This window comes from Carassius auratus, chromosome 30 (genome assembly GCF_003368295.1).
Source record: "Carassius auratus strain Wakin chromosome 30, ASM336829v1, whole genome shotgun sequence".
NCBI lineage: Eukaryota > Metazoa > Chordata > Actinopteri > Cypriniformes > Cyprinidae > Carassius > Carassius auratus.
Window position 1 is genome coordinate 23,337,976 of NC_039272.1, and position 143,552 is coordinate 23,481,527.

Sequence of the window (143,552 nt, forward strand, 5' to 3'; positions counted from 1 at the left end):
GAGATGCAGATCTAGGATTTCCGTCCACTTTTATTTAATTGGCCAACATCAAAACCAACAAAGCCAATCGTGAATTTTCCGAAAGTTTAAGAGCGGTTTTATGGGATAGGAGCTATTATCACGATAATGACCATCAATATTTTATACTCTAAAAGCTGGCGAAACATCTTTCCAGGTGCTTTATTTTTTCCTTACAGTGAACTTGCGCTGCATGATATTTGTGCATTTTGCAACAGATGGAGGAAGAGAATAGAGCGATGAAGAAAGGCGTTCCAGAAAGAGTGAGTGGGGGAGGGGTTTGGGCACACCGAGGTCTCCTGTGCCCCAGCCCCAAAAAGGAAACATGGGGGAAACATATGTAATTTTCACCACAGGGTCCTGGGTAATTGAGTCATTTAAAATACAGATACATAGATGAATAAAAGCTAAGGGGGAAGGTAATAAGACAGAAGAGTACCCTCCGGAGATCCAATTGACGATTTCTTACAAGAACGGAAACTGTTTTCTTTCTTTTCTTCCACAGAGCTTTTATGTGTTGTCATTTCAGCCAGATACCTACCTCAAGTAATTTTGTTTTCATTTGGCTCCTTTTGTAGTGCTTTCCTTTAGTAAGAATGAAGGCAATTTGTCTCCGATGGCCTCTTGCCTTTTGAAGACAGATTTCACTTAGTGAATGCAAGTGAGATGTAGGTTTTTGTTCTGAAAGGAAATATCGCTTTTGGGACGTATCTTTCCTCGGGAAGATTTGATAATTTACCAAATGACTCTGTAGCGCAGCGTCGCCATTGTTGAGTTCATCTTTGAATGGTACTTCTGTTTGGCTCTCCTCTGAATTTGAGGTTTACAAAACTAACTTCTAATTCTAGTGTAAAGCAATACAAGTTATCTGAGAGTCCTTTTGTTAAAAGGGTTCATTCTCACTTCGGAGAGGTCACTGTCACATGGTTGCCTCTTTAGGCTGACATCACAATGCTGAAGTTGCTTGCCTGTTTTGTTTAATTAGTCTTGCACGGTATTTTGTATTTGTCTGGTATTCCTTTCCGTCTGAGTGTTGCGGAGCATTTTAGGCACACCAACTTGAAATCTAGCATCGACCTGATTTTTTTGTATTATTGCAGAAAATAAACAAAAAGTTGTGATTCTTTTTTTTTTTTGTATCTAATTCTAATCTTTCAAATACCTACTCATTTCCAGGTTTTGGCCTACAAAAATGCATCATACCTTCAGCACTTTATTATATAAAAAATAAGAGCATTTTACACAAATTGTAGTAATATTAAAAATAAATTTTAATAACATTGTGATATAGCATCAACAAAATAATATTCAGGCCCATTATAATGTAATCATCGGGGCTGGGGGAGATGAGGCCCGCCCATAAAGATTTTATCTTGGGGTTTGTGAATTTTAAATGTGAGTCTGATAATGATACAATTTACCTAAAGTACTTGTCTGACATTGTAATTAGAAGAACAGCCCAACCATGAAAACATTTAGACCGTCGTTTTCGCCTGTAGGTGAAGGTGCTCCTGGGCAGCTGAGACATCGGAGGCTGGAGGCAGGGAATGCTTCATTTTTTTTCTCTTGTGCTCTATCTTACTTGATGATATTTGTGATGACAGCTGTTTGTTTTCTGTGTTATGTTGAGGTTTTAATGTTCCAAACCTGTTTGAGTTTCTTTCTTCTGTGAACACACACAAAAAAAAAAAACATATATTTCGAAGAAAGACACTGGGAAAAAATACTCTGTAAGTCACTGGCTACTAGCAACTGTTTGCCAGTAAATACATTTTGGGGTGAATTATTATTTTATTTTATTTTCCTTAATTGGCCCACTAGATGTGTGCTAGGGGAATATATGCATATATATGTACATTTATGCATGTGGCAAACTTACATTGCATTCATAGTATAACTTTTATAGCTGGAGCCTGCAAAAAGTGTATCTAGAAAGTGAAATAAAATTGTTAGTAATTTTAGCAATTAGGACTGGCTGACAAAAACTAGCATACTATTAAATTATGCTTAATTTTATACGATATTCATACAATTTTATGGAAACCTATATTTATTTAAAGAATAAGTAACAAACTGCGCAACCAGTGTAGTGCAATTCTCTGAAATGAATGAAATAAAATACAAATATAATTTTAGTGACTCAAACAAATACAATATACAGTTTATTTAACAGTATAGTATAATAAATTATTTGGCAGTAACATACATTTTTTATTATTATTAAGGAACCAGATTTTTTCCTCTATCTCTGTCTTTGAGCACTGGTGCACTCAATAGTCAGATATTCTGTTAACTACTACATCTCACTCTCACTATGTCATCATCATGCAAGAACAGGTAATGCGATATTCCCCTCACCCTCACATTCACACACACACACACACACACACATGCCACTACAGTAAGAATGCATCTCTTATCTGTCTTATCGCTCCAATCAGTGCCATCTGGACCTACAGGCCAGGTGTGTGACCAGGGCAGGTCTTGGGTCACCTCTGTCACTCTGAGGGGTCAGAGGAGGAGATGCATTGAGCTCATTCACTTCGCTTCTGGGGTTGGATTTCGGGCCGTTAAGGTGCAAGTCAGGCTTCCTCCATGAGGATCACCTGTCAGACACGCTGAGAAGGCCATTGTGTAGGTGAAAGTGAGTTCCCTCCTCCAGAAATAGAAATTATAGCATAATAAGTTACTTGTTCCTCTGCTTTCCTAATTTTTGTATTGCATTTCAGGATTCATACTGTTAACACGGAATTGTCTTCGGATTTTCATGAATTTGCCATGGATTTTTCTGAAATAAACCTGCTACCCAAGTATCCTCATTGTGAAATAAATGCTTTCTCTAGTTCATGTTGGCCACAATTATTGGCACCCAATTATTGCAACATACTTTTCCCCAGATAACAGCTCTGAGTTTTCTCTTATAATGCTTGAAGTGTCTAGAGAGCATCTGACAAGAGATCAGAGACCATTCCTTCATTCAGAATCTCTCCAGATCCACAGCTCCATGTTCTTCTCTTCAGTTTACCCCACTCATTTTCCTCATTGTTCAGGTCAGATGACTGGGACAGCCATGGAAATAGCTTCATTTGGTGCTTAGTGGCTAATTTTGTGTTGATTTTAATGTTTGTTTTGGGTCATTGTCCTGATGGAAGATCTTATAAGATTTCTAACAGAGGCAGTCAGGTTTAGATTTTTATCTGTTGGTATTTAATAGAATCCATGATGCCATGTATCTGAGCAAGATGTCCAGGACCTCCAGCAGAAAAGCAGTTCTACTACATTAAAGATCCAGCAGTATATTTAATCATGGACATGGGGTACTTTTGCTGCCAGAAAGCTCTTTTTTTAGTTTCGTCTGACCATAGAAGCCAGTGCCAGTGCCATATGGAGATTGTTTTTGAATGAGCGAGGGGAATTATTCTTGAAACGCTCCCATACAACATGTGGTGATGTACAGTAGGTGCTGTTTGCTACATTCTTTTGGTTTTCTAACTAATCTCTGCAGTTCTCTAGCTGTGATCCTTGGAGAGTCTTTGGCTGCTCAAACTGTCCTCCTGACCATGCGTCAGGAAATATAGAGACACGTCCTCTTCCAGGCAGATTTTTAACATCTTTAGTTAATTGGAAACTCTTAATTATATAAATATATAAGGATTTTCTCTTTTCTTACAGCCACTTTGTATTTTGTGAAGCTCAACAACCTTGTTCTGCATGTCAGAACTATATTCTTTGTTTTTACTCCTTGTGATTAACGATTAAGGCCTTTGTGTTCCTCATATTTATAATTCTTTAGAACAGGAAGTCATGGCTGGACATTTTCATGCTAGTCACCCTGGAATGCTAAAAAATGGGAATATGAATGGGAACATACTTCAGAGATATTCTACTCATAAGAATTTCTAGGGGTGCCAATAATTGTGGCCAACATGCATTGGAGAAAAACATTTATTTAATTATTAGATTTTCTCTCCTCTTTCCATTTTTTTTTACTTCAATGAAAGGTTAGAATTTTTGTGCATTTTTTGAATGAAAGATCAAAAAGATCAATGAAGCAGATTTATTTTCACAGCTGCCTTTGCTCATATTTACCAAGAGTGCCAATATTAGTGGATGGCACTGTTTATATATATATACACACAGACACACACACACACACACACACACACACACACACACACGTCATTTTAACAGTAAAATACTGTAAAATACAACAGTAAAAACCTGCTAATTGGTTAACAGTAAGTTTCCGTAATATATTACTGTAATTACATTTAATCTACAGTAAAATACTGTTATGTATAAATTATGTTCTTTGGTAGTGAAAAAGAACAAGTCATTGTATAATTAACAGTGAGAAAAAAAACATAAATTGAAATAAAAAAAATTCCCTTCACTTCACTTTTAATGGTTTTTCTTTGAAATGACTATATATTTTTTCTTTTTTTTTTTTTTATCAATTGTGTACATTAGGGTTTTATCTTGCAGCTAATTTTGTTAAATGAATGTTTGTTGCATTATTTCAGTATCACGTGTGTTACCATGATGGTGATTAGTGTTTCTGTGAATGACACCTTGCACCTTCTTAATATTTACCTTCTCCGCTTGTGGAAAAGCTGCTTGTGATGAGCTTTGATTTAATGTGACTTTTTTCATTACCACCTGATTTTGGTGGTTATCAGTTTATTATAATGATACAAAACAGATATTTGATGTAAGACAACAGCTATTTAAAGCATAAAATGTTGCTACCATATTTTTTACAGTAGAAGATATTTTCTTGTGTAAGATTTGAGAAAATTCATATGACTTCTATTGTGAAAATGCATATGAGTCTCCTATCGATTTTAGTTGATATTCTTAGCTAGTGATAGTGATATGTTTAAAATGGAGGCTTTAACATTTAGCTGAGCCTATAGAGGCATCTTTTCCAGTTATATCTGTTGAGAGAAATGTCACAAGCCTTAACTGTAAAAGCAGGGCATTGAAAAGGAAAGGATTGTCATGTTATGTGGAGTAATGACTCACCTGGAGGGTTTGAATGCTGGCATTCTCTGGCTAATTAAGCCTGTAAGACATTGATATGGACAGGTGGAAAGCAGTGTTTTCAGCTGCTCAGGGATGTCAGAGAATTATGCCTTCTTTGAATATGACTCATTAAGCATGACAATATACAGCATCTCGACAATGGATGCCGGTATTCGCAAGTTTTGACAAGTTCGAATGATTTAAAATTATTCACTTATTTATTAAAGTCATTCATTTCATTTATTACATTTTTGCAAATTCTTACATCTTGTGCCTTGCCTCAATTGATCTACAGACAAAAATATATTGAGTAAAACAGGAGATGGAAGTATGCAGGCATAATAAGCCCTCCACTGGAGTACTTCCCAGTGTTTTAAATGTATTTAAATCCTCTTAAAAAATTAATTTTATGCAATGTGTGTTCGGCACTCAAAGACAAACAGTAAAAAATTAAAAGTGACAGTTGGTATGCAGAGAGTTTTATTTGTCGGCCCATCCATTAAGTCCCAGCCACACAGGGGTCCTTTCAGCAGAAATGCAAAAAGGACCTTGAAATGGCAAACAGTTGGAGAATGGAGTGTCTGGCTGAAACAGGAGTTTGCCAACTCTCGCACCGCCTGTCCTGTTGAGAGAAACAGAGAAAGAGATCTTAACCACCCAAAGAGAAATGGAAAGAGGCTTTAAGTTAGCCATGAGTGACATACGCTATTGTGTGATATGATGGCACTGTCCACTGGCACTGATCTTTTCATCTATGATCCCCAAGCTCTGAATTATTTCCTATTGTAGGTAAATAGTCTCCATGGGATGGGGGAATGGGGGTGGGGGGGGGGGTTCGAGGAACCATGCCATAATGTCTGTGAAGGTTCAGTGAAGTATCCACTGGATGAACTTAAGATTGAGCTCAGTTTGAGGACAAGAATGTTCAAGACTTGACGAGGGAAACACGGCAGGCTTCAAAGGCGAGATTATACACACAGCCAAAATCCTTTTGGAGAGTCTACTGTAGGCATTCCTGAACAGCAAGCGGCTTCGCTCAAAGCTCTCCTAAAGTCCTATTTACATATTTTTTTTGCAAGCTTTGTTCAGATTTATTCTCTCACATAGTCAAAACTGTAAAATGAGCAGTTTAAATAGATGTTCCAGGTTAAATAGGCCACTACTCTATTATCTGGCGATTAACTAATTGTAATTGGTTTACAATCAGGCCAGTGTTCTCAATATGGTTTCACAGACTTCTATTGAAGTTTTTTTGTCAATTTTTTTGTTACTTGTTTTCCAAATTGTGATTCATTTCAGAGATAATCAGCCACACATTCTTTCTGACACATTCTTTTAACGTACTGTTTTATAATTCAATTAACTGCATCTCCATGTTGAGTTTCAATAACAAGTCAGGATTTTTTACGCTACTCAAATATGCTGTGCCAATTCCTTCATGGGATGACTATGATTGTTTTGCTGACACCTGGAAGCGTTTGAATTCATTTTTAGGCTGAAGAATTTAGTTAACGTTTTGGCACATTGCATCTTTGGCACGCTCATTTGTTTATTGTTCTGTTGTTAATTTGAAAGTGAAAGACGAGGAGGGCTAATATATTATCAGTTAGCTCTTCAGTCTATGAGTATTAAGGTGTTGGAGAGTCAGTCTTGTATTCTGAACCCACTGTTGCACTGAGCGCCCAACTGAGAATCTGTTATAGAAAATATTGACATAGCCATTCAATTCCATTTTCATCAGATCTGTCCTGGATCATTACACTCTCAATTTGGTGTTTTGGCCCAACAGCTACAGAATTTGTTTTTGTATTAAGTTTTTAAGAGAGATGAAAAGTTAGATTAACTTCCAATACTGTCCAATCATTTTTTTAAATTGGTCTCTCTCATCATCTTTTTCTCTCATTCTGCTCTCACAGTGGGTAACCAGCTTGACTAGACAGTACAAGCAAAAGCTACTTAATTTGCCCAATGTATTGACAAGCTGATCGATAGAGATGTCTTATGAATTCCTATCACTCGTCAAAACACAAACTGGAGAATTATGTTCAATGTTCAACCTTCTAAACAGTTCTGACTAGACGTTTCACCATTGCTTCTCTGTAAATGGCTAATATGTTTTGTACAACATATTTTTGCTTTTTAATATGAGGTCAGGATCTTCTTTTTCTAAGTAACATTTTATTAAATTGACTTTTCTAGCATAGCTTGAGATGACTGAAAAGGTTTTATTATGTTAATTCTTCCTGTACAGCTTCAATATTTTCCCAGTTCATCTCTTGGAAAGGAATTCATTTTAAGTTTCATAATGAGGACTATACACATGGGTGGCCAGTATATGTGTGTGTGTGTGTGTGTGTGTGCGTGTATCTTTGTCTCTTTCGCTCTCTCCCACTCTCTCTCTCTCTCTCTCTCTCTCTCTCTCTCTCTCTCTCTCTCTCTCTCTCTCTCTCTCTCTCAGACTTTCATTCTCTTTCTCTCCGCTCATGTATATATGCCTTTTAAAAGTACCATTTGCTCCCTACGTAAAGTGCCTAATGAAGGGGATAATGCATGTAAAGTAATGTGACATTAATTGTTTGAGGTTGATAATAACAGCCCTCAATCATCTGGAAGATTGCTTCAGGCTTTAAATGAAAGCCGTTTTCAAGACGATGGACTCGAATGAGTGAATGACAGAGTCAAATTAGCTGATTTGCCATTCACGTACACTCTATTGCCTGCTATTTAAAAGTCATTGACCATTTAGGGACGGGCCGTTGGTCGCAGTGAGTGTGCGATGAGCGGTGGTGGCCGTGTTTGTGTTGGAGGGCAGGGATGGATGGATGGGCAGCAGCTCCAACTATGATAGTTAAGAAAAAAAAGGCGAGCAATAGAAATGTCAAGTGCCTTCTGTGAGGAAGTGAATGGGACAAATAGACCTGGTTTTAGAGGGCCCCATCCTTGCATTAACATAAGAAACAGGCCAATATGGCTGGAAGTCAGCCGGTCTGGGTGCTGTCAGTGGATCTTTTGGCGGTGGTGATTAATGTCTTTACGATACCGCACACAGCCAGCGCTGTACCGGACCCACCCTCGTCAGACTGCCATGCTGTTTAAACATTCTAGTTTTGTGCAGAAGTCTTCAAATTGGAGTCAGGTATATATATTTGCAGCGCACATCGAAAGCATTTGGGTTCCTGTAAATCATGTTCATTGTCATTATGATACTGCATACCTACTAGTTTTCTTTTGCTCCAGTAGCTCAATTGGTAGCACGTTGCGCTAACAACGCCATGGTCGTGGGTTCAATTCCCATGAAAGTCATAAACTGCTTAAATACAATTTTGCATTAAAATGCACCCCTACCAAATCTTTGAAACACGTCGCTTTTGCACATAGCTGAATCCTCGTGAACGGGCTGATTTTTCGACTTAGCCATTTGACATTCCTTCACGCAGCTGTCCGCCCAGCCTCCCTTCTCTTGTGGCACCCCTAACCTGCTTCATTGAGAGTCTCTTATTATGTCCTCTTGCCAAGGCCCACTCTATGAATTGAATAGTCGGTGTCTTTATTTCTCTCATTCTCTGACTGTAGACCTCATAATGGCTTCATTAATGCAGAAGTTGCATTTGGTTGACAATGGGTTAATGGCCCGAGGGTAGTCTATTGGCACTGAGAGAAGGCCAACAGGAGGAGGAGGCTTTTTTTACAGCCCTTTCAGTGTAAGTTCACCCTGGGTCAACTGTGTGTCACCCAAAAGTGAACAAACATGTAATTGATGTCCGGACATCTCTGGCCGACTCTTTTCGAGCCTGGCCCGTTGAAGAGGTTGCTGTCTGGTCTTTGAGGGACTTTTCACAGAAAGGGGAAACCGAATCATGAATACGCACAATCTGCCACGCTGAAAAAGGGGTGTGTGTGGGGGGCACTCCTGGATTTTTCCCTTTATAACCCCTGCTGAATCGGTTCTGTTTTGCTTGTTGTTGAAATGCAACCCCCGCACATAGGTCGTGATGGGGGTGGTATACGCTGCTGGTGTTCCTGAAATGCTCTTTCTCCTCCAGGCTGGGACCACTGTCTGTTTTTGTCTCTGATTTTCATGGATGTTAGTGGAAAATGTCGAGAGGAGTCACAGGCCTTTTATCAGGCCGTGTTGGAACAGGAACACTCAACGCTCTTTTTATATTCACCTTTGCATAACAACCGGCAGCAATTTGTAGAATGAAGCAATACATGCCAATGAATGCCAAAAGGATGCGCTAGTGACTCTTTTTAAAAATGAACATAGGTAAATAAGTTATTTTTCAATTTCATTTAGATTTGAAAATTAGCATTTTTTTTTTTTTTTTACATTTGGACATGTCTTTTTTCAATCGAAACTGGAAAAAAGTAATTATCATTTCAGACAGTGTTCTCAAACACTCCCACGTGCGCTTCCAGTACAATGACGTACAGTAAGCTTGTCTATATCTCCAAACAACAACTATGTCAGTAATAATGCAAAAGTGACTGACTCTGTTAAGGATTAAGTATATAGAATGCACTGTATGGTACATTTACCATAATTGTTTTAAGACAAATTGGTTACACTTTATTTTACCATATAAGTACTTACAGTGCACCTACAGTGTACTTACCCAAGAAAGTAATGTAGTATGAGGTAACTGCATAGGTTAAGGGTTTAGGAGTAGGTTAAAGGTTAGCTATGACCCAGTTATTGTAATGGCTATAATAAGTATGTAGTATATACATGCTGAACAGGACTATAAAATAAAGTGCTACTGACAAATTTATAGTATATAATTGGCTTTTTAAAATTACTATAGACCATTAGTTGTATAATGTTGTGTCATGATTTCTTAATACATAAATTCCAAACCATATAAACATTTTAAGTCAAGGTTTACTTTTGGAGCAGTATATGTTTTGTGTGTGCTTTATTATGCTCTGCATTCTTTATTTATTTGTAAATCTGTTTTTCTGGGATCAGTGATGGAATTTAATTTCATATTATATTATATGGTCACACTTTATTTTAAGGTCCAATTCTCTCTATTAACGAACCATTAAAGGGTTAGTTCACCCAAATATTTCAATTAGGCCATACTCACCCTCAAAGCAAAGGTATATATGACTCTCTTCTTTCAGACGAATCCAATCAGAGTTATTTTTATTTATTTTTTTATTCTTTGCTCTTCCAAGCTTTAGAATGGGAGTAGGCCAGTATCCAAAAGTACTCAAATAAAGTGTGCACATCAATAATAAAACTTGCCTCGTGGCTCCAGGGGGTGAATAAAGGCCTCAGCGTATTGATGCACTTTTGTAAGGTAAATATCCATATTTAATAATATTATTAAGTATTATTATAATATTATAGAGTATTATAAATACTTATGATAAATACTTTTTTCTCACTTCTGCTGACTGTCATATGTGTGAGCCATTCCGGTGGATGATGTAGGACGTACGTGTTGCATTAGTGAAGAATGCAGAAGCATGGGAGAGAGCAAAACAAAAAACACCAAGTCATGAATTAGAAGCACAAAACGAGGATTTGTAAAGAAAAATGTAGGAGGATTTCAATACAAGCCAAGAGGAGACTGGTTTTCCTTTGGTAAAGTAAGTAAACTTTGCTTCCTTTGCTCTTGTAAATACACTCACGAGACTAGCATATCTCACAGACGTGTCTGTGACACATACATACGTCATCCGCCCAGAACGGCTTGCACGTGTGACACTTAGCGGAAGTGAGAAAAAAGTACAACATTTTAAATAGTTTTTTTTTTCTTTTTTACAACAACGATTCGCTACAGCAGGCCTTTATTCACCCCCAGGAGCCGTGTGAGGCATGCTTTATTATAGATGCACGTGCTTTATTTGACTACTTTTGGACTGTTGAACAAAAAAAGGTCAGGATGCCTAATTAACCGAGCAGGTATTTGACAGCACCATGTAGTGTTCACGCTTTTATGGAAATTAATATTTGATGTTAATTCTAAGATCAAATTAAAGATCTTAATGAATCATGATCTAAAATGTGTTGATATTTGAATATAAAGTAAAATCAAAACCAAAAAGTATATGGTTTAAAGAAATAACTGACTACTCATAAAAGACCGTTTTGAAATCACTGTGATACCTGCCTTTTTCTGAGAGTGCTTATACTGTATAAGAAAGCATGTACATATCTCAGTGCCTAGCCCATTGTGTGCGATGCATCTCCTTCTCCCACATCTGTGGTCAGACGGATGATGATGTCAGCCATCAAGTCTTTACCAGTAATTACACATCAGATGACAACAACTTAAAATTGATGTCCTATGCATGAGCGCTAAGTGGTCATTTTAAAAGTTTGAGACAGGAAGCTGAGAGAAAGGCCGTGTTATGAGGGTGTCAGCATGGGAATTGCCGGGGCAGCTGTACTGTACACACTCTGCAATAATAGACACACAGAGCCCATTGCCAAAAGCACATTTGGCATCAGTAGCAAATGAGTAATTATTGGGTAATGACCCAGAAGGTGTCCCTTAATTGAATAGTGAAAGTAGGGAGAGTGGTGCCACACTGTAATAAAAGCAGATGGATTATTTCAGGAAATATCTTCTTAAGTGGAAGGGTAAATACTGATGAGCCTGCATTTATTTCTCTGACCTTTAGATAGATAACCACTGATTAAAAATTTAGGCTCTAGTGGGAAAAGAGGTTTTTGCTTTTACTTTTTTGCTTTTTTCTGACCATAATAGACCTCTATCTACCACATTCAGTTTTAAATCTTAAATGCATTAGTCACAAAATGGACGTGTGCGGGAGAAAGGAAAAAAAAAACTTTAGGAAAAGCCATAAGTGGACTATTGTGTGGACTAAGAGGTCTTTTGTTTTGAGATCATTTGATGCAGTGACATTTTTCCCAGCGAAATGTCAAGATCACTCTAATGACTACAATGCCCGAGTGGGGTATGCCTTTTTCTCCCTTTTTTGCAAAATGATAGGTAAATTATGTAAATGCAGGCATCGGTTATTTACTTTTTACAAGCATTTACCTTTTCTTTTAATGCACTTATCTGTCAAAGGAAATTGCCTGCTGTTGCCATCACTTATCTGCAAGAATGATGTGGGTCGTGTTTTGATCACATCTTCACTTTTCGGATATGTTCGATCTTTACTGCTGCTTATCCTTGTACTCTCACCTTGAGTTTTGTAAGTGTAACAGGTTGCTGTACAATGTATCAAATGGGTCTCTATGAATTGAGAACAATAAGCGGGTGCTTTATATCTATTAATAACGTCTAGGGCCCCTTTCTAACCCAATATATAATTATGTATGTGGATATTTCTTAAAGGGATAGTTCACCCAAAAATTAAGTCATCATTTTGTCATAAATGAATGATTTATTTATATTTTTTCAAGGCTTTTTTTTTTCAGACAATAAAAAGGTTCCAACATTCTTCAAAATATATTCTTTGTGTTCCACAGAAGAAAGAAAGGGATACAGGTTAGGAGTAAGTAAATAATAACAGAATGTTTATTATTTGAGTAAAATGAACCTTAATTCTGTTCAAATGAACATATAAAGGTTTGGCTGGGTTAACAACAATTAATTAATTCATTAGAACTGAATTAAAAATTGGCAATGAAAACAGGAAGGAAACAATCGTAATTTTTAGTGGCACATCTGATCACAAATACACTGTTGTGCTGCTTGTTAGACTGTTACAAATCAAAGTTATTTAAAGGAAAACAAGTGTAAGAGTGTTGTTCTTGAGGCTCATAATTCCATTTGAAATACCTTATTATTAAGACCTTAAAAAACAGCAGAACTACAGCTGTAATTAATTACATGAGATAATCAAATGAATCATGATAAAATCATACTTAATGGTATAAATTAAAATGAAACAGTAAGCTTATTGTCAACAAATCTTGGTATTTTCAACAGGTTAGTTGCTCTACAACCAAAAAAAAAAAAAAAAGGCTTTGCTGGTTGCTACTGGGATCCTTCTCACTAAACTGTGTCACACTGATTTGCCAAATCCGCTGCTGGTGCATATTGTGGTCTCCACCCACCGGGAGACCTGTCTCTATCTCCCACTGACTCTATCAGCAGCTGTTTTCAAATTCTGCTCCTTTTCAGATCATTCCGTTCTTTATTCCCATTACCGATAAGCTTTTAAAATCTACTCGGAAGAATTCACACTTCATTGATTGTTTATATTTTGTAATCTACTTTAGAGAAAAGATAATGCTCCCATACAACACTTCATTCTGCAGTTCACAGACACTTTATAGAATAATCAATCTGTATTGAACTCATGGAGATGAGTCAACAAATAATACAATTACTAAAGCTGAAAGAAACTGCAATCATTAACGGCAAATGACTGTCTGTGAGCATTCAGAGCATGCTGATTGGCTGATCAATGAAGCTATACAGGTACACTGTATATCATGAATAAAAAAAATGTTCAAAAAGAGATTTTTGGAAGATGCCTATAGGATTTTAGTATTAATTAGTGAAAATCCATTACATCAGCCTTATTAGTTTTCAATTGGCATGTGTCTCTGTGAAAAAATAAAAAAGAATTTATTTCACCTGAAATTTGTCTTAAATGTAGGCTATTTTCTTTAAAAAAAATCTAATTAGTCATATGCCTACAGCACGTGCTTGCAACTATAGTGTAATCTTTAGATCAAGAATCCTTAAGACACAAATAAAAGCTTCAGGTTTCTTCTGCTCACCTGAAAATGCACTATAATAATCGATAAGAGTAATTTGTAATATCACAAATAAATAATAATAATAGTAGCATTTCTGCCATCTGTCTGTCACCTGTGGAACTCTTTTGATCAGCATGATTGCATTTCCTCTCTTCCAGTTTATATGCTTATGTGGATTTTTTTTAACTATTTAAAAAACTGTATAAATGTTTAATTTCTAATGTTTATTCATTTGAAACGTATTTCATCCATATTTAAATGAGTTAGTTTAATGTTGTCATTAACGTCACTTGTGTCTAGTTCATTCCAAATGATATAAACTGGGTGATGACAAAACCTGACGCAAGTTTCACGCTGGTCCATAACATAATGTCAACTCGAACTGAAAGGAAAAAAATAATATTGTCAGCGCGCACTCTCAATTCCTGATGCAATTTGAGGAGATGCGATAAAACACTTCTTCGTTTCATAGTGCTTGTGCAATCACACAGACATTCGTCGATACTTTATTTATGGTTCAATGAAACAGGTTGTGCTTGTATTTTCTTTGTACATTAATTAGTTTTCGTAACAAATGAAATCATTTTATCATTGCTATTTGAAATATTAAGCCATTTCGATGACCCAAAAGCCAGCAGCATAATTAGTACGCCACAGATCCTGACACAAAACAGGCGTTTAATAATGTCTTTGATAAAACGCAAACATTTTCCTCTTCATCCAAGTGTCAATCCAAATTAGCGGCAGCGAGCCAGATGCTTTGCTCCCTTAAATCTCTCCATGGAAATTGCGCACGTGCTCCTGCAATATCCATCGCTCAATAAGAGCTTTGATTTGCACTGTACGAACACAGACGATGAATATACATAATACTCGCGTGATATCTGCTCTTGGCCACGGTTTTCTTCCACCATTTGGGCACATTCCCATAAGCACTTGTGTGATGTGACTCGGCTTGTTCGCGTTTTCTGTTTGCTTTCTAGCCCCCCTCTGGTCTCTGTTCTCTATTCACTCCCTAGTCTCAGCTGGTCTAAGTGGGCCAAACCTGAAGAAACCTCTATTTTTGTTTTGTCTTCTCTCTCTTTCAAATAATCAGCCGTGTGCCAAAAGTGTCCCTCTTGTTTTTACGCGTGCCAGTCACCTGCCGTCTGCCTCGCTCCTTTCCTTTCTCAAAGCTTGCTTTTCTCTTTCCAATTCTTTTGACTTTCTGCGGTCTGGATCCCCAATGAGATTCAGATTGGGTACATATTGAGTCCTCTATTGTCCTTCAAGGGCTGTACTACGCTAATTAAATTTTATCCAGCCATATAAAAACCATTTCTCTCCTCCACGCTCCCAATTCAGCTTTCCAGCCCAAGTCCTCTCTTATTCCTTGCCCTAAAAATCCAGTGTTCATTGAGTCAAATCAATAGAAAAACATTTGCAAATCTCCATTATTGTGGGATTTTTGTCTCCTTTCTGTTGTGATAAAAGCACCGCGGAACAGCTTGCAGCTTTGTGCAACCGAGACGCGCGGGACAGACGAAGGCCATGAATGCAAAAGGCATTACGCGCAGCAGCAAGTTTCTTTATCACCCTGTTATTGAACTCGCAATTATTTCCACGCCGTCCTTTGCATCTGATTATTTCATAGAATATTGATTCGCCGTCTGTTAATTATCATCGCATGCTATATATGCTCAGTCGCCAGTTGATACGCAGCTTTTCCATTAGTCAGTTACATAAGATTTGTCTAACGACGTTTTTTTTCTTTACTTTATAAGTTTAAAATCTCTTGGAGGAAACTGATCTTATCGACTGTCCTTTAGGAATGCATGTTGATATCTACAGTCATATCCTCCAAATCAATAGTAGCACATGCATAAGAAAGTTCGAGTCGCATGCCATTGTCACTGCAAGTTATACCAAACGATGATAATATTAATTAAATTCTTGAGATAGCCTATGATCTGTAAGTTCCATCACGATATTAATTGCAAAAACGCAGTCTTTCTATAATGAGAAAAACCTGACTGCATCCCTTACCCCATGCTGACTAAGTTTGCCCTTGTTTATGAAACCAATAATAGTGCAATAAAAACAAATCAATCTGTACTTGTGCAAATCCAATTCAGCAGGGAGGGTGAAACCCCTGCAGAAAAAGAAAAGCCGGGAGGGGGGTTAGCCCCCAAAAGCAGCTGTTGAGTCTTAATCTTTTTTCTTGCCCTATCACTCACCTATATTCTCCTCAGCGCTCTCCTCGCATCTCCCTTTGGAAGTTCCCCACTCGCCAGACCCCATCCTTGTCCAGATTTTTTTTTTTCGGGCCATCCCCTTGTACTTATCTCAAAGAAAAGAAGAGTGCATGGATGTCAAATTGCCCTCAAAAACACCATGAAAGATTGATTTGCAGCACTTTTCATTCAGCCGGCATTATTTTGAAGAGAGCTGAATAGGAAACCCGCAAGCCGGGAAAGGAATAAAGATGTCCTCCCTGTTGGAAAGGGGGGAAACTGCCCATTTTGTCTCAGTCCATCAACCCTGGAGAAAGAGGGGGAAAGGCAAGGGGCTATTCAGAAAAAAAAGCCCATATACACCTCACACAATACTAAAAGACTTTAAATTAACATCCATGAATATTAAATTACTTCGGCCTGAAAAAGATTGAATAAAAGATATACTTGACCCAGACGGCTTTGCATATTTTCGTACTCCAAAGCACATCATTAAAACCTATTCAGATTGTTTATGCCATTTTAATTCCGATATGATTACTGTATATTGAACATTAATAAAAAAAAAAAAAAGAACAGAAAATTTGTGTTTGTACTTGTACTAGTTCATCCACATGTTGCATTAGAAATTACGCAATAATTTCATATAATCAATTGTCCACTATTTTTAATAAACGAATAATGAATGAATATAATTACTGATCTAATGGTGAATGCTGTGACTCAAAAGTAAGAAAACACTTGGACATTTTTTAACTCCGTTCCTCTCATGAAGAAAATCTATCGCTCAAAATGTAAGACAAAATTTCTATATTACGATAGCTATTCGAATGCCTCATTTTTGTCTTCTTAGTGGCAATTACAAAGAGATTGATATAACTGGATATTGTCAGTTTCTCGTATAGACAAACGAGATAAGCTACCAGCTAACAAATTTGAACCTGGGTTTAGTAAAGAGTCTTCACGCTGATAGTCAAGTTTGCTTCTAGGTTTTCCGTGCCAGAAGTGCTCCTGTTCGTCTCTCAGGAGCAAACAGCTGGAGCGGAGCTCACGGTGCTGAGATGGGGCTTGTTATTTTAGCCAAAACGCGGTTGTTGGATCCTGAACATCAACACACACATCGCTCCCCCTTCTTCTCCCACCCCCTCAGGAGTAGCCACTCAATAAAGAGTGTGGCGTTTTTTTTTCTCCTCTGGTTGAACAAGTCTAAAGAACACAAGGGGAGGGTCATTAATAACTAATTACCGTGGGTCAGACCTGACGCATATAAAGCCCACCGGGACCTTGGTAAGGCGAACCATTCTCTCGACACTTAGCAAGAAGAGAGCACATTGGCATTGCATTGGCCTCAGACTGATCAATCGATTACATTCGCCTTTTACCACATAGATTTACGCTTTAAATTTAACAGCAAGGGGGCTACTGTCAGGTTTTATCGCAGGGATATTAGTTAAGGGTTTCATCATGGGTTCAGTGTTGCCTGCAGATGCTCTGGTTCTGAAGGCTGGATTTAAGCAGCAGACTCTGGCCCTGTCCGACATCATCACATCAGACATCCTGCACAGTTTCCTGTACGGCCGCTGGAGGAACGTCCTGGGCGAACACCTGTTCGAGGAGAAGACCAGCACTGTCAGCCCCAAAACTGCCTTCACCGCCGAGGTCCTGGCGCAGTCGTTCTCCGGAGGTGAGTCCGCAAGATTTCACCTCATTCGTTGATTATGGGAACGTCTTGAATAAATGTGTTTGCTATAGTATTTATTTATTCTTATTGCAAATTAGATCCGATGTGAAACTGTTTAATGTGGAGGCAAGGCCAGTTTTGTGTGGATTGCATATTTAAAATACAATTAATGACAATTAAAAGTGGTTGAAATTAAAGAGAAAAAAGTCAAATATATTTAAAAGTCTTTTAAAATAATTTAGTGGCTTATATGACGATTGAAAAGGGGGTGAATTGATTAAAATGATGCAGTACAATAAGCTTATTCAAAGATTTTACAGGTAAAAATACATGCATGATTAAAGTCGGCTCGTGCGAATTGGGGGTCTTAAAATGTGTTCTTTATACAGTATGCATCTCAACGGCATTTTTAAACATTTTAATAACCACAAAAGTTAGATTAAAGTGATAAAAGTCAGATTGCGTAAATAGCCGCTTTCGCCTTCACCTGAGGAAATGGCAACAGTTGCTCAAGTTCCGGGGGTCGTATATTGACAACATATAAGTTGCCTATTGTCATTTGTAAGCTATTACTACTTTTCCAATATATGATATAGTTATTGCAAGTTAATAATAATTTTACTATTGACAGCTAATGCATAATGTGTTAGAGGGGCCGAAAAACATTTGGGTTGCACAAGACGGACTTCAGCGGAAATATTATAAATTACTTTTTCTTAAGTAAATCCCTTAAAAGTAATTAAATAATTAGCACACGGTTTCGAAGATGAATATATGTGAATAAAACATAATTATTCTAAATGCATTAGGCTATAGGCTATCATAAAATCAGGATTTAAGCATGGCACAGCCTACAGTCAAGGGAAACCTATTTAAATAAGACTATTAAAATCATGAGGTAACGTCGTGCTTGACCTGAGAAAGTGAAGCAGGACGTTAGACAGAGAAAAGCCCGTCATTCATCAGCTCGGGACAGTCTCCACACCCCCGCTTTGACACTTTTCTCTCCTCTCAGGCGCATTTAAAGTTTTCCGTCCCGCTGGTAATATGCCGTGAAAGCTGATTCTATCGCTATTCATACCATGTCAAGCAGCTAATCTCCTTTTCTGCGTTTTGTCAGAAATTCCAGGGCCGTTTAAAGAAAGTTCTCGTTTCTTTCAGCGCACATTTAGTGCTACAAAGTTTCTGAAAGGATAATGAATACGGAATAAGCTATTTCTTGCCTATGAATATATAGCCTCGTCACATTTAAAGCGTAGAAAATTGCTGAATTCTTAAACGTAAAGACGCGTTTGACATTTATTTGTGTCTCGCCTGAAAGCCGTATTTAAGTCTTACTGATGGACACATTGCGCGTTGCTTTATATTGGCCTAGAATAAAATAGAATAGTTTTACAATATAAAAGGTTTTATGCACTTTGTTCTAAATTTACATTGTAACTATTTTTTTTTTCTTTTGCTTTAAATGCGCTTTCAAACAGGTTGCGTCATTGATTTTTTTTTTTTTTTTTTGGTCAAGTTTTTTTGTTTAAATTATTATATTTTTTTCCCTTGTTTTTATTAGATATTTAAACTAAATGTTCCAAATTAACGTTACACTTTATTTGGCGTTTTCTATCTCCAGAGGTCCAGAAACTCTCCAGTTTAGTGCTGCCAAGTGAAGTCATCATTGCGCAGAGCTCAATCCCTGGAGAAGGACTTGGCATCTTCTCCAAGACCTGGATAAAAGCTGGCACCGAGATGGGTCCCTTCACAGGCAGGGTCATTTCACCCGAGCATGTGGATCTCTTCAAGAACAACAATCTCATGTGGGAGGTAAGCAACATTCAACAGGTGTCGCATATACGGCCTCATTTTTTGGGGAGTTGATCCTCCCAAATTTTCATGCCAACCCAGAGATTCATGGCAAGCGTTTTTGTTGTTCTCAGGTTTTCAATGAAGATGGCACGGTGCGCTATTTCATCGATGCCAGCCAAGAGGATCATCGCAGCTGGATGACTTACATCAAATGCGCGCGCAACGAGCAAGAACAGAACCTGGAGGTCGTGCAGATCGGAAGCAGTATATTTTACAAAGCAGTAGAGGTTCGTTTCATATAGCCTACCTTTTTCCTAATTTGATATTTATGTAATTTGTATGTTTAGAATCGTCATACTTCGAAGTACTTTCACGTTTAAATGTTATTCCATCATTGTTATTAACATCTATTCATTCAACTAAAATTGCATTTTTATTATTTCTATTTGAGTTTTATTTTTCTATTTTGAGTTTTTAGAGATTAAGCTAAATTTGGTTCAAATTGTAAGGCAGCATAAAAGTTTAAAAATAGATAGATACTTGAGTAATTTAATCTTTGGTTTTAGTATAAAATGAAAACACTTTGAAATATTAAAGCATTTACATTTTTTTTTTTTCATTAACAGACAATACCTCCAGATCAAGAGCTGCTTGTGTGGTATGGAAATTCCCAAAACACTTTCCTGGGTATCCCTGGAGTCCCTGGCATAGAGGAGGAACAACAGAAGATTAAAAAAAGTGGTAAGTAATTCAGTCACTTCAGGGCTTCGGGTGGGCTTCAGGCTGATCTTTATCATAATGCTACAATAGCCTGAGTTAAAACTCCATTAGCATGTGTTTGAAGTCCGCTGACAGAGCTCTCTCCTCTCCCCACAGATGATTTCCACCTGTGCGACACCTCCTCCACTGCGTCGCTTTCCACTGCCAGCCGCATGCGCTGCGTCATCTGCCACCGCGGCTTCAACTCCCGCAGTAACCTGCGCTCTCACATGCGCATACACACTCTGGACAAGCCCTTCGTCTGCCGTTTCTGCAACCGCCGCTTTAGCCAGTCCTCCACCCTCCGTAACCACGTGCGCCTCCACACGGGCGAGCGCCCCTACAAGTGCCATGTCTGCCAGAGCGCATACTCCCAGTTGGCAGGACTGCGGGCGCACCAGAAAAGTGCCAGGCACCGGCCGGCCAACACAGGCTCTGTAGTGGGGCTGCAGGCCCACTCGCCCCCTCCTCCACCTCCTCAACTGGCACAGGTTCCACACCACCCGGCCTCCCTGGTGCATCACATACCCACCATGGTGCTATGAGAAGGCATGAAGCATCTTAGATGTTTGCAATCTCACAGGCTGTTCTTCAGTGCTGCCAGCTCATGTGTCGAAGTTTGTCTATGACAAGCTGACCCTGAGTACTATCACCTTTAGGGGATTCTTCGCAGTTCCTTAAAGGTGAAGAAGTGGTCAGATATGATGAACGATGCCTGCAGAACTCAGTTATGACAGCACTGAAGTGAAAAGGATGGCCATGGAATGTTCATGTTGAATTTATTGCCAGAGCTACTGTTCACACACTGATGGCTCTTTGTTCCGGCGGATATCTGTCACATTATATCTGATCAAACACGATCATTTTATTTAAACAGTTGTCAGTGTATCTTTTAGTCATATTTGCATGCAAAAGTATTGTTTTGTCCCTCTCCACTAAGGATAAACCCACATCAGCTCATTTGTTTTAGCCTCTATGAAGGATCCACTCGGATCAAGCACCACTTAGTGACTGATTTGTGTCACTGCAGCCCAATCAGAGTAGTGGGTCTCAAAGCATGTTTATTGTGAATGAACAATATGAAGTATGTAAAGGAATGTATATACGATTTGAAGATTTACTTCCAACAACATGGAATAGTCACTTTATCTGTGTATGTATGTAAAGCTTAAAGTATTATTACAAAACTTGGTTCTATTATATTATGTATACTATGTTTGCTTATGAAAATTATTTGGGTATTCACTTGTCTGCTCAATAAATAATTAACAAATAATCTCAGATTTTGTCACTTTTTTAATTATTTATTGTGCTATGATAATACAGAACTAAAAATTTAAATGGCTGTAAAAATATCTACCTAATTCAACCTAGAAGCTATAATTATTTTGGCATTCAGTCATTCAACTCACTTTTAAATATGTTGTCATTGAATCTTAACAATTTAAATTTAAGTTGGTTATAATGACTTTAAGTAATTAAGTAATGAAAAAATCACATATTGGTCATATTTTGTACAGTTAATTGTACAAAATATCAATGATGTCTTTACTCATTTTTTCTCTTTGAGAACCCTCAGTAAATGCTCTTCAACATATTATATTTACATTTATTATTTAGCAGATGCTTTTATTCAAAGCGACTTACAATTTGGGAATACATCAAGAGATTCATCTTAAAGAGGCAAAAGGACATAGGAGTGCTCTTCATATCAAGTTTCAACCACTGTTCAAATAAATACTAGCTAGACAGAGAAAGATGAAAAAATATATACATTTTTTTTATTTTTTAGGATGAAGCAACATGACAAAAGAGGTAAGCTTTCAGCTGTCACTTGAAAAATGTCAGGGAATCAGCATTCCGCAAAGGGGTTGGAAGATCATTCCACCAGCCAGGAATGGTAAACGAAAATGTTCTGGAAAGTGATTTTGTACCTCTTTGTGATGCTGCCATGAGGCGGGGATGTAGATTTTATAAGAGTGAGTGGAAATAGGTGGGTCTGAGCCTGAGGCAGTTCTATATGAAAGCATCAATGTCTTAAACAGGCTCTTTTTGGGCTCGTTAAAGACCAGTCATGCCACTGCATTCTGAAACATTTGTAAAGGTTTTACTGTGCATGAAGGAAGTCTAGCCAGAAGAGCATTGCAGTAATCCAGCCTAGAAATGACAAGGGCCTGGACAAGAAGTTCCAGGTGAAGTCATGCTGTAGATTTGGAGTGGCCAGGAAGATAAGAAGCTCAGTATTTGCCAGGTCGAGCTGTAGGTGATGTTCTTTCATCCTTGCTGAGATGTCCGCCAGGCAACCTGAGATCCATGCAGCCACTGTTGGGTCATCTGGTAGAAATGAGAGATAGAGCTGTGTGTCATCAGCATATCAATGGTAGGAGAAACCATCTGTTTGTATAATGGGTCCCAGTGATGTAGTGTACAGTATATGGAGAAGAGGAGGGGTCAAAGAATTGATCCATGAGGAACCCCAGTGACCAGTTGATTTGCTTTGGATACCTCCCCACCCCATGCCACCCTGAAAGACCTAACAGTGAGATGGGATACAAACCAGCAAAGTGGAATCCCTGTGATTCCCAATGATGAGAGGGTGGACGGGAGGATCTGAATATTCACCGTGTCAAAAGCAGCAGACAGAGGCAGCAAAATAAGAACTGATGTTTTGGAATCAGCTTTTCAGTCCGCAGGGCTTCAGTGAAATGGCAACGGTTGAATGGCAACTTAAGAAGCCTGACTGGTTAGGATCCAGTTGGTTGTTCTGTATAAGAAATAATGATACCTGGTTAAAAACAACTTGTTTTAGTGTTTTTGCTATGAAAGGAAGGAGAGAGACAGATCTGTAGCTATATGTACAGGACAGACCAAAAGTTTGGAAACATTACTATTTTTAATGTTTTTGAAAGAAGTTTCTTCTGCTCATCAAGCCTGCATTTGTTTGATCAAAAATACAGAAAAAACAGTAATATTGTGAAATATTATTACAATTTAAAATAATAGTTTTCCATTTGAATATACTTTAAAGAAATAATTTATTCCTGTGATGCAAAGCTGAATTTTCAGCATCATTACTCCAGCCTTCAGTGTCACATGTAACATCAGTCTATCACATGATCATTTAGAAATCATTCTAATATTCTGATTTATTATGAGTGTTGGAAACAGTTCTGCTGTCTAATATATTTGATGAATAAAAGGTTAAAAAGAACTGCATTTATTCAAAATAAAATTCTAATATTATATATTCTAATAATATATTTTCTTTACTATCACTTTTCAAGTATTGATTATATATATAAAAAAAAAAAATACTGACCCCAAATTACTGACCAGTAGTGTACAAAATATTCATATTTTAAAAACATAGCTTCTCTCTTTTTTTTTTTTTTTTTTTTTTTTACTTTTTAATTCATCAAAGTATCCTAAAACAGTATCACTGAAAAAATATTAAGCAGCAGAACTGTTTCCAACTTTGATAATGAATCATCATATTAGAATGATTTCTAAAGGATCATGTGATAATGATCCTAAAAATTCAGCTTTCCATTACAGAAATAAATTATAATTCAAAGTATAATAAATTTTAAAACAATTTTTTTAGATTGTAATAATATATCACAATATTTACAATGCAGGCTTGATGAGCAGAAGAAACGTTTTTTTTTTTTTTTTTTTTTTGCATTAACGTCCAGAGATGAGAAATAAGTAATTGAGGGAAGAGAGTAAAGATGGGAGGGTGAAAGGGAGCGCAGGTTTCATCTAAAGTAACAGGTAGAGCGGTTGGTGGCACACAGGTAGGAACATGTAGGTTAAATGATCAGATATGTGTAGAGTGTAGAGAATAAATGATCAGATATGTGTAGAGTTTTTAACAAAATGTTGTCTGCAGTACAATTGCGTGTGATAAAAGTTAGTCAAGTTGGTTCCCTGATTTGTGACTGCTTGTAGTGGTAAGACATTTGAAATCAAATGAAGCTAGGAGTGAATGGAAGTCTGCAGCATTAAGCTGGTCCAGATGCATGTTAAAGTCACCAAAGACTAAAAGTGGATTGATATCCTCCAGGAATGAGGACAGCAGACCATTCAGCTCTTCTAGGAAGGTGCCCAATTGAAAATTTAGTGGGTTTCTGTGTTTCTGTGTAAATTTTAACCAAATTCAGTAACTCAATGACCATAAATGACCTAAGTCAATAATCATACAGATGTCCAATTGATATAGAATTACACAATTATATAACTACCTATGGGAAGAAAACATCTCCATAAAAAACCCTTTTAGTTGAAAACAGAACTATGCTTTATTTTCATTGTGACTTGCACGATGACTTAGCAAACTGCACAGTGATGATATGAGCATTTCATAATCAAACATTAAACATTTACACCAGTGAGAAGTGGTGGGTGGTGGTGGAGTTAAGCTAATCATTATGACTGATGTATTTCACATATTTGGACTATAGCTATCGTTACTAAAACTAAACCTCAAAAAACATTTTGGGAACTATTTCAAGACAATTACTCAAAGCAAGCAAAGCAGATATTAATTTGGCTGACAAAAACTAACCAAATGCCAGACCTGTTTTTATAAGAAGCAAATAGTCTATGATGGCACGTTTATTTTTTCTCTGTATATTTCATCTCTTCTTCTGCATTACTGTCCAGGAAAGTGTGTAAGTTGCAATTTAAATCATTTTTAAAAAATCTACAAAACAGAAATACTGATCTGTATTATCAAAAAGCAGAACGGCAAAACGAATAATGATAACTAAACTTTAAACTTCTGTACACTCTTGAAAAACAGCTGTTAGTAATCTTTTATGTTTGTCTGAAATTAAGCATTTAGTGTATATTTACTACATCATTTGTTTTGTTTTTTGCATCTGCCATGCTCGGATAGCGACCCACAGACAACAAAATATTTTGTTTTGCAGATACCTAATCACTGCACCTAAACTGCTGAGACTCGATGCTTTGGAAAATGTGGTGGTGCAGTTGTTTGGATATGACCAGGAAATTACAGTACATCTTTACCTGAAGAGCACACTAGCACCAGTTTATAAAGAATATGCATCTCAGTCCCTGAAGCTCAATGCCGTGAATAACTATCAAGCTTCAGCTACTTTACGGGTAGGACTGCAAATTTGGAAAAAGATCCCAGAAGAAAATTTTTGTATGACTTTTGGCTTGGATATGTTGTAATTTACAGTTGCAAATTGTTTTTTTAACTGATTTTATGTAATTCATGAATACTATTTTCAGAAAAGCTTTTTTTCTGTTTCACAGATAATGCCCAGAGATTTCCCTAAAGAGGACAAGTTTGTCTACCTTCAAGCGATCTCCTCTGCTTTCTCTGCACATGAAAAAATTCCAGTCACCACTGTGAATGGGTTTCTCTTCATCGAAACTGACAAGCCACTGTACACACCCGAACAAGAGGGTCAGTATGAGAAAAATCATTCATATGTGATGTGTGTAAGGCTACATGGGGCAACTTTTTGAGCAATGTTGAACAACTTTCAACAATATTGCTGTCAACGGGCAACCAGGTGAGACACAGGGCCCATGAGGAATCTAAAATATCCAGAAAGAAATTCTTTACCCATTCTCAATGGGAACGTGTACAAGCAAAATTGCTCATAAAGCTGGCCTGTGTATCATCAGCCTAAGAGTGCGAGTTTATGTACTGTATGAAGAGAAAGATTGAGTGAGTAAATGAAAGAATCCATCTTTTGAATCTGTTTGCTTTCTAGTACAAGTGCGTGTTTACTCCCTTAACGAGGAGCTGAGGAAATCTAGACGAACTGTCACCCTTACATTCGTGGTGAGTGAACCTCATACTTCACTTGAATTTTGATTGCTATATGTGAACCTTGTGTTAATGTTTCAACTTCTATTTAGGACCCTAACGGTATCAAAGTAGAGATGATTGATATGGCAGACATCATTGGAGCAAAACCACTTCTTCCATCATTCAAAATACCTTTAAAGCCAACGTAAGACACAGACTATTAGAATTATTTTTGAGTTGATCTGATGTTTAAATGCTCGGTCAGGTATAGTAACACTCTGGTTTGCTGAAATCCGGCTTGCATGTGAATTTCTATGCTAGTTCATATGGACCCATAATGATCTCAATAATAATTTACGCAAAAGACACAATGCACGCATGCGTAACCCAATTCACATGCATGAGAAATAACTGACGTGCACGAAATATATATGTCACAAAAAATACAAATGCACAAAATAAATATATATGTATTCATAAAATACATTTCACAAATCCAAAAAATCATTCACAGATGCACAACTATGTACAAAATGTTTTAATGTTTTAAATTCACAAATTTATCACGGGCTGTGAATGTGAATCACCTAGGATTTGTGTATTTTTGTGACTTTTCCTGGCAGCGAACTCCTCCCATATGGCACACTCTTTAGCCAATCAGATTTGAAGTATGAATCATAGATATACATAATAAAGGCCTTATTTATGTATATATGTATAGTATGAATCATGTGCCCTAGGTGTGCCCATAGACATGGGCATGCCTACCTGGATGTTGACGTATTACTTTTTGCTGTAACGCAGTAGTGTAAGGCATTACTAATCAATTTTCAGTAATATTTTACTCGGTAAATGTTCAGTAACGCTTTCGTTACAACACACTTTTAGCCCAAAATGTAATTGTTCAAAGAAAAGAAAAAATAGCAAGACTGCAAGACATTAACGAATCAAAAAAGAAGCAAACGATTTCTATTTCCTGTTCACGGTCAGTCATAGCTGCATGTGGTGTCCACCTCTGATATATTTGTTTAACCATTTTTTTTTATTTATTCATCTCTCACTGGTGGAACTTTGTATTGTATGATGTAGTCCAGTGAAGGTGTTTTTAGGGCAGGTTTTACAGGAGAGCTGCGAGGATAATGACATGACACAGGATGATTTCGGACTCTGTGCTCGAGGTACGAGCGAGGATATTAGCTTTCCCATGGCTCTCGCAGGCCAGTTTAAAATATGCTAATGGACGGAAATGGCAGAATGGTGAGATGGACGTATGCGCATCTTGTCATTTTACAATTGCATATGGCATTGTAGTTTACATATAGTCCTGTTGTGTCTAATATGAATTGACCCAAGCAATTCACAGATATTGCCAGATAATCACTTTACCTCTTGCCATACTTTTAACAAACTTGGAACGTTTGTGATTCTGGCCGTCATCCTCTCTTGCATTGTCTTGAGCCTTCACTTTGCCAATAATAAACTATATATTGTTAGTTGCATGGATAGCCCACAGTAATTATTATCAATATGCCTTCTACTGGATGTAAAATGCTCTGCAGTACATTTTGTCATTAAGATTAGATTAGATTCAACTTTATTGTCATTATGTAGAGTACAAGTACAGAGCTAAAGAAATGCAGTTAGCATCTAACCAGAAGTGCAAGAATATAGTGTTTTATATACATATAAGTGCAGAGTAAGTGAATCTATGATATAAAGTTGAGTGGAGAGAACCTTCAGGACATACCTGTGCCTTCGCTTCAGGATGACCTTGGAGTTGCCAGGCCCGAACCCAAGACAAGAGGTGCTCACATAGAGTGCCCTATAAGTCTCCTACTTGCTTAACCGATGCTAGCATCACTAGCAGAGCAGTTTTCAGTGAAAGAGAACGTAAGTCGGCACTCTGAAGCAGTTCGAAGGGCGGCTCTTTGTGGCCCCTAAGAACCGTGGATAGGTCCCATGTGGGGATCGTGAAGGGGCGTGAAGGGGTGAAGGAGGGTTCAGCCTTCTGGACCCCTTCAGAAAACAAACAACCAAGTTGTTCTTGAGCCCACAGCTTGGGTCTGGGGTGCCATATCATTCCGTTTGCTTTAGAGAGGATTTCCCGTATTAAGGGGATCGGCCATGGCTCTGCTGGCGACAGCTGCGAGGTTGGCTCCTCCACAGAGAGACTACCAGGAGGACCTTGTGGGCGTCCTCTTTGATTTGTCTGATGACCTGGGGGATCAGAACGATCAGGGCCTGGGCCAGTCATGGGCCAGAGCATTCTTGACTTTTGAAAAATGGATTGGGCAATGAGAATTGTCTTCGGAGGAGAAAAGGACAACTTCTGCCATCCCAAACACATCCTAAAACCTTTGAACAGTCTGGGGATGGAGCCACCATTCCTCTGAAGAGAGGTTGACAACCTGGGACAACATGTCCGCCCCTGTGTTCAGAACGCCCTGCACATGCGCTGCCCTCAACAAGAGCACGTGGTGCTAGGCCCACTATAGGATGCTTTTCACTAGAGTGAATAAGGGTTTTGAGGAGAGACCGCCTTGGTAATTTATGAAGGACACCACTGTCATGTTGTCCGACCGGTCTAGGATGAGGTTCCATCCCAGGAGGGGTAGGAAAGCATAAAGAGCTCAAATAGAGAGCCAGCATTTTCAGGCGGTTGGTATGGATCTTGTTTCTCATCCAGACACCAAAATGATGGATGGCCTCGGCACATGGCTCCCCAGCCCGTCTTGGAAGCATCTGTGAAGATGACTTTCCACCTGGCAACTATCCCCTCCGCTGCTCAAATTTTCTATGAGTTGCCGAATGGCCAAAGTGTGTTCCGGCGAAACTACGGCCCTCATAGGGATCGAGTCGATAATTGTCCCCAGGAACGTGATAAGCTGGCTGGAGGACAACGAGCTCTTGAAAAAATTTATCCTGAGCCCCAAACACTAGGTCAGTGATCCTCAAATCTGACTTGCGAGATCCAGTTTCCTGCAGAGTTTAGCTCCGACTCTAATTAAACACACCTGCCTGTGATTTTCTAATTATCCTGAAGACACTGATTAGCAAACTCATGCGTGTTTGATTAGGGTTAGAGCTAAACTTCGCAGGAAAGTGGATCTCGCGAGCCAGATTTGAGGATCACTGCACTAGGTGGTTGAGGAAGAGGGACCTGTGATCTACCAGCTCTGCCTCCGACTGGGCCGAAATGAGACAGTCGTCGAGGTAATTCATTATGCAAAATCCCATCTTTCTCAGAGGGGAAAGAGCCGCATCTATGCCCTTAATAAAAGTGCGGGGAGCCACGGACAGCCCGAACGGAAGGACCATGTATTGATATGCCACTCCCTCGAAAGTGAATCTCAAGAAGCATCTGTCATGGGGGGGATATCTGGATGTGAAAGTAAGCATCTTTCAAATCCAGGGAAAAGAACCAGTCCTCTGGGTGTATTTCTGCGAGGATCTGCTTCAAAGTGATCATTCTGAATGAGCGCTTCATCAGGGCCCTGTTCAGATGTCTTAAATCAAGGATGGGTCTGAGACAACCATCCTTTTTGGGGATGAGGAAGTACTGGCTGTAGAAGCCTAACTCATGTCTGTGCTGGACGGACCACTTCTATGGCCCTTTTCGCCAGCATAGGTTTTACCTCTGAGCGAAGGACATGCACATCCTCAACTGTCACAGATGATAGGACCACACCGTTGAATAATGGGGGCCTCCAAGCGAATGTAACTATGCAGTATGTAACCATGTTGTATTGTTTTCAACACCCACTATGACACTCCGGGGATGGCCTGTCATGCCTCTGTCCGCATGACGAGGAGTTGTGTTGGTTCGGGCTATCAGGAACTGTAGTGCTTGTAAATAGTGGAAGAGAAAATCTGCTCTCTTTTTGAGTTTTATTGAATCCGCTATAATAGTGGTGCGCTGCCAGGGTGCTATGCTGGGGTCTGTGCAGGCAACAAACACATCGCTTCGAACACCTGGAACAGAATGGGGTAACAGGAAGGCAAGACAAGGCAATTTGGAGGGTGGTCCAGCCGCAGCGGGACTAAGCCTCCCCCTCCTCCTGACTGCTGCATCAGCGTGGGACTTCCCCAGACATCACATGCACTCATCGTGCCCATCATCAGCTTGCAGGGGGGCCCTGCACGTGCCACAGCTGTGGCGCAACATTTACAACAATGCTGCAAAATTTGTTCTAGGAAATTTGTTATTTTAGAAACCTCAGCAAAAATAGGTGGAAGCCACCGAAGCGGGATCTACACTCAGTTCAGTTCAGTTCTTTTATTTAACTAAGTTAAAACTCATTGAACTCATAAGTTAAAACTCATTAAAATCTCAAACTGACCGGGCGCTTGTGAAGCGGCGTGGGAGCAGAGTATCTAATGTAAAGCAGAATGAATCAGGTTGCCTCGGTGAGACGGCTGCTTATATAGGCCGATGCCCTGCCCCTTTTGGCGGGCTTGCTCTGACAGAGAGAGATGGTGAAAGACTGCATCTTAAACATTTAATTAATTGACTTTTCACATGATGTATTACACTGATACAATTATCATTCAGCCATAAATTTTACTTTAAAAGAATGATTAAAACTCTAAATGGGACACTTTACCAGCGGTTTCTAGAACAGAGTCAAACCAGTATCTCAGACATATTGCAACAGACATATTCAACTGTGCTACGTTTGTACTCCATAATTGTCCATTCATATTTCATGTTAAAGTCACATTGCAATTAATCATGGTCAGGTCATTACATAGACATTTTATTGCCAAAGAATTCAGAAAACTTGAATAAATTAATAAATCTTATACAGCAACTGTAACAACTGACTTGTTTTAAATTTTTTAATTCTGACATAAAACCAGAACAATAACAAGAACATTTAACAATGCAGAAAGCTTTACACTATGAACATGTTATGGGGTCCTGTTACAAACAACAACAACAAAAATGTGGTAATAATGCATGACATAAAAAGCTGTTGTAACTGTCAAAAAGAGTGGGTTGCAACATGACAGTTTTGAAAGAGCTACAGTTAAAACTTCTAGATTCACATCCCCTCATGACTTGTGGCAGGGGATGAAGTAGGAATAGGAGGGTCATGGGTGTCTCAGCAGATACTTATTCATCTGAAATAAATAGTATCTGCAGCATAAACAAATTTAAATGAAATGTACATGGTCTCCATTGGGTTAATGTTATCACATTGTCATCACTTGAATGTGAGCCATCACATAACTCTATGAACAAGACAAGCTCTGCAGTGACAGCTCTTTCATATTATCAATAACAAAAAGTATATTTTCATAATCGTATATTTATTTACCACATGTCCAATGAGTAAAAACTTTATTTGATGCTTTACACTTAGTTTCTCAATCTAATATCTTAATGTGGTATGGTATCCACATGAATAATGATTCTTTATTAAATAAACAAGAATTGATCAATATTAAATCATAATTCTATAAACAGCAGCCTCTGGTTTACATGGTTCACATTATTGCTTGTCTAAATGACCAATTTTACTTCTAAGTTTTAAGTAAACATGCAAAAATAAAACAATAAACCTTTACTTGATGAGTTAATTGAAATAAAACGATCAACTGCATAGGGATGTTCAGTTCTCGAATGAATCGTTCTTTTGAGCCGGTTCTCAGAAAGTAAACGGTCAAGCCGAACTTTAGTTACGGGTTGATGACGGGGCCCCGACACTATATAATTCACCGTATTAGTGGCATAAATGCATAATCTTCCTCTGTTAATAATAATTTGCTTCCAGCTTTGCTACCGTTCAGACGATCTAGCTTACTGCTCTGCGCTTTGCTTCTTATTTCTGTACTTTTCTCAGTTTTTTCTCAGATTTTTACCTCAGCAGATCAGAACAGTGCTCAAACAACATATTTTTGGCACAAACGATAAAACTAAAAACTCTTTGGGACTGGAAAAATATTACAAAAATAAAACTTTGCCTCCCACTGCCAGCAGCTTACATTCCGGAGACGGGATAACAACTGCCTACATTCAAAGAGAAGAGAGAGAAAATATCTCCTGTTGGATCTACTTGTTGCATGAACTGCTGCAAACTTCTACAAAGGGTTTTGATTATTGAAACAAAGTTACTTGTTGGACTTCCAAAACAGGTGGAACACTTAGCAGACCTCTCAGAATACAGCTGGTGAGTCCCATGAATCTTCTGAATCTCAACAGTTCATACCAAGTGTAGAGGATCAAGCCGAAACTGATCGCCACACTAATTGATGGCCCAAACTGGGAGCGAGACCCAAAAGAAACATGAGACATCAGATTGTCACGAGTTTCTCGTATTGCTGCCGTAGCTTCTTCTACCCCAAATTCGACTATGACCAGGCTTGTGAATACTGGTTTTCTACCACCCCCTATACATGTCGAGAACAGAGTTGAAGCATTAATGAATGTGGGTGAGGAATACCCAAATGTGATTAAACATGGATCAGATCAGCCAGCAGCTAACACCGCTACTAACAGGCGCTCAAGGTCGAGCAGACAGTGACATTCAGCTCAGAGCGCAGCCGAGCCCAGGACTGATAGTGGGTGACTCTGTAATCAGAAACATTAGTAGCAGGACTACAACAACATGCTGCCTTCCTCGAGCAACTGTCTCTGTTGTGAACAAGGAACTTCAGAACATTCTGATGAAGCACAAGACTGCCAATCGAATCATCATTCATGTGGGGAAAAATTATATTCGGAAAGAGAAGTCAGAACTCCTTAAGAAGGACTTCAGTGAACTCCTTGAAACACTTAGAAGACTCAAAGTTCAGTCGTTCATCAGTGGACCACTCCCAGCAAGGGGAACAAATATGTTTTCACGGTTGCTTGGGCTGAACACATGGCTACAAAGATCGACAACTTCAGATTTCATCGACAACTTCAATCTTTTCTGGGGCCATAGACAACTGTTTAAACCGGATGACCTCCACCCAAAAAAACTTGGTGCTAGAGTGTTTAAGGACAATATCTACTTTACCCTCTGTCATCCTTCAGCAGAGTGTGTCAATCCATTCAGCACACACACACCAGGTCTGAGTCATCATGTGGTTGACATATCCCACAATGACACTGATAACACCATGCAGCCAAAACAAGCACTGCTGATGGACACTATCCCGGCTGAGCCCTGCCCACAGAGCTCCTCATAGACAGACTGTGATATATCAAAACAGCTACAAGATTCAGTACCCAAGCATGACTTTCTGGAAAACAGCAAGGGAAGCCAGGACAACATATCACAGCCACCGGAAACACCAGAGAAACAGCCCCACTCCCCGGACACATTATCCCTCTCTCCAGCATCTCCACTTCTGTGCTTTTCACAGAAAATGGAGGAATTGGTGTATGCTGGGACTAAACTCTCTCACTCATTAGCTGCAAGCCCTCAGATATCAACAAAAAAACGGTGGGCCCTTCAACCACTAAAGCCTGTGGGCCCTGCTCCTGTGAGAGCTCTCCGACTGTTGCCACAATGCCATGGCCAAAACCCAAATCTGCTGAGGGTGAACCAAAAACAACTGAGAGCAGCTCTCAGTGATATGTCGGGTCCCCGCTATAATAACAGCAACATTCACAAATTCCTACAGAACAAACAGGAACCCAGTGTGCCTGTAGCTTTCTATATTTCAGTTTTATCACGTGATAGAAAGTCTAAGGCCATCTCAAGCCGAAGGGCAAACTCATCTAATCTCCGGCCTATTATGCATCAAACTAAGATTAAAAACACAGCCATCAAGTTAGCATCTTTAAACATTCGCTCACTAAAAATAAATAATTTCTAATCAATGATTTTATAACCACAAACAATCTGGATTTTATGTTTCGAAATGAAACATGGCTAGAAGACAGCTGCAGTGCAACAGTCCTCAATGAAGCAGCCCCTCCTAACTTTACATTCATGAGTGTCTGCAGGACTGTTAGGAGAGGTAGAGGTGTAGCTGCTCTATTTAAAGATGTCTATCAATGCAAGCAAGTGTCATTTGGTCAGTACTTCTCTTTTGAATATCTAGGGATTGTGCTGAAAGGTGCTCCACGCATGCTGTTTATTATTATTTACAGGCCTCCAAAATACTCTCCAGCCTTTGTTGAAGAGGTCACAGAAATGTTATCAATTATTCCCTCAGAGTTTGACTGTTTTGGTATTGCAGGGGATATTAATATTCACATAGACAATGCAGAAAAAAACTACAAAAGAAATGATAACGGTTCTAAACACTGTTGATTTGACTCAGCATGTGCATGGACCCAAACACAAAGGTGGACACACTCTAGATTTAATCATCAGTAGGGGTCTAAACATTTCATCCACTGTTATTAAGGACGTAGCACTATCTGATCACTTCTGTATTTTCTTTGATATATTGATCTCTGCTACCACTGAATCTAGATGTCTCTCTGTCAGAAGGACAGAACATAAGTGTACTATTTATGGAGGCTATAGCTTTAACACCAAGCATTTCTGCCGACTCTGCTGATATTCTCCTTGATTCCTCTAACTCAAAAGTTAAGCATTTTATTGATTATATTGCTTCAATAATAATCAATAAGAAAACAGAAATCAGTTTGGAGAAGATCAAGAGCAGTTCAGACTATGAGCCGATCTGTCCGAAAAGAACCAGTCCACAGAAATGAATCTGACTTTGCATCACTACAACTGCACATACCTCTGCTGAAGCATAACTTGTGTTTTCCATTTGTGAAACGTATTTTATTAATATATATTCTTATTTTGTGCACATTAATTTGTTTTTGTGAATACATATTATTTTTTCATGCATGTGAATTATTTCACTGATAAATGATAGTCTTGCTGGTGAAGCTAGTTAAGAAGCCTGGTGAATGCAACAGGTTTATGCAACTGGATAGTGTTTTCATTATTTATTACTTTTTTACGTTTGCGACACCTTTTTTCACAATGTAAATCTCATTAGTTATGGAATCTGGGAGATTGTGGCCACTTATGCAGACACGTTTGAAACAACTGCCACAACTGAGTTTGAGGTCAAAGAATATGGTAAGAGTCTTTTATTTTTTATTTTTTATTTTTTATTTTTTTTTTTTTTGTAAAAGTGTAACGTAGACATTTAGTTTCCATCTAAATTCAACCTATGTTTCTCAGTGCTGCCCAGTATTTTACTCCATATTGAGCCTGAAGCCAACTATGTCAGTGAGAAGAACTTTGAGTCTTTCAATTTGAAGATTTCAGCCAAGTAAGTTTTTCCTGTTTTACTACCATTTAAACATTTGTGACGAGTATTACATTTTATTTAATTTAATTTAGAATTGAATGCTTTTATTAAGCAAGCATTTAATCTATCAAAAGGGGCAGTAAAAACTGTTACATACAAGAAATTATTGTTTGTAATAAATGCTTTTCTTTTGAACTTTCTGTTCATCAAAGAATAGTAATAAAAAAGGAATCACATGTGTTTCCACAAAAATATTAAGCAGTACAACTGTTTAACATTGATAATAAGAAATGTTTCTTGAACATCAACTCAGCATAAAAAAATTATTTCTGAAGCATCATGTGACACTGAAGATTGGTGTTCCGCTTTGCAACACAAGAAAAAAATTACATTTGAAAACATGTTAAACTGTAAGAAGACAGACTTAAATATGAATTTAGAATGTTTTGAGTTTGAACATTTTTTAACATGAAAATACTATTTTATAACATTTCTGTTTTTAGTCTTTTTATCTTTCAGAATCATAAAAAAGTCTTCACAACTCTAAAACTGAACAGTAGAGTATATTCATTTCAGCTGCTGTTGAATATATTTGCAAGTGTTGCAAATTGTTTACATTTGTGCATATGTGTGCTGACAGGTATGCTCGTGGAACTCCAGTTAGTCCTGCAGATATTTTCTTGACGTTCGGTTACAGTACACCAGAAGAAACTGTCATGATATCAGAACAATCTACAAAATACATGGTCAGTCTGGACTCAACAAAAGATTTTAATGTTTGAGTTATGAGAATACATTTGTTTTTGGCTTTTGTTTTAGCTGGAAAATGGAAAAGCAGAAGTCCTCTTAGACATCAAGTCAGCTTTATCATCCATGCCTGATGGGCCTCGAAGTCTGAGTGCCATGAAAGAAAACACCTTTCTTCAAGTGAGAGTTTTGCTGCTAGACTCAGCTGGTAGGTGCAGTTAGTTCAACAGACACAGGATTGCATTGACCTGATTTAAAGCAAATAAATATGACAACCATTTGACAATGTTGGAAACCCCTCTTCATTGTCAGGTGGAATCTCCCAGGAGGCAGTGCTCTCAAATGTGAAATTTGTGGAAACTCCATTCACACTGAGTCTGATCTCAACCCCTCCTTTCATCAAACCAGGTCTACCATACGCTATGAGAGTAAGAAACCTGTCTTCTCAAGTGGTTGTATTATATCTGAACAAACATACACTGCCGTGAAAAGTTATTGCCCTTCCTGTTTTTGTTTATTTTTTTGCATATATGTCACACTTAAAAGATTCAGATATTACACAAAGATAATGCAAGTAAATACAAAATGCAGTTTTTAAATGATGATTTCATTTATTAAGGGGAAAAGCTGTCCGAACCTACCTGGCCCTAAGTGAAAAATTAATTGCCCCTACTGTTGAATCATGAAAGAATTGTAATGAACCACATTATTTTAGAAAGCTGAGTTGAATTTTACTAGCCACAACCAGGTCTGATTACTACCAGACCTGTTGAATCAAGAAATCACTTAAATAGAACCTGTCTGACATAGTGTAGCATGCTTGAAGAGCATCACATCATGCCACAATCGAAAGAAATTCAACAACAGATGAGTACCAAAATAGTTGACATGTATCAGTCTGGAAAGGATTATGAAGCCATTTCTAAGGCGTTGGGACTCCAGCAAACCTCGGTCAGAGCCATTATTCACAAACGGAGAAAACTTGGAACAGTGGTGAACCTTCCCTACCAAAATTACAAAATTACCCAGAACAACATCTAAAGAACTGCGGGCCTCAGGATTGGAGCTAAACTTTGCAGAGCTGTGGCCCTTTTGAAACTGAGTTTGAGACCAATGGTTTAAGGTCATGCCACAGCATCTTAATCGGATTTAAGTCTGGACTTTGACTTGGCCATTCCAAAAGCTTAATTTAGTTTTTCTTGAGCCATTCTTAGTCGTGTGAAGTCGTGGCCTAATGGTTAGATAGTCGGACTCACAATCGAAGGGTTGTGAGTTCGAGTCTCGGGCCAGCAATAATTGTAGGTGGGGGGAGTGCATGTACAGTACACTCCCTCCCTCCTCCACCTTCAATACCACAACTTAGGTACCCTTGAGCAAGGCACCGAACCCCCAACTGCCCCCCGGGTGCGGCAGCATAAATGGCTGCCCACTGCTCCGGGTGTGTGTTTACGGTGTGTGTGTGTCCACTGCTGTGTGTGTGCACTTTGGATGAGTTAAAAGCAGAGCACGAATTCTGAGTATGGGTCACCATACTTGGCCGTATGTCACATCACTTTCACTTTCAGAGGTGGACCTACTGCATTACTCCAAGTGCGCTTGAGCTTGATGTCACAAAATGAGGGTCGGACATTCTCCTTCAGGATTTTCTTATAGAGTACAGAATTCATTGTTCCACCAATAAAAACTCCATTTTGAATTTACTTGGGTTGTCTTTGTGTAATATAAAAAATTAGTTTGATGATCTGAATCTTTTAAGTGTGATAAACATGCAAAAACCGGCACTGTACAAAACTGTATATGCATAAAGGTTTCATCCATTTGAACATTTTGGTGACCTTTTGGATCCATAGGTCTTTGTGAAGGATCCTTTGGGTAAACCAGTGCAAGGTGTGTCAATCAAGACAAGGGCAACAATAACCACAGCCGACAAAAGACCAGACACCCTCAAATTCTTAGGGCACCTGGATACAATGACAAGCACAAGTTGGAGGGATGGAATTGCGTTCTTCACTTGTAATATACCAGCTAATGTGAAACAAGCTGAATTCACTGTGAGTAAAACCTTTTGTAGCCTTTTTTCCCTCTGATGGGCTCTATCAGCTAATATTTTGAGCTGAGGGATATAAACAAGAGTGAGTTAAAAAAAACAATAGTTTAATAAGGTAATTATTTATCAAGCAAAATAATATGATATAAATGCTAAAAGTTCATTTATATTGTATTCATTTCAGTTTGAGACAGAAGATCCTTCTTGGAGTCAGGCTCCACTGAAACTAAAGGCTGAATCGTATGAGTCTGTCAACCAGCGTTACCTGTACATCGATTTACCTGAATCCTCAGCATTTGAAGTTGGACAGTACATTAAAGTCAATGTTTTCTTTGAATATCGTGACTATCTTTCCCTGAAGACATTCAGCTTTCAGGTAAAATATGTCTATGCATTTAGCAGACACCAAATCGGCTTGCAAAAGAAGAACAAGATCTTATAAATGCTTTATTACAATCTGAATTATACTATATAGTCACTACAGATGTCAAGTTATTTAGTTAAAATTAGTTATTAAGCTCTTTTCAGTTTTCTCTTATGTGGCAACATATTTGAGGCTCACGATGTATATTTCTCTAAAAAGTTTTTTTTTTTTTTTCTCATTAATTAAATTAAATTCAATACAAGTTTATTTGTATAGCGCTTTTACAATACAAATCGTTACAAAGCAACTTTACAGAAAATTATGTTTCTACAATATTTAGTAGTAGCTTATGGTGGTGACTGTCAGTTTGTGCACGTTTGACAGGATTTTTAGAAAAATTAATACAAGACGTAGTCAGCCAGATGATGAACATTATTAATATTATTGATTAATAATTATTATGTGATGCAGTCACACTTGTAGCAATATTTGTTAGTTCTATTGTTGATTCAGGGTTAGCATCATCTGAGGTCCTCTGAGGGTCAGCATCATCTCTTCCCAGGTGTTCTGGATCCAGACTGGAGCTTGTGTAAATCCTAGTTACCACGGGATGTAAATCCTGTGGCAAAACATAGTGTAAGAGGGCCTGTTGACCATAGGAGGAAACTTACGTCTCTTGAGAATGGGTCCGACGAAATAATGCAGACATACACATTAACTGGAACTTTACTGTCTTTTATTTGACAGAGCTCAGGATTGAACTTTAACTCACAGCTCACATTACAGACTTTTCTCCCTTGACACACTCCCCGCGAATGCCCCGTTTTCACTTGACAACCAGTGCGCATGTCCTCGCGCCAATTCACTGCGCATGTCATCGCGCCAACCTGTCATTCATAAACCAATCAGATTATCCTACTTGTATAACAATTTACACATAATATAAATAATCAAAATAAATCTCACAATAGAAACAAAATAGAGACATCATTAGCATAGCTGCTGATCCAACAAAGTAAAATTAGTTTAACCCAAGCAAATTAATAAGAATGCACATTTGATCAGATGCAACTATACTCACAATTTAAGAGATACATTATTCGAATGCTTGGCGAAAGAGATGCATTTTTAATCTAGATTTAAACAGAGAGAGTGTGTCTGAACCCAGAACATTATCAGGAAGGCTATTCCAGAGTTTGGGAGCCAAATGTGAGAAAGCTCTACCTCCTTTAGAGGACTTTGCTATCCTAGGAACTACCAAAAGTCCAGCGTTTTGTGACCTTAGGGTGCGTGATGGGTTGTAGCGTGGTAGAAGGCTAGTTAGGTACGCTGGAGCTAAACCATTTAGGGCCTTATAGGTAATTAATGATAATTTGTAACTGATACGGAACTTAATAGGTAGCCAGTGCAGAGACTGTAAAATTGGGGTAATATGATCATATTTTCTTGATCTCGTAAGGACTCTAGCTGCTGCATTTTGGATTACCTGCAGCTTGTTTACTGAAGAAGCAGGACAACCACCTAGAAGTGCATTACAATAGTCCAGTCTAGAGGTCATGAATGCATGAACTAGCTTTTCTGCATCAGAAACAGATAACATGTTTCGTAGCTTGGCAATGTTTCTAAGATGGAAGAATGCAGTTTTTGTAACATGGGAAATATGATTTTCAAAAGACAAATTGCTGTCTACTATAACACCCAGATTTCTGACTGTAGAGGAAGTAACAGTACATCCGTCTAGTTGCAGATTGTAATCTACAAGATTCTGTGTAGTGTTTTTTGGTCCAATAATTAATATCTCTGTCTTATCCGAATTTAATTGGAGAAAATTATTTGTCATCCAATCTTTTACATTTTTAACAAACTCTGTTAGCTTAGATAACTGAGAAGTTTCATCTGGTCTCGTTGAGATATATGGCTGAGTATCATCAGCATAACAGTGGAAGCTAATTCCGTATTTTCTAATAATATTACCAAGGGTCAACATGTATATTGAAAACAGAAGGGGCCCTAGGATGGATCCTTGTGGCACTCCATATTTTACTGATGATAAATGAGATGACACACCATTTAAGTAAACAAAATGGTAGCGATCAGACAGGTAGGATCTAAACCATCTTAGAGCCTGCCCTTGAATACCTGTATAGTTTTGTAATCTATCTATGAGTATGTCATGATCTATGGTGTCGAACACAGCACTAAGATCAAGTAAGACTAGAAATGAGATGCAGCCTTGGTCTGACGCAAGGAGCAGGTCATTTGTAATTTTAACAAGTGCAGTTTTTGTGCTATGGTGGGGCCTGAAACCTGACTGAAATTCTTCATACAGATCATTTTTCTGCAGGAAGGTGCTCAATTGAAATTGAAATTTTAGACATACAGTAAATGGAAGATTTGAAATAGGCCTATAATTTGCCAGTACACAAGGATCTAGTTTTGGTTTCTTAATAAGAGGCTTGATAACCGCCAGCTTGAATGGTTTTGGGACGTGACCTAAAGATAACGACGAGTTTATGATATTGAGAAGCGGTTCTTCGGCTACAGGTAACAGCTCTTTCAGTAATTTAGTGGGTACAGGATCTAATAAACATGTTGTTGGTTTAGATACAGTGATAAGTTTATTTAGTTCTTCCTGTCCTATGGTTGTAAAGCACTGCAGTTTATCTTTGGGTGCGATGGATGAAACTGAAGTGTTAGACGCTGTAGAATCTACATTCGCTTTTGTATTTCTAATGTTATCTATTTTATCAGTGAAGAAATTCATAAAGTCATTACTATTTAATGTTGGTGGAATATTTGAATCAGGTGACGTCTGGTAATTTGTTAATTTAGCCACTGTGCTAAATAAAAACCTTGGAATGTTTTGGTTATTTTCAATGAGTTTGTGTATATGCTCTGCCCTCGCAGTTTTTAGAGCCTGTCTATAGCTGGACATATTGTTTTTCCATGCAATTCTAAAAACTTGCAAGTTAGTTTTTCTCCATTTGCGACTAGTAAGACTACGAGTTACTTTCTTGAGAGAGTGAGTATTACTGTTATACCATGGCACAGTACGTTTTTCTCTAACCTTTTTAAATTTGATGGGGGCATTATATTTGTGACATTATATTTGTCACTTTCCATTCAAGAGTTGGTAGCATTTTCAATGCTTTTAAAATAAGTTGGACCAAGGCAAGATTTCTTTTTATAAAAAATACATAGTGTGAACTGTTTTTAAAATAATTATCAGGTTTTTTAAATGACATTTATTCCTTTAATGGCAAAGCTCAATTTTTTAGCATCGTTACTCCAGTCTTCCGTGTCAAACTGATATTTTAGCAGTCATCCTCATATGCTGATGAGCTGCACAATAAAATATTTGTATTAGTATCGACATTGCTGAATGCTTTTGTGGAAACCATGATCCATTTGGTTAAAGAGTCTTCAGTGAGTAGAAATTCCAAAAGAACAGCATTTAGTTGAATCATCTCATCACTTTTTTATCAATTTAATTCATCCTTGAGATTTTTTTAATTAAGTCATAATTTAAAAGAATAATAATTGTACTAATTCCAAACTTTTTAATCAGCCACATATGTTATAGTTGAATTGGGACTGCACTGAATTCATTCGTTCCAGTGAATCATCTGCTATAATCTAATCGTTTGTTCTCAGATCCTTTCCAGAGGAAAAGTGGTGCATTTTAACACAGTTAAGTGGAGCGGTGGAAAGTATCAGAACTTCAACATTGAGATCACCCCTGACATGGTGCCTTCTGCTCGGCTAGTGGTGTACTACGTCCTGGATGGGGAGGAAAAAGCAGAGCTGGTGGCAGACTCCACATGGATTGATGTGAAGGCCAAATGTGTTAACAATTTAAACGTAATGCCTTTTTCTCTGCCATCAGTAGTTGTCCTGTTTCATTTTATTTACACATTGAGAAGTCCTGACTCATCTAAATATATATTTTAGGTGGACATAACAGTTCCCAACTCCAAGTATGTCTACAAACCCAAAGATAAACTCGAATTAAGAGTGTCAACTAAGAGCAGAGGAGAGTCACTGGTGGCTTTTTCTGCTGTAGATACGGCCATGTACAACCTGAAATCTAACGTCGAGGACCCACTAAAAAAGGTGAAATAGAACATTTGTTGGATATGACAATAACATCATGTGGATTATGCTTTTAAAGACAATAACTACAAATGAATATCATGATAAAAAAATGTTCCTCATTGTTGCAGGTGCTACAACATGTTGCGCGAAGTGACTTGGGTTGTGGAAGAGGAGGAGGCAAAAATAATGCTGATGTGTTTGACCGTGTCGGCCTTATGTTCATCACCAATGCAAATGTCAAAAGCTCTAGCACAGGTTCATGCTTATTTGTGTTAAATTAAAAGATCTCACTAGAGCACCGGATCATTTTCTGAAACACTGGCAAATGTATTCCCTTTTTCTTTCTTTTTTTTTGTAGGGGGGGCATGTTCTGACTTGGTTAGGCCGAAGCGTTCAGTTGACCTGGCACAAAGTTTTGAAGAAAAGGGTATGTTTGCAAGCACTTTATGTCTGAAAAATAATATAATCTAACCTTTTTATCATAGCAACGTCATCAAAATACAGTTATGCCCCCATATTTGTTCTACAGCCAAAAGGTATGGGAAGTTTTCCAGATGCTGCTCATCTGGGATAGAGAGTAGCCCAACGCTTGAAACCTGTCAACAACGTTCAGAGAGACTATCTTTGAATGCGTAAGAAGTTGTGAAGTCCTTTTCATTTTACTCTTAAATGATATCATATTTTAGGGATCTTATTTCTTTGTTTTAATTATTTCTCTAAGCATTTTAGGCATTAGTGCTATTTGTGTTATAGTGTCATTGTTACATAAACACCCAATAGGTATTACTCATACTAAATACGATTTTCATTCTAAAGTCCATCATAGTTATCTACTTACTATGCAGTTCTGTTCTGGAGCCTATAATTAGATGATGCTACTGTAATTAATGTCATGTATAACATTACATGTGTTTAAAGTTTTTTTAATATAGCTTTTTTTTCTTTGGTATTTAAGTCATTCTGAATAAAACATAAACAATATAATATACTTTAATTTAACTGTCACTCTGTCCCATATACAGGAGGCCTACATTTACTTCACTGTATTACAATCAAATCTAATCTAATCTTGACGAACTATATATCGTTGGAAAGGTCTCCTAAATATACATTTCATTTCCAAATATACATTTTATCAATGTTTTTGTTAAAAAATTACGTAGGAAAAGTAATAGATAAATTTATGACAAGAGTGCACCCTCAAAAATCTACATTATAAAAGGAGTTTTGAACTTTGTTTGAAAAAAAAGACTTCTTCATTGCCTTTTTCTCTATCACATTTTAGAAATCATCAGAAATTATATATCAACTGAAAATTTTAAATCTCAAAATACCTCCTTTTAAAACCCATTTTAAAATCAGACATTGCATTACCATGTAAATGGTACATCAATATCATGTTACAAAATGTTTTTATTTATGAATTATACAAATTTAAGTTTGAATTTTGCAAGTCTATGTTCAAAAATGTGAGTGAAAATTGGGTCCTATAGCTTCACGCTGTGTACAGTGCTCAAGTAAATCACTATATGACATTTAATTTGTTTGCTCTGAAAAACATATAGAGATTTTACTTCTAGTAGGAAGGAAATGTGTAAGCGGGCTTTCTTGGAATGCTGTGTCTATGCTATGAAACACCGCCAAAAGACTAGAATGGATCAAATCATTCTAGGTCGCTCAGGTATGGGTTTCTTTCATACATCTTTATCATACTGAACGTCTCTAGAAACTTGACTAAACACATAGAATGGCAGGATCTAAAACTCTCCTTTACACAATGTAGCAACCGACTTTCTGCTGGATGCGATGTCATCTCAGATTAGGAGCTACTTCCCTGAGAGCTGGTTATGGGAGGAACACATCAGCAAGTAAGAAAACTTTCTGAACCATAATTGATAGTCCTAATCTTTGTAAGAGGATTATGAAAAGTTTTCTTTATAAAATATACATTAAGAGTTTATTGCTTTATTTCACGGATTAAAAAAGCAAAACATAAAATGACTCTTCTGAAGACTTTTTTTCTTTTAATGCAGTTGCACCTTTCGTTTTAATCTGTTTAAGGTCTGGGCCAGTTAGCATTACCAAAAATCTTCCAGACTCACTGACTACATGGGAGCTGAAAGCAGTTGGGGTATTCAGTGAGGGTGAGTCACAAACTGGCTTGAAATTACTTGATTTTAGCATCATCTGGTGGCTGGAAAGGGTTATCTGCGGTTTTTTGTCCATATAATAAGAGTTCAGTTGGACCAAAACTATGTAGTTTCCAATATTCTGGTTATCAGCATACTTCAAAATATCTTCATTTGTGTTCCACTGAAGAAAGAAAGTCATACAGGTTTGGAACGACACGACAATTAATTATGTTTTAGATTTTTTTAGAAGGCTATGTACAGTAGAAGGGGTCTAGTAAGTTTAGTCAACATTTGAAGTGGATCGAAACCTTTCATCAAAGTTGTCCCAAAACCTGAATGTGTTCTTGTCTTAGGGCAACTTTGAACTTTTTTGATCCACTTCAAATGTTGACTACTGTAGTAAGTATCTCTGACAGAACAGAATACTGCATCCCAGAATGCAGTGTGCTCAAATGGACCTTGCATTTCCACTGTGATTGAAAAACCAAAAGTAATTACAGTCCTTTCCTTAAAAACATTTCTATGTTTAGTCATTATTCAACCGGACTGACAAAAGGTAAGATCCTTTAAACAAAATTGAATTAACATGCAAATTGACTGAAGCTGTTTCCAAGATGATATCAGGATGCAACTTACAGGTCACATGACAACAAAATACTGTTTAAAAAATAGCATTCCAACCATATGCTTAAGCTTCACAAAACAGCATTCATTACCAACACTGCATTCAAGAAATAATGTATTGTGCATGTTGACCTTTGTTTGAGGAGTTTTTTGTTAGACTCTCATACTCTCCTGTTTCTCTGGTCAGGGATCTGTGTGTCAGAGGAAAGGATTCAGGTTTCCCAGGACATCAGTGTGGATGTGCCCTTGCCTTATTCCATGGTTCGTGGAGAGCAGATTGAGCTCCAGGGTTCAGTCTACAATCAGCGTTTTTCAAGCACCAGGGTAAAAGCTTTAGTTCTCGAACAGGAGGACAACTTTAATTAGAAATTTTACATTATAACCTACACTACCATTCAAAAGTTTGAGGTCAGTACCTTTTTTAAAAATAAATTATTAATTTATTTAGCAAGGACACATTTAATTGACAAAAAGGGACAATAAAGTGTTTTTCTTTGTTACAAAAGTTTTTGAATTTCAAATAGCTAAAAAAAAAAAAAAAAAAAGCTGCAAAACAATAATGAAAATAATACATTTCTTGAGCAGCAAATAATCATAGAATGATTTCTGAAGGATCATGTGAAACTCAAGACTGGAGTTATGATGCTGAAATGTATAAGAATAAATGATGTTTAAAAATATGTTCAAATAGAAAGCAGTTCTTATAAAATGTATTAATATTCCACAACTGTACTGTTTTTTCGTATGCTTGATCAATTAATGCAGCCTGGGTGAGCATAAGAGATAACTTAATTACAAAAATCGAACTGACCCCTTAACTATACAATATATGTGTCTGTTTATTTATGTGACTACCACATGATCAACTAACTACACTTCTCATTCTCTCTATATTTTTCAATATTTCACATATACACACATAGTTCAGTGTGACCCTGACGGCAACAAAAGGAGTGTGTGTGTTTCGTGAGGCTCAACAGGGGAAACAAGGAAAGCCACGTGAAAACAAGGGGCGAATTAAAGGTCTTTCAGTGTCCATGGTCAAGTTCTACATCATGGCCTTGGAAGCGGGCACTCATACGCTCACGTTCACTTTAACAACTCCATGGGGCACTGAGAGTGTGATCAAGAAACTGAAAGTGGTGGTAAGAGACAATATACAGTCAGTTCTAGAGGACTTTAGTATATAGGACAAACCATACACGAAATGTCTCACTCTGAAAGCTAATATATGAAAAAGTTTTGAAGTTCTTGAATTCACGGTGCTTCAAAATGTTGCTTTCTGCTTTAAAATGATGATTATTGTGAACTAAACCACTCGTAAATCAGCTTAGTATGACTTTGAGATTATGATCCAGTTTTCTGCTATTCACAGCCAGAGGGAATCAGAAAGGAAATACAAAGTGGTGGAAGAATAGATCCAAATGGAGTGTTTGGTAAGGACATCTGAAAAGTAACAGCCTGCTCTCTGCTCATGTCCTGAATCCTGTTTCAAACCATGTTTTTCCCTTTCTTAGGCACATCCATGAGAAAGCTTGAGTTTAAAAATGTCATTCCTCCAAACATTGTGCCCAAGTCGACTGTGAATCGTATTTTGAGAGTTCATGGTATGAAGCCTGTGAAGCTTGAGCACATTTGTGTAGATGCTAAATGACACTTGTATGTCAGATATTGCACAATGTTACTTTTATAAACTGTGTTGATTAAAATGACTTTACTGGAGGTCTTCTTCATGTTCAGGTGAAGTGCTGGGAATGCTTCTGTCAATAATAAACAGCCCAAAAGGTTTAAAACAGTTGACTGACCTGCCACGGGGAAGTGCTGAGGTGGAGCTCATGGGTCTCCTGCCAATCTACTATGTTTACCACTACCTAGAAAAAACAGACAAATGGGGCATTCTGGGGAAAGAGCTTGCTGCGAGTAAAAAGGAATTAAGGAGGAAGATGCAAGCAGGTGAGGTGTTTATTTCAGTAAAGCAGCATAAGAATTGTAAAATAAAGATTGTATATCTTTTTTTTCATTATTATTTTTGTATCAGTATAATTACATTTAATTTTATTTTGTATCTGTACACTAAGGGCCCTATTTTAATGATCTAAATGCAAAGTGTAAAGCGCACGGCGCAGGTGCACTCAGGGCGTGTCCAAATCCACTTTTGTTATTTTAACGACGGAAAAACGGTTGGCACGCATGGTCTAAACGGGTTGTCCCTATTATCTTAATGAGTATTGGGTGTTTTTTGGGCGTAACGTTCAATAAACAAATCAGAGTCAGTAGCGCTCGTGCCATGACGGATTTGCTATTTGCTATATGCTATTAAGTATATATATATATATATTTAATTAGCCTACAAAAATGTATTATGTATTGCAATCCTTTAATTTCTAATATTTGCCATATTTGCGTCGCATTGCACCAGGTGTATGATAGTTTGCATATTCCAAATATAACAGTAAAATTATTTAATGATATTTTTTATCTAATAACTCTGTTGAAAAAAACTGCATATGCTGGTTAAGTATATGTTTTGAAGCAGAGTGGTTTGAGCTGGTTTAAGCTGGTCATAAAATGGTTAGCTCCTGCTCAGGGCCAGTCAGTTTAAACCAGCTCATGACCAACTAAAAACCAGCTTTAACCAGCTAAAACCAGCGGCCATGCTTCAAAACATACCTAACCAGCAAATGCTGTTTTTTTTTTTAACAGGGAATTATTTAAAAAAAAGTTAATTGCCTGTCTTATGAATTACTTTTCATTTTACAAATTATTTTAAATAATTAATTTTCCACACTGAAAAGAAAAAAAAGCATTCTACTCTGTAATTTTGTCTTGTTTTCCAGAACACATATCTAAACATTCTTAAGCCAAGATATATAAATTAAAAAGCATAATGACTTAAGATATTAAGCATTTGTTTTCTGAGAAATGCATAACAATTAAGTGAGTTTTGCTTGGAAAATCTGCTAATGGGGTAAAAAAATAAAATAAATCATCTTGTTTACTGTTTTAATTAAAAGCAGTATTTTTTTCTGGCCCGTCTGGCAGACATTTGTTCTTGGTTTGATTTTAAACTCGCTTAGAAATTCCATCAATTCCATTTCTTTCTCTCTTTTTTTTTGAAAACAAGGCTAATGTCTTAAGTTCCTTTCTAGGCATCACCAGCATCATGTCATTTAAGATGAAGCATGAACATGCCTTTAGCATGTGGTCAAACAAGGACAAATCAGCCAGCACCTGGTAATCAACTGCTCAGTCTCTTAGTTTTCCTAGCTGGTAGCTGGAATGAAGCATGCCTTCTTTTTTTGTTAAAAGTTTTACATACAGTATACAGAGTGCAATTCACATGCTACTTTGCACATGTGTGCAAACCTTTTTAGGGTGACGGCTCTCATGGTCAGGACTCTTGCTGACATGCATGAATACGTCTCTTTGGAGTCTCAAATGCTGACCAACGCCATCAACTGGCTGATTAAAAACTGTCAGAATGATGATGGATCCTTCTCTGAGAAATCACAATCTATTCCACCTAAACTCATGGTACGGAAAAAAATGAGTATTTATGATATAACATTGTATTTTGCAGTGTTTTGATCAAGATTTTGTTTCTCTAAGGGTGCTGAAGCTAATGTCACTGAAAAGACCGTTTTCCTCACATCTTTTGTCATGATTGGAATTAAAAATGCTATGAAGGTCCCAGACGTTAACTTACAGGTACAATCTAACCAGTCATAAATCTAAATGTCAGACATTGTAGGCAAGTCATTAGGTTTGTTTTTCTTGTCTCTCCAGGCCTTTAAAGTCGCTATAGATCGCGCTGCGCAGTACATCACCTCTAACTCCGAGAAGATTGAAAGTGTATATGCTACAGCAATTGCATCTTATGCTCTGACGCTTACAGACATCAATAGTATTTCTGCAGTCAGTCTTTATGAAAAAATCAAAAAGCAGTCTCAAGATACTGGTAAAATCTCATTTGGTACACTTTGACCAAAATATCTGCAAAAATTAGATGCGCTCATATTTTTAACACAATATGACCAATTTGTCCGCACATCTTACATTTTCAGGGAACCCAGCCACAGTTCGTTTCTGGCAGGAGTCCAAAGCAGACAGGAAATCCAGTAATGTGACGTCAAAGACCGTGGAAACTACTGTTTACGTCTTGCTTAACACTTTAATCAGAAGTGATTCCACCTATGCAAAACCCATCCTGAACTGGTTAACACAAGACCAGAGATACGGAGGAGGCATCTATTCAACACAGGTACTCCAATGCAAGTCATGTGTGTATATATATTTTTTGTATGATTTTAATTTTGTATTTATCAGATGTGATCAAAATTGTTTCCTCAAATTTTCAGGACAGCATTCTCAGTTTGGAGGCGCTTACCAAGTTTAGCATCTTAGCCAGTAAAGCCACATTAGACATGGTTGTTGACATTGAATACAAGACTAGAGGTAACATCAGCAGAATCAGACTAACGCAACAGGTGCCAGTGCATAAACCAATAGAGGTAAGATTTACCGTTTAACTGAATTATAAAGAGAGGAATCTAAAATTATTCATGAATAATCTCTTTTATTTTATTATTGTTTTAAAAGGTGATCAAAAATGATGATATTATCATCAAAACTGCAATGAGCTCTGGTGTGTCATTTGCCAGTGTGAGTAAGCTTTATATTTAATATAGGAATATACAACATATTGGTATGATGCTGGCTGATATATTGACAGCTATTTCAGAATTGCAGATCTAAAACTGAACATCTGTCTTTCATACTTTTATAATGTTATGATTCTCATATCATTTTATTTTTAGTGTTTTTAATTTGACTGTTCTAAAAAAAAATGTATCATACCAGCCATTTGACAAATAATTTTTTAGTAGATGGTCCTTTTCAGTGTAATAAACATTACAACAGTCCACAATTTTCTTTTTTAGTTTCCTAGTCCACATTTTTTTTAAATTCCATGCATGGAACCGAATTCATTAATTGATTAACTTCTTTTACAGCTGAGAACAGTGTACTATGAGATGACAGAAAACAATGAAAACTGCCATTTTGATTTATCAATTATCATTCATGAACGCGACCCAAATTCACATGGTAAGTTTGGTACTACTGTCTACTTTTTTACTCTTGGTTTCTTTTTAAAATCAACTTGGTTCAGCTAATTTGATTTTCTTGTGGAGCAGATCCCATGCTTTTGTCACAGAGGATTGTGGCCTGTGCGAAGTAAGTCTGTAGGAACTCTCAATAAGAAATTACATGTTTTAAGCTTCTCTGTAAAATTCTGATTTGTAAAATCCATTAAAATTAAAATGCCATTATATGTGAAGATACAAGCCGCCTGAAAATTCTAATGAAAAGGAGTCAATGACTGTGATGGAAATTAATTTGCCGACCGGTGTGACCCCAGTCCAGGAAGATCTAGATATGGTAATACATTTTCATAGAAAGCATCCATTGTTTTAGAAAATTGTAGTGACATTATGTTTCTATATTTTGCAGTACCAGAATGGACTTGAGTCTCGGATATCAGACTATAAAATCACAGGTGACCAAGTCATCCTTCAGATAGATTCGGTGAGCATCACTGAGCAAAAATTACAATATGATGTGTATTTGATCTTGTAGAATATTTCTACCATGCAGTACCTCTACCATACAGATACCATCAGAAGACTTATACTGTGTGGGTTTCCGTATTCAAGAGGAATTTGAAGTTGGCATGACCAGATCCTCAGTATTCAAAGTTTATGAATTTTATGCTCCAGGTATAGCATTTCTACAAATGTTTGTTTTATGTCTGGCTGAACTTATTTTAGCTACATCAATCAGCTTTCTCATCTGGTTTATTAATAGAAAATATGTGTATGAAGTTGTACTACAAACAAAGCCGCAGACTGTTACAACTCTGTGAGGGAGACCAATGCAATTGCATGGCAGGTAAGCCATATAAAGGACAGAAAAAAAACAATTGACAACAAAAATCATGAATCATTTGCTGTGTCTCACTTATAGGGACCTCAGGGTAATTATGTCAATCATGACCTGTAACATTGCATTTACTATACCACTGCTGCTCATGCAGTTATCATTTACATATGTGAGTTCAATGTGTCTGTGTTTTATAACAGTTTGTTTGTTGGCATTTTCATGTCCTTTTTAAAATAAGCGGAATGCTGCAATTTTAAATCCATCATTGATCCCACAATCACTGCTCAACGGCTTAAAAAGGACATGTGCAAAGAAAGCATGAAATATGGTAAATATTGACCTTTATGATGCTTGAAGTCACAAGACATTATTGGCACATATATACACACGTGCACAATGGTACAACTCATTTACAGTGTGTGTGTTTTTTCTTCTAGCATTTAAAGTGTTAATTGAATCATCTGAGGCAGCAGGAGATTTTGGGATCTACAAAGCAAAAGTTAAAGCAGTGCTCAAAAAAGGCAAGAGTATACTGAATATGATTTGTTGGCAAGTCAAGATCTAAATTATTTGAATGGTTTAAAACAAAATAACTTGAATAAGCAATTGAAAGAAATGAGTTTCATAACAGCTTCAATCCAACCTCTTAAATTCTCTTCTGCAGAACAAACAGATGACCTAAAAACAGATTCAGAAATTGATTTGGTGAAAAGGGCAATTTGCAGTTCAACAAATTTCGAAATTGGAAAGCAGTATCTGATTATGACTGCTGAAAGTATTAAGATAAAAGTGAATCATGGTTATAAGTAAGTCCTTGTTTGTTTGGCTAATTTGGTTTTCTTTTGATCATTTTTTTAAAAGCCACAAATTAATCAAAAGTGTCTGTTAATTCCATAATTGGTTGTATTAGGGTGAATTAGTGTAATGTATTATACAGTTTTTCTCCTTTTATTGTTCTGTACAGAAGCCTTGAAACTGATTTTCTTTATACGATGTTTTAGGTATAGGTTTCCTTTGGACTCACATGCTTGGGTCAGCTGGTGGCCACTTGACTATGACTGCGGAGATACTGCCTGCAAACAAAACTCCAGTGTTTTCGAGGATTTTAAAACTGATTTCCTATTATCTGGCTGTGAAAATTAAGTGATGAATTGCATGTCAATAGAAGAGCTCATTCATAGGCTCTTCTATTCTATAGCAATATAATCTAAAAATAACATTTGAGAATTGGAGAATAAAAACAAACTTTTAAATAAACCTTTTTTTTTTTAGGTTACTCAAAATATATTATTCTTATCAACCACGTGCATATGCATTACACAAAAAGCATTACATGCAGTTTACCTAAAGAATTGCGTTGTGGACAGATGTTAGTTGTTAAAGTGTTGTTATTCATGTATCTACGTGTCTGCTTTGAAGGGACTCTTATTTTGAAATAAATGCAGCTGCGTCACATGGTCCAGGCAAGCATCACCGCGAATCATTTGAGCTTATGCTGGAGATTCAGAACCGCGAGAGAATGACGGCTCAGTTTAAAGCCTTCAGAAACACATGAACTAAATAACCTGGGACACGAAATAAACATAACAGGCTTGTAATCGCTTTGACAGTTTCTCTGAGAAAGAATCATAATAACCTGACGGTCGCTGGATGATCTGGAGCTATGCTAATAATCGGTCGCTATGGAAACTGGGCTAACAAAAGTTGTCCTGTCTGTAAAACTTTGAATGAACACGTACTTAAATGTAAAACTTTTTTTTAATATATATTAAAACATTTTGGTTATTAGATGACTATAGCTCTTTGCATTCTGTCAGATTTTGTCTGCAATGCAATATTAACAAAGCAAAATAAACTACTATGTTAGCAGTGACGTTTTATTAGTCGAGATGGTTTAGGATGAGCGTCGTGTTCGCTGGCATCAGATAATATTAATATCCCATGAGAATGAAATGAAAAGAGGGGATCAGATCCTCAGAGGACCACCAGCAGCGGGATCCAAATGTTCCAAGAACCTCCAGAGCAAAACTATGCCCCAAACGCCATCTCATGGTCGGAGTCTGAGGATGGAGGTCTTCGAGAAGATCCCCGTGATGATGGTAAATCAGCTGTTTAGGGCCTTTTTGAAGTATTACGTTATTTTGCCAAACTTATTCAACAAGTAAATGGATCAACTTGGTACGTATGTATCCTAGGTGTTGGTTTTATCAAAACTTACTGATTTCACCATGCTTTGATTATTTCTGGTGTTTTCAGTTTACTTTTACGTGTATAGTTTCTTGTTTTACTCTTGTCTCAGACCTTTTACTCTAACTACAGAACTCCATCAGTAAAATGTTAACTATGTCTTGTTTATTAAAAGATGAGAAAGAGTGAAATAAGCATTAATCCTTTTAATACTGATTTACTTTTTTGTTCAATTATTATGATTTTCATTCATCATAAACAGTTTTGGCCCTAGTACAGCTCCGTTACCAGTTAGTGTACTTGTAAGCCAAAAAGACAACAGTATCTGTAAAAACATTGGGTCACACTTTATATTAGGTGGCCTTAACTTACATTTTAATTAATCATTTGTAACAATTATTTGTAACAACTTATTGTGTACATACATGTTTTTACATTGTACTTATATTTTTTTAAATACCTGCGTATAATTACATCTGTAATTAATTGCACCTTAACCCACCTTTAAACCTCCCCATACCACCAAACATGTCCCTAACCTTCCCCCGTATCCCACCTCAATAGCAGCTAAAGTGTTGTGCAATACAACGTAGACAAATTAAGCAAAATATTTCAGTTGTCAGATCATTAATTGCTTGGCTGCCACCAGTAGTTTTCAATATATGCACTTCGTATTTTGTCACTCGTTTACACAAACATCTTCTCATAGACAAAAGGCAATATAAGGGGACAAGATACATCACAGAAGACCAGATCAGGAAATTGACTAAATTTGAAAGTTTAGTCCTTGTGCAAGCCCTGGATTTGTCTGCTTCTACAGGAAGTGACAAACAATTTCAAGTAAGATTTTTACATTATCCGGTTAATGCTTAGTGTGAGAAGTAGCATTAGTTGCAGTCATTTTTGCATTAATTTATTGATTCTGTGCATTATTATTATTTTTTTAGTGTATTTAAAATTTGGATAAGTGTGTGCACTTAAACGTTCTTAACCTCAGTAACAACAGGATCGAGAGAATTGAGAAGCTAGAGAAACTATGTCAATTACGTCAACTCCACCTTTCCTGTAACAGGACACAGTAAGAATGTGACATTTGTCTGCTTAAGAAGAAACATTTCCTCACAATATATATATATATTTCATAGTCTTGTCATAGAATGAAAGATACAATGTCCTAAAGGCCAGTACAAATTGACATATATTTCATTTATGTACAGAAAAATTAAAGGTCTAGAGCACATGACAAATCTTCATGTTCTGAATTTGGCCTTCAACAACATTGAACATCTTCCAGTTTGGATGAAAAAGAAGCTCAGATCTCTTCATACTAAAAATGTACAGAGAAACAAGATATTCTCAGTGGGTTCAGTTTTTGTTAATCAGATTTTTTTAAACAGCCAATCATCAAAAAAGGTCTCAAACAGATCGTTCACAAAATATATATATATATATATATATATATATATATATATATATATATATATATATATATATATATATATATATATATTTCTCACCTTAATATCATTCCAAACCGATATAACTTTCTTCTGTGGAACATAAAAAATATATTTTGAAAAGTGTCTCACTGTTTTTGTCAATACACCAAAGGTCAAAATGCATCAAAACTGTTTGGTTACCAACTTTGTTAAAAATATCTCTCTTTTTGTGTTTACAGAATAAAAAAATAATTGAAAAAAGTGAGATTTGGAAGTAAGGTTGAGTAATGACAGAATTTTCAGTTTTGGGTGAACTGTTCCTTTAATACCAAATATTTCACATTAAAAGTAAATCGCTGATATACAGTTTTGATTTATACACATTAATGTTACTAGCAACATCCTCTACATTTGTGACCTATCTTCATGAGATTACTAAACTGAAGCCCCTGAAGAACCTGATGAGTGTGACATTAGCAGAAAGCCCCATCTTCAATCTGCCCCATTATCACCTCTTCCTAATCTTCCATCTGAGGTCACTGGAAATGTTGGATGGACAACCAATCAGTGCACAGGAAAGAGAGCAAGCATATCAGTGCTTTAACATGGGTACATCATCTCATCTTCTACATTTCTTTTCTATTGTGCTTTCATAATCTAAACACTCTTTGTGCTGCCCTTACAGAGGAAATGGTGCATTTGGAGCAAGAGCTGGAGTTGAGAACTGAACAGATTTCACAGCTTCAGAGTGAGCAAACCACAGCCCTGAAAGAACTAGAGCGGCAGGAAATGGTCAACCAAAGCCTGAGCCAACAACATCAGGAACAACAACGGAGCTGTGAGGAACTCCAGAGAGAACTTGACACCAAATCTGAACTGGTGGGTGATGGAGTCTTCAGTGTCATCAGGGTTGACTATTTTGTCCTCCAACACAACTGTAATATCACATGTATTTTTAGAGCATTTCCTTAGGCTGCACCACCTGAAGAAAAACCTCTTTTTAAAGCCAAATGAAAAATGCTTTTTACATGCACTGGTCAATTTAGAGATTTCGGCCTATTTTGCCTTGATAACATGACTTATAGAAAGAAAAGTAACAATTATAGTTTCTATAAAGCCTGTTTCTAATACTTTTTTTTTCTCATGCAGAAAGATTTGTTCATATGTCAATCCCATTTATGTATATTACATTCTTAAACATTTTTGAATGGCCATTTTCTGATTTATGTTAAAAAGTAAAAATCCGAAAAAATCTCTGCGAAACCTTCAACACTTATATTTATTCTATTGTCATAATTTGTAAGTTGCTTTGGATGAAAGTGTCTGCTAAATGACTAAATGTAAATATGACAACAATATGAAACAGGAATTTTGAGCCAGGCTTTATCAAATGTTAAAATTTCTGTCCTGGAAATGTATGTGAATGCATTAAATAATGTACATATTTAAGTAGATAATGCCTTATTTGCATATTATCATAACATTCCAGAAAACGGCTAAAAAAACAGTTGACTTAATGTACTGCGATTAATCAACAAAAGAGATATTGTGATATCTGTTAGTTAAAATATTTGCCCTATTCACCTGTGAGTGTAGTACCTCAGGGTGAGTAATTAATGACAGAAGTTTAATTTGAGTGAACTAAACCTTTAACCTGTTAAATGCCACCCCGTTCCTCGTTGCCTTTTTCTCTATCACTTTTTAGAAATCATCAGAAGTTATATATCACTTGAAAACATTAAATCTCAAAATTCATCCTTTAAAACCCATTTTAAAATCAGACATTGCATTACCATGTAAATGGCACATCAAAATCATGTTACAAAATGTTTTCAGTCATGAATTATAAAAATTTAGGTTTGAATCATGCACATTCAATTCTATCTTCAAAAACGTGAGTGACAGTTATCAGGTTAATATACTGTCCTGGTGTTATTATACACAAATGATCACTGCATATTAATCCAAAGAACCAAAGAAAAAATATATATTCTCTTAGTTGTTCTTCAGAATTGTTAGAATTAACTTGCTCCATAACTGAAACATCTTGACTTTTTATGTAAATAATGTTAGTGAAAATAATGTCACGATGACTTTAATCTTTAACTTCCTTATGTCTTCTTTCAGATTAATTTCCAAATCTCTGCACTTACAAACTCACAGTGAGCCCAGAGATTCGCTTTCCAAAATTTCACTTTCCTGTCTTTTCTAGACTATTTCCTGTTCAGCTCTCTCTTCTCACTCCATGCTTTTGCCACCTGCTCTAAAGGTACTTTGTGAACGGTGCTGAAAATTGTTTTGTGTGTGCGTGCGTGTGTGTATGTTGTTGCCTTATTGACCATCTGTTATGAATATGTTGTAAAATGTCATTGATTCCTATGTTGGTAAAGCTAATTTTTCTATCTTTCAAACTTTTCTTTTCCATGCTGAATTATTATTATTTTTTGTATATTTCACTCCTGTGCCTTTACATAAACTGTTTGCATGCCTTCTGCTGTCTCTCGTCTTCATTGCTGCTTCAATCTCAGCTTCCGCATCACACTCCTCTGCTGGATTCTCTCTGTCAGGTATTCACATGTGCCCCACCAATCATTTTATGATGCAAACACTGTGTTCTCCTGTCCACTCAGGTGCTCCCTTTAGAGAGCGATGTTGACGGTATGGTAAAGTTATGTTCTTTAGCATGTTTTTGAGGTTTTTGCATGTATGCCTCTAAATATAATTCATTGCTTTGTGTATTTCCATGAGTGTAACAGTTTTGTATTACACGTATCCTTAAGATGCAATTTCATTCTGAGCTGAGAGGTTTGTATTGAAGTGTGGCCGATGTGTTTTAGGTAATGTGTTGTGTTCTTTCTTATTACACAGCTGAAGCAGAAAACAGTGGAGTTGACCCGGGCCTGTCAGAAACACTACGAGCTTGAGCAGGAGCTGGCGTTTCACAAAGTAGATGCCAAGTTTGAACCGCTTCTGTTTTATCCAGATCCTGTAAGTATTTGCTTGGATTTATTAAAGCTTTGGATAAACACAAATCGACTACTCATTGTGATTTTCTTTTGTGTGTGTGTGTGTTTTGTGAGTTTTTTTTCCCATTGATTTCTAAATTTATACTACTGTTCAAAAATTTAGGGTTGAAGTCTCTTATGCTTACCAAGGATGCTTTATTTGATCAAAAATACAGTAAAAACAATAATATTGTGAAATATTATTACAATTAAGTCTTCAGTGTCACATGATCCTTCTCATTCTAATGCTGATTTAGTGCTCAAAGACATTTCTTCTTATTATCATAAATAAATCTTACTGAATGGGTATAACATGAAGTTTTAATTGATTCGGTTCCACTTTTAAGCAAAGAAAACAAAATATGTTATAATAATATAGGATTATTGGTCACCACTAGGCTTTAATTGTGTGTTACGTTCTGATAATCATAGATGACATTTCATACATTTGATCTTTGACGATTAAAATCTGAAATATAAAAGCTTCAAATGACTTTACTTTAGTCAGAACAACAACAATATATTTGACATTAGCAGGTTTCTTCATTCTTTATAGTATGTCCATTTCAGAATTATCATACAATATTGATTTGTATGTGGTAGGATTCAACTCTTTGTTGTTCAGGAGGTGGAGGTGGAGAACCTTTCTAGCGAGACTCCATACATAGCAAAGTCTCGTCAGAAAAGGAACATCACATTTCCATCAGAGACGGATAGCATTGGTGCAGACCTGACTGAGACAGACACCCCAGGAGAACATGCTGCGCTTAGAGGTACAAAAGTTCAAGGGCACTGTGGCCTCATATTATATTAAAGGCTCTAAATAGATTCCTAAAATGATAACATTTGTATATAACACATGCTATACCTTTTTTACTCTCTTTACTTCGAACAATCTGTAGTTGTTTGCTCTTATTAACAGCACTACCAACAAATGATGAAGGATATTATCCACATCTCTGCCCTTTTGCTAATGCATCTGTGTTTTGGCTTAAGCTGAAGAGCGATTACAGCAGTTGCATAAAGAAATTGAGGCAAAAGAGCAGCAGATCCTTAAAGCCAGTGAAGTGCTCCAGCAATTAGTGGAGACAGTTTCTCAGAGATGGGTCAGATTGTTCCCACTTAAACGTCTTAAGAGTCCACATTCAGATTCATTTTTAATAATTTGAATTTGTCTGTGTTGGTTTGCACATAGATCTGTGAGGCTGAGAAGCATCTGCTGAGGCAGGAGCTTCAGAGGAGGATTCAGAGGCTGGGGGAGATGAGAGGAGAGATGGAGGCTATGGAGAGGCAGCTGGACCGGCTGAATGCTGAGAGGAGCCAAGCTCAGGAGGAAACGGAGCAGCTGCAGAATCTGCTGCACAGCCTGGATCCCAGTGACCCCAGACATGTCAGTAACGCTCATTCCTGAACAGACTCATGAAAATTGTTCTCTTGAGGATTCTTATTTGCATAACACAGTGGGGAAAAACACACCATTTGTTCAAAAAGTAAATGTTTTCCTAATAATAATTGCTACAACAATTCTTAATAATGCAGTTTATTAGCCTTAACTGAACATTGTAAAACACCCTGTTCAATGTACAGTATATAAAGCGGTGGTCGCTAGAAATTTACTGTTAAAATGTTTTATTTTATAGTTTGTATCGTTTTTCATGAACTGATGTAATAATAATAAGCCACATTATTAAAAATTAAGGTTAATTTAAATGGACATTTTAAAAATAATGGCTAATTAATTTACATAAAGCCAAATAGCACCAGGGGTTTAAATAAAAGTTAATGACACCAGTGTTACCAATTCAGGCTACTTTAACACTGTTGCTGCAAGTTCATTTACATGTTTGAGGGTTTAAGCGACCCCAATAACGTGATATTTAGCCCCTAAAATGCAGATTTTATCTGGGGAACCCCAACAAAAACATGTATTTTACCCCACCGGAATGCAATTTTTACCGGGCGATCCCCCTCAAAACGTGATTGGGCTAATTTTGGGCTAGTTTTGAGTAGCAGCTTGGCTGGTTTTGTTGTGAAAACCTGGCAACCCTGCATGTCACTAAAACAATCCAACTTTAATTACCCAAAATAAAATATATTCATACTTCTACTCAGCAAGGACATATTCAGTTGATACAGTAATTGTACAGACATTTACATTGTTACAAAAAAAAATTTTTAATATACATTTTTACAATATTATTGTTTTTAATGTATTTTGGATTAAAATAAATGCAGTTTGGTGAGCATAAGAGATGTTTTTCAGAATCATAAAAAAATCTTAAAAAATATTTTTAAAAGTAGTGTACATGTAAAGACTTGTAATAGAAACTTTTTATTTGTCATTTATACTTTTTACATTTTAAAAAAAATTGCATGTTGGTGAGTAATTTCAATATATGGTGAGAAAAAGTAGTTACCACTTTAACAATTAACAAGTTCTGTAGCATTTGTTATATTTCACATGCATTATTTTTCCGTCAAAATGACTAATATTTTGTAGGCTGTTGTTTGTCTATATTTGCTATTTTACCATATTTCGAACGTGAAATCTAATTGACAAATAGGCTTAGAACAAATATTGCAGGTAATGATTTATGTTTTAGAAATAGGCAAGAACCTGTTTTCTGCAAGAATAACAGTGCCACATTTCAACAACATCTGCAAATGCATGACTGTAAAACGGTTTGTTGTCTGTATATGTTGTGTTATTTATATACACAACTCATATTTTATTCATATGTCAGATCATTAGTTTGTTAATGTTATATAACAAAAAAAAAAGCACGTCTTCCTGTTTTCTGTTGAAGAAAAGGGTATGCAAACAGTGTAGGACAAAATGAGTGTAAAATAACTGATGTGTTGTGGAAACTCCCTGACAACAAAGGTGTATAACAAGATTAGGTTCTCTATGGAATTAATCATCACTAACCCAAGATGCTCATCTGCGAGTAGCAGGCATATAAAATGAGGTTCTTGTCTCTTTAAGAAAGAAGAGAGCACTTCTGTCCTGGGAAATCTGTTGATGCTGTGGGTGGAGCCAGAGAGGCTCCTTACTCCCACCCGGCCACAGACACTGTCTCTGATTGGCTGAGGCCGCTGAAAGTTTCCTGTGTTGATTCAAAGAGAGTTGAGAGGAGGGTAGAAAGAGTGCAGGGATAGAGAAGGAGGGGGAGATTGAAGTCTAGAGGAGGGGGCCACTTTAAGAGATAGTTGGAGTCCATGGAAAAAAGCTCTGAAGTTTAGAACAACAGCTGAAAGAGACAGGAAATGTTCGCTTCCTGCACAAGGTGCCCATGTTACTCCTCGTGGGGCAGCAACATGAGAGAAATGGATATATAGAGACAGAACGTGAAGAGATGGCAGCCACACCGCTGTAGTAAGTACCCCACTGGGGTCAAGGAGGGGCTCGTGGGAGGCTGCTGTCATACTATTGCAATTTGGGGCTTGTAATGTTGTTTGTTGAAGTGATTATTGGTATCTAGCATCATTGAACACGATTTCTTTCATTTTTAAAGTTGATCATTACAGTATGATGTTTCATGAATGTAGGACATTTTCAGTGTTTATAACAGGAAATTGCAAAGGCATTATGTCATCAGAGTTTGCTGGCTTGCATATTTTGTGAGAGCAGTGGACAAAAACAATGCACAGTATTAAATGAGTAAACCACTAGAAAGATCTATATACTGTACCTTTGAAGTTGTTATATATAAATAGTGTTGGTTTAATGTCTTAAAGCAGAGTTGGCTGTAAACGAGGCATTGTTTAAAATGAATGTTTAATGAAAGTGTTACATTTTCACTTTGAGATATTTCTTTTTTGTTGGGAGTGAAGAGGAAGTGAATGGGTTGAGAAGGAACAAATGCAGAAGTCCAAGACTGTCCCTGCGTTCAAATTCGCATCCAGTTCGAATTGATTGGATTGTTATTTTGGGTGGATATTGTACACCATAAAAAAATATTTATTTTTGCAAAGTAAAAAAAAAAAAAAAAAACGTATGTATTTTTCAATTTAAATTCAGTATGTTAACTGTTATCTCTTTGTATTTAATTGTAATATCAACTAGCAATTTCTCTGTGAAAATGTTTTCAATATCAATTTTTTCAATGTATGTGAATTGACTTTTTTGAGTTCTGGGATTTGTATCAGAATGATTAAAAAATACTGGGAATCAATAATCAGTCTAGATCAGTTTTAATATGTAAATGATTAATACAACCTAGTGGTAACACTAGATTATTATTATTATTATTATATTTTTTTTTTTTCTACAAGAAATGTGAAAATCACCTCCTGGATGCTAGGACGTTTGGGGTGGTTGTCAGGGTGTTGCTATGCTGTTGGCGTTTTGGACTATTGTAAAATATTTAAAAGATTTTTAAAAAGCTTTTTCATTATCATTATTTGTTATAGTTAGAATCCTTGGTATAAAGGGGCCTGAAAAGGATAGTTCACCCAAACATAAAAATTCTGTTATCATTTACTCACCCATAAGTTGTTTCAAACAAGTATGTCTTTGTTTTAGCTGTTGAACACAAAAGCAGACATTTTAAAGAATGTTGGTAACCAAACAGACACTGACTATGGAAATAGTTCAAACATATATGAAAGCCACTGTCATCTGTTTGGTTCCTAACATTATTCAATATATCTTCTTTTGTGTTCAGCAGAATCAATCTTAAATTGTTATTAAAATTATTATTTACTTTGTAGTTGTATAAGCGTAATTTAATACAAAATTAAATAAAAAAAACACTAACATTAAAAGATGTACAAAATTAAATTGATATTTTATTAAACCTATATTTGTGTGTACCGTACTTATTTTTAATACAAAAGGAGTACCAAAGATACATATCAGCTTATTTTAGAAGGTTATTGAGTTAGAGATCTTGGACAAGGAGGGGCCTTAGAGTCAAATACCAGCAGAATTGATCATGTAATAGATATACTCTATCCCAATCTCTGCTATTGTTCCTGCAGGCCCATGTAAAGGCTCAGTTGTCCAAGAAGACACAGCTGCTGGCCATCATGAGCAGAAAACAGCAGGAACTGGAGAGCAGGCTGGATGACACGATCACGCGCATCTACAAGGAGACACAGGAGATAAAAGAACTAGAGCAACAACTCACTGATGGTCAGAAACTTTTTTTAACTTTGTTTTTTTAACCATAATACGATAAAGACAGCCTTTGAACCATTATAAATGTATGAATACGATCATTTAAAATCATCAAATAAGTAGAAGAAACCACTCAACTCTTTCAGGTCAGATCGCTGCTAATGAAGCACTCAAGCATGACCTGGAGGGCATCATCGCAGGTCTCCAGGAGTATCTGCAGGGGGTGAAGGACCAAGCACGAAGAGCCAAGTTAGATTGCAGGCGTCTGCAGAGGGAGAAAGACGCTCTGCAATGCCTTCTATGTGAGAAGGAGCAGCAATGCACACAGCTGCAGAAAGAAGCTCTGAGTGCTAAAAGCACACTGGAGGTTGGAGTCTGTCTCTGATATAGGAGTTCAGCACTCTGTAAAAAGTCAAAACATTATCATACTGTTTTGTTGTGTTCTAGGAGCTGCAGCATCAGCAGCAGGAGTTGGAGGGTCTGAGGAAGGAGAATGAAGAGCTGAAGCAGGCTCAGGGGCAGGTCAGTGAATATGAGGCAGAGCTGGAGGCTCAGCTGCAGGAGAGAGATACTGAGGCCGCACAGCTGAAGGAGGAGCTGGGCAGACTGCACCAACTAAATCAGGTAGGATATATCGCCATAGAATTTTTTCATATTCACGCATAATGTATTATTATTTATCTAATGGTATAGTTCATCTAGAAGTAATAAGAAAAATTCTGCTCCAATTTGTTTTTAAAGGGGACCTATTATGTACCTTTTTACAAGATGTAAAATAAGTCTTTGATGTCCCCAGAGTGTGTGTGTGTGAAACTTTAGCTCAAAATACCCCACAGATCATTTTTATGGCTTGTTAAAATTGCCACATTTAGTGTATGAGCCAAAATGCATCATCTTTGTAAGTCCCTTTAAATGCAAATGAGCTGGTGGTCCGGTCCCTTTTAAGAAGAGGGAGGAGCTTCAAGAGCTCAGGCTCCGGCAATACGTCCGGTGCTGGTCTTTTCAAATAAACATTCCACTATTAGTACAAGTTTGTTATCTTTACAGAAAATGTCCTCGGATTAAAAGTCAGTCATCTGAATGTACTGTGCATAATAAATTATTGTTTATGAATTACACAGATGGGAAGTACGGCCGATAAAAAATAACAACAGCTGGTCTCATTGTTCCCTAGCTGTTGTCACAAACTTTATAAGTCCCACATGTGATTATAAGCTCGACAAATTCAAGCGGTAGTCTTCATATTTGGGATTGTAAAAAAAATTTGCAAACACCTTATAAAAGTGATTTTTGCATAATAGGTCCCCTTTAAATTTTACAAAATATTAGGTTGATTATTAATTTTGCCCTTTTCCATAAAAACAAGTTAAGACTGTGCCTGTGATAGTGCCTTCATCAACAATTCAACTGATAAAATATATTTTAAGAATATGGATGAGGACATATCATATCACATCCTTCATCAACAAGCTGAATTTTAAGTCATCATTCACTGAAAATCTTATCTTTCACTCTTTCAGATCTCACATATTCACACTTCGTTATGTATTATCAGTTTGCAATCATTTTGGAGCTTTTGCATTAAACATGTTTCGTTAAAGATTTTTAAACATTATGCTCACCAAGACTGCATTTATTTGATAAAAAAAATAAATAAAAAAAAAATAAAACACAGTAATATTGTGAAATATTATTACAGTTTTCTATTTCATTATTTTATTGGTTATTATTTTACTCCAAGTCTTTGGTTTCATATGATTCTTCAGAAATCATTGTAATATGCTGATTTGGTGTTCAAAATTATTTCGTATTATTATTAATACTGAAAACATAAACCTTGCACATTTTTGTGGTATTTTTTAGGATTATTTGATGAAAGTTCAAATTAACAGCATTAATTTTACGATATTTTTTCACAATGTAACATTTTTTCTACCACTTTTGACCAATTTAATGCATCCTTGCTGAATTAAAATATTCATCTAAATGAGGAAGAGTGAACAAGATTTTGAGTGAATAAATAAAGTTTTAGTCTTTTCCGCATTAGTCAACTAGGGACATAATACACTAGTATTTTTTGAGTGAACAATCCTTTTAACATGTACATTTTCTTGGCATTTACATTTGCAGATGGAGCACTCTGCACTGCAGGCAGAGTTGCAGAAAGAAAGAAAGGCAAAACAGAACGCTTTGGCACAGATGCAGATGGCTGCCGACAGAGAGCTTGAGAACACAGAGCTTCAGCAACAGGTCAACGCTCTCCAGGTGTGTTACTGCACAACAGACTTCATACCTGAGTAATAAAGCTCTATCAGACTTTTTCCTCTATTGGAAAGAGAGGATTCTTGGAAAGACCACTGAAATACATACATGCTTTACTCATTCTAACTCTTCTCACTGCCTGTAAAAAAAGTGTGCTGTGCATTTGTTGTTGTATGAAAATCATTTAGTCTCCAGTAAGATTCAAATCTTTGAATCCTTAGCTGAAAATGTCTTTCACAGGAGAAAAGAGACAGTCTTAAGGAAAAGGTGGATGCTCTTCAGTGTGATTTGGAGCAGGTTAGGGAGGAGCTGCTTTGTCCGGAAAGTGTGGCTAAACATTTAGGAGAGCTGAGAGAAGCCATAGCTAGAGGACAAGAAATACTAAGGTATTATAGATTCTTATAGTATATTTTAGCAGATTAAAATAAGTGGACTGTGTGGCTACAGATGTGTCTATCAGATGGTGATATGTCTTTGTTATTCTGTCCTATTGCAGCTTTGAAGACCTTGGAGAACCAGTGAATAAGAAATTGATGGAGCTACAACAGGAGTTGCATCATGTGCTATCTGCTGCTCAGAGAGAGAGAGACGAGGCCCACCGCTGTCAGGAGAGACTTGCTGGAGAGATGAGTTCGCTCACAGAGAGACTCAGGAAGTACCAAGAACGATACCAGGCTCAGGTGAGTTGATGTTGTGGAATTCAAGTAATCATTATTTAAAAATAGATTTTTAAGTTACACTGCCATTTCTAAAGCTCACATATTCCAGTATAATGTCTTAGTATAAAGTGATGCTGATCCCCCTGTGTTTGAGTTCAGCAGGCAGCAGAGAGACGGGGTGAGGAGGTGGAGCTCCATAGATTGAGGAAAGAGCTGGAAGATGCTCATGAGCAGCAGTACTTGATGCTGCAGCGTTTAAAGGAGACAGAAATGGAAAGAGACCATCTTCTTGCTGAATTAGAAGAACAAGATAAACAGGTGCCAGAATAAGAGTAATTAAATTTTTTTTTAATTTTTCTAAAATGTTCTTCTATTTTTGCTCAATTTCTAAAAATTATTTAGAGTGGATTGGTTCTCCCAGGCTGGCAGCACAGCCAGTGAATCTCTTTTTCCTGTCTACTCTATTTCGGTCCCGACCTATTCCAGCTCAGTATTGCGAGCCGTGAGAATATTCTTTAGCCCTCCTCCTCCCCAGCACCACCTGTCTAGGTCTGCTATGGGGTTCGCCCTGCTTTACTTTTAAGCAGCAATATGCATCCTAATCCCTGTATTTCTGAGTGTTTTGCTTCGCTGTTGCCAGTAGCAGCAGCATCCAGAACCACTCTTTTCAATACATTTTAAATATATTTTAATTATAAGTTTTATTTTTATATATAATTTCAAAGCTTTAATCAAATGTAAGGTTAAGGGAACTTTGGCAAGGAACAACTTTTTTTTTTTTTTTTAACTCTTGGAACCTATGGAAACTGCATGAGAGTTAAAAGTGCCATTATAGAAATGGCACGATTAACTTGTATTTTACTTTCGATACTGCTTTAAGCAGCTATGTATTTTAAAGTGTGTTGTTTTTCTAGGTGAAAGCTGAAGAGAGCCAGACTCAGGAGCAGCTAGCATCTCTCAGTCTGGAGTTGCAGGTGCTCAAGAGTTCTTTTTCCTCTGCTGACAGAACGGCTGCCCAACAACTGACTGCAGCAAAGGACAAACTTCACTCTCTTCATAGCACTATAGAGAAAATACATCAGGAGAGAGCAGTGGTAAGGCACAGGGCAGACTGCTCGAGATCTTACGGGACCAAAATCGATGTGAAAGAAGTTCACTGATGATGATCTGTTTATATGTGTGTAGAATGCAGAGGAGTTACAAAGCTCCAGGATTGAGGCTGCCCAGGCCATTCAGGACTTGGTTAATGCTGAAGCAGAAGTCGAGGTTCTCCAGAAGCTTTTGAGAGATAGGGTAATGTGTCTGCTCGGAATTTTCCGTTCTTATCAGCATTACCACATTCTGAGAATGTCAAGGTCTCTCTGAACTTTCAGACTGGTTGTGAAGTCGATAGGAGATAGATAGTGTTGGGTATAGTGAAACGGTGGCTTTAGTTTACTAATGTACTCTCCCCATCTCTACATGATAATGAATGGATTCTTGTTTCTATAGGTTCATAAGACAGATGGGAATCTCCACAGCGTTCCAAAGTCTACTATTCAACAGCAAGAATTGGACAGTTTAAACCAAACCTTGAAAAGACAACAGGCCCAAACCAAACATCTCCGAGATCAACTAGCACAAGCCAAAGAAGGTTTGTTAATCATCTTTTTATGAAAAGATCCTCAAAACACCCTAGCATCATGGTGGCATGTTTTGTGGGCAAACACCATGCACATATCCTTCAAGGCTAAAATGGCTCTTGTTATATATTGTGGTTTGTGTAGCTAGCAACATAAATCTAGACGAGCTTCTGGAAGAGATTGGAGCACTGAGGGAGACTCTTCTAAAGCAGAATAACTTCCTGTCCAGTTTAGGAGATCCCCTGCCAAACACAGGATGTTGGTATTATGTCCCATCAAATCAAAATGTAAGAAACATGTTATTTTAGCATGAGAAAAGGAATGCACTTGTTAATGCCAATTTATTATTGTGATCAGCATGCTATTGGTCCTCAGGCCCCTGGTTTTGGATCTCAGGCCACACAAGACTCAGGACTGGGCTCTGTGCACCAACAGTCCCCTGAGAGAGGCCGGCGGTCTGGCCACAGAGCACACAGGGAGAGAAGACCTGTTAATGGAGGATACTGGGTCTATTCCCCCCATCCGCACACTCATGGAAAGAGAGGCAAGTGCCATGGAACCCCAGTTCAGAGTCTTTCTCTCCAACGTCATCATGGTCGATATCATGTCAGTGCTGTAATATCTGTCCTCGTGTCTCTTCAGATGCACAGATGTTCAGAGACAGTAGAAGAGAGAGAGATATAGAGGGGGTGTCTGGGACATGCTTCACGCCTCCATCAGTCTCTGCCGGATTTACTCTACCTGATGGTACTGATTGTCCTCCTGGTTCATTTGTCTACAATCATCCTGTGCCTGGACTTCCCATTGGCTCAAGTACAGTCCTATATGGGCCGGCCCCTGATGGAGCCAGGCTGATGTACGGACCTCCTCCCAGCAATCTGACTATTCCTCTGGTGCCCAGTAGGACCCTGCACTGTAATGTGCCTGGACATCAGGGCTTGGTATGAGATATGCAGATTTCAACTGTTTGAGTTGCACTAAAGTGTTACTCTTTATTACATCATTTTAATGTACTGAATATATGTTACAAAAGATTTTCTAATAGTCATCCGATTGTGGTCATATAATTCCAATTATGTGTGCTATAATTAAAAGTTTGGGATCCGTATGTTGTTGTTGTTTTTTTTTCAGCAAGGCTGATTTAAATTGATGAAAAGTAACATTAGAGACATTATGTTACAAAATATTTATATTTTTAATTAATGCTGTTGAACTTCTATTCATCAATGATAATAATAAGAAATGTTACTTGAGCACCAAATCAGCATATTAATGTATTTCCTCTGAAAAAAAAAAAGAATGAAGAAATGTGACACTAAAGACTGTAAATTCAGCTTTGCCATTTCAAGATTAAATTATAATTCAAAATATATAAAAAAGGAAAGATGTCTTAAAAATGTCAATTGTTTTTATTGCATTTTTGTGAAATAAAAGTCAAAAACAATAAAAAAAAATAATACTGAGTCTGACCCCAAACTTTTGGTAGTGTGCATGTTGATGTCCATCATTTTCAAGATGAGTAGTTTTGGTTTGTGTTTCAGGAGCGAGATCTGAAGAAGGCAGAGCGCAGGCTGAAAGAGGAATGTGCTGATAGAGCTCACAGTGATAAAGAACAGCAAGCACTTCAACAAAAAACAGCAGAGCTACAGAGAGAAATCAAACGCCTGCGCAGGACTGTCCACACACTGAAGCGCCACACGTCAGTCAGCATAGCAACACCAGTGTATCTTACTCAATATAGACTTAAAGGGTTAGTTCACCCAAAAATGAAAATTATGTCATTAATAACTCACCCTTATGCTGTTCCAAACATGTAAGACCTCCTTTTATCTTCGGAACACAGTTTAAGATATTTTAGATTTAGTCCGAGAGCTCTCAGTCCCTCCATTGAAGCTGTGTGTACGGTATACTGTCCATGTCCAGAAAGGTAAGAAAAACATCATCAAAGTAGTCCATGTGACATCAGAGGGTCCGTTAGAATTTTTTGAAGCATCGAAAATACATTTTGGTCCAAAAATAACAAAAACGACGACTTTATTCAGCATTGTCTTCTCTTCCGTGTCTGTGTGAGAGAGAGTTCAAATCAAAACAGTCTGGATATCCGGTTCGCGAACGAATCATTCAGTTCACCAAATCGAACGGAATCGTTTTAAACGGTTCGCATCTCTAATACGCATTAATCCATAAATGACTTCAGCTGTTAACTTTTTTAATGTGGCTGACACTCCCTCTGAGTTCAAACAAACCAATATCCCAGACTTCATGTACTCAAACAGTACACTGAATGAACTGCTGTGAAGAGAGAACTGAAGATGAACACCGAGCCGAGCCAGATAATGAACAATGACCGTTTCTGTCAGACGCGTCCGATTCGTGAACCGAGGAGCTGATGATACTGCGCATGTGTGATTCAGCGTGAAGCAGACCGACACACAGAGCATCTGAACTGAACTGATTCTTTTGGTGATTGATTCTGAACTGATTCTGTGCTAGTGTTATGAGCGCGGGTAAACCGAAGGCTTGAATCAAGGGCAATCATCGCCAATGACGCCATTACGTAGAGTGCAAAAGAACCGGTGAACCGTTTTCTTCAACCGGTTTATTGAATCGAACTGTCCGAAATAACTACTGGTGATCCGAACACCGATGCAACCGGTTCTTCACTCGTGAACGAGTCAGTCTATTGTTCGTTATCTAGCTCGGCTCGGTGTTCATCTTCACAGCAGTTCAGTCAGTGTACTGTTTGAGTGCATGCATTACTCCGGATTGGTTTGTTTGAACTCAGAGGGAGTGTCAGCCACATTAAAAAAAAGTTAACATTCTTAAGTCATTTGTGGATTAATGCGTATTAGAGATGCAAACTGTTTAAAACGATTCAGTTCGATTTGGTGAACTGAATGATTCGTTCGCGAACCGGATATCCAGACTGCTTTGATTTGAACTCTCTCCCACAACAGACACGGAAGAGAAGACAATGCTGAATAAAGTCATCATTTTTGCCATTTTTGGACCAAAATGTATTTTCGATGCTTCAAAAAATTCCAACAGACCCTCTGATGTCACATGGACTACTTTGATGATGTTTTTCTTACCTTTCTGGACATGGACAGTATACCGTACACACAGCTTCAATGGAGGCACTGAGAGCTCTCGGACTAAATCTAAAATATCTTAAACTGTGTTCCGAAGATAAAAGGAGGTCTTACATGTTTGGAACAGCATAAGGGTGAGTTATTAATTACATAATTTTCATTTTTGGGCGAACTAACCCTTTAATACATCACACTTTATGTACACCTCTGAAATACACACATAAATATCAGATGCCTTTCTGTTTTTGGTTCATCAGGAGTGGGCTGGAAGGCTCCTTATCACATGCAGAGAAGGAGCAGTGTGTGCTGGGGGAGGTGGAGTGTGTGGAGAAGACCCTGCTGAAGCGCAGAGCAGAGCTCAGAGAAGCTGACAGGCTGCTGCTAGAAGCTGAGACAGAGCTCAAAGACACTCGAGCCAAGGTCCGACATTATGTCCTTCAGGTTTGGGGGAGGTACAAAATCAAAGTTTACAGCAACAAAGTGCAGTAAACTGCAAAACTGTTTGCACTACAAACCACTGTGTTCATAATTAAGATAATAAATTACAATAATATTGGAAGACACACCAGTTTGCAATATTCTGCTCTTACGGGAAATAAGGTGGATATAAATTAAATTATTTTTGTCTCTATTTATTTTAGATTATGCACTACCATTCAAAAGTTAGGGGTCATTGAGGAAGTAAAAAATATGTATACCATGTAAATACAAATACAGTTGTTCTTTACATTGATAATGAGAAGAAATGTTTCTTAATCCATATATTAGAATGTTTTCTAAAGGATCATGTGACACCAAAGACTGCTGACAAGTAATGGTTGCTGAAGATTCAGCTTTGCTATCACAGAAATAAATGACTTAAACTACATTAATATAGAAATCAGTTATTGTAAATTGTAATAATAATTCACAATATTACAGCCACATTATATTGCTTCATTGTGATAATCTACTCTTTGTTACTAGCTTGTAGTGTAAACAAATACTTAAAGTGAATACTGTTAAGCTTTCCCAACACTGTTTTTTCTAACTGTATACATCAACGTTCTATAAGAAGATGCTAATGATGTAATGCATGTGTGTTTGCAGACTAAAGAGAGCGTACAGCGCTACAATGAGGCTAGGAGGCGAGCGAAAGAGACCGAACGAGAGCTGGTGGAGATGGAACAGAGAGCTCAAGACGATGCCACACAGCTGGTGCAAACCAAGCAACAGCTCAGGTAAACACAACTACAACACATTTCTCGATCTTAATCCTTAAATCTGTGTGTTATTTACGTTTATGCCTTTATTGGCACCAAACAGAATTACGGACATAATGACGTTATAAGGTTTACCAGACAATTGTACACCTGCTGTTCAGAATAAAAATAAAAATTATGGAAGTCGTGCCTAATGGTTAGAGAGTCTGATTCGAAATCGAAAGGTTGTGAGTTCAAGTCTCGGGCCGGCAGGAATTGTAGGTGGGGGGAGTGCATGTACAGTTCTCTCTCCACCTTCAATACCATGACTTAGGTCGATGGTATCATCGAACCCCAACTGCTCCCCGGGCGCTGCAGTATAAGTTTGAGTGTGCATCAAGTTTTGTTTGAGCTAGAGAATTGCTAATAGTGTAAATGGACACTTGTAAATGTGCTGCTGCAGGAATCTTCAAGAGGAGGTTAAGGAGCTGCAGAAAAGAAAACAGGACCAAGAACACACTCTACATGAAGTAGAGGAGGTCCTCGCATGTCAAGATGCAAAGTTTCAAGAAGTCAGCAGAAGGTTGGAGAGAGCGACTGACAGGTGTGGCAACTATCATTTCTGTAAATCACTAAATGCAGGAAATCTCTCTCCACTGAACTCTCTGTCTCTTCTATATAGACTGGAAACAGCTGAGAAAGAGCTCAGAGAGACCCAGAGCCTGGAGGTGAAACTGTTGCAGAGCTGCAGAGAGACAGAAGACAGTCTAGCACAACGCAAAACAGAGCTGGACCAAGTCAGCGCTCAGGTAACTGTTAAGAAATTGATACTCTAATAATCGGCAAAGACTGATTAAATAGATTATAAATATATTTACAATGCAACAAATTACTTTGGTGAAAAAAAAGCTTTAAAAAAATCTTAATGTCCACAAAAATATGTAGCAACGCGACAAAAGTGTTACAAAAGTGTTAATAAATGTTTCTTGGGCCTCAAATCACCATGCTAGAATGATTTCTGAAGGATCATGTGACACTGAAGACTGGAGTAATGATGCTGAAAACTGGTTTCAACATCACATGAATAAATTATATCTTAATATATACTGAAATAGAAAACATTTATTTATATTCAATTTAGTGCTGTCAACTATTAAACACGATTAATTGCATCCATTATAAAAGTTTTTGTTTGCATAATATATGTGTGTGTTCTGTGTATATTTATTATATATATACACACACACACACACACACACACACACTTACAGCATACATTTTGAAAATATTTCCATGTATTTTCATGTCTATATTTATATTCATATAATTTATAAATATATTTAATATATGAGAATAACATATTTTTCTGAAATATGTACATGCATGTGTGTATTTATATATACATAATAAATATATACAGTACACATACATATATTATGTAAACAAAAACTTTTATTTTGAATGCGATTAATTGTGATTAATTGTTTGACAGCACTAATTAAATTATATTAAATTGTATATATATATTTACAGTAGTTCACATATTGCTTTTTATGTGACCAAATAAATGCAGCCATTGTGAGCATAATGTTGATGTTTTTTTAAATCAACTCCAAACTTTTTAGATAGTGTGGAGCTATACAGACTTTGTGGGTTTCTTGTGTGGGGTACAGGTGGTGTTGCAGCAGGAGGAGCTGTCTATGCTGGACAGGAAGCTGGAGCAGTGGAAAAAGGAAGAGGAAGTGTTGAGAATTAGTGTGGAGAAACACAGGCAGGGCCTGTTTGATGTGCTCAGACAGGGAGAGGAGGATGCCCAACTCTTACACCAGCGCGTTCAGGTTTTTCACAGGCACAAAATATTAGTGCATTGTTTAAATGTCTAGGAAGTATTTTTGATGAACAGTCTGGATATGTGTAGGAGCTCCGTGTGGATGTGCAGTCTCTGGCCTTGCAGAAGGGAGAGCTGGACTCTCAACTGTCTGAGAAGAAAAACAGACTGGCACGGTATAAGAAAGAGCAGCAGAAGGAGGAGGAAACCCTGCAGAACCTCCATTCAGCCATCAAAAAACATAAAGCAGGTCTGTAACAACAGAGTGGCTGGTTCGACATTTAGCTCAACCAATGGTGTGAGTGGAAGACGAAAGGTAGGAAGGAAGTAGGGCTTTCTGGAAACCTCTTTACTGTTGAGGTTCCATTACAGGGCTCAAAAATGAGCAGCGGCCCTCATGAGAGGGTTTCTGGTCAGTTGAGGTCACTTGAGTCACTTTTCACTGAGGGCTACTAAATGTTTGACATTTATTGTTTGTGTACATCCATTAGGTCTAGGTTTCCGTGGTATATTCACATTGGTGACAATGCAAACAGACTTAACTGAAATGAGCTTATATAAAAAACAGTTTATCGTTTTAAAAGTGCCAGTAATATGTGCTAAAGACTATGAACTAAGTAAAACGTTTATGAATTTATAGTTGCATTTTAACTGTACATTCTGCAATTTTCATCTTTTAAAATATAAAAATATTTCTAGCTTATCTAAAATATATTGTAAATATAAAACAAATCATCTTTTGTGATGGGTCCAGTGAAAATGTTGTCAGAGCAAGTAAAACTGAAAAACTAAGGCAGGGGGAAAGTGTTAAACAGATTACTTTTTTAACTTTACTTTTGTAAGTTAAAATCTGCAAAAAATCTGCAAGTAGTATCAGTTTTGGAAAGACCGTGGTTCTCCAAATTTATGTTCAGGTGTGTGGAATTTGTGTGTGTTTAGAGTTGAAGCATGTGTTGGAAATGGTCCAGTTGGAGACAGGGGAATTAGAGGGTGTGAAGCTTCAGCAGAACCAGAAACTGGACCAGCTCGAGAGGAGCCAGGAAACTCTGCTGCAGGTCGGTTCGAAACGTTTAGCTTCACCTGTACTGTCTGTGCTGCGACTGGAGTAAGATCTGAAGGTAACGTTGGAGTGCCTGCTGCTCAGGTGCGTGGAGAACTGCAGCACGTGCAGCAGGAGCTACAGGAGCAGCGTGGGGAGGCTGAGAGACAGATGAACCTGCTGGAGAAAGAGAGAGCTGAGCTGCACAGCCTCCAGCAGAAGAGCCTCGACCTGAAACAGCAAACAGACACCGCAGTCCAAGAGACGAGCGGCCTGCAGGAACAGTGCACAAACCTGGAGGCCAGACGGACACATGCTCACAGGTAATGTAGAGAACATTTCAAACATTTTCTCACATAACTTTAGAGATGTTTAAATCATACGGAAAAGACTGCTCCATAAATACTTGAATGTTGGTTCTGATTCAGATTTATCTGCTCCTATATGAAATATTAATAAAATGTCACTGTGGTTGGTTGATTTAAATGTTGATCAGTAATTTACATTCTTGTCTAAGTGATCAGTTCTTGGCCAGAATGAATAATAGGTATGTTTTCATTCAACTTAAACAAAATTAATAGTGTAATTGACCAAAAAAATAATTAATCCATGCCTAGATGCATTTTATTATTATTATTATTATTATTATTATTATTATTATTATGTCTCAGCCTAGGGTAGAGAAACATCCTGGGTGGGCAAAAATGTGGCAATAAAGCATCAAAAAACCAAATTGAAGCTTTGAAATTTTTCGTAAATATGCATAAAAATCCAGATGGAAATCTGGACTAGACAAGTTGAAATACACTTTTGAGGGGACAACCATTTTGTAGTGGTGTCCAGGACCAAAGTAGCCATTGATTGTATGACCAATGTACACTTAATGGCTAGAGAATACCCATAATACACTGTGAGGGTCATGCAAAATGAATTCAGGGGTCTTAATTATTAAGTTGTTTAATTTACTGGGGCAAAAGGGACGGCCTTTCTGGTGCAATGTCCAAGAAGTGTCCAAATTTGGTTCAAAACATGTTTATGGTGTAGCTTAAATTGATTATTTTGCTGTGGTTTCAGGTGTTTGGAAGCAACAGAGACGAGAGTGAGGACTGCAGAAACAGAGCTGCTTAGACTACAGACTGAGCTGGACGAACTACAACAGGACCAGAAGCACACACACGGTGCGCATCAGGAGATCAGCAGGGACACAGCAGCCCTGCAGCAGCAGCGTGAGGGTATCCGCTTTAACATCAGCTCTTATGTGTCTACTTCAATCAACACACTGGAACGCTTGCTTTTACCCACAGAGGAGTTGAGCAGATCGAAGAAACAGCTGGTGGAATCTCAAACTCAGTTAGATGAGATCAGAGAGGTGAGTTTACAGCAAAACAGTTTACCTGTACTGTTCCATGGCATGACAAGTGTTTCTCTTGTTTGTGTTTAGGAGGTGAAGGCTGCAAGAAGGCAGGGGGAAGAGCTAGTGAAGCAACAGAAGCAGCAAAAGGCTGAAGTGCAGGAGAAAGAGGAGAAGATCAAGAGGAGACAACAGAAGCTGGACAGACTGGGTCAACAGCTGCAGCAGCTCAAGGCAGAAGTAGACACAAAACAGACACAGCTTCAAGAATATGAAAAGGTGAAGTGACACTGTCCTGTTTTTCATATCCTTTACCTTTGAAACTGGAGGATATATTATCTTAAAGGGATAGTTCACCCACAAGTAGCCAATTACTCACCCTTCATTAAAAGTCCATTATGATTTTCTTATAAAATCTCAATTTTCCTTCTTAAAGTACTTCATTGGAATGATTGTGTTAACATACATTATTGCTAAAGAATTATAGATATAACAAGTAATGACAAGAAAAAGAAATATACATAACAGTAAATATATATATGTCTATTTAAATATAACACTAAGGGTTAACAGGAGAAAACAGTATCAAATTAAATTAGCTATTAAGTATTAAAAAAGCTAATAAATACAGGTAACACTTTAATTTACGAACCAATTCTCACCATTAACTAGTTGCTTATCAGAATGCAAATTATTAGCTGTTTATTAGTACTTATAAATACATCCCTTTATCTCACTTAGTAAATAAACTTGACAACTACCTTAGAAAATATTAATATGCAGCAAACTAGAAGACAAAATTAGTAGTTAATAGTTAATAGATTTGGTCCCTTAACTAAAGTGTGACATAGATAAATATATAATATAAAATAGACATTTATTAACAAATGTTCGCTGTTCCCCAGTAACACGGTGGATTTTATCTCACATTAGTTTTTATAATTCTCAGTATATGGGCCTTATCTGCAAATATTTACCAAGCACATGAAGAAAAAAACAACATACTGTTCTAAATGTACAATGATGGTCTTGGATGATATTGATCAAGGCAGTACTTTTGAGAGTGTACAGCAAAAAAATGATTTTTTTCTGCAATTCAACTGTCTTACCCTTTGTAACAAATGCATTTAATCCAATTCTGAAGAACTGGAAAACTGTGGCACGAGTTTTTCAAAGCAATTTTCTTTCTCACCTCTTTTTTAAAGAGTTAAAGTTAAAGCATAATGGACTTTGAAAGGAAGGACAAAAATCTTCAAGGTTTCATTCAAAATATTTCTCTGTGTTCCTTAGATGGAGAAAAGTCTTACAGTCACATTAGCCGACAAAAAATTGTCAACCACTGGTTAATGTGACTGCCCCTTTATGGATTTAAAATGACATAACTGAGTAAATGATGACAGAATTTAATTTTTTGGTTGACCCATAACCTTTAAAACTCTTTTAAAATCATTATATCTGAGATCTGATGATGTGGGCGACCCGAGTTCAAGTCATTTTCTGGGGGTCCTAGAGTAATGAAGTCATCGTATGTGTGTTCCTTGTGTAGCTGTTGAGAGTGCAGCAGCAGCAGAGCACTGATCGAGGCGCTCTGGGCCTCAGACTGGACCGGATGGAGCAGGTCACAACCGCAGAAACGGACCTGCAGAGGGAGCGCAAACAGTGCACTGCACTACAAGAGCAGGTGGAGAAACTAGGTGAGTCGAATGAGCAACATTACCCTGTGTTCCCTTACACTTAGCCTAATAAATGCAGATCGGCTTGCCTTTGTCGTACTGAAGCATGAGTATGTGTCTAGAGCAGGAGGACTCCAGACTCCTGCATGCTGTTGAGGAGACCCATCGCCTGCAGGAGGCTCTGCTGTCCGACAGGACCAGCGCTGAGGGACGTCAGGAGGCCCAGAGGAACCACAGCGGCACAAACAGGCAAAAACTGCAGGGAGTGGAAAAGGTGATTGTAGTACACTGGCAGTTTAACGTACCATGGAGCTGCTGCATAGGCTCTATATCATTAAGAGCATTTAAATGTGCTTCCAAACCTAACCGACTTTGTTCTTTTTTTAACCTTTTTTGGGGGGGTTCATACAATAAAAGGAAATTCAAGTTGTTTGAGACCCCATGTTCTTTCATTATATGCACAAAAACATATTTTAATATATTTTCATGCTGTTTAGTTTAGTTCAGTGTTACTTTAGTATTACTTATACAGTATTCCATTATAGTATTTATAAAAAAAAAGTTGTTCATATATTTTAGGTTTTCTTTTCAACTCAAGTTAAATTTGGTATGTGTTTTTTATTTGTATTTGTATAATTATTTTGTATATTTCTATTTAGTTTTAATTTATTCAATTGTATTTAAATGTAAATATCACTTTAATGTAATTTTAGTACTTTAGTGTTAATATTTTAGTAATTTTTAAATGTAAAACATTTAATAATTATATTTCATTTTAAAATATATTTCCATTTTATGTTTCATTTCTATTTCGCTTTATTTCTATTTTTTATTTTTATTCCCATTTAAATTCATTTTAATAAAAACTAATTATTTTCGTTTTCATTTTCATTTTAGTACTTAAACATAAACTTGTGTTATTTCAGTTAGTTGCCAGCGCAACATTTCTAATATTTTCAAGTTGAATTTGTTTCATCTACTATTTATACTTTATTTTATTTGAGGTATTTTAGTTGTATAATTTTACTTTATAGCAACACTAATCTCAACAATTTTGAGATTTTCTGTATTGGATTGTTCGGCTAATTTAAACAAAATATTGTTAAATATTTGAAAAACTAGGAGAAATGAAGCCGTGATCCAATAGAATTAGATTGTATCTAATTGAATGATACCTTGATGGTTGGGTATACTGTGCTGACTTTATTTCAACTTCCTTCATTAATACGAAATCTTTGGTGGCCTCTGGCTGTGTGTTTTGCTATAGTTTATAACTGTCAGACTAACTTGAGCTTGTTTCAAGAGCATGTTCAGCTCCAAAGGGACCTGCTGACTGTGGAAAAAGCTGCTCAAGAAAACCATGAACAAGCCAGGAACAGCTCAGAACCATTTCCCAAGAGCTGCTCTGAAATAAATAGCACTGTAACACACCACATCTGTTTGCTGTACTAGTTTTGTTCCAGATAAACATATTTGTTCTGCTTGTTTGGGCTGGAACCATTTCTGAAGGACATGTGGTTATCAGTGAATACGAGGAAGAAGAATGACTGTCATGTGCCTCTCTCAGCTGCAGAGCCATGAAGAGGGCAGCACTCGGCTACGTGAGATCGAGGACAGCGTGCACTCTCTGAGGTCCCAGCGGAAAGCAGCGCTTGACAATGGACTGTGGGAGCTGGAGTCGCCCTCTAGTGCCTCCTCAGACACAGACAGCCTGAAGGAGAACCGTCCCGGTGTTACACTATCCGTGGGGAACCCAGCATACAACACTGAGGTGAGGCTTTTCTGAAACAAGTGGGATTACTCTAAAGCGGTGGTTCTCACTAGGGGGCCTCAAGATGACAATTATGAAAATGATTTAAAATAAATTAAATCAAACAATTAAATAGGTTAAAACTGCTAACCTAAACAATTAAATCTAAATATTTTTTTATTCAAATTCACCTTTATTAAAGGAATAGAGCCCAAAAACTCACCCTCATGTCATTTCAAACCAGTGACTTTCTTCTGCAGAAAATGTAAAAAATTATATTTTGTAGAATGATGGTAACCAAGCCAATTTTGGTTGTCACTGACTTCAGTTGTATCGGCAAAAAATACAATGGAAGCCAGTTGGAACTGAAAATGTTTGGTTACCAACATACTTCAAAATATCTTCTTTCTTTTTCCACAGAAGAAATAAAGTCAGACAGGTTTGGAACGACATGATGGTGAGTCAAGTATGACAGAATTTTCATATTTGGATGAGCCATCACTTTCATCTCATTTTTCTATGCAGAATGAACGATTCCACTGTTTTGAAAAACCTTGATAAACTGTAAGAGTAAGCATAATTTGATAAGTGTGATTTCTAGACCTGGAAAAGTCAGGTAAATTAATAAAATCTTAAAATGCAATGAGCATTTTTTTTAATATAATAAATAAACATTTTTATTTGTTAAGGCAAGTGTTAAAATATATTAGCAGGTAACAGTTGAGTAAAAATATATTTTTGAGCCCTTATCCTAATTCTTATCCTGTTTAACATTAATTATTATAATTGAAATAAAATAATTACTTCATTTTCAATTTACATAAACACGGCCTGGCCATAGATTATAGTAAGTTTTAAAACATATTTGTGGCCCTGGAGCACAAAAACAGTCTTAAGTCACTGGGGTATATTTGTAGCAATGGCCAAAAAAAAAAACATTGTATGGGTCAAAATTATCTATTTTTCTTTTATGCATAAAATCATTAGGATTTTGAGTAAAGATCATGTTCCATGAAGATATTTTATAAATTTCCTACCATAAATATATAAAAACTTAATTTTGAAAATTAACAAACCACTAAAGTAATATTTACTCAGCCTCACATAACTGAAAATTCTGATTATTCAATCCGTGCTACACAGAGAGAACTCTAAAAATAATAAAAATGCACCAAAAAGTAGCCCATTTGACTCGTGCCTCATTTTCTTCAGCTCTCTAATCTTATTTATATCGTGTATTTTCAAACCTGGCACATTTTCAAACCATGTATCATGAATGCCTCAGGAGTTAATGTTGATCATTTGCTACAAACAGGATGAACAGTGGCGAGGTGAAGCGCTGAGGGAGAGACTGAGGCAGCAGGAGGACCACTTGAAGGTACAGTCAAATCTTGATCATTAGATAAGGTAAAAGACTTTGAGACACTGATTTAGATTTTGTCTTGGAAGATATGCAATCTGAACGTCTCTCCATGGTGTCCAGGTTCAGCTGCGCGGACGGATGTTCTCCCAACAGGAAGCTCTGAATCAGCGCAGACTGCAGACTGAAGGCAGCATTCAGGGTCTGCGCAGACATGTCGACAAACTGGACCAGCTCCTCAGCACCTCTTCCAAAGACTCCTATTATTTGGATGACCTGGAAGCCCTGCCAAAACATGTCAATGCACTTTATCAGAAACAATGATCCACTGACCCTTTTGTACTGACATGAGCAAATATTTGCATATGCAGAACTATAACCAAGCAAGCAGCATATATAAAGAAGGAACTAACTTCTATTATTTTTGTCAAATTATGAAAACAAGTGGTTATAGAGGAGCACAGATCTTATCAGAGGAGCTCGATTAAACCCACTTCTATCAGAAACAAGCACGCAGAAACCACTGAGAAAAAAATCACGAGACCATTCCTGCTTCGGTTAGAGCAGTCTGGATGAGTTTGTCAAAAAAACAGGCTGATGTCAGCACTTTCCATATGCAAATAAGTAAACTGAAACTTGAGGTAAACAATAAGATGGTGAAAGTTTATTCTCTACCTCTAATTTGTTCTTGTTGCTTTATTAAATTATTTTGAACACAAACTGGTATTTGCCTTCTCAACTTTTGCTCATGTTAAAGTAGACGATGTCTTTGAATGTTTTGGGAGTGTTTACAGGCGAAACAGATGCAGGCAGGAAGGTTTCATGTTTCATCATGTGATGTCATTGATGCAGGCTCTGGAATGAATTAACTCATTTTTACATGACTGTTGTCAAAAATGACCTTGTATTCAAAGCCAAGATAAGCAGAGTATTTATTACAGCACTTTCCTTTATGTACAGTTTCTCTCGAATCAAATACAACTTAAGTGTGCAATACAATTAGTAGTCTCTCTTTCATTTCGCCGTCCAGTTTCTCCTCTCAAGATGTCTCAGCATTATTGCTTATATACAGTGTATGTGGACAAAAACAGTCTACAGTATTGTTTTTATTAACATAATTACAAACAAAAGTCACTTACAGAAGACAAAATTGAGCAGAAGATTAATTTTTGCAGATGTCATTAAGAAAAAGCAAGACAGTAGGAGCAAATTAAAAATGGATTTTCAGTTTACAAAACACCACATCTAAAATCTACAATAATACACAAATTTAATAGAAAATCATATTTGGAGTGCTCGTTTTTGCCTTTTTAGCTGTTTGTTGCAAGTGTGCATCAATGGAAAAAGAAACAACTGCTGGTTGTACAAATCAGATCTGGGCCGAGTTTCCCCTCAGTGGTGTTTCTCATGCTGCGGTGGCCTATGTGTTACAGCTTCAAGATATTATTTACTGCGTTAGAATTGGGGGAAACCGTGATGTCTGTAAAAAGCAGTTGTCTCATGCATCATGCTTAAGAAACCTTTAAGAAACTCAGCTCAGCTCAAAAACATGATCCGTGTTTGGAAATGAATTTAATGGAATGCTTTTGAAAAGGCAAAATCTCTATTACAAGTGAATCGCTGGAATTCTTTCGATAAAAGCTATACGAGGATATCATAAGGCAAATGAAATTTTTGTAAAAACAATTGGAGTATCTTGATATGATGAGGGTTTGCAGGGCCTGAACGTTTGGTACATGATGCTCCTGTCGATCTGTTTTTCTTAAGCTGCTGTGAGGTTGAAATATTTACAGATGCTCAAGAACAGATCGAAGGGGATCTGAAACCTCATAGCATGACGGTCTGTAGACCTCAGTAACACAAAACAAGCTCCGGGCCCTCTGAAAACCAAATCGAAACTGCAAAGTGCGGAAAACATTCTTTAGGACCTTAAATGAGTCTCGTCCTCTTCAATATATATTACTATAACAGTTATGAAGTTAAATTAACTGTCTGAATCGACTGTTTGTTTTTTTTCTTCCATTGAGATTCTTCTCAAAACAATACTAATCTTGTATAGTACATGTATATTATTTCCTAAATTGGTACAAACAGGGATAAATATTTGGTGACTGGATGTGAAACTGCAAAACCTCTAATTTAAAACAGAATACAATATTTCAGGTTTAAATTTTTTTTTAACAAAATGTTAAATACAATGTCGACGCATCTCCACCCGATCACTCGACATCATGTCAACACACGTAATGTTTGCCAATATTTCCATTTCATTTACATTACTCTAGTACTCAGACAGCTCCTGTACATGAGATGTTTAGTTTATAGTTATGCACATCACGTCTGTAAAGGATAAACCCAGCATTTCTTCAGTTTATCGACAATCATCTTCTCTCTTCAGGATTAGTGTTCGGCGGAGGGGCCGTCTTCCCTCGAGTGCTTGCTGGGAGCACTGGGATGTGTGCGTATGAGAAACAAGCAAAGCAAGTGAGGGAAGACACAGGAGAAGGGGAGGAGGGGAAGAAGAGAGACGGAAGGAGGGAATGAATGATGTTACACCTCCATCATCATCACGCAGGGCCATTTGGCCCCAGACTCCATGAGCAATCACACCGGAAGGGGAGAGGCTTTAGATGCAGAGGGAGGCAGAGGTGGGATGTGGGACAGGAAGGAATAGAGAAAGAGAGAGAGTGAAGTCTTCATGGTCATTAACAGCTGCAGCCCTCCTTCTGGGGCTGTGTGTCGCTGTTGAGCCGTCCACCCTGCGGAGCGGTGGGCTTATGCTGGACCCCTGACTCGGCCGCATTCAGGTCCAGGCTGCCGTCCTGGATGTTCTGGTAGATCTTCTTCGCAGCTTCAAGAAATGCATCCTCCACATTCTCGCCTCTGTTGGAGGGACATATGTAAAGATGCTAAAGGAGATTGAAATACAGAGTACATTTTACAGACAAAAAGCGTGGTCTGATGGCCACTTACGTTTTTGCGCTTGCCTCCAGGAATAACAAACCTGTTTAAAAAGATTAAAGATGTGAAAGTGAGCGTGGCCTGTTCTAGAACTTATTAGCATTAGTCAATTCAACAGTGAACGACCGCTTTACCATTTTGATCTAGCAGTTAACCCCAAAATTACTCAAGATGTAGAGGAGTTTGTTTGGTCATTGAAACAGATTTGAGGAAATTTTGCATTACAGCACTAGCTCACCAATGAATCCCCTGAACTGAATGGGTGCCATCGGAATGAGGGTCCAAACATCTGATAAAACATCACAATAATCCCCAAGTAATCCACATGACTCCGTACTCCATTGCCTTCTGCTAAAATACAAGTCCTCTATTATATTGCTTTTTCCAGTAAAAGGCGTCTCGTGTCTAAATCAGAGGAGATCTAGGCATTGATCAATCACTGTTTACAAGCAAAAACTGTTAAAAATCTGAATTGAATTTTGATGAGGACAACAGGGGATGGTTATGGACAAGTATTATGGGCAGAGGTGACATTTTAAAGTTATAATACCTTAATGATGGATTTGTTTCTTCTGAACACGTAGCTTACTGCATCACAGGACATAGTGGTGATTACTTGAGGACTATTGTGATGTCTTTATCAGCTGTTTGGACTCTCATTCTGACGGCACCCATTCACTGGTGAGCAAGTGATGTAAAGCTAGTATGGATGTCAACGATTAATCAGTGATCAATTAATTGTTGATAAGAGATGCAATCAATTAAAGCTATTGATGGTCAGTTAACGGATTTAATTTTGGGTTGCGTGTGGCTCCTGCGTAAAACACGTGCGAGCGGCTGTGAGTGACGGTGACGATATATACAAAATAAAAAACAAGCTTTTAATGGGATTTAAACTTTAAAAGTAAATTAAAATAGAAACAACAAAGTTCTTTCACATGGAAAGCAATAGAAATGTAGTAACTAAGTCATTTCCCCAGATTATTTCATACCGTGCGCTTTGAAGAGCTGCAGGACACAGGACAGAAAGGTTATCCTACAACTTGTTAATTCGTTCCTACGATTTATTAATTTGTGGCAACTGTCCATGTTTCATTAATTTTGTTCCTTAACCCATGATTTAACTGAAATGAGGGAACAAATTAATCAAACGAATTCTTTATTCATGAAATCTATCATTTGCCTTCCTGCATGTTTACCACAGTAAGAGATACGAAAACAGCGATTAAAAGATGCTAAATTAGAGGGTTAGACAGTAAGGATTTAGGAAAAGAAACAATGACTAGATATTACTGAACTTGTGTAAATTAGTGAACAACTGGCAAACCAGAACAAAGCCGCCTAAAGGTAAGCTATGAGCTCGAACGGCATCCCAAAGCATGGTCACAATGTAACATTTTCCAGCTATTCCTCTAATAAACAAAGCTTTTATACCACACTTGTCATAATCAGAGCTTATAATTTGTAAATTAATAATTGCTGGATTCAAAACAGAAACTAAAAGGCGTTGTGACCGACACTGACAATATCTTACATTTTCCCGGAGCATTCAATGATGTCACTAAACAGTGATGCCACAAGAAGCATTATACACAAGTTTCTGCATGGACCCAGCTAGGCTAGAGCACAGGTTTTCAAGCCCTGGGACAAAATGGGATGCATTAAAGAAAATGTATAGCCTATATAAGTAATAGGCCTAGAATAAAATTCATATACACATATACATACACATACATATACATATATATAAAAATATATGCGAAAATATCTGACTTATATATATCTGAAATATCTGTGTGGACTCCATAAGTTCATGGAAAGAAAAGGATGACAATGCGCATTCTCTTCATTTGCACAAATGAAAGTAAAAAAAATTTCTGATTATGTCTTGTTCCAAAAAGTTTTATTTATTATGCCTCAGCTGGCGTCTCGCACGCACATATTCTAGCGATTCAAACTGACATCGCAGTCTGTTCATTATCAAAATAAAATACAGTCAAACAAACATATAAAAGGTTAAACTGGTCAGTTTATATAGACCGTAGTAAGCCGGTCCACTCTGATGTTAAGGATATTTTTGCATCTGAAGAGGATGATATTTTCCGTCTACATATGCAAAAGCATGTAAAGAACAAGCCTAGTTTACATCATAAATAATAGTTTAACATTCAGATGCATTGCAAATATGAAAACATTTGGATTTATGCTGAATGAGACGCGAGTAATAACCTCCTAATACATCCAGCCAAACACGTACTCGCTCTGTACACAGATTTTTAAAAACAAAAGGGCCTACCAGAAAGCAAAAATGAAATATCTGACATTTTCTGGAACAAGATCCAGCAGGATCAGATTCAGTAGGCTACCGATCATGATAATCACATAAAATGTTTGATGTGAGCAACAGTTTGCTTCGATGGAAGCGGTTCTCTGACTGCGCAGCACAGCCACAATTACGTTTGGGTTCATTTTATTTTAAATGCTATAATGTCAGTTAAAAACATTACAATCGTGTTTTTGGGGCGGCGTTTTTTGACCGTTTTCTGTCATGTCAGTGACTGCATGCCGAAATAGACACATTTTGCAGCATTAAGGTTAACGATTAATCGATTAATTGAGCATTCATTTCCATGGAAATTATCAAAAATGTACATCCCTAAAAGATATATTTCTACAGATCTGTTCCAAAGAAGAAACAAACTCATCTACATCTTGGATGGCCTGAGTAGATTACATTTTAGCACACTCTTTTTTCGGGTGAACTACTACTTAAAAAAAAAAAAACACTTAATATAAGATATTAACCATCCAAATAAAAGACCTTGAATATTCTAACTTCTTTTTAACCAACCAACAAACTTACCATTTTCTTCAGCAAACTGCTTGGCCTCTTCATATGTGACATCACGCTGGGCTTCTAGATCTGCTTTGTTACCAATCAGAATGATCACCTGAGAAAAGATTCAGATTGCCTTACACAGGCTCAAGTTTGATCTTTGTGCAAACCACATCTGCAGTTAAAATATGTATGAAGCTCCAACACCATTTACTAGAATGGAAATGTTAAAAAGCATAATTTACAAAGTTTGGACTGTTGTTGAAGCCAGTGAACTTACAGTATTGGGGTTGGTGAGATTCCTAGCATCAGTCAACCAGCTGCTGAGGTGGTTGTACGTGCTTCGCCTGCAAATAACATGAACTGCATATGTTCCTTGCGAATTTTTAAAAAGTAATATAATAAGTGGCACAAATCAAAAGGTAATAGCACACATTTAACCTCAGTGTGATCTGAACAGGACACTGGTCTACCTGGTGATGTCATACACCATGAGGGCCCCGGCGGCTCCTCTGTAGTAGCTGCGCGTGACGGCGCGGAATCTCTCCTGCCCTGCAGTGTCCCAAATCTGAAGCTTCACCTTCTGCCCACTCACTTCAATTATCCGTGTGCCAAACTCTACCCCAATTGTATGAGGACAGTCAGCCATAACTACAACGAGACAAAGTAAAGCATGTTAGACCAAATAAAAAGACTTTTCATTTAAAATGACAAAAAGGTCTTTTAGCAATAATTGATCGAAAAAAACATATATTGGTAGTGTTGTAAAACAATACAGAATTTTGATACACAGAATCTTATATACTTGAAAAATTGTCAATATTCTTCCTTAATAGCTAATGATCTGGTCATGTCAGAGCAACTTGATTCACAGTAAATGCTGCAAATTTAATCTCTGCATGAGCTATGAGTTTAACATGAATTTGAAAACGCAACATACACCAGTTATGCTTTTTCATATTCCATAATTTTGTGTGGACAGATCATGACAGCTTTTCACAAGATTTGCAATTTGTAATTATTTGAAACTTTTCTGTTGTCAGTTTCTCTGTAAACATTTCCCTGCAGGCACGCAGAAGTTCTTGTCCAACATTTTATAGTACGTGACCCATCCATATGCCCCTCAATGCGGTGAAGTCGTCCTGTACCTTCAGCAAAAAAAATTGCCCTGAAGCATAATGTTTCCATCTCCATGCTTGACATTTCTCTCCCTTTAAACACAGCAAGTCGAGTTAATGCCAAAGAGCTCGATTTTGGTCTCATCTGACCGTAGCACTTTCTCCCAAGCCTTCTCTGAATCGGTTAGATGTTTTTTGGCAAAGTTTAAATGTGCCTGTACAAGTGCCTTCTTGAGCAGGGGACCTTGGGTGCATTGCAGGATTTCAGTCCATTGCAGCATAGTGTGTAACCTACGTTTTGTTTTATTGACTGTGGTCCCAACTGTAAATAAATATTTCCCCCTCTATAATCTCAGGCAACGGTTCATAAGAAAATAAGTTAAAAAGAATGTACTTATTTTATGATTATGAACAAAAGTAATTTAATTTAGATACCGTTTAAATTGTACACCCTTATTGTTGTGTTAACTTTTCCCTGTAGGCACCAAAAATGGTATTGGAACGTTTTTTTAAGGTATCTTATCAAAATAATTAATTCCAGTATTGTGATAAAACTAGGATGTGGTATTAGCCTGCAGCTCAAAAAGCACTGTTCCCTTGTTTTAGTGTTATTCATGCCATTCTTAGCACTTACATTTCTTTTCTGTGAACTGGTGGAGTAAACATGACTTTCCAACCCCCATGTCACCTATAAAAAGACACCAAATATTCATATGATATATTCAACATGACAAAATACAACACAGAGACATCCGATTTGTCACAAAGACACAATACCCAAAAATCGAACTCCGTAAATATATATAATATATTATAAAACGTATATATCACACATTATGTTTTCTAAAACAGTTCACACGTAGTGGCAAACAGACTCACTTACCAATAATGATATATTTGAAAATATAGGAATAGTTATATGGTGCAGTCGTCATTTTCGCTCTGGAAAGCAGAAAGAAAAATGATTAAAGCTTAAAGTGACATTAATACACACAGCCGAGACAAACCAAATGTAGACTATTCAAGGCAACAAAATGAAATCACACTGACAGCAATCCAGCAGCGCTCAGCTGACTGTGTAATGTTAGTCCTACTATTGTCTATAAAGACACATTTCCCTTTTCCTCCACAAGTTTGCCTAACCTCGGTGGTGAGCGTTCGGGACAAATTCGGGATAATGTCAACGTAGAAATGACAAGCAAACACGAAAGTAATGTAAACTGAAATATATACAGGCACAGAGTAACGTGACACTGAGCTGAAGGAGCATAAACACTGACTGCAGCACTACAATCAGCCAGCGCCATGACTGACTAATCAGCTAATCACACAGCCGTCAAAGCTTTCGCAGCTCTGTGCTAGACCACACCTAATAAAATCACTCCAAACTATCATTTTAACGCGCAGGCCAGCGGCACTTGCGTTCCCGTGTCGCATTTCAGACGATCAATATGTTAATGTTCAGCATTAAAGGACTAGTTAGCGTTAGCTGACCTCGCGCTGAACCAAAACCTAGAAATGCTAATGCTAACAGCTACACCCAGATAGACCTGTGAAGCGTTAAAAACAGTGTCAGTCATTAGTATCCAACGATTTTGTAACGCAGTATTGTGAAATGTATCATGTCGTGTGTGTATTCTTTACCTAAAATATAAATTCAAGTGGTATTTGGAGGTTTGGGTTGGTCTCGGCGTGTGTGAGCCGTCTGTGCGCTTTCTTCCTCTAAAAGTGCTGCTGCGATGAAAACAGTGAGAGCAGCGACCTCCACTGCAGACACAGCACACTGCCCCATACACACCACATACAAAACATCAGCTCAAATGCGTATGATCAACTGCTTTCTCTAAAGTAACAGCAAAACCGAAATGAAACTGGTTCAGAAAGATGAAGCTTTTCTCAAAAAGTGCATTTTTTTTTTCAAACATGTCAAGTCGAGGCAAGCTGCCACAAGTTTTAAATTAACATAAGTTACATATTTATCATTTTAGTTGTAATATTAGTTGGCCATTGCAGTGGTTGATAAAATCGTCTTGAGTAGTTAGCCGTTTCATTAAATGTTTTGACCCGATCTCCCCTTTACTGTTATATCACTAGACAGATTGATATACAAACGTTGTAGGATTCTACACGCTCTTTAAAACAATCTATGTTCCCTATTATAGATCAGTGCTGTAGACAAATAATGGCACACTGCACTGTGTCTCCTTTATTATGACTGGTGTTATCAAACATAGCAGAATCACTAACAACTGAATCAGTGTAAACACTTACTGTGCATCGTATATAATATTACACGTATGCTATTATATAATATATTAAACCACAAACTCTGAGTTATTTATTGACTGACTGCATTTTTTTCCCAGAAGGAAATGCATGTTCGTAGAGCTGACTAATAAGAGGAGGGGTTTCAAATGCAAATGAGACAAACCTGTTGGAGATTACTCCCTGTAAGTTACCTGCGGAAGCTCAGTGCTTAAACTCACAGCTGTCGTCTCACACTCATCCTTTAAAAAAAGCTTTAACCAACAGGTACGTCTAATTCGAAAGCATTCTGTTTGATGGTGTTTTAGGATAAGAAAAACATTATTTTGTTTCCTGATGCACAGTCAACATCTAATTATTAATTATATGTTAAGAATTAGTTATTTAGCTATTAGCTGTTTATTTTTCTCAGGCATCACTTAATTAGCGTAGGTAAATATGATTAATTATTGCATTTATTAATGCATTATTCTGACTGAAAAATTAAACTGATCTGCTGTAGAAAATACTTTTCTTGTTGAGTGTTTTGTTGAGCATTTGACCTCTGCAGTAAGTAAGAGAGACCCGCCCTTGTCTTTGTGACGGTTCTTTTTTCCATCGGGGGTGGATCTGTGCCTGGGGGCATGACAGGACTCGTCCTCTCATCACCCACCCTCATACCAGGCCAGAAGTTTGATTTTGCTGAAGCTTTAGAATCATTTTGAAGATGTAGAAAAAATGTTCTAGAAAAAAATTAACTAGTTCCAACCCTAATTAAACACACCAGATCAAGCTCATCAAAGTATTCAGGACTATTTAAAAATGATGAACTGGTGTGTTGGATAGCGTTGGAAGTAAACCATACAGATCACTGACCCTCCAGGACCGGAGTTGACTATCCTTGTTCTAGACCTAGAGACCCAAACTGCCATTGTTTTTATCTAATGAACAAAGTAAATCACCCTTCCTCTATTTCAGGGGTGTCAAACTCATTCCTAGAGGGCTGGAGCCCTGCATATGCCTTGTACTAATGCCCACACTTGCTCTTCTATGACTTATTTCCTGTATTTTGCCCAAATGTTCAAGTGAGGATGAAGACCACAAGTGTGTGAACAACTTTTCATTACCTGATGGGACACACTTTAATTTCTGGTGCTTCTAATTCTAAAGTGATAAAAAGAAGTTGGAAATGATGAATAAAATAAATCTAGGCTTTTTACATTTGCACCAACAAATCATGTAGCACTTTGTTTTACTACCAAATTATATGTAATATCTAATTATTATTAATATTTAACTTGCATTGGAAAGATTTCCATGATCTCTCATGATCTTGGACATAAGTCTTGTGATTTATTTCCACAACATGATGCATGGTGGGATACATGAAGACTTGAATACCGCTCTGGAGGATTGTGTGTTGGGTGTGGATTTAGTGTGTGTTAAGGGCACTGCGCTTTAGCATTTTTAAGAACTCGACTGGTCTTGCGCACTTGTCGTGCACGTGCCCTTTAAAATGGCCAACACTGCAAGTGTGTGTGTGTATTTTGACAAGGCAAGTTTAGATTCAGCCCTAGTTAAATACACTTGATCCAACTAATCAAGTATTTCAGCCTTATCTGAAAGCTACATGGTATGTGTGTTGAAGCAGGGTTTTGACAGAGTCTAACACCCCTGATCTATTTGATCGTATTCTCAACAATAGACTATGTGGAACACAAGATCATGCAAAGTACAGCTTTTGTCTTGGCTGTTACAATAGTCGTTGTTTTCAAACAGCACCATGGTGAACCACCCTGAATTTGAGAAGGCAGGAAAGCAGCCAGGCCTTCAGGTGTGGAGGATTGAGAACATGGATTTGGTGCCTGTCCAGAAGAATCTTCATGGTGGCTTTTACACAGGCGATACCTACCTAGTCCTCAATACCATAAAGCAAAACTCTGGAAATCTACAATATGACCTTCACTTCTGGATAGGTGAGACTGTGGTTAGTGCAAATGCAAGGTTCTCTGTGTGCACTCAGTAAATGGTGTGCAAGTTCACTGAAAACCTATTTATGAACATTGTTAATTACGTCTCCAGGTGATGAATGTTCAATGGATGAGAGTGGGGCAGCTGCTATCTTCACCGTCCAAATGGATGATTTCCTTGGAGGAAAACCCATCCAGTACAGAGAAGTACAGGGATATGAGTCAAAAACCTTTGTAGGCTACTTCAAATCAGGCCTCAAATACATGGTGGGTAGAGTTGATACGTTTACCATGCGTTGATAATATGCAAATATGGAATCTAATGCAAAATGTATTTGGCTACTTGGTCAGTTCACAATGGAAAAATGCTCAGTAAATGTTCTTACCAAACTGCTTTAAATTTCTTCAGCAAGGTGGAGTTGCTTCTGGATTCAAACACGTAGCTTCTGGTGAAGTGAATGTGAAGCGAGTTCTCCATGTGAGTGGTAGACGTGTGGTTCGGGCCATTGAGGTACCTGTGAGTTGGGACAGCTTCAACCAGGGTGATTGCTTCATCCTAGACTTTGGAAAGGTGAAAGCTGACATGAATGAATGTATTAATGTTTTTCTTTTTCTCTTGCATTTTATCATAATGTATCTAATTTATTCATGCTATTTCTTTTATACCTGCATCAGGAGATTTTCCAATGGTGTGGGTCAAAGTGTAACCAGTTCGAGAGACTGAAGGCCACAACTGTTTCCAAAGATATTCGTGATAATGAACGTTGTGGGAGGGCTAAACTTTTTGTATGTGAAGAAGGATCAGAAAATGAAAAGATACTAACGGTTAGTATAATGTTTTATTCCGTGATTTTAATATAGGTTAGTGCTAGAATACACCACACAACATCGCTAACACTGTAAATGGAACTGGATATCAAATATTGTACAACTGAAGATCACATGCTACCAGACCATCAAGGCATCCCGGACAAAATAAACCCACATAGAGACATTTGCCTTATTGCTAGAAGTAAAAGTTGGTTAAATATCAAACATATTGACTCTCCCACACTGCAAATCATCCACAATCAGTCCAAACATAATGTAGTGTATTTTAGCTTTTAGTAAGGATTCAATATTTTCTGAAAGCAAATGCTTTACTATATTTTGTCAGATTCTTGGACCAAAGCCTGATCTTCCTGATGCACAGACTGAAGACACCAAGACCGATGCATCCAACAGGAAGTCTGCAAAATTGTATAAGGTACAGTTAGCTACACTCTGTTTTTACTGAAAACTTTACAAAAAAGTGTTTATGCTGGTGGTCTTTATTACTTAGGTGTCGGATGCCAGTGGGAGTATGTCAGTTACTTTAGTGGCTGAAGAAAACCCCTTTTCCCAGAGTGCACTGCAGTCCACCGACTGCTTCATCTTGGACCATGGTTCCAATGGCAAGATATTTGTCTGGAAAGGTCAGCTCAGCTCATCATTAAAATTAATTCAAAAATTTCATTTGGATAATGCTTAAATGTAAATCTTGACTTTTTATTTCTTTAATATAACAGGTAAAGAGGCTAGTAAAGAAGAGCGGAGTGCAGGCATGAAAGCTGCTGAGGACTTCATCAGTAAGATGGGCTATCCCAAACACACTGAAGTCCAGATCATCCCAGAGAACGGAGAGACTCCTCTCTTCAAACAGTTCTTCAAGTTTTGGCGTGATCCAGACCAGACAAAGGGTATGGGACAAGCCTATGTGCCTAACAAAATAGCCAAGATCAAGAAAGTACCCTTTGATGCATCATCTTTGCACAAATCAGAGGCAATGGCTGCTCAGCATGGAATGGTAGATGATGGGAAGGGTGAGAAAAAGGTAATTGTGTTCTGTACTATTGTACAACGAATTGTAATGATAGTGTTTTTTTTTTAATGAAGAAAAAAACAATGGACAATTTGTCTTGATTTCTTGCTTTGGAAAGATCTGGCGCATTGAGGGATCAGACAAGGTACCAGTTAACCCATCCATTCATGGGCAGTTCTTTGGAGGAGACAGTTATATCATCCTGTACAACTACAAGCATGGAGGACGTCATGGGCAGATAATATATATATGGTGAGAGCTATACCTACTTCTGGAATCCATTCAACCCTTAATGAATGCTGAACCTGGAAAATAAACAATGAATGCCTAATAATTTGGTCCTAAGCCAAGGGCTTTGTCTGCTCATGTTACACATAAACACTCTGGTGGCAGAACATGGTTGTGTATCTACAAATCAGTACAACAAATCCGGCATCTCTTAGCCCCTCTAGGCTTCTGTTAGTCAATAGGATGAGTCATCACTGCATCACAGGTTTATTAAATGAAGTTTCTAAACACAAGTTGGGGAGGAGCGAGCCCATCTAATTTTTCAATCAACAGCCAGAGTATATAAGCAGCTGCTCGCCTCTCTCCAGTCTCAGCTGATCCAGCATCCCTCCACCTCCCCAATCTCCACCTTCATCATAGGTACCTTGCCCTGTGTAGTCATCCGATATCAAGTCTCTGTCGGGGTGTATCAGAGCTTCATTGAGCCCCTTATCAGTTGACAGCTAGCCAAATCATTTTAAACATAATTTCCTAAAGATTATATGGTCAAACAAATTAATTAAATGGGGTTGTTTGTTATGCCCGCAGGCAGGGGGAAGAGTCCAGTCAAGATGAGAAGGGGGCTTCTGCCATTCTGGCTGCCCAGCTTGATACAGAGCTCGGTGGGAGTCCTGTGCAGGTGACATTTGCTTGGTTCATTGATTTACAATATTCACCTACTGGATGTCTACTCAAACAGAGACCAGGGTGTCCACTCCTGCTCTTGTACAACTGTCTTTCATATTTTACCTCCAGAGTTTTAACACGCATGTCTGAAGGTTTCTAGTAATCCTAAAGACTTCAATTAACAGGTCTGGGTGTGATACATCAGGATCGGACCTTTGCAGTACAGTAGCCCCTCAAGAGCAGAATTGGACTTCCTTTATATATACCATCAAAACATATGAGTAACCCCATTGAATGTGAATGTTTATGAAGGTGCAAGTAAGTGAAGGCAAAGAACCCCCTCATCTCATGAGTATATTTGGCGGGCAGCCAATGGTGGTGCACAAGGGGGGGACTTCACGAGAGGGCGGCCAATCTAAGGCTTCTGCAATCCGCCTTTTCCAAGTTCGTGCCAATCCTTCTGGGCACACACGAGCTGTTGAGGTGAGTCAAAAGAATGGATGTGTACTTTGAATATATCATTGTATTATGCAGTTTTGTTAAATGTTCCTCATTTGAAAATGTATGCAAAATTGGTTCTCTATTGACAGTTGTTGTTCACTTTGCCTTAAACAGGTTGAGCCTGTAGCCTCCAGCCTCAATTCCAATGATGCCTTTGTTTTGGTGACTGCTTCAGGCTCTATGCTGTGGCTGGGTCATGGTGCAAGCAATGCAGAAAAGAATGGAGCCAAAAAGCTTGGCAGCATTTTAGGAGTTGACCTTTCAGAGATATCAGAAGGAGCAGAGGGAGGTGGGTGTATTTCTGACATTGGTAGAGGAGTGTTTTACTGTACTTATTTAAAAGATACATTCAAAATATATAGATGAACCCATACTGAACAACTCTCGTTCATTCTCAAATTTCTATGTAGATGGCTTCTGGAGTGCTCTTGGAGGAAAAGCAGAGTATCGCACCTCTGAAAGGCTCAAGAGCAAAATGGACACCCATCCTCCTAGGCTTTTTGCATGCTCTAACAAGACAGGACAATTCCTTGTGAGTTTACATGTTGAATGGTTCAACTTCTAGTCCACTGAACAAACACTGAAATCAGACCAGAATCTTGCATTTTTCACAATTTATGTTCGTGCTGTGCCAATCTAGATTGAAGAGGTGCCTGGAGAGATGACACAAGAGGACTTGGCTCCAGATGATGTCATGATTCTGGACACATGGGATCAGGTAAAGAGTGTGTGTGTGTGTGTGTGTGTGTGTGTGTGTGTGTGCGCGACACTTGAAATGAAATGAAAATGAAATCTAAAACTGTAATTCTTGAAACCATTGTCTCCAAGGTCTTTGTTTGGATCGGAAATGAAGCTAATGAAGATGAAAAAAGTGAAGCTGTGACTTCAGGTGAGAAGTTTCCCATTTTCAACTGCAATACTTTGCTACAGTTTTCATTAGCTAACAGTTTATCTTTATCCTTGTTTCTCCTAATATAGCTGCCAAATATATTGAATCAGATCCTGGCAGCAGGGACAAGAGAACTCCCATTGTTACAGTGAAGCAGGGCTTTGAACCCCCCACCTTTACAGGGTGGTTCCTGGGTTGGGACCATGACTTCTGGAGCTCTAACCCACTAGAACGGGCCATGGCTGGTTTGAAAATGTAAACTGATTACTCGTAGGGCTGAAGGGACAGAGTTGTTTGTTTGTTTTTTATTTGATCGAATTATTCAAATGGACTATAAACAACTTAACCTTACCTAACATTTCTCAACTGATTTACCAACCACTCTTAACCTCACTCATTCTGGTTTTACCTTCATATGGGAAAAAGAAAAATGTCCTTGTTTAGAAGACCTAATAATACAAATTCTGTTTATTCAGTCCTTCATCAAAATAAATGGATTAACAAAAAAGGAAATTATCATACATCTTTTACATGTAAATCTAGAAAATGTATTTTTCTCTTTACTTTTGGAATATTACTTACAATCACTAATGTGATAGATCTGTACATACTCTCTCCATCACTGTTGCTGCAATGATCCTCATTAATGTCCCTGAAAAATGTCAAATTGATTTAAGCTCTGCTTCTGGTCAACCTTCAGCTCAATGTCATCAAGGTCTTCACAATCTTTCCCCAGGCCTGGCAAGATGCTCTTATAAAGGAAGTCAACAATGTCTGGAAGGAACAACGTCATAGACATTCAATACATTCAACTCGTAGTCCAGTCCTAACATGCCATTTACACTTCTTAACTCCACAGAGGATTTCCTTTATTCCAAAACTAACAATATCACAATGGTAATCTACAGAGATTATTGAATTATTAAATTCACACATCATTGGAAGATATTCCAATGTTCAACAAATATACTCTCAACAACAAAACCAAGATTTCTTTTTTGAAAGAAGTATACCTTTTAATTTTTAACTGCGATAATCAAAAGATCATAAATTGTGATCTTGATGAAAGAAATGAATACTATTTGACCAAACTGCATATAATCCTCACCCGAAAACAGCTGTGAGATCATCCCAGTTGATGTCCGTAACATCCTCCACTTGCAATTTATACACTCTGTGTGAATACATGACATAGAAGCCAGATAAAGAAAAACATGTCAGGATCACAAAAGCAAAGCACGCAAAAACAAGGTATCTTACGCTTTAATGAGTCCGGTTTTGACCTCCTGAGCTTTCCTTCCCCTACAAGTCCTGGACGTGGACATCCTTAGGGTTGAAGGAGAAAATTCAGGGACAATTCTGATTATACAAATAGAGAATTACTTAATATGTATTAAACGTGCCACCATTTAATATAAGAGTAGTTTTCAATGACTCTCTCCAACATTGAGTTTTAACCTTCAAAGAAATATTGAACCAGGGCAATTTTTGGTATGGTATTTTTCTACTGACTTTTTGGTGTCGTTTTATTTGGGGACTCAGATTTCAGCACTTTTACAGTCTCGCACAGCCCTCAAAAGTCTCTGCTCCTCCTGTGCACACCACGCCCCACTTTTTCTAGCTTTTGATGGGATATAAAATGACCAACCATCACTAACCTTAGAATTTACAATGTTGGAAGTTTACAGTAGAAAAGTAGCTTGCTGAATCGACTTACATGTATTAAGTTGAGTAAAACAATATCTCAAGAGAGTAAGAACTTCAACGCGTCTGCTCAGAAATCTTTTACCAGTTACTGAATTGCAGGAAATTATATGTAAGCAATCATTTGGCGATGACTTTTGTAAATCTTTTAAGAAAAGGAACCAGGTTTATTACAGAACAAAAATAAAAAGCAGAGCAGATACATTTTCTGAGACCAAATACCCTGTAAAGCTGTAATTTCATTTAATTTCACTTATAGTTTCCACCATCAAAAAAAATTCCTTCAATGGCTATAAACATCATGAAAAGGCCTGGGAATTCCTTCCACTGTTCAAATTTGATTTGAAAAAATATGACAACAGATTGAGCAATGACGTTTTTTTACATTTTCAGTATAGCTTGTGTAACGTGTAAAAGCATATCTGGGACGCAAGACTATCAGAAAAAAAAGGTCTCTCTACAGATTTTATTTATTTTTTTGATAAAAGAAGTCATCGGCATATAACGTTACTGTGTTTTCTGAATCACATTAAAGGCGTTAAGACGAGAAGAAATGTAAATGATGTTCAGCAATAAATAAGCGAAGTGTTCAATACTTTTACCGGAGTGTTTTCTTCATTACCGATAACAATAACAACAACTTCATTTCACACACAACAACCATACTGCCACCTTTCGGACAGGAGACTCATTACAAACATATTACAAATACCGGTATATGACTGAAATAAAATAAAATAAGATTATGATAGTAGTATTCTAAATTAAGTTAGTATTTGCTTCTAGCTTTAGGTTTTAACATGATGCCTCTATAAACATTTAATAAGTCATTTATAACAAATATGCATTTATCTTGCTATTAAACTAACAACAAGAACTTGATGCTAATAAAATAACAGTTTTAATAAACGAAATGTTTTCAACGTTTTTCACTAATCACTACAGAATAATTGTGACGTTATATTAAAATGTAAAGGCAAACTGTTGTTTCTATAATTATAGTATAAAATATTTTATCAAACAAAACCATTTGCCTTGTCATAGGCTAATGCATTATTGTAGATTTTATTAGTTGCCAGAGTTGCGACGCAATTTCTCTTTTGTAGGTAATTCATTTTAAACTAAAATGCATCAACTTTTCTCTACTGTCTGTTGTAACTTTGACAACACTTTGATTTGACCTTTTTAGACAGCAGTTCATTTTAGAGTAATTTGGTTTGTTTGTACACTGAAAACAAAAATGCAAACAGAAACGATATTCAGAGCAGTGTTCTTGTTCTTTACACACTAATGTTGTTCTGTCATCTCAATATATTGATAAGAGGCTTCCCTTTTGACCACCAACATCTGTGAATATAACATTCATTGTAAATCGATATTTATTCAGATTAATAAAGTTTTTTTCCTCGTAAAAGAGTATAATAAATATGTCCAAACATGTCTGTTACACGATGAGATTGGTGTGTGTGATGTGATGCTGCCTCCCTCTGTTCTGGAGCAGCAGGCAGAAAAACAAACAGCCCTGCTGCTTCACCAATAGGAAGTGACTACAGTAGAGCTTCGTGTTCAAAATACTGTCAACGGAACAACAACAAAAACAAGCAGAACGATTTGCTGAACCTTGTCATTGGTAAGCGTATCAGACTATTCAAATAAGATGGCACACATATATTTCTCATTTTATTTATTGAGCCTGTAAGAGGACGAGACGGCCGATGCGCTATAAATGAAGTCATTCGACTTACACTGTAACGTACGTTATACTTTTATTTTTTTCCAAACATCCAGCATCGTAAATATTCTGTCATTTTGTCATCGTTTTATATTTGCATTTTTATCTACAGGTTGCATTTATAAACAGGTTTTATTTTATTTAAACCATCGAACTACGTTTCGGTACAGCCTAATGTTGTTTTGGTGATAAATAAATAAATAAAATCCACGCGCTTATTGGCTGCTGTCGTCACCTTTGTGTATGCCTATTAGAGTGCATTACGCCCGTTTTACTCTATATTTAGCTGATCATGAAGTCATACTGCGAGTTTAAACGGACATGCACCGTATTATCCGTTATTGTTGAAAAACACTTAAACTCATGAAACTCTAAAACAAAAAGCGTTGAGCGTGTAAATACTGGAAAAGTTTGTTTTGCAGAGCCGTAGAATCTGGTCGAACCAGCGCTAATCCCAAACAAACGCGTTGTCATGGCAGCCGTGCATTCGAGATTCAACGCGTTGTGGGGACGAACTTCTCAGTGCTCAGCTGTTGACAGCGTTCAATGAGCAGCTGGCTCCTGTCCTGACCCGAGGCTTATTTTAGGACAAGTCGAGTCACGTAAACTAACTGCATTCTGCCAAGACAATAAATCGACTATTTTATCTTGAAACATTTTTATGTGAAACATCTGTTGTTTTGAGACATGTAATAATCGGTTTCATTGGGGTTGTTGATATTCACAATTTTCTGTCAGTGATCGGTTCTCCGGGTCTAACGATAATGGAAACGCAGCTTATTTTCTTATTTTAAATAAAAAAAATTGCGGCATTTGCTAGCTTTCATTACTAGTCTTGTGGTGAACAATTAATATTAATCAAGTTTAATTGTGAACTATCAAGTTAATCCACAGGGAAAAAATATATTTATATTTATTTATATTTATATTTATCTATATCTTTATTATATCTCTATTTTCTGTTAAAAAAATCGTATGCTGATGATGTTAGTTTGATGGTATGGGCAGAACATCCAGCCACCAATCTGCTGTCAGCTAGAGATGGTGAGGACCTGTGTTGAAATCAAGCTCCGCCCTCTGTTTTTAACTTTTATTATAGCTTTTGACTCTGCAGACCACAAGCTGTTTGTAATATACTGTTTCACCTGGAAATATGTAACAATATCTAAGCAATTTCAGGTTCATACAGACTTTAATGCAACAAACATTAATTCTCAAATGAGAAACAGTTGTAGTCCTTAAAGTTAAACAAGCCAATCGCCTGCAGGAATGGAGGCCCCACCTTTTAGAGCCAAACACCTATTTGTTTGTCAGATTTGATTTGATTTGATTCCTTATTTAAAATGTTTTTGAAACATAATTTTGACAGTTACGAAGAAACCTTTCACAGCAATTAGCAAACAACAGCGATCCAGTCAATTCCTGAAAGACAAAATCAAGTTCAACGACCTACATTTTTTCTTAATCGAGAAGCGGTTTCAGTCAGATATTCGTAGCAATAGAAAAGTAAAGCCATTGCAATTTCCATATCATGCCAACTTTAATATTTTGTGGATTTTAGCATGATTAAAATGCAGCATTCAAGTCCAGAAGAGTCCATCTGTTTTGTAACACTTTACAGTAATGTTCCAACTACATTAGTTACCATGAACTAACAATGAAAAAAATAAAAACATTTATTAATATTATTTATGTAAATTATTTAACATGCACTTATACATTATTCAAATCAAAAGTTGTATCTGTTAATATTAAACCTAATATTAATCAACAATTAAGTTTTTGATTGTATTTTTATTTATTTTATTTTTTTACAAAACAAAGATACAAAATATTAATGTATTTCTCATTATTAATGTTATATAATGCATCTTATTGCATATCTAATGGGACCTTATCATAAAGAACAGAGAAGATTGGTTCTGTATATCACTTATATATTAGTTACATAAACAAAAATGTTTGGTCTCTAATAAGAATACAGTCCCATCCACCCACCATGGGGGTTTTCTCTCTCTCTCTCTCTATCTCTCTCAATATAAGAAAACAGTTTGTCTGGCCTGGACAGACAAGGTTTTGGAGCAAGATGAATCTTGCTTTGAAGTGTAGTTTGTGAGATGTGCTTTGAGTGGACTTCACAGAAGATTGTGACAGATATCTTTCTGTGCTGGATTAGATTTAGATCACTCTTCTGCTCTTGGAAAGAAACCCACAGACGGAATAAATCAGCAGGCCAATCTTTTAGCAATAAAGATCTCTTTACACTTACAGATTCATGTGTCTAGAAGAGGTTCATACGTAATGTTCAGAGCGCAACATCCATTTACACCACTGGAGTTTTCCCATTGTGCTTCTGTATAAAACAGCAACATATGGGAATCGGACAAAGCATAGTTAGATCCGATTTCAAGGACAGACCTTTCCATACCAGTGCTAATGTTACCACATTTGTCTAGGCATCATAAAGGGATAGAAGAATGATTGTTTTGTGACCACAAGCTTTCCATGTGACACATGTGCATCATCTCATTTGTCCATTTCTGTCTCTTCTTCCTCTCTAGAGTCAGGGGCTGTGGGGCCCACGAGGCCGCAGGTTAAGAGATCCATCCCTGGATGCTCTTTGGCAGGAGGCCCACCATCAGGTGCTCCTATTTGACCTCCAGATCAAATGTGAGTTAACAGATTTCACTTTTTTGTCTTAAACATTGTAACATTGTCTCTTAATATAGAAATCAGTTGATTTTTTGCGTAGAGTATTAGTGTTTTGATTATTTGAACATTGGTGCATGTGACAAAGGGTCAGTGACGTGACACTCATTTTTTTTTTTTTTTTTTGTCTTATCAGTTTATTAAAAAAATACTTTAAAATGCAAGTCCTTTATTATTAATCCTTTATTATTTATTAGAAAAAAATATTAAGAAAGTGCTTTGGTCCACAAAATTAAAATCATCTAGTCTTACCAAGCAGAAAAAAATGAATTTTAAATCATTTTTTTCACCCTAAAACAAATGTTAAAAACCAATTTGGTGTGTACACCATAGGTATTCAAGGTGTTTTTTCTTACCTTTTACTTGACATTTAGTAATTGATTTTAGTAATTAGAGTAATTGAATTTATACTGTTTATTATGAATTGTAGTAAAGTTTTTAAAAACTGTATAAAACCAACATGAATACGAATAGCACATTTCTGTGACTCTGCACGTTATTTTTTACTATTTTTTTTTTAGATGATTTGTCTTTTTTTATCATGGACAACGTTAAATGTTATTGACCTAAATATCAGCTCTTTGAAACTTGTACTTATCCTTGCCCTGGTTGAAAATTCCAGACATCCCTCTTCATAAATAGTTTCTTTCAAGCACATGCCTGTCCACTTGGTCGACATAACTGATGAACTTGTTGTTTAATTTTTATCACCTAAACACACGCTACTCCTCTGTGTATGCTCAGCTGAAGGTGTGAGAGTGGGAGGAGAGGTGAGATGGAGTCAGAGGAGACAGAAGGACGCACTTTAGTGCAGGTGATCAGTGAGAAGTACAGCCCGGAAAACTTCCCATACTGCCGTGGGCCAGGAGTTGGAGTGGTGATCCGGACGAGTCCCCAGGGTTCACCGGTCAAAGGTCGGTTTATTTTTGGCTTTAGGTGAAATGCTAAGCCTGCTAGTTAAAGAGGGTGTGTTAGAAACAATTTGGATCCTTACACAGTGGTTATTGCCATTAAACATTATTTAGCTGTGCCTGTTGAAGAGCACAATGTTTTCATTATAGTAATGTATTCTAGGGCCAAAATCTAAGGATTTTCCAAAGATATTAAGCAAAATGCTGTAAATACAGTTGCAATCAAAATTATTCAACCCCCTTGACCTGCAAGAGACATTTTGCTGCGGAGAACAACATTTTATGAAATCAGTTCAACCAAGGCATCAGTAAAGTATTAGAGAAAGTTTGTTAATACACTTCTGAGTGATTCTGAGAATGGAACATTGATGAATCATGATAAAATTTAAATTGGCTCTAAACATCCATGTTCAAAATTATTTAACCCCCTTTGTGCAGAATCTTTTATTCTTTAAAATCACCAATAAACATTGTCTGTAAGTGTTTAGAAGCTTCTGTCACCTCTCTACTACAGTTTTGGCCCATTCCACACCTGAAAAAGCTTCCAGATCACTGATAATCTTTGGTTTTCACATTGCCACTGCTTTCTTCAAATTCAACCAGATATTTGAAATGAGAATTAAGCCTGGAGACTGAACAGGTCACTCAGGTACATTCTGTGACTGATCCCTGAACCAAGCAGAAGTAGATTTGGATGTGTACTTTGGTATGACTGGCCTGCAGGAAAGTCCATTGATCATCAGCTTCAGTCTTTGCACCAAAGGCATCACAATTCTTGTCAAATGGCCTGACAGTTTAAAGAATCCATGATGTCCTTCATACAGTCATGACTTCCACTTCCTGCTACAGTAAAGAAACCCCATAACAGGACTGATCCACCTCCAAGTTTGAGGATGGAGATGGTGTTCTTCTGCTTATGAGCTTTGCCTTTTTTGCAGCAGACATACCGCTGATCCATGGGTCCAAAAAGTTCCTGTTTGATCACATCACTCCATAAAACATTCCTCCAGAGCTCCACAGGTCTACATAAATGAATTTTATCAAGTTCAAGTCTGCCTTCTGTTCTTCTTGATCAAGAGTGGTATTCTACAAGACGTCTCACCATGTAGGCCGTACTTGTCTAGTGATCTTCTTACACACTGCTTAGAAATGGTTTTCCTCCTTTCATCGGGTCATCTTGCAAGTCTTTGGCTGTACATTGCAGGTTTTTCTCAGTTGCTCTTATTAAACATTTTTTATGATATTGTGCGTTTTCTTCAACACCGTCAAATGTTTTCTGGTAAAACACTTTACAAAACACTTTAAGCTAAGGAATAAGGCTGAGAGCTTTCAATGACTTGGAAATATTCATATTAGCCTTAGCCTTTCTAAAGTAATACAATATTTATTCTCTTTAGCTTTTGTGAGATCTCTGTTGACATTTTTTCTGCTCAACTTCAACACATGCATGAGCTAACTGAATGTGTAACGGCTCAAGCTAATTCTGTTTTTAAATAGAGTTTCTAAAAGCTTAATTGTGTTTTATTCCCCACCATGCACATAAGTGATTTAAAAACAGCAATGTTGAATAGGGGTTGAATAATTATGACATAGCAGTATTATTAAAAAAACTTATAACTCAAAAGTATTACATTATATATTGACAATATCACTTTTAATATGCCAGTGAACTGTTAAAGATTTTATTTTATCCTGGACCTTCAGAAAAGCTCGTATTTGTAAAGTACTGCAGTCTCTGAGGGGTTGAGTAATTTTGATTACAACTGTAAATAAAGTAAAAAAAAATAATAATAAAAAAACCTGTATGGGTGGTTGTAACTTCTTCAAATTCATCTATACATTAATCGGTTATTTAAAGGCGGTTTATGTCTCCCTCTGTGTGTATAAGATCGTCTGAATCTGCCCAGCATTCTGGTTCTGGATGGTTGTGGAATCACGGAGGCTGGAGATGAGGAGGAGGTGGCCACTTTCTGTGCTCACGTGGTTGAGCTAGACCTCTCTCACAACCAGTTAAAAGACTGGGGAGAGGTGAGGAGAATGTGTTTGAGTCACAGGTTTTGTCTCACTGTATGTGCATTTGTGTATATAGCACAAAGAATGCCAGTAAGGTAACACTTACTGTACAATTCAGTTAAATTCAGTTTATTATCAGTGATTAATGCATTAGGTATTATACACTAACAATGAACAACACTTTTAATGTTATTTTATGCAATTTAAAAAAAAACATGCTATTATGCGTAGAAATTAAGATTAGCCAAGGTTTAAAAAATGCTGTAAAAGTATTATATTCATATAATATATATAATATATATATTCATATTCATATTCAGTTTAATCAGATTTCACTACTCTGATGTTGTTAGAAGGAAAAGTTCACCCAAAAATGTAAATTTATTCACCCTCAGGTCATCCAAGATGTAGATGAGTTTGTTTCTTCATCGGAACATATTTGATTTAAAACTTTACATAACATCACTTGCTCACCATTGGATCCTCTACAGTGAACATGTGCGGTCAGAATGAATGTCCAAACAGCTGATACAAACATCCACAAGTAGTCCACATGACTTCAGTAAATCACTTAATGTCCATCAATACATTTCTCCAAATCTGTTCTGATAAAGAAACAAACTCATATACATCATTTTTGGGTCACATGTACCATTTTTTGACAGAAATTCACTGATGAAATCCAGTAATTTCCATAGGAATCCATGTGATATGAAATTTTGAATAAGAGACAGATTTAGATCAGATCTCTTTTCACACAAGTTTGCTGTTGACAATCAGAATGCTGTTTAATTTGAAAGGGATGTCTGTCTGGGCGAGCTTTTTTCCCAGCACAATTTGGCAATTTTATGCATTTTTATTCATGTAACTAATACATTTTAATACCTTTATTTTATTCTTTAAAAACTACTTTTGCTAAAGTGCTATTTTTATGTTAGACTATAACATTAAAAAATACAGTGACATCAAGGTGTGCTACTTGACACAGGCTTGACAAGACAAACTGCTTGGGTTTGGTCAGTGTTTTTTTCTCTCCTCTCTGTAGATAAGCAAGATCCTTTGTAACATCCCTAACCTAGACTTTCTCAATCTGAGTATGAATCCACTGAGAGGGTCGAGTCTGGAGCCTGGCGCTGCTGAAGCTTTCTCAGGCCTCCGCCGCCTCGTGCTCAATAACACGCATGTCACCTGGGACATGGTGCATGCACTTACACGAGAGATCCCAGAGTAAGTGTGTGCCTTGTTCTGAACCATCTAATGTTTTGTATACATCATTTATGATTTACATGTGCAGTTTCTCATTAGTGCTGTCAAACAATTAATTGCATTCGAAAAGGTTTTTGTTTACATAATATATGTGTGTACTGTTATATTTACTATGTACACATAAATACACAGACATACAGTATATATTCTGTGTATTTATATGTGTATATATGTATATATATATATATATATATATATATATATATATATATATATATATATATATATATATATATATATATATCCCCTTACTAGTAACCCCCCTTTTTTGGCATGGAGACCAAAATTACATTCCCTAAATAAAAAGGTTTCTGCTCATGATTCTTTCTGACTAGATACATAATCAACCTTTGTTCACAAAGCTGACACTTTAAAGTTTACTGTTCAGGAATCAGAATCACTCAGACTGTTATGATAATAGAGATATATAAGCTCAAACATAAAAACAAAAATAAAAATATTAAAAACATATGTTTTAAATGTATTTTAAAAAATGTTGATGTAGGAAATGAGTTTGAAAACACAGTGTAGCTAAGGCCACAAGTCTTCCAAAACTTCATAAAAAAGGTCATAATCGAATCTGTAAAACTGTGAATTTTATGAAATATTTTCTAAGGCCATGTCATGTGTGTTTTTAGAGAAGGCTAATCAGATTGATTTATGGCCCTTGTCATCCCTGTAAGATCTCACATGTAAACTCTTCTGTGTATTTTGTGTGTGTGTTGGCTTTGCAAAACTCCCCATTCATGATTCTATTGTTCTCACCAAACGAGTCTTTCACACCTCCGCCAGGTATGACACATTATCCGCATTATTCTTTTATCATTATTCTTTTGTTTTTATTCCACCTTTATTAGCATTGATTGTGGTTTTTCAGGCTTTACAAAGCAACAAAGCAGCGATCTCACTTCAGTCTCTCTTTGCATTTAGCCCTTATTTATCAAAAGTCTTACTATAAAAATACAACAAAACATTTTCTTACGACCTTACGTGAATTATTGAGACAAAAATGCATTATGAAGAAGAAAAGCACCTGCTATTAGTAGCATTGTAGCTAACGTTAGCATCAAGCTACATCAGACAATTTATGAAATTATTAGTACACTTTTACTCAAAACTCACTTTAAACCCCGATCGAGTGTTTATAATAACTTCCTTTAGCGATCAGGGGTGGAATTTGGTCGTTTACTGTTGTAAAAATATATTATTTGTAGCCTTTTTCATCGCTGCACAAGTTAGCATTTCCCATGTACATTTTCGATTTTTTTTATAAAAACGCCCCAGATCTCAAGAAAATCTCATACCAAGCTTTACTATCGTAATCGCGGGTTTATTATTTGGATATTTCGTGTGTACAGAGGTGTTTCGGTGTTGTTTTGGCAAGATAACTACCAGGAAGTGTGCAGAAAGCATGTGACACGATGTGGCGGTGTCCATATATGAAACTCTAAGATTGACACTGGGAAGGCCCAATCAGAGTCTGAGTGACACACAGCACAAGCTGTGACCACTGCACGCACACACAGATCGCTGGGAGAGGCTGTTTATCATCAGATCGCGTAAATCCGTGGAAAATGAATAGAAATGACGATACTGTCTGAAGAAATATGAAGTAAACATCAGTAAATATATCCATATATCTCCGCAGATATGCATCTTTTGTCTATAAATCCTTATTGACGCTGTTCAGTGAGTCTATGTGAACACAAATAAACCGCTGCTGACCTGACTGAATTTGAGTGAGTGGTGAATTTATATTCAAAATGTGGCATAATACGGATTTATTATTTTGCACTTCTGACATAAATCACTAAATATCTGTCACTGCAACAATGTTTTATCAAAATATTGGTCAAATATCGAAACTAGAGTCTTTAAACTTTCAATTGATGCACAGTTTGTCCAGATGAAGTAAGACAGTGATGTTTAATGTGCTGTGAAAGTGAAACAATAATAAACTGGGGCCGTCGGCGATGTTTGCACGTAAAGGGGATATATATATATATATATATATTCATAAAATGTATTATGTAAATATACTTTATATATTAACATGACATATTTTTCTTAAATGCATGCATGTGTGCATTTATATATACATAATAAATATTCACAGTAAACACATATATTACGTAAACAAAAACTAACTGTTTTGATGTATTTTTAGCATTTTCTATTAAAATGTAGATATTGTTTTAGCACTGTGCTGTTGAACAACACTAGTTGCGCAAATGGGTAGTTTTGTCATGCACTAAAACCTTTCTTCTTTTTCTTGTGGTTGTATGTATGTAGGTTAGAGGAATTGTTTTTGTGTCTGAACGAGTATGAGAGCGTGAGTGTGTCATCTAGGCTGTGCCCGTCCCTGCGCCTGCTGCATATCACAGATAACCAGCTGCAGGATTGGGTGGAGGTGCGCAAGCTGGGCCTCATGTATCCAGGCTTGATGTCTCTTATCCTGGCAAACAACTCCCTCTCGTGTATCCACGAGCCTGAGGACTCCCTACAGAGACTTTTTCCCAATCTGCGCAGCATCAACCTACACAACTCAGGTGCTGGATTGCATGAAAATCATCTCTGTAGAAAGAATATCATTACAGACACACACTTCTAGGTAGTTGCAGAATTAACATTTACTATCTAGGTTAACTTACAATTTAAACAAAATTGAGAACATCACAAGCTAAAACTTAAATAGTCTTAACTTAAGTCTTCTTAGGTAAAACAATAGATTTTCATGGTGAAAAGACCAAAATTGAAGCCGTTATTAAATAAAATATTGCCTTTCACTGTAGCTCTCTACTATTCTTCTTCTGATATTCAGTAGGTCAACAGATTTCTGTGATTTTGGGTTGTAAATATTTTTAAGTACCTAATAATCATGTAGTATCAAAGAGTTAGTTCATCCAAAAATGGATTACTCACCCTCATATTGTTCCAAACCATTAGATAATTATTCATATTAAAAAAACACAAATGTATTTATTTTTAATAAAACCTGAGTGGTTTCTGTCCCTCCATTTAAAGTACATTGCACTAAAACTTTAATGCTTTAACTTAAAAGGTTTGGATGCATGGAGAGGGACAAAAGTTTCATAAATATATTTTCATTTGTGTTTTGAAGATGAGCCCAAGTCTAATGTGTTTGGAATGACGTGGGTGAGTAATTCAAAACTGACCAAATTTTTATTTTGGATTTTATTTTTATCCACTTTCATGGACTATTAACAGAAATGTAGGTGTTGTGTTATTTAGGGTTAAGTCGCTGGGAGGACATTGAGAAATTGAATTTCTTCCCAAAGCTTCAAGAAGTCAGACTGATGGGTATTCCTTTACTGCAGCCCTACACTGATCAGGAGAGACGTTGTCTTATGGTAGCACAGTATGTAAACGTACACAAAAGTAGCCGCTTTTGCTATTTTTAACTATTGTTGGAAATGATTGCACAAATCACTGTGGACACATATATTCCACGTCTCTTTCTGTTTCTCTCCCTCACACAAACTTGTCCTTCTTCTGTGTTTTGTAAGTTTGCCTCACGTGACTGTATTGAACGGCAGTGTTGTCACTGATGGAGAAAGAGAGGATGCAGAGCGCTTTTTCATCCGCTACCACCTGGACTGCCCTGAGGACGAGCTACCCCAAAGGTGACTCTCCTGCACCCCTTACACCACCATATACACAACTCTCTCAGTCTCTTTTTCGTTTCTTTAGAGAACTATGTACAGTACATCCCTGAAAATGAGTGGTGTCTATGTCTATGAACCTGCAGACTCGGGTCTTAATTGTTACCCATAACTAATGTTATTATTATTAGTCCAGCAAATGTCAGCAGACAGAATTCTGTTGTTTCAACGGAAGATCAAATTAGAATATTTGGATTAAGATGTAACAACATGGCAAAATGAGTTCAAAATAAGATTCATAATAGGCATTCAGAAAATAGAGATTAATTTTAATTTCATAATGACTATAATGAGTACTAGTTTCTTGTTCATATACAGTGATTTTACTGAACAAGTCTTATGCTGTAATTTACAGTCATGGCCATACACATTGGCACCCTTGGTAAATATGATCAAAGTGAAAATGAATCTGTGTTGTTAATCGTTTTGTTCTTTTATTAAAAAAAAAATCTAACCTTTAATATAAAATGGTTGTGGATAATAAGAATTTAAAATGAGGGCTAATTATCATTATGAAATAAATGTTTTTCTCAAATACACGTTGGACACAATTGTTGGCACCACTAGAAATTCTTATTAAAATATCTCTAAAGTATATTCCCATTCATGTTCACAATTTTGAGCACTCCAGGGGGATTATGAACATGAAATTATCCAGCAATGGTTTCCTGTTTCACAGAAATAAATAGGAGGGAAAACAAATCCCAAATTCCCCTAATCTTCCATCACAATGAGAAAAACAAAAGAATATATTTCTGATGTGCAGCAAAAGATAATTGAGCTTCACAAATTAGTAAAGTGGCTTTAAGAAAACAGCTTGAGCAGTGAAAATTCCCATTTCCACCATCAGGGCAATAATTAAGATTTTCCAATCAACATAAAATGTTACGAATCTGTCTGGAAGAGGACGTGTGTCTAAATTGTTCTAATGAACGATGAGGAGGAGAGTTTGAGTGGCTAAAGACTCTCCAAGGATCACAGATGGAGAATTGGAGAAAATAGTTGAGTCTCGGGCTCAGAAAACCTTGAGGGTTTCAAGAAAACTTCTCCTGGCTTGTCCAAAAACAAACTAAAGCATATTCAGTTATCAAACATGACTGGAACTTCAAATGGGACTGGTTTCTATGGTGAGATGAAACAAAAAAATGAGCTTTTTAGCAGCAAACACTCAAGATGGGTTTGGTGAACACAGGGATAAAAAGTACCCCATGTGTACAATGAAATATACTGCTGTATTTTTGATGTTGTGGGCCTATATTTCTGCTGGAGGTCCTGGACATCTTGTTTAGATACATGGCATCATGGATTCTATCAAATATAAACAGATAAAAAATCAGTAAGTGACTGACTCTGTTAGAAATCTTACAATGGGCCATGTTTGGACCTTCCAACCATACAATAATCCAGAAACAAACCTCAAAAACAACACAAAAATGGGTCACTGAACACAAAACCAAGCTTCTGCTATAGCCATTCAAGTCCTCTGACCTGAATCCTACAGTAAATGAGTGGTGAACTGAAGAGAAGAAGCACCAACATGGAGCTGGGAATCTAAAGGGTCTGGAGTGATTCTGGATGAAGGAATGGTCTCTGATCTCTTGTGAGGTGTTCTCCAACCTAATCAGGCATAATAGGAGAACATTTAGAGCTGTTAAACTGTCAAATGAAGGTTTCAAAAAGTATTGAATAAAAGGGTGCCGTTAATTGTGGCCAATGTGTATTAGAGAGAACATTTATTTCATAATGATATTTCCCCCCATTTTAAATTCTTATCATCCAATGAAAGGATACATTTTTGTGATTTTTTTAAAATAAAATATCTAAAGATTAACAATGCAGATTAATTTTCACAACCTTCTTTGATTATATTTACCAAGGGTGCCGATATTTTTGGCCATGACTGTAGGTTACATTCTCATACAGTTGTTCCACAGAGATTAAAGGTTGGTTTAGTCCTGAAGTTTTTTATTTGCAGTTATGTAATGTAACATTTCGAGAGCCCAGCGAGGTTTAGCACAAAAATCTCTCTCGCTCTCTCTCTCTCTCTGGCCATGATTTAAGTTTCATGGTGGCCATCCACACATTCCAACCTATTTTCCTTTTACTTCCTTTTCTTTGGTTTCTCCAGTTATCCAGGTGACTTTAAACTCAGCCATCACTTATGTCTTCTGGCTTTCCCCTTTCCCTCATTGCTTATGTATTTGGGTGGGACTTTCAGGGGATATTTTGAAGGGTCTTTGCAGGTCAAAGACACATAAAACGGATCACCCACGTTCTTAACACACCCCATTCCACTTAACCTGGGAGAATGTGCAGCGGACTTTTGCAGTCACTGCGGCAAGCCCCAGCTTCCAGCAGGGTATTCTAACCTTTGGGAGACAATGTGTCCACTCTCTCCCTCCTCAAAGACGCCTTTGTACTGGAATACTCCAATCAGAAAATCGATACACAAGGTGGCAGCTTTATTCGTTCTTCCCCTCCTTATATCCCCCTCCCTCCCTCCCTGTTCTTCTCTCCTGCCCCTTTTCATTTGCTTGAGGGGGATTGAGTTAGCTGGAGGATTTTTTAAAAGGGGATGGAATGACGTCCCTGACTCAGTCTCTCCAGTTTTTTCCATTAAGCGATGGAGATGCTGTTGCCTTTGTTCTGGAATGGCTCTCAGACCTAGTGAATTGATTAAGTTGTCTAAACAGTTATGACACAGTTCCTGCTCCAGCTATAGAAGGTCAGAAACTAGAGATGAGGTGAAAATGGGCTTTTCTCAGAAATAGTAGTCTCAGTCTGAAGTAACAGATACTAAAGAATGGTAACCCTTTCTTACACAATGATAATTGCGCCACACATGACTTGTAGGAGAAACTAAAAACTCAATGCCATAGCATAAATACATAAAAACCACAAATTAAGAATCTCACAGCAATTGTTTGTTCCCCGAGTTAGTTAAAATATGGAAATGATTGAACTCAATTAAAAGAAGGGAACAAACTGAAAGTAGATGGGGACCACTTAAAGAAGTTGTTCATACAACTAATTCACTAAGTCTTCTGAAGCTGTGCAATAGTGAAGATCATACTGAAATGTATGCAGTTATTTATTGGAAATATAATTACAATTTTGATTGACAGCTGTGGTCACCATTCACTTTCATTGTTTGACAAAAAGAAAGAAAATCGAACGTATTTCAAAAGACATGAGAAAGATTTCATGACTGGGTGAACCATTCCTTAACAACTCGATTTTTCATTTATTTCTTCTTGTGCCCACCGGGACCACTTCTTCAGAGACTTTCTTTTCAACACCTAGGTAAACTAAAACCAGGGAACACTGGCCCTCAATTCTGACCTCCTCACTTCATCCACATAATCTGTTTCTTTCTCTCTGTCCCTTTCTGTCTGTTTCTCTGGAGGGAAAGCCATTTTCCCAGAGGGATGAGGTTTAGATGAGAGTTGGCACTGGAGGGTGAAAGGGCAGGTGTAGAAGTAGATGGTAAACTCTAGATATGGGTTAAGGTTGTCCCCTCTTTGAACCCGGCCTGCTCTTTCCCCCACCCTTTGGGCATAGATCAGAGCTTAGGCTATGTTACTGACTCAGAAAAAAACGACAAAGATCGGAGAAACAGAGAAAGAGATGGACAGAAAGAAATTGTGCCGCCCTGACCTCAAACACACCGTTGGACTCATTGGTGTAGGGACCCATTCAGCCTAATATATGAGACTCAAACTGTGATAGCATGGTTAGAACCATTTGAGAGACTTTCAAAGTGATTTCACAGTAACCTTAGTCACATTTATGGTTGCTTAGACATAAACTTTAGGTATAAGTAGGCATGGGACTGTTATCTTTATAAAGCTGAGAAGATTTGAGTGCTGGCTTGTGTAATTCAAACCTTTCACTGCTTGATTGCACACGATTTTCTAGATCAGGCCTATATATTTTGTTTAGCATTTACCTATATATATCCTTCCAAAACTACTTCATGTGCACCAAAATAGCTTTTGTACTGTCCTGTTAACAAAAAAGGGTTAAATACTTCAGCTTTAGTTTAATTAAAAGGCTGTGAGGTACACTTGTTATAGTGTATGTAAGAAAGCGAGAGGCCGTTAAATAGATGAAGGAGCTCTATATATTTAACAGCCTTTGAATGAGTAACTTAAACCTGAGATGTGGCCATGGGCATGTTGATCCTCCCTTGGAGGAATGGGAAACAAATGAATGATAGCAGAGGGGAGGGATGCAAAGACAGGGATGACAGAAGGAGAGTGTGAGGAAAATGAAAGAAGCTATTGGTCTTACTGTCTTTGAGTAACCATAGCCTGGGACCTTGTTGACATTTTGACAGTGAAAGACAACATGGAGCCTACAAGGATGTAAGAAGGGCAATGTAAAGGGAAAATCTAAGTGCGTCACTCCTTACGGACAATGAGAAATTTAAGAAGATAAGTGGTTTGCATAACCAGGCTCTTTAGCATCCATCATGGTGGACGTCAATGCTAAAGATGTCAAGATAGAAGGATTCATAGACAACATGTAGAAAAGTTCCCATCAAAGCATTTAATCCATTTGCTGCAGTTTTAAAGCTGCAGTCCGTAACTTTTTTTGGTTAAAAATGATCCCAAATCAGTATTTGAGCAAGTACATAACCGGCCAGTGTTCAAAACTCTTGCCTTACTTTAGCTCGATTCACAACAGTAAGCTTATAATAATGTTTTCTAATTTGAGTGTTAAATGTAGGTTTTCGCAGGAAATTTGAGCATGCTGCTGCATCATTAGATCACGTCTTTAAATATAAAGAAGTTTTCCCGGCCAGTAGGCTATCGCATGTGAGGATCCTGCAGGTGAGGTGTCGATTATAGCCTTTTCTCACAGCAGCTGGAATAATGTATCATTTTGATGGTAGATTGTGTCTCAGAAAGGACGTTTATGAAACACATGTGAATTAAATTAAATTATATTCCAGTTTTAAATGTGCTTCTGATCACATATAGCCTGTGATTAGCCTACACAAGTTTTGTATTTTAAAGAAAACCAGTTCAAAGGGAACATAATTAGCTTTTTGGGTTAAAAGTATTAATATGAAATTAGAATGGTATGACAATTAGAGATTAGACTGTACAGAAATTTAAATCTACATGCTAATACACACTATAGGCAATGCTGATGTTGTTAATATTAATCATTTGAGAATAAAGTATAACAATAATAATAATTTGCATGGTTTGATGTGATATGAGCTAACTGATCGTTAGATTTAATCTCCATTGTAGTGTGATTTATTGTAATGCTTTTTTCCTCAGTTCCTCAATGTATTCTAGTCTGAGAAATCAGTTCACATCAAAGTACTTTTTATTGTCACTCAGGACACTTAGCGTCTTAAGGAATGCAAGGTAGTGTCTACAGCTATGTCTGAATTCATTTTAATTCACTCTTTCCATAGTATTAGGGCTGTTTTTGGGGGGACAACCGACATATAGGGGATATTTTGGACACTAACGTATGTGTAAAATACAGAAATATAACTTTTTTTGACTGGTATTTTGTCTTATGTGACTGTCAGTTGTTGGAAAAGAAAACAATGATCTTGGTCTCATGTAACCACCTACATCATTACTATAGCAACCCATGTTGATATACTAGTTATTGCCAATGCCTACACTGTTTTAAAAACAGATTTGATTTAAGCTGTTCAAAATGAACGTCAGTCCTAAAAATGGGAAAGCACACATGGCAGTTATGTGGAGTGGTTCTGTGCTCCTGCTACACCTTTCAAACAGACAGGTTCCCATGTTAAGTTTTAGGTATCTAAATTTTGAGCTTATTGTGATTGTGTGCCCGTTATCTACCTGAAAACAGACCATGATGTCTTTTGAGGGTATCAACAACAGCAGTATCTACAGTAGACTACTGTGAACCTGGTGCACTGCATGGTGGCGACTGTCCGGTCCCATCTCGAGACTGATCTAAGCACTGTTCAAGGAATCCAAGGCAGCTATGTTATCACAGCGAACACCAATTTGCCTTCATTTAAGGAGCTTAGCCACACTAAATGAGACCCTTGATGGAAACTGTTCTTTCTCTCAGACAGAGTGGCACTTTGTATAGAGGGGGCAGTATTCCCATGGCGAAGGCAGGGAGCCACAGGCACCTACCCAGGCTCAGGCTCTGCTTTGTGGGGAGACTTTTCTGGACAAGCTGGGGAAATTACTTTGATTGGCTGTGTCGGTTACTGTAGCCCTCTAAAGCTAAAAGACTTTTTTGTGGAGATTTTATTTAATTGTTCCTGCTGATCTCCTCTTATCTTTCCCACAATCCTTCAGCAAGACGGGAAAGAAGGGAGGGCAAACGGGGTGGTGGTGAAAACTTTCTCACGGTTTAAAAACTCACTGTGCTTCACAAACACACAAACAGGTACACAAATACACAACTGCATCTTCTCACAAACACACAGACACACACACATTTCTGGTCACTTCTATGGTGCACTTACATTATTTTTGTATAGCGGAGTTGTCTTTTTTTAACAGTTGATGGTAATTTTTTCACTTTTGATGGAAACAGACATATACAGACGTCCCACCCTGCAAAAACTGATTTCTAGGAGATGGCGCAATAAATTCCTGACCATGTGGCTGGCCACTTCACCAAAAACACATCTTAAAGGATTAGTTCGCTTCCAGAATAAAAGTTTCCTGATAATTTACTCACCTCCTTCAGTTGAAAAGAAAGTATATAGTTTTTAACCACAAATGCTCATCTTGCACTAGTTTGACCTCACACATTACTTAGTCACACACACGTGATGTAGCCAGAAGTACCCACCCAGTGTTTACAAAGCGAACATGCAAAAAAATAAAAAATGCCCTTTACAAAAAAAAAAAAGGGTAAAACAAAGTCGGACGATTTTGAAGTTGGATGAGAAAATGATGGAGATTAAATTTTTTTGCCGTACCCTACCATTTTGAACCAAAGTACACAAAGAACTAATCACCCATGACTTTTCCAATGTGATCACGCAAAGCATGAAGCCATGGACACACACCATAGAGCTAGTGCAATATGACCATTTGTTGTTAAAAAGTATATACATTTTATTTATTTTTAGAAAATGACCAGTTGTTTTGCTAGATAAGACCCTTGGCTGGGACTGTGTAGAACCCTTTGAAGCTGCACTAAAACTGCCATTTGGACCTTCAACCCATTGGCTCTCATTTTAGTCCACTAAATGGCAAAAAATCCTGGATGTTTACTTAAAAACATTAATTTCTTTTGACTGAAGAAAAAAAGACATGTACATCTTAGATGACATGGGGGTGAGTAAATTTTCAGGAAATATTTATTCTGGAAGTGAACTAATCCTTTAACAGGGGTGAGACGTCTGCATATGTACACATACCAGGTTTTGCCAGCATATATCATCGTAGATCATTAGCTCTGTTCCAAATCCTAGTTTACTTGTTAATCTACATAAGAAGTTGACTCTTATGACATGAAACCTCACTTTTGACTGAACTGGAACAATTGGAGCAATCCACATAAGCAGCAACTCTGCAGAAAGATTGCTGGATGTAAAAGTTTGACTCAGAATTGATCCCAATAGGGTTAGCATATTGCTAAGATGTCATAGAAAGGAATTCTAAAACCCAGGAATAAGTTAGCATTTTTGAACTTCTGGACAAGCTTTTTTTGTTGCGAGAACCAGGCTGATGCTAACTTCCGGTTGACCTAAAATATTGTTTTATTCAGTATATTTGTTTTATCAGTATTGCTAGTTATTTTGTAAGCAAATGTTACTGCTTACTATCTGCAATAACAACCTTTTTTGTCAGTATACTTTTGTTGATTGAAAATGTTTTCTAGCTAGGCAGTTCACTAGATTTTTGGAACAGAGCTTTTGTACATTCTCCCTATTCTTGGTTTCTTGACAGTCTTTCTGTTTTACCTAAAAGCGGATAGCATGACTAAAATGCATGGGATAAATTAACATGGGTCTCTTTTTCTTACTGCTGTCCACTCTTTTCAGGTATCACACTTTGGTAGCACGCTATGGCCGCCTAGCCCCACTTGCGGAGGTGGATTTGCGCCCTCTCAGCCATGTCCAGGTAGCGGTGCGTTCTGGGGACCAGACAGAACCCCTAGAGCTCAGATTGGATCAGACAGTGGCAGACCTAAAGAAGCAGTTGAGGTCCGTGGTCCAGCTACCTCCAAACAAGATACGCGTGTTCTATATCGACCGGCAGCTTGGCTATCCATTAGAGCCTCAGGAGATGAAATATGGAGCACGAGCACTTCATTCCTACAGTATACGAGATGGAGATGAAATCTTGGTGGTGCCCAAAACACAGTGACAGAAAAGAGAGCAACAACTAAGCACTGTTTGGAAAAAAATGACTGGTTTCCAGAGTTACTGGGATGCCATCTTCCAATAAAGGCAATGTGAATTCTGTGAACAGAGCACAAATTAGCATGCCTTATGTTTAAGACAAAGAAAAACTATCAGTCTGGTTTTCCAGCAGCTTCAAGCTTATTTAAAAATGGTCCCTAAAAAGAGACATTGAATCAGGTTAAAAAGGCCTTTTTAACTTCCACTGCTCTGCAGATGTGTGTATACAAGACAAAAAAATGTGTGGACTTTTCTTGTTTTGTGTGTGTGAGAATGCTTCTCAGGAATTACCCACAACCATATACATGCCTCTACTCTAAAAGAGCGTTTAGTAAAGGTGCAGTATGGAATATTTTGCCCTCTAGCAGCTGAAGGGTAAAACTGAAAGTTACTGCGGAGGAAACTTTTTTGGTAATTATGTGAGTTGAGCTGCAGCTCTTTAGCATGGATAAATCTGTTGGTTTGAGAGGTACAGGTGTACCCATGTGCAGTCCTTTCATATGGGCAAATCACTTTATCAGTATCAAAACTGGCCCCCTCCTAAAAGAGAGAAAGAATCTAAAAAGACAGATATCCATGTCTTTTGAGCAGGTAACTGTCTTTCCATGTTGTGGAAGATGATTCCTTATATGGTTTCATTTTTGAATGCTTCAATGAATTTATATTGCTCATCAGTTAAAATGATAAATTATGTGAAAGTGAAATAAATCAATCATAAATAAATCATTGAAATATATCAAAATGACTGAACACTAGGTCAAAATATGTAGATGTAGTCTTTGAATCCTTAGAGAGGGAGAGACAGGCACCTTAGGTCTTTTGGCTTCCAGTGCCCTTAACATAGTGTTAAGGCCGTGAGATGGGATGGCTGGATGGTGGTCCGGCGGGGAGTGGGGGCATATAGAAAGTGAACCCTATACTCCAGCTGTAACTCCAGCCACTTCTTTTCTGCTTGAATTACAACAGGGTCACCTACAATCCTGAAGCCCTCTAAAGATTATGTAGGTGCAATCCCCTAGTCACCTCTCTCTCTGGTGGAAAGAGTCCTTGAATTCTGTAGGTGCCATACTCTCACTGATGTTTAAAACAGATCATGGGCTGTTGGATTATAAATCTGCATTTGATTATTATGCCTATGTTACAGAGAAGGAAAACCCAAGGGGACCAATAATAGTAAAAATTAAGTTAATTCACGAGTTCACATCTACGTATATTAATACCGTAAGTTTATGCGTATTTGGCGTGCTGTCCGGGTGGAGGGCTCCGAGCTCGGGAAGTGGCCCGAACCCAGAGTACTCCCCCCGGTTGTGGTAAGAGTAGATGGATCTATAAGTGAGGAGAAATGGGGTGGAGGAGGGATGCTGAAAACGGTCAATGAACAGAGATAGGTTCTGCTGTCATTTATACCTTGTCATGAGTTGATTACTGATTGGTCTCCACTTGTGTTAATCAGGTTAATGAACTGCGACTGTTCCTCCCGAACTTTGTTATAAAACAGCATTTAAATTTTTATTGGGTAGATATGCTTATTGTTGTCTTATTATATAAACTGATATATTTAATTTTGAATTTGACTTTTATTTAGATTTTTTCTTTTTAAATCTCAAAACATATTACAGGTTTAAAGGAAGTTAGTTGAAGATATTTTTGTTGTCATTTGTTTACATTAAGGGAAGCCATACACAAATAATTTTAATAGCTTGCAAATGACTGTCAGTGTATTCTTTAAATAACTGTTCCCTTCCCAAAGAGAAGAGGTTGTTAAACTTAAACCAAAAACTAAATGGGTAATATAAATGTGTTGGACAGATACATACTAATTTTAACATTCAGTCTTTGTGGACTTTTTTTTTTTAACCACAGTCAGCACATATCATATACGTATAAGGAATTGGATTACCAGGGCTTGTCCTATTCATTCCCATACCATTTCCCTGCAGAACGGCTCTAATGTTGAAGTGACTGATATAGTATAGAGACTCCCTCTCTAGTTACCAAGCTGTCCCTATGAAACCCTATCCCAGCGGAAGGTGTTAACAGGGAGCTCAGAATCCATTAGGGGAGATTAGCTAAAGAGGTTATATATATTAGTGCTATTGATGGGGAGAAGAGTCTGCATGGATATTGTTGTCAGATATTTAGACATTTTCGTTTCAGTGTAACTGCATATGTCACACAGATAATCTGTTATTGTCTTTTCACAGAGAAGTCCAGCTTCTGTTTACACTCTAATATGACTCCGTTATGCTTAAAAGTTCCATTGCTGTTTGTTTCAGTTGTGTCCTATTACTGGAATTTTAGCTTGAGTGTCATATTTTTGTCAAAATTCCTCTGATTATACCATAGTGTTGCCACATTTATTTACTCACTCCCTGTGTAATTTAATAATCGCAAAACCCCATTATGCTCCATTTGGATAATAATCTTGCACTATGCCAATGTCTCACTAGAACTGCATGTTTCTATTCTACAAACTGCCGTGTGTTCACATCCAGCATCCCCTTTATCCCATCTTTCAGCAGTGCCTGTGTCTCTACAAGTTTCTCATTGCTCATATTTTGTTCTTATTGTGTTGGGGTTGTGGTGATGACATTTGATCCCCTCTGTTCTGCTCCCTAAGGACACCTGGCCTGTAATGCCATGTTGTTAACAAAGCAGGTGCTGACATCTTTACTTATTCCTGGGTCTGTATAATGGTGTTTTTCAGAGTTTAAAGAGGGCCATTGGCTCGTGCCATGGATACTATTTCAGTGTTAATGATTATATGAACACTGACATGTAATATTGTTGTAAAAGTGTGTGATATGTGTTATGAGGAATGGTATTTACCATTATGTGAAATTCTTTTGAATGCCATACTGAAATAAATGTTACAAATAAATAGCAGCCAAGGCTTTGCATGAAATTAATTTAGTCTTGATGCCCCCCAAGCTGCAAAGGTAATGAAGTCTCTCAGTTTAATGACATTGTTTTATTGTTAGTGGACACAAAATGACATCTGACACAAACCATGTTTGACTGTATGTTGATGTTAATGATGTTAACAGCAGAAGTCCTCCATGTTAGCTCCTCATTTATTTTTGCCCAGCTCGTGAACTTGCAAAACTTGAGTGGTACATCACACCTGCATGGTCTTTCTGATAAAGCTAACCATGCAACCTGTTTAATTCACCAGGGTTACCTTTTCCTATTGCCTTTTCTGTTTTTTGCTGTGCCTTCTTCTAACTATTCCTCTTTTGTTGCCATACTTGTAGTTGTGTGTTTTACCCAGCTCACACTAGGGACTAGCCACTGCAGAGGCCTCACCAAGAGCTTAGACAAATGCTAGCATCCAGCTGGAGTCTGTCCAGCCAGTTCAACGCAACAGTTTGGCTGATAAAAAAAGCATTGTGCCTAATTGGTTTCATCACATTCAGAAGTGCTGGCCTTTCCCTGTCACGCCTACAGGTGAAAGCTACACGTGCCAAACCTGGCATTGCTTTCACACTCTGAGACTCACGCACAGCTCTGTCCAACCAAGGCTTAAAACTTCCATCTCCTTAGCGGCCTTACTTCTGGGCAGCGTAACCTCCCAGAGTGCAGCAGTAGACAGAGTTCACTGGTGGATCGGCAACAGAGAGCGTTGTGCCAATCTGAAGGAAGAGGGACAAGGGGTTACCAGGGCATGAAAGCAGGGGTGGGCTACAAAGACAAGGTCACACTGAGAGCTGCTAAGGGATTTGGTGTGTTTTGGATAGGTGGGGGTTTTAAGAAAGTTTTTTTAATCACCTCACTCTGTAGGTAGAGCAAAAAAGACTGGCTGGGCAGCTGGTAGCCTGATCTACCCCGTGCATCACAGAGCAAGGAACGCTGAAGGAGGCTCATTGTGTGGCCAGGAGAGGGAGATGTTTTCTGAGGAGGTTTGAGTTACCTTAAGGGGGCTTGACATTGTTGAGTAAAGGAAAGAAAATGAGGGCAAGGCAAATGTTTGGTATTGGATGCATCAAGGGGCTTTGAATGAAAATTAAGATATTGGATGACCCAGCCAGGGTCTAGTCCAGGGCTTTTTCCAGCTTCCAGGGTCAGGCCTGATGGACCTACCAGCAAGCAACTATAGTGTTAGTGCGTCCAACTATGCTTGAGCCCTTTCCCACGGAAATGGTTCGATGACTCCAAAGGTCCTTGTTGTACCTGATGACATTATGGTAATTAGGTCAGCCTGATTTGGATCTGCCAGCTTTGGTTGGCAGGTGGTTGATGGAGCTGAGAGTTTGCAATTACATTTTATCAGACACTTGACTCCAATACCCAGACAGTGGAGTTAACGCTCATAGCCAAGCTCGTAACCATCTCTTGTTTTTGGTAGGACTGAAACTGGTTGTAAAGATGCAGAATTATCTCAGCTTGGTTGACCTATTCCATAACCACAACATTTCTGTCAACATGGTCAACATGAAAAAGAATGAGGGACAAATATAAAGACAAGACAGTGAATGATTAACCCTCTTAGTAATCTCATTACAATGATAGAGGGAGATGACTGTGAAAAGATACGGATTGCTGTCTCCTCCTTGTCCTTACTCACTCTTTCTTTTTTCTGTGTCTGGTCATTCCAGCACAAGATGATTCAACTGTCCAACAGTCAGCCTGGGACCACATTGCACTCTTTGTCAAATTCTCTGTTACTGTTGTGCACTAGTTTAGTTAAGAGTATGGGCTGCATTTGCACAACAAAGCAACAAGGTGTAAAGGAACCCTCCACTGGGATTGGTCACAGGGAATCTGGGGTCTGCATCCGTCCAGTCGGCTTTCACACATCCTGCCCTCCTCCAGTATCTAGTTACATCCACTGTCCTCCTAGAAACAATGCTGAGTCTGACTCAGATCTCACTCCCATCTTCTTCCCAGACCCTATCACCGTGGATACACCAATGATTTCCCCCCTTTTTGTTGTTATCTCGCCACCGCATCTATGGAAATGAGCCCTATTTGGAGACCAACTCAGGGTTGAGTGAGCTATTGCAAATGAGGCTGTCCTTAATTGGTGCAGGGAGCCAAGTAAGACAGGAGGGGGAGCACTGATTTACTTACGCACATACTTAAGAGTGTCCAAGTTGATTCATGTTAATGCGGTAACCCAAGCTCCTCTCCCTTTTTTCAGTCAAATAAAACAATGTTTTTCTGCTGTGTTTCCTTTTGTAAATAAATGCCCCTAGGGTGGGCCCTAGAGCCCCTGAAGAGATGCAGTGGACTGTGCACTAGTTATGGAGAGGGCTGCTATCTAGGGAATTGGGGTTCAGTCAAAAGGCCTGACATTTTCTTCAGAAATCCTCTTTGTGCTTACAGCTCTAGTTTCAATATTTCCCTTTAGTTACTTACCAAGCGCCACCCTTCACTGGTCCACAGCTCTAACCCCTTCTCTTATCCACTCTCTCTTTACCATTCTGCTCTTGTTCTTCGTTTTTTCCTCTTTTGAAAGTCTCAACCCCTTTCTCCATCCCCACCCCTCTCTTTCCCTCTCCTATCCTCCCCCTTCCCCAAAAACTGATCTCAGATTAACTTTATCACTATCCCTGGTGCAAAAGGTAGCGCCTGCCTCTGATGCGTCTCCCTTCAGTAGAGCCACACAGGGAACCCACACACTCACTCCTCCTCTGTCCTCTCATTCTGGGATCACTTTCTCCAGACTTTTGCTCTTTGAAATCAAGCGTACCCTGAGGCACGGATTGGGCCGTGTTTGCCATTCTAGGCGGTTGTCCAGTGGAATTGGATCAGCAAAGAGCTCTGTGTGAGTGGAGGATTTAGGAGGGTTTTTCTGGGCAGTCTCCCCCTCCCTTTTCAGCATCCAAGAGCAGAGCCCCTCCACTCTTGAGACTGTGTTGATGGTACCCACTTGAATGTGACTTAGAGGCTGATGCACAGGTGACGTGCTGAACTTCCGTCCTATGAAGACAGGTGAGTGCTGAATTCTTAGTTATGGTCTCTGAACCGGAGCTCTTGTGATTTATTCTAGTTTTCTTTTCTTATAACAAATTCACTGTCTTTCATTCCTTGTCACTTTCTCACAAGTGATGTTCAGGTGCTCTGTAACTCTTTTACACCTCCCTTCCCACTCCTTATTTTTGAAACACACTTTGTGCATGAAAGTGTAAATGATAGGCTTTAACTTCCAATCTGTAACTAAGTCATTTTGATAACATCTATCATTGGTATTAATGGTAGTCATCAGACAGACAGCTTGTTTGAAATCGGTTCCTGAGAGGTTAGCCAAATGAACTCTACCAGTCTATGTAAGTGATGTGGAGAGCAATCTATTTGCCTGTTGGCATCTCACACAGTATCTCATGGTTCACTTGGGAATCCCATCAAATGCCAGTTTTGTCTGTGCTGTGGTTTCATGACGGAAGATGGTATACAGGACATTGTCCAAAACGCATAGGCTCTATTCAGGAGACTGGATTTCAGTTATGTTGGAAGTTAGATATTCTCTCTCATTTGGCAATGGGAAGAAACGGTACACTTAAGACTATGACTTAAATATCGATTCCTAATTCAAGCAGCTTGAATTAAAATGTATGGTTGTTTCCATGCCAATTTTAGAATGTTATAATTAATGTCATCCTGATATTGTTTGCATTGAAATGTAATGTCATATTTCCTCTGATTTCTAGAAAAAAAAAAACCTAGTAGTAACTTTGTTTTTTTTTCTTCTTGCTAATAATTTCTTGCATTTTTTATTAATTTAATTTAAGACTGATTTTTTATTTAAGTTATGAAACGTTCTTTACTGTATGATAGTTTTATGCAGCAGCACAATGCTAAATTAATTAGCAAAGGCTGGATATTTATCTTACTAGACAAAGGCACAGATCATCCGATTCCTTTTGTAAAATGTAAACATTGTATGAAATATGAAAAATTTGATTAGACTTACATTTGATAACATGTCCTGATTATTTGAGCTATGATGACATTGTGAGCTTTGGTTTGTTTTGTTGAGTGAAATCTGACATCATAATTCTGGATGCGTGATACTATGAAGAGCTGACATAATTAACAACATGCAATTGTTTTGTTTTTTTTCTTCCCTAATACAACTAAATTATTTAAAATTACAAATTTCTTTCCATACACATGACATATAAGTTAAAACCTTATCATTTGCATCATCTGATATTTGAGAGGTTGCAAGGTTATTTTGGCACACTAAGGCTAGGTGAAATCTAAAGGGAGTGAAACCCAAACTGCAGCCCCTCAGGGTTGCCATAAAGACCCTAGCAACTCAAGCCTGCTTAATTAAACCCATTAGCCTAACTGTTCACAGCCCTCTCTCAGATGCCAACAAGTCATAACACATAAACACTTGGTAATAGACCCTTGAGACGATGGAGAGGAGCAAGGCAAGTTCTCCCAGCCACGGGCTCATTGGCACTGTGGAGGACTGGAACGGCACCACCATAGCCCACTCACACGGTAGTGCTGGAGAATGTGATCCCAACACATTGTTCCCCATCACATAATAGAACCTTTTCAGCTCAGGGCGAACAGGCCCACCATGGAGAGGGAGAAAGGGGCATAATGCCCTCATGGGAGACCTGGGAGACTGCTCTTTAAACCAGGGAAGATTGAAGACAAATGTGTATTGGCTTAGCTGTTTATTTCTTTAAATAGGTTTATTATCATGCTATTTTAAAAATATTATACTTAGGGCTGCACAATTATGACAAAAATCACAATTGTCGATTATTCCCTTGAAATTGAAATTCTTGAAATTCCCTTGTATGATGTTTATACCATTGTTTGATGCAACTGCAGGCCGTATTTTTATATGAAAATAAACAAGCTGAAAACACTCAAACAGAAATTTTTTATTGTTTTAAGTCTCAAATGTCAACTATACATCGGATTAGTTTCTTCTTTAAATTATAAAAAAGTAAAAATATGAATGGGATTATAATGTTATGCTAAAACTAAAATTAAAATAATGGGAAAAATCCTTAAGATAACATGTAGAAAGAGAAAAAAATCATCTTAAGCATGCAGAATAGCATAAGTGGACTTTTAATGATTAATTGCAGCTTTGCACAATTACGTAATTGTGGCATCCATCATTGTAATCGCGATTAGAAACTTGATTAATTGAGCAGCCCTAATAATACTATTAATTTTCCTTTTTAATCTTAAAATAGTTTATGTTTAGAGAGCTGGTGGCACTACAGCATCACTTCTGTTTTGTGATGAATATTTTGATGTTTCTCAGGTGTTTAGGATGGTCAGAACAGGCACTTTAGTCTCTCTTCTCCAGCTCTTCAGCACCCTTGCACCCAGAAGAGGTAAGTGATGTCCTGCCTCCACAACACCTCATGAGCATTAGATGGAACAGTGAAAAATGGACGAAAAGAGCCAAGGCACTGAATAAAGACTCAGACAATAAGTACAGGTGTCAAAAGGACTTTGAGATGTTAACCCAAAACCTTTTCCAAGTCTGTGGAAATTACTTCATCGTTCTGAAAAGTATTTTCAGATTTCAATAAGCAAACAGCTTATGATGTACCGCATCTATGCAAAAAGACACCTCACTGAATTTACATAATTTAAATCCATTCTTCACAATCTGTCCTCTGCTTAGCTTTTTCTCAGGATACCCTCTACCCCTTTGGACCAGCTCACAGGGATTTAGAAACCCCTAAGATGGATGATGGCAGTTCTCCAGAGTTTCCACTACTAATTCCGTTCATATTATTCAATGTGCCCTATAGGTCCCTTTATGTAAGTGTCCAAAATATGCAAGAGAACTGTGAGAAAAATCAGCCAAAATATCAATGCAACATCTTAGCTGTTCGATTCTGCAGGGAATTGTGTAACAGCGAACCATCTTACATTTCCCAATAGGTCAACAACAATGGAGTGATCTCCTTCAACGTTCAGGTGAGTCAATTCACTCCAGAGGCTTTTCCCCTCAGTGACAGCCGTTCCTTCATTGCCCCTTTATGGGCTGACGTGCATAATGGTATCCGTGGGGATGTGTACTACCGTGAGACAACAGACCCAGAGACCCTGGAGAGGGCCACTCAGGATGTCAGAAAGTATTTCAAGAATATGGTGTCCTTCACTGCCAACTGGGTCTTCATCGCTACCTGGAATCAGGTCACCTTTTATGGAGGCAGCCAGACAACCCCGGTGAGCCAAAAAGAGTTTTATTGGCATGACCAATGTAAAAAAAATTTGAATGAGCAACATGTACTGTGTGATCACCACATTAATCACAACCACCAGCAAAACAAAGTCATTCTTTTTTCTTTTCAGGTAAATACATTTCAGGCAGTTTTGATCTCTGATGGACAAGCTTCTTTTGCTATGTTTAACTATGGAGAGATCAGCTGGACCACAGGCACGGCTAGTGGAGGAGACCCTCTTACGGGCCTGGGAGGAACCACAGCACAGGTAGGATCATCTTAAAATTCTCATTTGTGATATAACAGTTGTTTCAGACGTTGCTGTAGTTGTTACAGGGGTTCTGGTTCTTTGCATCAGATAGTTCCCTGGGAAATGTTTCCACCCTCTGAAAACTCACAACACAATTGATCTCTTTATCATTCTCTACTATGATTGCGCTCTCTAGGCAGGTTTTAATGGTGGAGATGTCAGCCATTACTTAAACCTTCCCGGATCACGCTCGAATGAAGTGGTCAACATTGAACATACCACTAATGTTAACGTGCCAGGACGGTGGTTTTTCCGCATCGATGCTGACCAGATAGACCCAGCAAATGGCTGCGGCCACAATGGTACAACAGAAACTATATAGTTATAGTTTTATAATGTTTTCATGGTATTTGATACATTAAATGAATATTTTACTTGTGAATACTTTAATTGTGTGTTCCTTGTTTATTTGCCATATACACTTTTTATTCAACATGTTCTGCTCATGCCCTGTCTTACACTCTCTTCTTTTTGTGTCTCCACAACCTTTTTTTTTTCAGGGCGGTTTTACCGGCGTGGGGAGGTTTTCTGGTTATCAGACCAATGCACTCAGCGATGTAGGTGTCTTGATTTGGATAATGAGGTCATCTGCCAAGAAACTCCATGTGGTCAGTTAGAAACCTGTGAACAGGTGGAGGGGGCTTACTACTGCCAGCCTACCCGTACCAGCACCTGTGTGGTGTTTGGAGACCCCCACTACCACACTTTCGATGGATTTCTTTATCATTTTCAGGTGCAGTACAGGGTTAAAATCCATAACAATAGGCATTAATAGTTAATTCTAATAATAATGGATGAATAGATGACTTGTTCTCCTTTGTTGCATTCAAAAGTACACTTGGCAAACTGATGCTTCTGGAAATAGTTAAGTATGAAATTTCTAAACCAAGAAATATAACAAAAATATTAGGATCATCATATTTCACAAATTGAGTTTATAAGATATCCATTATCAGAGGTTAGGCTAGAGGTTAAGCTCTTATGAGTTTAACCTATCACAAGCTGAATATCATGCAGTTTTTTTTCTGTGAAGTTAAACTGTAGGCTTTAACTATGTGATTTCCTTGATCTCTCATCCAGGGCACTTGCTCATACCTGTTGGCTCGTCCATGCTGGGAAATGCCTGGTTTGCCCTTCTTCAGTGTGGAGGCCAAGAACGAGAACCGTGGTGTGACCACTGTGTCCTGGCTACGGGATGTGACAGTAGAGGTGTACAACCATCGTGTCACACTACCCAAAGGGACTCTGGGAACTGTGCAGGTCAGCTTTTTTCATGTCTTAATCCTTTAAATTTTAATCTGTTACTCCTACTAAACTGACCAATTGTGCAGTATGAATAGCAGCCTAGTTGATTAAATTGTTCTTGTAGGACACAGGCAATATAACCTTTCTCAATGTCTTTCATTTTGTGATTCTGTTGTTTCAGGTGGATGGTTTGATAAAGACTCTCCCTGTTCAACTTCAACTAGGCGCTGTCAAGGTATACCAATCTGGCGTTGCTGTTGCTTTGGAAACAGACTTTGGTCTTTTGGTGACCTATGACGGACTGCACTACGCCTCAATCTCCCTCCCCAGCTCTTATTTCAACAACACTTGTGGTCTATGTGGTAACTACAATGATGACCCCGCAGATGACCCCGTGTTGCCAGATGGCTCTTTGGCAGAGAGCGTAGTAGAACTGGGTGGTAGCTGGCGAGCTGAAGACACAGATTTTCGTTGTACCGATGGCTGTGCCCAGAACTGTAGCATCTGTGAACCAGCAGCCGAAGCATTCTACTTTCGCTCAGACTACTGTGGGCTGATCAATAAGACTGATGGACCTTTCAGAGACTGCAGGGCTGTGGTAGACCCCACAGCATTTGTATACAGCTGTGTTTATGATATGTGCAGCAATCGTGATAACATCACCACCCTGTGTCAGGCTATACAGGCATACGCACTTGCATGCCAGGCCTTGGGAGTCACTATACGACCCTGGAGATCACGCTCATTCTGTGGTGAGTGATATCAGGTGTGGCCTTAAGGCTAACTCTATGTCAATAAAGTCCAGACATCGTAGAGAGTTCTTTTAGAGGTTAAATCAAGTACACATTATTAAATCCTTTTCTCACTTTCTATCATAAATACATTCTTTCTATGTTCTCTTTTGCACTGACCTTGTATTTTTCCATTTGTCATCGGCTCTTAGTATTGACATGCCCTGAAAACAGCCACTACCAAGTCTGCACAAGTGCATGTCCTGCCTCCTGCTCCGACCTGACATCACACCTCTACTGTGCCCATCCATGCACTGAGGGCTGCCAGTGTGACCAGGGCTATGTGCTGAGTGGCAGCCGATGCGTCCGTCGCTCCGAGTGTGGATGTGAACGTGATGGTCTGTACTATGCCCTAAATGAGACCTTCTGGGCAGGGGAAGGAGGGGAGGTGGGTGAAGAATGTTCCCAGCGATGTGTGTGTGGCCCATCAGGTGAAGTAACATGTTTCAATGACTCTTGTGGTGAAGGCGAAGTCTGCGTGGCAGAAGTTGGGTTGTTGGGATGTTACCCTCGTCGTGAAGCATTATGTTCGCTGTCTCAGACTCAAATACTGGCTACGTTTGATGGGTCCACAATGCCGTTGCCTGATGAGAGCTCATTCTACCTGGTGAAGACTTTGGGACGCTTGCCTGCAAATGTTACATCAGTGGAGGTGAAGATTGGCAGGAAGCTGGTGAATAAGGGCCCTACATGGCTGCGTCCAGTGGTGGTTAGGGTGGGACATCTGGAAGCACAGATAGGTGGCTCGGATTTTGACTTGATAAAGGTTTGTGGTGACTTCCATATCCTCTAATCTTCAAAAAAAAAAAAAAAAGAGTGTCAGTTCCTGTCTGTGAAAGACGAAAGATGTGAAGATACCTACTTGGGACACTTCACGTTAGCAATATCATTATTTGTATAATAGCTTAGATTGTTCCTCAATATATTCTCACATATTGTTCAGATCAAGTTATCTGATTGTGTGACATGCTGATGATGTTGTAAATCTCCTCTCCACCCAGGTCAACAGTGAACCAGCAATTCTTCCTTATGTCCATCCAGTGGAGCCTTTAATGATATACCGGTCTTCTGCTAATACCACAGTGATTGAGTGGAGTGGTTTAGTCCGCACCCGATACTCACGTCAGGGCCTGCTAAACATCACTCTTTCCACCCTCTTTTACAACACTACCTGTGGTCTTTGTGGTTTCTTCAATGGAGATCCAATTGATGACTTCCGTCTACCTAGTGGAAGGCAGGCTGATACACCGGAACAGTTTATTGAAGGCTGGAGAGCCATTGCGGATGATCTGACATGCAATGGCGACTGTGAGGACTTGTATCGTATGTGTACAGATTTAAGGCTGTACCAGAGCCCGTGGCTGTGTGGAAACATCAATGACCCAGGAAACAGCTCGTTCCTGGCTTGCCACATAGCTGTTAACCCCTCTCCTTTCTTCAGGAACTGTCTCTACAACATGTGTGTGAAGGAAGGAAACCGTTCTGCCCTGTGTAACTCCCTCCAGGCATATGCTACAGCTTGCCAGGATGCGCAAATCAACTTAGGAGCCTGGAGGAGTGCTACCAACTGTCGTAAGTGTGTTTGTTGTTTCTCTCTTTAATAATTTTCAGCACCTTCTATCCCTTTCACATAGTTAACTTTTTCATTCTTTCTTTAGCTCTTCCCTGCCCAGAAAACAGTCGTTTTGATGAGTGTACCTCTGCATGCCCTCTCACTTGCTCTAACTTGGATGATCCTGAGGAGCCGTGCCCTCTACCCTGCTCAGAGGGCTGCCAGTGTGAAGAGGGATATGCCCTCCGTGATGGCATCTGTGTGGCACGTAGCGATTGTGGCTGCTTCTACCTGGGCCGCCAGCTAGCCACCAATGAGACATTCTGGACAGACTGGGAGTGCCAGGAGCGCTGCTACTGCAATGGCACAGACAACAGCGTCTACTGCACCTTCTCACCCTGTCACCCAGAGGAGTACTGCCAGGAGAATGAAGGCCTGTTCTTCTGTCAGCCAAGGACAGTGGCCATGTGTGTTGTTGCTGGTTATGGACACGTTTTGCCATTTGGAGGTGTACCATTTGACATTCAGAGCAGCTGTACTCTTCGTCTGGCCACTACTGAGTGTGGAGAGGGGGACAATGAAGGCTTTGGGGGACTAGACAGTGCAGAGACAGTTCTGGGGGGACTGCCCAAGTTCCAGTTTTCAGCTCGGAATGAAGAGAGAGACACAGGCCAGTCTATATGGGTGCGGGGATTTGTTCTGGAGGTCTATGGATATGAAATTGAGGTGTCACAAAGTTTCAAACACACAGTCACGGTAGGTTTGTCATGAGCTATGAGTTAAGATAATGAACAATATGAATCTTTATCTTTTGTTTGCTTCGTTTTAAGCAGGTTTAAACATGTCCCAGAATCGTAATTGGCATAAACCTCAATATTGATTTGAGTGGTACAAGTAGCATGTTCATATTTGTGTGTACAGATGTGATCCAGCAGGCAAAGCTGATTTGGATCAGTACAAAATTCTACACCTGCACCTGAAACAGACAGCTACTCATATAATTTTTGTCCATTTGCATGAGTGGCAGACATTTTATAATCACAAGAATTCATCTGTTATTCTAGAACACCACCTTTTGAAGGTCAAACTCCTCATTTTTATGACACTAAGTTATTTAGTCAACCAGACAGAAGAACTAAACAAAGCAGTACATTTTTTCAGGTGAGGGGTATAATATTTCAGCCACCATCTGTTACCACACTGGAGCAGATACAGAGGGAAACTTATAACTGAGTGATGTCTGGAATGAGTTCACAACACCATTGAAAGATCTGAGGAACTTTAGATCAAATAAAGATTGAGGGGAGAAGAAAACCAAGTTGGAGAATGAGAGACAGAGGGAATCATCATGAATCTGGCTTTTGAACTCTGTTAGATAATATAGATAGATGATAAACAAAAAATGGATAAAAGGAGATTATATAAGAAGCAAAGTCAGAAGATGAGTCTGAAAAGGATGTATTATGTACTAAATTGTTTTGACTGCTATATTGAAACAAATGTCAATGTTTTAAAGTATTTATCTCTTTTAGGTGAACAAAGAGCGCCTGTATCTGCCTTTAAAACTTGGTCCAGGGAAAGTTAACATCTACACCCTTGGTCTGCAGTTACTTGTGGAGACAGACTTTGGTCTGAAGGTGGAGTGCAAATCAAAATACATTTTGCAAACCACTTTTATGCTTGTAAAACACATTCTGTACACCGTTACAACATTATCCACTGTGTAAGCTAATACACGGTTAATATCTCTACAGGTGGCTTTTGATTGGAATACGTTACTGCTTCTGACTCTTCCTCGCAGTCTCTTTAATGCCACCTGTGGTCTCTGCCAAGGAATGCCCATTACTGGTCCCGCACTAAGTGTCACAGAATGGGGCATGGCATGGGCAGAACGTGACACCTTCTGCCAAGTGGGTTGCGGGGACTCTTGCCCTCGCTGTGGATTGGCTGAGAGGGGCCTAGCTGCTGAGGTCCCGGCCCAAGTAACAGATGCTGTTGGTAACATTGACATCGATAACGGTAACCCAGGAAACCGTTTCCACTTTGCTGAAGGGTTGTATGTGTATGTCGAACCTGAGGCAGTGAGATTATGCGGACTTATAATAGACCGTGGAGGTGTGTTTGCACGCTGTCACAGCAAAGTGGCACCAGCATACTTCTACCAGAGCTGTCTGCAGGATACATGTGTAGATCAAGGTGCGAGAGAGACCATCTGTAATTGGCTACAGGTTTATGGCACTACCTGTCAGACACAAGGAGTGTCTGTCATCGGCTGGAGAAATTCCACACCTTGTGGTGAGACAGATTTTATGTTTATTTGAGTTTATTTACTCTTATGCCACGATCTTGTTTTGCATAAAAATCAATGTTGCTTTCTAAGGCAAGCATCACAACTATTATTTTTATATATATCTTATTTGAGGTTAGGGGTTTGTTCTACAGTAAATTGTGTGGATTATTAAGAGAGAGATGTGCAGTTAATTTTCAGAGCAAGTGATCAGAGAAAAAACATAGACTTACAATGAAGGAGGAACTTGACTTAGACCAGTAAACTGCCACTTAACCAGCCAAAATGTGGCTAACCACAAACCATGGCTTAATTTACAAATGTTCTGTTTTCCTAACATAAAAACTACAAGACATTTTATCACAGTCAAAGCCCCTTGAATGCCACACATTCATATAAGCCCTTTAAAGTGAAATACAATACATCCTCCCCTTTACTTCTGGAGGAGCTCACCCGTCCAATGAACTATGTGTGTGCCCAGTACTGTCGTGCCCCGTGAACAGCCACTATTCCAGCTGTATGATGGTGTGCCAGCCGCAATGTGCCCCTGCACGTGGACAGAGAGACTGTAACCAGTACTGTGTTGAGGGGTGCCAGTGTGACCTAGGCTATGTGCTCAATGGCAAGAGCTGTATCCTCAGTCAGAACTGTGGATGCTACACGGATGGTAAATATTATGAGGTAAGACAAAACTAGACAAAGCCAATACATCTAATAAAAGATATAATAATAAAAAAACTATATTAAAAGCATGCACTACGAAAATACAAAACCAAATTATTATTTTTTTAACTGCCCCACTTTTTTCTGTATCTAATCAGATTACCTAGGAAAAAAGAAATTAAAAGAGTATTAAGATATAATAAATAATAAGACTTAATTCATTATTAAGCATTTGTGCTCCATAAAAGAGTGATAAAAGTTCAAAGAAAGACTGAATTTAGTATTATCAGTTAATCAATTATCAACCACCCTGGACACCCTAGAAGCCAAATATTAACAGACTTTTGTATGAGTAAGTGTTTTCACTCTATTTTCTCTGTTTCTAAGCCTAAGCAGTTGTTCTGGAACAGTGACTGCACTAAACGCTGTCAGTGTATTGGACGGAATCTGATTCAGTGTGACCCACGGCGATGCAAAGCAGAGGAGGAATGCGTCCTACGTCACGGTGTGCGAGGATGCTTTGCCCGACGTACTCAACACTGTGTGGCATCAGGCGGTGGCGTCTTCCGTACTTTTGACGGTGCCTCTCTTCGTTTACCTGCCTCATGCTCCTTTGTTCTTTCAACGATCTGTCACAAGCTGCCGGAGTTATCTTTTCAACTCATTGCCAATTTTGACAAGTGGAGTACACCCAACCTAACCACCATATCCCATGCTTACCTCTACATCAACGAGGAGAACATTCTCATCTCCGGAAACACCGTTAAGGTGGGAACTTCGAAATTGTAATACAAATTACTGCTCTACTGGAAAGTGAATATTGGAGCTAGCATTAGAGGATGGATTTTTGACTTTCTTTTTATATGTTGACTATGAAATTATTATGTAACGATTATGCAGCTAAATGCTAAGTGTTTTCCTCTGTTGTCTCAGGTAAATGGTACGCCCGTGTCCGTACCTTTTGTCACCGGTCTAATGACCCGAGTATCCACATCAGAGGGGTTCCTGGTGATCGACACTCCCCAGGACATCCAGGTGCGTTATAACCGATTCAACACCCTCAGCATTACGATGGGCCCCCGGCTGCAGAACAAGGTGTGTGGACTGTGTGGGAACTTCAATGGGGACCCCTCTGATGATTACATCACCTCCCGTGGAAAGCCTGCCGTCAGTGCACTGGAGCTCGCTCAGAGCTGGAAAACCAACGGCATGCAGAACAGGTTTACATTTATCATCTCATCTCGTTAGTTTCACCCTGTCCTCTTTTCGCTGCCAGTCATTTTCAATCCTCCATTGCCTGACTCTTGCCTGTAGTTGTGACGAGACCCAGTATGTGGCCCTGGCTCAGTCCTGTGATAATACAGCAGTATCAGAGCTCCAGGGAGAAGACAACTGTCTGAAGCTCACAGATTTGAAAGGTTTCTTCCAGCCCTGCCACGGCCTGCTGGACCCTCACCCCTTCTACCAGTCTTGTTACATGGACGGCTGCTACAACCACCGTAAGGCCCAGGTGTGCGGCTCAATGGCAGCCTACGCTGAGGCCTGCCGCTCTTTCGGCACACTCACCACCAAGTGGATCGCGCAGGAGAACTGCTGTAAGAGGACCCTGCCACCTACTGGATAAGCACAGGCAGCACAGCTCAATTGTCATTTTTAGAAGTACATTCTACATGTATCTTAAAAAATAAATGTATATTTATTTGATCATTTTTATTATTATGATTTGTTCCAGGGACTATCACAAGTCATTTTTACAATTTTTGACAAACAGATATTTTATTAGAAACATTCTGTGCTAACTTTGTAACTGGACCTGTCTTTAGCAGAATGGATCTATGACCCCTGTGCAGGAGAGATTTGCTCGAACACCACATGTGAGCAGGAGAATGGAGGAGATCTGTGTGGCTGCCCTGAACTGCCCAGCACTGAAATTAGTGAGTAAAAGATGTATTGCGGCAGAAATAAATATAAATCCTTTGTAAGGTCACTTTATCATTCATTCATCATCAAACCCATTCACATTATCCTGTACTAGTTACCTTTTATGTTATAATGTTAGGCTAAGTGCTAAATTAAATGGTCATATAATAAACTGGTATGAAATATTGAGAAAAGACCTTATATCTTGTACCTTTTGGCGTAGGTGAGGATGACATAATCCAGGCAGAGGTGACCTGTAAACACGCTCAGATGGAGGTTTCTATCTCTAAGTGCCGTCTGTTCCAGCTGGGCTTTGAGAGGGAAGACGTACGAATTAACGACCAGCACTGTGCTGGTATCGAGGGAGAGGATTTCATCTCCTTTCGTATCAACAATACCAAGGGACATTGTGGCTCCATTGTACAGGTGAACAAATCCCTCCTTTCCCTCATTAACAATTGCTCAAGATCAGACCGTCTCAGTTTTTAGACAGTATGAGCTCTGCCTCTTGAGAGAGTGGAAAGTACTGGTTCTGGTTCCATTCACATCCATTTCCATGTGAATACAAGCAAAGAAGTTTAGGTTTGGTGCACATCTGCGCAAAGACATTGGAGCGATAGACATCTGCGCAAAGACTGCTCTGCACATTTTGTATGTGTCTCTTGTCTGACACACTCAGCTCAGTTCATGGATCTTTCTCCTAATGAGCTGATGATCTTAATCAGGTGTGTTAAATAAGGGAGACATACAAAATTGTACGCCCATGAGGACTGGAATTGAGAACCACTGACTTAGACCATCTAGGACCAGCTTAAGCAGGTTTAAAATGTATTTGTTTCACTAATGTCTCAGCCTCACAAACTCGTCATCTAACATCCTAAAAAGTTTTTTAGAATTACACATTCATAATGTACATTTTTCTAAGGGGAATAGTTTTACCCTCTGTGAAACCATACTGCCGCCTTGTGAAGGACGGAACAGATGAAAATAATATTATACATTACATTTTTTGAGTCGAAATATAAATGGTCCCATATGATTGCAATGCATTATTTAAGATTGTTCTGCATTTATGCTTGTTTGAATATTAAATCATCATGCTTTGAAAATATTCCACATTTTGAGGACAAAAAGTCTCATTGGTGCTCATTGGTCTGCTATATAAGACTATTAAATGTTTCCTAATTTAGTTCTACATTGCTCAGGTTGGTACACGATCAATGTTGAAATTGCTTTCCAAATATGTTTTCAAGAAAGATCCTTTGCAACTAATCATTTAGACTTTCAGATTTTCAGCAGAAGATACTCTTTTTGCTTTTCGTAATTACATTTTCATTGTATGTATATTTGATGTGCTGATTGCTTGGCTGAATATGTTATTCTCAGTGGAAAGGTAATTCAATTTACTGTAACTTTTATGTGTGTGTGTGTGTGTGTATTTGTGAGTCCAGTCAAATGGAACACACATTATGTACAAGAACACAGTGTGGATCGAGAGCGTGAACAACACAGGGAATATAGTGACACGTGATAAGACCATCAACGTGGAGTTTTCCTGTGCTTATGAACTGGACATCAAGATCTCGCTGGAGACAGTATTGAAGCCAATGCTCAGGTCAGCTGTCACACATACACCCCTTACAAAAAATACCACAGTATTACATAGGTAATATTATGTTATTCTTTAAAGTACCGTAATATTCCATGGTTATATATTTACGTACCTTACTCTAATATTTTTTTATCTTTGTCAACAGCCACATTTATTATAATAAATAACAAACACTGCAGATAACATAATCTCATATTACATGCACAATGCTCAGTTGGTTGCACTACATATGTGACAAATGATAAACATAATAACCTCTCTTTTTTTCTGCTGTCCACAGTATAATAAACCTCACACTGCCGACCCAAGAGGGCAACTTCATCACAAAAATGGCCCTGTATAAGAACGCCTCATACCGGAATCCGTACCGCGAGGGAGAAGTGGTGCTGAGCACCAGGGACATTCTGTTTGTGGGGGTGTTTGTGGAAGGAGCAGATGATAAACAGCTTATTCTCATTGTTAACATGTGCTGGGCTACACCATCTCGCTACAGCAGCGATCGCCTTCGTTACATTATCATAGAGAGAGGGTAAGAAAACAGCATATAAAAAAAACAACCATTTCAGTCCATATTTAACATATTTTAAAATACTGTTCAGAAGAGGACTACACACCCATATACATACCTACTGCTCTCACATAGCATAACTGTAATTGCAGGTGTCCTAACATCAAGGATAACACTATAGGCATGGCTGAGAATGGCGTGTCCCTGACCTGCCGCTTCCACGTTACTGTCTTTAAGTTCATTGGGGATTACGATGAGGTGCATTTGCACTGTGACGTCACTCTGTGTGACTCAGAGACCAACGCTTGCAAAGTGGTGAGAGCTTGTACACACACACACATCGACAAACACCTTTTTTATTTTATTTTTAGTCGTTTTGCCATTTAAAACAATAGTGACAATGGTAAAGGGGGCTGGTTCATAATGTGCCACTAAAGCATGGCTTGAAATGAAAAATACTATTTACATATGGTTCACTTGTTCATCTCTCCATCAGTCATCCTGGAGAAGTGCTTCTTTTGGATTTGTAATGACAGAATCTTTTACAGAATTGCCCTCATAACAAACGAAGTTATACGGATTACAGTCAGCATAAAGAACAGATCCTGTCAGTGGGACCAATCAGAAGAAGAGGTAGGCTACGGAGTATATTTTAGATTTGTGCATGAGCGCATGTCCTGAGAGTGTGTGTATGTGTGTGGAATGTGTCTGTAGTTTAATAGTGGAGGCAATATGATGTGGGTGTATAATTGGGTGTTTTGTGTATGTGCATATCAGCAAGGTGATTACAGCTATAACAGTGTGTGTGTGTGTGTGTGTGTGTGTGTTTTAGATTTAGACTGGTGTGAAGAGGATAATGGTGGCTGTGAGCAGATCTGCACTAGTCAAGTAAAAGGCGCTGTGTGCAGCTGTGTGACAGGCATGCTGCAAAGAGATGGGAAGAGCTGCCGAGGTAAAATACAAATACACACAGACATGGGCTGTTTTAATTATTTTAAATAGGCAGAAATTTGCCGAAAGTGGTGTGCTACAAACAATAAAACATCCCAGTGCTGTAATATGAATTATTAGGACTCTTGGAGCACAGCACTTATTGCATGTGTGACACTGCTTTTATGCAACAGTAAAAAATAAATAAATAAATAAATAAATCTTATTTAAACCTACATTTTAGGCACAATATTGCCAGCGAGGTTTTGTATTTTTGGTCCACTAAAGAAAATAGTTCCAAACAAATCACAGCAATGCAGTGCTTATGTATTTTTGTAGGCCAACCCGTACTAGGTAGGTACTATCACACTAGCTCTGTTAACAAAAGGCCAGTGGGATTTTTTTTTAACTGGCTTTTGGATTATTGCAGAAAAGCAGCTCTGTGACACATTTCGTTCATTATCATGACTTTGACAAATGAACGCAACTTTTATGAATTTGAAGCCTAAATACTATCTCCAAAAGTTAAAAGCCAAGTCTGAGTTAGAATAGCTTTTAAGAATGTGAGTATAAACACAACAAGGCTGTAAAAGCAAACTAGTGAGTAGATGAGTTTACCTGTTTTACAACCTGTATAGGCCCATTTAGCAAATAATCAGCAATTGCAAGAAAAAGCTTTTAAAAATCAAAGTGGGTATTATTGATGTATTTTATAAAAAATAAAAAATAAAATATTGAATTTAGGATGATGATTTGCTAAAATGCTAACTTATTTCCAGATTTAGACCTTCAAAAACACATTTTCCCTGCAGCAGTCTATTAACAAATGATATCAGATGTGGCCCACAGTACTATAAGTTGCATCAGCTACAATAAGTTTCACCCATTACAAAAAACAGACAACAAGGAAATGTCCTTTAAGATTTTAAAGCAATACAATTCTGCTTAAAAACATTCAGCATATAAAAACAAAAATGATTGTACTTGAAAATATGTAACACAAAGTAGTAGATCCACTCAGAACCAACTTTTGTATGTTTCTTCATGTTTCTATACAAGAGGTTTGTCATTTTACTACTTTATGTCCATTTATTTATTTTTTTTTACACATTTTCCATTTATAATAAATGTCAGTGTTGTCATCAGACACTCTTGTACACTACACTTGCACAAATATATATTAAATGTCAGCAGCAGCATCCGTTGACATCCTGTTTCTCTGTAACTCTGAAACAAAGTGAAACTAGTGCATTCTTCATGACTTCGCTCAAATTGTAAACTGCTTGACCCTCTGTTCTCATGAATCTCTCTTCTCATTTTCTCTTTCTTAACAGTTGCCAGTATGAGTACTGACCTTCAACCCCAGCTTCTTCTGGGAGCTGTTGTTGTAAGCGTCAACATCTTACTGCAAACACACACCTCAGTTTTTTTCTCTTAACACACACCGAGCAAGTTCAAGGGAGACAGAGGCGTATACAGACAAAAGGGAGGAGAAAAGAAAAGCATAAGGAGCCAGTGAGGGGATATGCATGTGATGCATCAGCAGTCCTGCAGAGAGGACCACCTCTGGGCAGTTCCCTTCATCGAAGTGAAAACTGTGATCAAATGAAACCAACTGAACCTTCACCAGCTGGATATCTCAGACATACTGTAAACAATGTGCCTCAGTCCAATATAATAACCTGACACCCTTCAAACCCTGAAAAATACCAAATCTTTTCTTTGGCACTACATGAAAGCAAAAAAAAGTAAACTGTGACTTTGAAACGTAATAATAGAAAGACAACTACTGAATATTTCACAGCCATGAATTACAGATTAGCAAGCGTTACTTATTAGATGATGAATTTTCCTGAAAAATCACTGAAACGTGAAAGCACGTGTTGCAAGAATGGATGATTATTCTCAACACCAGTTATGTTGTAATGTTTTTGTTTTAGTTGATTTGATGAAATGCATACCCTGTACTGTTTGTTTCTTATTTAAATCCCTTTTTTTTTTTTGCCATACTGAAGTATTGCTGAGATCAAAATGCCAATCAGCATTTGTATTGCTTTGTGTTCCTACGAATACAAGTGAGTGAATAGTGTTTGGTACCAACACACAAATGTTCTTGAGTAGTCAACTTTTCAAGCATCACTTATTTAAGCTGTATATAGTAGGCCATGTTTGATGGATGTGAACACGTTTGTTCTGTACTATAAATACTCAATGTACTGTATGAATCACTGACATAAAGTGAATTGTTAGTCATCAACTCCATTAATGTGGTAATATCACTCATATGTCATGGTGATGATGATGATATTAATGGAAGATTCAAGGACTGTCTCTAATCACTTTGCTCATGACACCACACAGATGAAATATACTGTATTTCCTGTAGGTTTGGAACTGCCATAAAGCATTGGTGACGTGTAGTCAGGTCTGGTGACCAAATACTTACTGTAACAATGTTTTTTTTTTATTCTAGGGGTTGTTTGATTTGTTTTTAATCTGATATGATTTATTTGAGAATAAAGTGAGCAATTCACATTGATTCTGCTTCTATTCATAGTGCATTAGTCATGGCTTCTGCAGCAAGCCAAAGATAGAGAGCGGGCGCGCGCGCGCAGAGAGAGAACGAGCGATCCGCGTTGCTGTGGCGACCGCTTGGGAGGCGGTTCCTCCTTAAATCCTGACTTGAGAAGCGCAAGTATCCGAGCAGGACTCTGTGCTCTCTCTGTGCTCTCTGTGCTGGTGTCCTGCCACTCCAACCAGCTGATCGAGTGCGTAATGCTGAGCCAGCGCCGTACGGTTTTCTGCTGAATCTTGAAATAGCGCGTGGTGCTTAGGAAGATCCAGGAATATTTCGCTGGTCACGCGGGAGAATGAACTGGAATTCCGCTGGTAAGCATCTTAAAGGTTATTTTGGTGGAGGCTCTTGCGCAGGATTAAACGTGACATAATTTACCCTTAATAGCTAAGCTTTTGTTACCGATCATAGCGTTTATGCAATTTAACGAGACCTCCAGCCGTTTTCAATGGCAGTTTTTCACAGTCAGCGTTAACGAGTGGGCAGTGGATGCAGTGTTTATAGTAACTGCTGTATGCTACAGTAACAGTCTCTGTTTGACTCACGCTCAGATTGCGTCCACTGCTTTCATATGTACTGTAGCACTGCATTATTAATTACTCAGAGCTTAGTCAATGCGCATTCCTGTTCATTCACTCAGTTCTTTACATCACTACAAAAACACTCTCTCTTCGTCATCATTATCATCGTCATCGTCGTCGTCATCATCGTCATATTCTACTTATACTTGAATTTTACCCTCATCTTCATTGTCATCAATATCTTAATTCATCAGCATCCTGCCCCCCCCCTCATAATTTTCTCCTTCGTCATTATTTTAAAAATTCTTCCTCATTTTCTTTCAATTCCAAGTAAAAAAAAAGAAAAAAAAGCAATACTTATATGTTTTAGACACCATGCTAATTAAATTTTTTACCTTGAAGTAAATCTGATATCATCATTACCATCTGATGCTTACTTTTTTGCCATATCATAGACTATAGAACACATTCTGTTTGTTTTTCCAGTTTTTGAAGTAGTAGCCTATTATTATATTTATAATTACGAAACTTTACAGTCATTTTTAATCTTATAGACGGGTTAGGTTTTATATTATGAAAGATTAGGTTTAGGTTTAGGTTTTAGAGTAGCTATAACCAAGATACTATTAGGTCTGCATTTGAATGTATGATTTATTGTATGTTACAGCTTTTATTTCAAACTTCGTTGACTGTGAAAGCGATGTAATTTTGCTTAACAAACTTTTCAAACGTAAAAAAAATACATCCAATTAGTGTTCTTCAGACGATTATCCACCCAGCCATGTTTTTCTTTGCATAAGATGTAACAAATAGATGCAAGTGTAACTAGACAACTGCGTGACGTAGACCCTTCTCAAATGTTTTGCTTTTTCAAGTTTATTTACAAGAAGTGCCTTTGTTCATAGTTTAGTTAAGATCTCACAGAGAAGTCGTGACTTCAGCCAATTCTAGAAGGCTGCGGCGGTCTTTGAAAGATACTTTTCTTCTTCTGCATTTCTCTTTTTGTCCAACAAAACTCCAAAATTATACTACTTTTCATTTATTACACTCATCATCAACATTTTGAGTATCAGTGTACATTACCTGCTAGTAATTCTAGTTGACCGTTGTCCTACTTCCAC

General features: G+C 37.9%; 8 protein-coding genes and 1 long non-coding RNA gene across 14 annotated transcripts in view; 7 read left to right on the plus strand and 2 right to left on the minus strand.

Moving 5' to 3' along the window:
- Positions 1–17,169: 17,169 nt before the first annotated feature.
- Positions 17,170–21,464, plus strand: prdm12b (PR domain containing 12b). The gene is made up of 5 exons (XM_026212307.1): positions 17,170–17,635; positions 19,257–19,447; positions 19,561–19,716; positions 20,056–20,170; positions 20,306–21,464. Exons 1-5 carry the CDS (start codon positions 17,416–17,418, stop codon positions 20,731–20,733), a joined length of 1,110 nt encoding a protein of 369 aa, XP_026068092.1. The 5' UTR covers positions 17,170–17,415; the 3' UTR covers positions 20,734–21,464.
- A 3,130-nt stretch (positions 21,465–24,594) lies between these two features.
- Positions 24,595–54,170, plus strand: LOC113049716 (complement C5-like). The gene is made up of 43 exons (XM_026212313.1): positions 24,595–24,861; positions 25,123–25,318; positions 25,475–25,628; positions 25,942–26,012; positions 26,090–26,184; positions 34,938–35,020; positions 35,126–35,216; positions 35,836–35,941; positions 36,015–36,150; positions 36,255–36,370; positions 37,793–37,993; positions 38,174–38,365; positions 42,008–42,214; positions 42,305–42,466; positions 42,577–42,703; positions 42,807–42,875; positions 42,978–43,080; positions 44,014–44,129; positions 44,232–44,316; positions 44,510–44,592; positions 45,392–45,528; positions 46,128–46,349; positions 46,580–46,640; positions 46,722–46,811; positions 46,945–47,157; positions 48,354–48,438; positions 48,579–48,738; positions 48,814–48,912; positions 48,991–49,162; positions 49,269–49,465; positions 49,563–49,715; positions 49,804–49,866; positions 50,217–50,310; positions 50,400–50,439; positions 50,544–50,643; positions 50,716–50,790; positions 50,876–50,981; positions 51,070–51,153; positions 51,383–51,472; positions 51,582–51,665; positions 51,809–51,950; positions 52,146–53,243; positions 54,041–54,170. The coding sequence occupies exons 1-42, from the start codon at positions 24,794–24,796 to the stop codon at positions 52,285–52,287; spliced, it is 5,070 nt and encodes a 1,689-aa protein (XP_026068098.1). The 5' UTR covers positions 24,595–24,793; the 3' UTR covers positions 52,288–53,243; positions 54,041–54,170.
- Positions 54,171–54,873: 703 nt separating this feature from the next.
- On the plus strand, positions 54,874–81,713 carry LOC113049715 (centriolin-like). 5 transcript variants are annotated; one of them, XM_026212309.1, is made up of 38 exons: positions 54,874–55,379; positions 55,456–55,649; positions 56,983–57,039; positions 57,299–57,337; positions 57,639–57,758; positions 58,401–58,548; positions 58,772–58,881; positions 58,971–59,165; positions 62,759–62,912; positions 63,044–63,264; positions 63,345–63,521; positions 65,028–65,162; positions 65,400–65,545; positions 65,656–65,839; positions 65,978–66,136; positions 66,733–66,912; positions 67,004–67,111; positions 67,310–67,451; positions 67,585–67,727; positions 67,816–67,984; positions 68,083–68,381; positions 68,982–69,190; positions 70,790–70,952; positions 71,622–71,752; positions 72,177–72,317; positions 72,396–72,522; positions 73,387–73,551; positions 73,632–73,791; positions 74,481–74,596; positions 74,686–74,903; positions 75,655–75,812; positions 75,885–75,949; positions 76,022–76,210; positions 77,478–77,625; positions 77,727–77,878; positions 79,172–79,375; positions 80,670–80,732; positions 80,838–81,713. In XM_026212309.1, exons 1-38 carry the CDS (start codon positions 55,157–55,159, stop codon positions 81,036–81,038), a joined length of 5,913 nt encoding a protein of 1,970 aa, XP_026068094.1. In that variant the 5' UTR covers positions 54,874–55,156; the 3' UTR covers positions 81,039–81,713. The 5 variants fall into 5 exon arrangements, with proteins under 5 accessions (XP_026068094.1, XP_026068095.1, XP_026068093.1 ...); XM_026212310.1 differs by having other exon boundaries at positions 54,875–55,379; positions 68,982–69,139; XM_026212308.1 differs by having other exon boundaries at positions 54,875–55,379; positions 68,982–69,139; positions 75,655–75,949.
- Positions 81,714–81,802: 89 nt separating this feature from the next.
- On the minus strand, positions 81,803–89,419 carry LOC113049717 (ras-related protein Rab-14-like). Its single transcript, XM_026212315.1, has 8 exons — positions 89,274–89,419; positions 88,513–88,571; positions 88,264–88,317; positions 86,985–87,162; positions 86,792–86,858; positions 86,539–86,626; positions 83,688–83,718; positions 81,803–83,597 (listed from the first exon to the last, which is right to left on the minus strand). The coding sequence occupies exons 2-8, from the start codon at positions 88,562–88,564 to the stop codon at positions 83,420–83,422; spliced, it is 648 nt and encodes a 215-aa protein (XP_026068100.1). The 5' UTR covers positions 88,565–88,571; positions 89,274–89,419; the 3' UTR covers positions 81,803–83,419.
- Positions 89,420–91,652: 2,233 nt separating this feature from the next.
- On the plus strand, positions 91,653–96,475 carry LOC113049718 (gelsolin). The gene is made up of 15 exons (XM_026212316.1): positions 91,653–91,849; positions 91,956–92,110; positions 92,253–92,414; positions 92,519–92,668; positions 93,000–93,089; positions 93,165–93,297; positions 93,391–93,695; positions 93,802–93,935; positions 94,500–94,590; positions 94,890–95,060; positions 95,193–95,367; positions 95,489–95,610; positions 95,719–95,796; positions 95,907–95,967; positions 96,057–96,475. Exons 1-15 carry the CDS (start codon positions 91,657–91,659, stop codon positions 96,224–96,226), a joined length of 2,190 nt encoding a protein of 729 aa, XP_026068101.1. The 5' UTR covers positions 91,653–91,656; the 3' UTR covers positions 96,227–96,475.
- LOC113049719 (uncharacterized) lies at positions 96,407–97,140 on the minus strand. The gene is made up of 2 exons (XR_003276636.1): positions 97,076–97,140; positions 96,407–96,741 (listed from the first exon to the last, which is right to left on the minus strand). It is a non-coding gene; the product is annotated as an uncharacterized LOC113049719 (long non-coding RNA).
- Positions 97,141–99,169: 2,029 nt separating this feature from the next.
- On the plus strand, positions 99,170–118,567 carry LOC113049721 (tubulin-specific chaperone cofactor E-like protein). The gene is made up of 9 exons (XM_026212320.1): positions 99,170–99,301; positions 101,967–102,073; positions 102,857–103,026; positions 104,912–105,051; positions 106,082–106,263; positions 108,595–108,851; positions 109,555–109,681; positions 109,830–109,946; positions 118,003–118,567. Exons 3-9 carry the CDS (start codon positions 102,888–102,890, stop codon positions 118,325–118,327), a joined length of 1,287 nt encoding a protein of 428 aa, XP_026068105.1. The 5' UTR covers positions 99,170–99,301; positions 101,967–102,073; positions 102,857–102,887; the 3' UTR covers positions 118,328–118,567.
- An 8,026-nt stretch (positions 118,568–126,593) lies between these two features.
- Positions 126,594–141,868, plus strand: LOC113049725 (alpha-tectorin). The gene is made up of 25 exons (XM_026212323.1): positions 126,594–126,674; positions 126,971–127,110; positions 127,234–127,521; positions 127,648–127,785; positions 127,964–128,129; positions 128,328–128,560; positions 128,908–129,087; positions 129,254–129,824; positions 130,016–130,629; positions 130,865–131,435; positions 131,522–132,171; positions 132,948–133,052; positions 133,170–133,710; positions 134,184–134,383; positions 134,753–135,133; positions 135,299–135,585; positions 135,680–135,960; positions 136,189–136,299; positions 136,509–136,711; positions 137,737–137,900; positions 138,178–138,426; positions 138,558–138,720; positions 138,954–139,038; positions 139,238–139,357; positions 140,670–141,868. Exons 1-25 carry the CDS (start codon positions 126,611–126,613, stop codon positions 140,771–140,773), a joined length of 6,609 nt encoding a protein of 2,202 aa, XP_026068108.1. The 5' UTR covers positions 126,594–126,610; the 3' UTR covers positions 140,774–141,868.
- A 161-nt stretch (positions 141,869–142,029) lies between these two features.
- The window catches only part of LOC113049720 (ubiquitin carboxyl-terminal hydrolase 2-like), a 35,787-nt gene continuing 34,264 nt past the window's right edge, over positions 142,030–143,552 (plus strand). Inside the window, exon 1 of one of the 2 annotated variants that reach the window (XM_026212318.1) lies at positions 142,030–142,224. The gene's annotated coding sequence lies outside the window, so the exon portion shown is untranslated. The remainder of the gene's footprint in view (positions 142,225–143,552) is intronic. The other variant, XM_026212317.1, reaches the window with a different exon arrangement.

Coding starts and splice junctions, on each gene's coding strand:
- prdm12b (XM_026212307.1), top strand. CDS start 17,416: ATGGGTTCAGTGTTGCCTGCAGATGCTCTGGTTCTGAAGGCTGGATTT. Junction 19,717..20,055: donor TATTTTACAAAGCAGTAGAG/GTTCGTTTCATA, acceptor TTTCATTAACAG/ACAATACCTCCAGATCAAGA. Junction 20,171..20,305: donor ACAGAAGATTAAAAAAAGTG/GTAAGTAATTCA, acceptor CTCTCCCCACAG/ATGATTTCCACCTGTGCGAC.
- LOC113049716 (XM_026212313.1), top strand. CDS start 24,794: ATGATGGCACGTTTATTTTTTCTCTGTATATTTCATCTCTTCTTCTGC. Junction 35,217..35,835: donor AATTTGAAGATTTCAGCCAA/GTAAGTTTTTCC, acceptor GTGTGCTGACAG/GTATGCTCGTGGAACTCCAG. Junction 47,158..48,353: donor AAGGAGGAAGATGCAAGCAG/GTGAGGTGTTTA, acceptor GTTCCTTTCTAG/GCATCACCAGCATCATGTCA.
- LOC113049715 (XM_026212308.1), top strand. CDS start 55,157: ATGTTACTAGCAACATCCTCTACATTTGTGACCTATCTTCATGAGATT. Junction 57,040..57,298: donor TTTTGCCACCTGCTCTAAAG/GTACTTTGTGAA, acceptor CTTCAATCTCAG/CTTCCGCATCACACTCCTCT. Junction 57,759..58,400: donor TTCTGTTTTATCCAGATCCT/GTAAGTATTTGC, acceptor TTTGTTGTTCAG/GAGGTGGAGGTGGAGAACCT.
- LOC113049717 (XM_026212315.1), bottom strand. CDS start 88,564: ATGACGACTGCACCATATAACTATTCCTATATTTTCAAATATATCATT. Junction 88,318..88,512: donor TTTCAAATATATCATTATTG/GTAAGTGAGTCT, acceptor GTCTTTTTATAG/GTGACATGGGGGTTGGAAAG. Junction 87,163..88,263: donor CCAGTTCACAGAAAAGAAAT/GTAAGTGCTAAG, acceptor GTCTCGTTGTAG/TTATGGCTGACTGTCCTCAT.
- LOC113049718 (XM_026212316.1), top strand. CDS start 91,657: ATGGTGAACCACCCTGAATTTGAGAAGGCAGGAAAGCAGCCAGGCCTT. Junction 95,061..95,192: donor GGCACACACGAGCTGTTGAG/GTGAGTCAAAAG, acceptor TGCCTTAAACAG/GTTGAGCCTGTAGCCTCCAG. Junction 95,968..96,056: donor AAGTGAAGCTGTGACTTCAG/GTGAGAAGTTTC, acceptor CTCCTAATATAG/CTGCCAAATATATTGAATCA.
- LOC113049721 (XM_026212320.1), top strand. CDS start 102,888: ATGGAGTCAGAGGAGACAGAAGGACGCACTTTAGTGCAGGTGATCAGT. Junction 108,852..109,554: donor CATCAACCTACACAACTCAG/GTGCTGGATTGC, acceptor TGTGTTATTTAG/GGTTAAGTCGCTGGGAGGAC. Junction 109,682..109,829: donor CGTTGTCTTATGGTAGCACA/GTATGTAAACGT, acceptor GTGTTTTGTAAG/TTTGCCTCACGTGACTGTAT.
- LOC113049725 (XM_026212323.1), top strand. CDS start 126,611: ATGGTCAGAACAGGCACTTTAGTCTCTCTTCTCCAGCTCTTCAGCACC. Junction 133,053..133,169: donor AGACAGACTTTGGTCTGAAG/GTGGAGTGCAAA, acceptor ATATCTCTACAG/GTGGCTTTTGATTGGAATAC. Junction 136,712..137,736: donor ATTGTGGCTCCATTGTACAG/GTGAACAAATCC, acceptor TTGTGAGTCCAG/TCAAATGGAACACACATTAT.